Genomic DNA, 144179 nt, shown 5'->3' on the forward strand with positions numbered 1-144179 from the left:
TTGATTGAATATTTTACAAAATCCAGTTTTATTGCCATAAAGGCTAAAACCTAACCTTGTTTTTCATCATTTTTGATACTGGCAAAAAGAGTCCCATATATGCACTATCATCTGTAAGTGTAAGTTCAAGAATAACAACTGGAGCTGGGCTATCTGATTACTTGCATAGTCGGTTCCTTAAACGAATTTCTCGTGGAATATGCAGTTAATCGACTAATAAACTATCTGTTTCAACGTGAGTCACTGTACAGGAGCAAATGAGTGGGATTTTGTGACGTCATCAGCATCATCATCTGCCATGTCATAATAGACGTTGACTCTATGGGGTTTCCCGCCTTCTGGGAAGGACGTTGGTGTGGACAACAGTCGTAGTTGATTGAATTGTTCAGTCAACTCATCGTAGTCAGATCATATTGTGTTTTTGTATTGTTTGTTGTTGTAATGTTCTGATCCCGTGTCCCGACTGGTAATCTGTGGAAAAGAGCTTTATGGCTCATTGGATTCCTCCAGAGTAAATACAAATCATGATTTTGATATATCATGTCAGCTATAATAACATCACTTTTTCACTGCAGATGCGTGCGATGAACAGACAGATGAAACGTTGAGTGTGCACTACGGGGAATGCGTGTTCCTGAATTGTTCACTGCCACCTGAACACAAAGAGCGTCGCTTGAAATCTGTGCACTGGAAGATAAAAACCCCCAACACACAATCAGCAAACGTGAGTTGGTGTGAGATGTTGCTTTTTCACCAATTTTTGTTTCAGATTTATGTTGTATTTATTTCAACAGAGCAATTAATTTCTTTACAACTCCTTTTCGTATTTAGTTAGTTGTCCTTCCCCCTGCACCTCTGATTATCATGGTTGTGCTACGTACGGTCTAATAGAGGTTCAATAGATAACACATACAACCGACACATCCCACTCTACTCCACACTCGCAACCTAACACAAAACTGTCATACAGGAGGTTCTAGAATCGATCCCGACCCTGAATGCCTGCTGTATATTTGCAGTTTGCATGTATTCCCCGTGGTCACGTGGGGTTTTCTCAGGGTCCTCCAGTTTTTCCTTCAACATGTATAATCAGCATCACGCGTTTAGAGTATTTGGCCATTATACATGTCCACCTGTTGATAAGCCACTTCGTTGAGCTATCATGTGTGGCCAGGTCGCTTCTGAAAAATAACTACACAGCTCAGTGTGCCTCAACTGGTTAAATAAAAATATTTTCGTGTTTACAAACAGTTCATGTCACAAACACAGAAATACTTTGTCAGGGGTGCGTAAGACACTTTCCTCCCAACCTCTCCAGGAAGCACCCCCCGAAGCTGTGAGCCAGCCCCACGCTCAGCGCGGCTCGTCTCTCATGGTATGGGGACGAGGTGCGGCAGAACAGCATCGAGATACGAGTCATGGCAGGGAGAGCCATAATCCTTAAGCAATAACTACGTGCATTTACCCTTGTAATATATGTGTAGTGTCCTCCTTTCTCGAGGTGTGTGTGTGTGTGCGTGTGGCATGCGGCACACACACTCAGTCGGAGACAAGCTAGTTGCAGGAGGCACTGTCTCTCTTTATTATCACGTTCCGGCCTCCTCTCTCGCGACTGAGATAGCCAATTACTGTCCGGCCATGCATTGATCGGGTGAAGGCAGTAGCAACGAAGGCGGAGAAGACGACGACAGCGACGATGAGACAAGTCCACTCCCAGAACCGGCAGCACAGAGCTCTTGCTCTCCGCTCTTATATTCTACTCGGCGCGGCTTGGCTCCGCCCTAGCCATTCCTCCCTTCTCGAACCCACCAGAGAAATTCAGGGGCCTCCCTATAAGGTCTACCCTGACCCTTGCCCCAGTTCCTCTGCCCTGCCGGCACACCCGTGTATATGCTAAACGGCATGTGCGCTAAGTGTCCACCGCAGTTGCTGCTGGACAGCAGTTGGCGTTGGTTCACTACATCACTCCCCCCTCCGTTTAAAAAACAGCCGTCCCGGCTGCCAATACAGCAGCCACAATCAGTGGACAGGCAGAACAACTCGAGGAACACCCCTAACATCAACGCAGAAGAAAAAAATAAAAAATTCCCACAATGCCGTTACAACCGCGGCGCCCCCCGCAAATCAACAGCACACTTCACTACCACCCCGGTACCTCTGCTAACCAACTTCACACTCAACCCAAAGTGATGCACCCAATCTCGCATATTGGCAACCCCCTTACTCAGCACGGCGCCCGCTTCCCTGAATTGGCGACATTTTACACAGCACGGCGGCCCCCATACGTGAATCGAAAAAAAACATTCTACACAGCACACCGCGCCTCTCTTCTTGAATCCACCAGAGGGTTCTAGAGGCCTCCCTATAAGGTCAACCGTGACCCTTGCCCCAGTTCCTCCACCCTGCCGGCACACCCATGCATATGCTCAATGGTGTGTGCGGTAAGTGTCCACCACAGTTGCTGCTGCTGTACAGCAGTCAGCGCTGTGTCACTTCATAAGTATGTATATTGAACTTCTTTCACAACGTACTTAGCCAGCCGTGCTAATTGGAGCTGCGTGGGAAAAACAACAAAATAAACACAAAAATCAGTTCTAAAGAAATTAGTTTTCAATAAAGATGATATGAAAGTGCATAGCTCCAGTGGCTTTCTGATATCGCCAGGAAGAGCCTTTCAGACGTTCGCAGAATCGCACCTGAAAGTGTGCGATGCAGTGACAAGGATGACCGGAGTTCGCGAGATGGTTTATGCTCCTTGACCAGCTCAGCAAGGTATTGTGGTTAATTTGTAATGAGTGCCACCTTATAATGCATTTGTTCGGTAACCGGATGCCAATGCATATCGGTGAAAACTGGAGGGACATGGTCGGATCTTGCATTACCCGTCACGAAACGTGCAAAAGAATTTCGTACACGCTGCAGCTTAGTAATGTTTGCGTCAGACGTCCCGGTGAGTAGTGAGTTGCAATAATCGAGCCTTGTCGATACTATGCTACACATCACCGTGTTGGCTATGTCATGACTCAACAGTAGTCGAATGTGTCGTAGAGACCTGATATGAAAATTGCAGAACCGTAAGATATTTTTCCCGTAGTGATCTTACAACATATTCATGTCGAGTGTGGTGCCGAGGGTATTTAGATGAGTAGACAACTGAATCCTGGAGTCTGCGACTGCCACACCTTAATCCTCCCGCACAATTTTGTGTTTGTTATGCATGACTGTGAATTATCCACGACCTGTCTAACCTACATGGACTGTATATATATTCTTAGCTCTTTCGGTAAAGTCACGTTGAAGGGAAACAATAAAACAATAAAATATATATAAAACAATAAAAAAATCTCACGACGTTTCGACCTTAACACAAACGGTCGTCATCAGGTGTTTGTGTTATGGTCGAAACGTCGTGAGAATTTTTATTGTTATATATATTTTATTATTTTATTGTTTCCCTTCAACTTGACTTTACCGAAAGAGCTAAGAATATGAATTACTGCAGTCACGAAAGCTTTAAATCAAAATCTACATGGACTGGTTGCTCTGTTCGTGCTGGAGGAGGACGCTGTCACATAGGCTGATGTCCACTTGTGTTACATGGACATTCATATGCATGTACTTCATTTGTGCTTCCTGTGTATCTGGTTCTCTAACTGAGCGACATAGGCTGATGTCCACTTGTGTTACATTGACATTCATATGCATGTATTTCATTTGTGTTTCCTGTGTATCTGGTGCTCTAACTGTGCGAAAGTCACATGTTAAAGAAAGCATTCGCTAAATAAACCAGAATAAAAATATTCATTTATACTGGAGGAATCCGATGAGCTATGAAGCTCTTTTTCACAGATGTCCAATAGATGCGGGTCAGAACATTGTAACAACAAACAATACAAAAATATGACAGGAGTGAAACGTATAGGAAAGGTAAACAAATCACTTAAAAACATACAAATAAAACTAAACTATTTGTATTATCCCAGGAAAGGCACACTGAGCTATACATATCTTTTTCAGAAGCGACCTGGCCACAAATGATAGCTAAACCAGGTGGCTTAAAGCAGCCAAATACTCTAAGCGCATGTTTCTAAATGTGAAGGGAAAACCTGCAGGTCCCAGGTGGGTGGCCAACACCACTCCATATATTTACAAACTGAAAATGTACAGGCGAAGTCCGGTGTAAAAGCATTTGCTAAATAAATGCAATAGCCATCGCGAACTAAAGAGATGCGTGCATGCATGTGTATGTGCCACCCCTTCTAGCTCTTATACTACGAGGAATCAATGAGAAAACTGGATACCCCTCCCGGAATAACGTTAGTGGGCAACCCAAGTGCTGGGGATGGTTCGCTGGTCTTAAACATGAGTGAGGTGGACAGGGCAGGCATGTACTGGTGCGAACTCAAAGCCAAAGTTGGGATGGAATCGCGATTCTCTAAGAAGATTTGTGTGACCATCAGAGAGGCCAGCTTGCCAGTCAGTACCACGGTTGCTACAGGTGCGTTTATGTATGTGTGTGTCCTGGCGAGAGGCTGGTAACCCCTCCACCTTCAATTAATTACAACTTAACCACGACGACAAAATGTAATAAATAAGCTTGTGCCGGAGGCCCCGGGGGGCCAGGCATCTATGACGTCTCCTGGCCAAACCCCATTTGGCGGGGGCCAGGAGACTGAATCCTTAACCTATGGGCTCCTCCATAAACAATAAAAAACCATTACGTGTGGCCATGTGGAATGTTCGAACGCTCACTGCGGAGGAGAGGCTGCCACTCCTCTGTTGAGAGCTGGACCGGCACCGCCTGGATCTCTGTGGTATTCAGGAGGTCCGGTGGACCGGCTCTGGTTTTCTGCCACCATGAGGGGTGGACAGTCCTCTACTTGGGGCAGGAGATTGCCAAACAACAGGGTGTGGCTCTTCTTCTTCAAGAATAAAAGAATGAAGGGGGTGTGGGAGCGTGGTGGTGAGGTGTGGGAAGCTTTCAGCCCCAGGCTACTTTGGGCTCGCCTTCCCATCAACCAGAGGCGAGGAGTGGTGGTCGTGGTTACTTATTCACCCACTGAAGATGAACATTTGTGGAGGGTTGCAGGCAAGGCCAATGAGTTACATGCCTTATATGACCTCCTGTCACAGGTGCTAGCTAAAGTGGCCCCTTGGGATAGTCATCTTGTTAGGCGAGTTCAATGCCCAAGTTGGTCATGATGCTGGCACCTGCTCTAGAGTAATTGTACGGCATGGGCCAGATCAGCTCAATAGCAACGGCAGGAGGCTGCTAGATTTTTGTGCAGCCCATGGGCTTGTAATTACCAATATGCTGTTCTGGCATCGGCACATCCATACCACATCATGGATGCATGCCGGGTCCAAGCAAGAACATCTGCTGGACTACATAACAGCGGATGCGGCCTCATGTCCTTGACACCAGGACCTACCATCGACTTGTCATCTGTAAGATGCGCCTGCCATTTTTCCACTCTGGTGGTGGGTGTACACCCAGGACCTCATTCAAACCCTTAGTGGCATGGTTTCAGCTAGCTGATGAAATTGCAAGCGAGAATTTCATCATCGCTTGCAGCTGTGGTTGGCATCGTACCCCACTCCTCCTGATGTCGAGGGAAAATGGGCAAGGTTTAGGACTGTGGCTCATGCAGCTGCAATGGCTGCTTTGGGTACACGGTCCAGACCTCCCCAGAGACCCTGGCTGACAGAGGAGGAGTGTCAAGCTGGCTGAGAAAAAGTGACAGGCCCACTCTCATCGGCTACAGCATCCCACGTCGGAGAATGAGGAGGCTTACCGTAGCCTTCGCTCGGAGGTTCGAAGAGCCATGGGGCGCTGCAAGGATGGGTGGTGGTCACGAGTTGCTGATGAGATGGAGTCTGCCTCAATGGCCAGTGATCACAAATCGCTCTTTAATTTCATCAAAAAGTAACCTGCAGCGCCACACCTATTACCATCATTAGGGGAAAGAACGGTGATCCAATCTCTGACCCCCAGGAACAGGTTTGCAGATTTGCTGAGCATTTCTGGAAGGCCTTGGGGGAGGGGAAATCTCTCAGCCAGGAAAACAACGTGGGACAAAGTGGGGTTGACCCTGCTGAGGCTGCGGTACCTCAAATAATGGAAGTCAACCCCTGTGAAAGGCTGGCTGAGGTGCCATCTGTTGAGGAAGTACTGAAGGCAATCCAGGCTCTGAGACCAGGAAAGGCACCGGGCAGAGATGATCTCCCAAGCTAAATGCTGAGGGAGGGTGACGTTTGTGCACAGACTGCCCTACAAGACATCATAACAACAGTCTGGACCACTTGATGGGTTCTGCAGGATTGGAAGGATGCCCCGGTGGTCCCCCTCTTTAAGAAGGGGGACCGCACAGACTGTAACAACTACAGGAGCATCTCACTCCTCAGTGTACCGGGAAAGGTCCTGGCAAAGATTATTCAACGTCGCCTTGCTAGGCACGCTGAGGAGAGGCTTGCGGAGACCCAATGCGGTTTCAGGAATGGGCGGTCCTGCACAGATGCCATATTTTTCGTCCGTTTGCTACAGCAGAGGTATAGGGAATTTCAACAAGACCTACATCTCTGCTTTATTGACCTGGTCAAGGCCTATGATACCATCAGTAGGCCTGGGCTCTGGGTTGCTCTTCGTGCTTTCGGAGTCCCTGACCCTCTGCTCATGATCAATAAGGATGTTAGTGATGGTGAACGGGCCCAGGTAAAACTACGTGGCTGGGAGTCAGAGCCATTCCCTGTACACCTTGGGGTGCGATAGGGATGTCATCTGGCTCCCACATTATTTCACATTTATTTCGACCACGTAGTTAGTGAAGCCTTCAATAGCTGTACTGGAGGAATTTCCATTTTGTACAGACACAATGGGAGGCTGATCGATGCCCGGGTGTGGTTAAGGGATGGCTCCCTATTGTTCAACCATGTTATGTATGCCGATAATCTGGTAATTTCTGCTCACTCAGAGGAGGAGTTGGAGGCGCTGCTGCTGAACCTGGAGCTTGCCACTAAGAGGTAGGGCCTTACCATCAGCCCCACCAAAACTAAGCACCTGCCTGGGTATTTTGTACCATCGGACAATCGACCCCCACAACTCCCAATTGGTGATAGGGCAGTTGTGGAGAGAGTGGAAAGTTTCCAATACCTGGGCAGTGTGCTCATGACCAGCTCCGGTTTAACAGCAGAGGTCTCACTCCGAATCAGTCGAGCGGCATTATATTTTCATCGGTTGCGTAATGCTGTGTGGAAGCTACCTGGTCTGTCGCTCCGCACGAAGCTTCAGGTCTTCTCGGCCACAGTAATTCCCTCCCTTCTTTACGCTTGTGAAACGTCGATCCCCCTAATGGAACATCTTCGCCGGTTAGAAACATGTAGGCTGGCATGCCTACGATCCATCCTGGGTTTAACTAGGCTCGATTGTGTGAGGAGCTCACATATCCTTAAAAGATCTGGACAAAGTCCCATCGGTGAGCTCCTACGGCAGCAAGGCAGCGTTGGCTGGGCCATGTAGCCTGCATGCCCAGCCACCGCATGCCTACACAGCTTTTGTTCGGCCGGATCGAGGGGGCTAAACGGGCGCGGCAAGGGCTAGAGAAGAGATGGAGTGATGTGGGACAGGAGGGTGTGGAGCTGAGTGGACTTGTCGATGACTGGTACCAGCGGTGTCAAGATCGGACTCTGTGGAGGAGGCTCATGAAGGACGCTACTGGGCAGTTGGAGGCAGTCTCCCTCCAACAACAACGGAGGGCAGAGGAGCGATGCTCACAACAATGAGCGGAGCGCTGGGTGGCTAAAGCACAGCAAGTTGGCACAGTAGAGAGAACAGGTGGCGCATCAGCCAGTCGTCTCAGTCAGTCGACCTGTGATATCTGGCTCTGCCCCCTGACCTCCTGCCAGCGGGCGTTCGACACTTCATGTGGCCTCAAGGTGCACATAGCCTGGCACAAGCTTCGTAGAGACGTCACTGCCACTTAGTGGTGAATGGCGGTTGTTGTTGTTGTTGTCCTGGTGACCCGATTTCGATTCCCACTCACGGCCACAAACACTGGTGACGATTATCTGAACCGGTCCTGGGCCTTCCCTAGGTCAGCTCAGCCTCAAATGAGTAGCTGTGGTTGTGTGTAACCATGACCACTGGAGAGACAAAGGCGGCCGAGGATGGTGCTGGCCACCCACACCTTCATGTGCCGTACCAGCCTTTATAGGATCTCGCTAATACCACTTGACCTCCAACAGTCTCTTAAGGCTACATTGGGGATGTTTGTTTCTGTGCGCGCATGTGTAGAGGCTTTTGCAGTGAGATTGCAAAAAGGGATGAAGTTTGGCCGTGATCTAAGCACAGACCAGAAGCTACAACATCCATTGTCACCATCGTTATCGACGTTATCATCGGCATCATTGTTATTGACGTCATCGACATATTGTCATCATCGACGTCATCATCGCTATTGTCATTATCGTTATCAATGGCATTGCCATCATTCACGTCACTATCGTCATCAGCCTCATCATCATTCTGATTGACGTCATTGCCATCGTAATCCCGATCATCATCATCATCATCGTCATCATCTACGTAATCATTGTCATCATCGTCTTTGTTAGATGGTTCGCCAAAAGCCACTGATGCGAGGATGAGCAGAGTTCACGTGATGATGGTTCATGCTCCTTATTGGCAGCAGCATCAAACACGAATGTTTTGATCGATTTGTTGATCTTTGTTCAGTTTAACAGCGGTCTCCACTGTATTTGTGACCACAGTCCTGTCGATAGAATGGGTGGAGATGGCGTCATTTATCGCTGGCAGCGTGGTTCTCTTAATCATCCTCATAGTCCTCTCCGCGTGGGGCTACCACAGGAACCAGCAGAGGATAATGGAGCGCTTCATCAACAGAGCGAGGTGGACCACGCACACATAATGGGCAGCTCAGTTCTATTGATCGAGTGTAATTGTACATTTTGAAAAAAAGGTGAGCTGATAAGATGTAAAAAAAAAACAAATCTACACCTATTGCAAGGCATCATCAGTGTGTGCGTATGCACCGTACGTAGCCAGGTTCGGGAAAGGGCAAAAAGTCACGTAGGTAAAAAATAAAACAACAATAATCACGACGTTTCGGCCACAACACAAGTGGCCTTCTTCAGCTGAAGGAACAGAACTGATATGTAAACTCCTTTGTCAAGGCGCCCTGCTCCTCCCACCGAGCTTAAAAGACGCTGCGAATCTTAGCAGCGGTCATTGAAGTGCTGTCGTCCCGACAGTTCTGTTCCTTCACCTGAAGAAGGCCACTTGTGTTGTGGCCGAAACGTCGTAATTTTTGTTGTTTTATTTTTTACCTACGTGACTTTACCGAATAGAACCAAAGAGTATGGATCCTTGCAGTCACGAAAGCTTCAAATCTAGAAAGGGCAAAAAACTAAACATGAAAAGAAAAATGAGTAGATGTCACTGGGACTTCCTCTTGCCTCAGCCGCTGCAACAAGTTGGAATGGGCGCCACAGTTGCGTGATATTAACTTCCTTGCCTGGTATGCAGGACGTCGTGGATTCGATCCTGATCCTGACGCCAATATTTGGAGTTTACATGTCCTCCCCGTGGTCGCGTAGATTTTTCTCCAGGTCCTCCCGTTACTCCCTCCACATTTAAAAACATGTGTTTCGAGTATTTGGCTGCTGCTATAATTTTGCACGTGATAAGCCACTTTTTTGAGCTTTCATTTGTAGCCAGGTTGCTTCTGAAAAATAACTACATAGCTCAGTGGACCTTACCTGGTAAAATACAAAAAAATAGTTCAATAGTTTAGTTTCATATGATGTAAGGCACCCTTTAGTAGTGTAGTGTATAGTGTAGTATGTAATGTACAGTGTAGTACGTAAACTATACACTACATAGTACAAGTGCCGTGTATCACTATCAGTTGACGTGATCCATACAAAATAAATAGAATTCCTTAATGTAAATACCTTTGTTGTACTCTTTGCAGAAGCTTGTTGCATCGATAGTGATGACTTTGTGTCTAACAATAGGCTATTGCAGGGAACTGAGATGCGTCCAGGTGGTTCAAGAGTTCAGAGAGCTAACTTTAATGGGCTCAACCTGGTGATTAACAGATTGAAAAGTCCCATAGAATTATATTTGGCTCTGCACTTTATTTGGCACATTTTCTGTCTATTTGACTGTAATGCGATGAAAATTACTGGGAGAGAGCATCTCCCTCCTAAGGACCAGATAATCAAATGTGCACACGCCCAGGGACAACTACTTTGAAATACAGTCACTATTCCCAGGCAGTCTCCCATCCAAGCTCTAATCATAGGCTTGGGACTGCCTTAACTTTCGTCACCAGACAAGATGTGGCAGAGTCGAGGTTATTTGGTCGAAAGTATCATCATTGTAATGACCACAAACAGACTTTTGGGTGATGTTTACACGCCGCATCAGGTACTCATTTGAGGCTGATTTTACCTAGGGGAGGCCCAGGACCGGTTCAGATAATCGTCACTGGTGTTGGTGGCCGTGAGTGGGAATCAAACTCGGGTCAACGGGTTTGTAGTGCAACACGCTAACTGCCATTACCACCACCACCGCAACTACCAATACTAATTGTGCGTTTCATTTTGCGCAGTGTTCAAACAACGGGGCCGTACGAGAATTTTCAACCAAGCAAGGTATGTTTCCACAAAAACAGCAATAACCGACATTCGCCACGAAGTGTCGGTGACGTCGGCACGGCGCTTTTGCCAGTAAAGGTGCACTCGGACGCCATGTGAAGTGCCGAAGGCTCTCCTCTGGCAGGAGGTCACGAGACAGTCCCAGCACTGACACACAATATATTCACACACTGATACACATTAAAATTGACACACATTGAAACATACAGTTACATATCCGAAATAGGAAGGTTTTTTTTATTAAATTTATTTTCTTTCCACGTGACTTTACCGAAAAAACCAAAGAGTAATGCCTGCAGTCACGAAAGCTTCGAATCTAGTTTAAAATAACAATAGTTTTAACTTAGATTTTTAGGCCACCTGAAGTGTCAAAGGTTCGCTAACAAAAGGGAGCAATACAGACACAGATGCCATGGGTTGACTTGACTGAGATTACGAGCAAATGCACCACCTCTGCTCCCCACAGTACCAACTGGCTGTATTTTAGCTGCCTGGCCCTCCGCTCCTTTACGTGGGCATCGCTCCTCTACCTTCTGCTGTTTTTGGAGAGCGAGTGCCTCCAATTGCTTAATAGCATCCTTCATGAGCCACCTTCTTCACAGTGGCTGATCTTTACACCGCTGGTACTTGTCATCAGCAAGTCCAATCAACTTCACATCTTTCCATACCGCATCAGTCCATCTCTTCTCTAGCCCATGTGGTGCCTGCTTATTCCACTCTCTGTGGCCAAATAGAAGCCTCTTGCGGTAGCTGGGCATGCGGGCTACATTACCCAGCCAACGCAGCCTCGCCAGTGATTTGACCGTGTCCTTATCTCTGAAGAATATGTGAGCTCCTCACACAATCCCTTCTGAAAAAAACCCGAGATGGATCGTAGGCAAGTGTGTGACGATGAATATCGAAACGACGCAAATCAAAGCGGTGATGGTTCCCACGAGAGCCAGACAAAGACAACTGAGAGGTGCGGTGATGCTGCATTAATTCTAGACGTGTCCACAATGTAACATTAAACTACTAAAAAAAAACATTCTCGACACTAATGTACGGCAGTCAACTTTAACATTAATTATACAGGATACAATAAGATATAACATACTATAAAAAATATCACCAAATTACTGTACGTAGATAATATATTGATACGGTACTTTCTCAATACGCAGTGTAAAGTAGTGTTTGTGTACAGGGTAGGTAGGTGGATAGGTACGTTGGTAGGGAGGTAAGTAGGTGGGTCGGTAGGTGGGTAGGTGCGTGGGTAGCTAGGTAAGCTTGGGTAGGTAAGAAGGTAGTTTGGTAGGGAGGTAAGTAGGTGGGTCGGTAGGTGGGTAGGTAGGTAAATAGGTCCATAGGTATGAAGGTGGGTGGGTCGGTATGTTAGTGGGTAGCTAAGTGGGTAGGTTGGTGGGTAGTTGGGTATTTGGGAAACTTGGGTAGGTGGGTAGGTAAGTAGGTGGGTAGGTGGGTGTGTAGGTTGATGATGTGGTTGGTGGGTAGGTGGGTAGTTGGGTAAGTGGGTATGTTGGTTAAGTAGGTGGGTGAGTAGGTGGTTAAGTAACAAAGTAGGTTGGTGGGTGAGTAGGTAGTTGAGTAGGTGGTTAGGTAGGTGGGTGGTTGAGTACATAGTTAGGTAGATGGGTAGGTAGGTGGGTGGGTAGATACGTGTGTCGGTAGTTGGGTAGCTAGGTAAGTAGGTGGGTAGGTAGGAAGGTGGGTGGGTAGATATATAAGTAGTTGGGTCGGTAGGAAGTTGGTGGGTAGCTCGGTGGGTAGGTTAGTGGGTACGTGGGTAATTGGGTAGATAAGTGTGTATTTTGGGTAGGTGGTTATGTAAGTAGGAGGGTAGGTAGGTGGATAGCTAAGTAGGTAGGAAGGTGGGTGGGTAGATAGGAAAGTAGGTGGGTAGATATGAGGTGGGTGGGTAGGTAGGTATGTTGGTGGGTGGCTAGGTGGGTAGGTTGGTGTGTAATTGGGTAGGTAGGTGGGTAGAGGGGTATATAAGTAGGTGGGTAGGTAGGTGGGTAGGTAAATAAATGTGTAGGTTGGTGGGTAGGTAGGTGTGCATGTTGGTATGTGGGTAGGTAGGTGGGTCGATAGATGGCGGATACGTAGGTAGATGGGTAGCTGGGTGGGTAGGTCGTTGGGTATGTAGGTGGGTAGGTAGGTGGGTAGGTCGGTAGGTGGGTAGGTAAGTAGGTGGGTAGGTAAATAGGTAGATAGGAAGGTTTGTCGGTAGGTTGGTGGCTAGGTGGGTAGGTGGGTAGGTATTTAGGTGAGTCGGTCGGTGGGTGGGTAGGTAGATGAGTAGGTAGTTTGGTAGGTGAGATGGATAAATAGGTCGGTGGTTAAGTAGGTCGGTAGGTGGGTAGGTATGTGGGTATTTGGGGAGGTGGGGAGGTAGATAGTTGGGTAGTACGGAGGCGGGTGGGTTGGTATGTTGTTTGGTAGCTGAGTGGGTAGTTGGTGGGTAATTAGGTAGGCAGGTTGGTCGGTGGGTATTTGGGTTAGTGGATACGTAGGTGGGTAGGTAGGTGGAAGGTAAGTAGATGGGTAGGTAGGTGGGTAGGTGGGTAGGTGGGTATGTTGGTTAGGTAGGTGGGTGAGTAGGTGGTTAAGTAACAAGGTAGGTGGGTGGATGAGTAGGTAGTTGAGTAGGTGGGTAGGTAGGTGGGTGGTTAGTTAGATGCGTGTGTAGTTGGGTAGGTGGGTACGTCGGTAGGTAGTAAAAAGATGGGTAGATAGATGGATAGGTAGGTGGGTGGGTAGATAGGTAGGTAAGTGCATAGGTAGGTGGGTCGGTGAGTAAGTAGATAGGTGGTTAGATAGATTGGTGGGTCGGTAGGTGGGTAGATAGATAAGTAGGTGGGTAGGTAGGAAGTTGGCTGGTAGCTAGGTGGGTAGGTTAGTGAGTATTTGGGTAGGTCGTTAGATAAGTAGGTGGGAAGGTAGGAAAGTGTGTGGGTAGGTTCGTGGGTAATTGGGTAGGTAGGTGGGTAGATGGGTATGTACGTAGGTGGTTAGGTAGGTGGGTAGGTAAATAAGTGGGTAGGTTGGTGGGTAGGTAGTTGGGTAGGTAAGTAGATGAGTAGGTAGGTGGGTAGTTAGGTGTGCATGTTGGTAGGTAGGTGGGTCGATGGGTGGATGGATACGTAGGTAGATGGGTGGCTAGGTGGGTAGGTCGTTGGGTATGTGGTTGGGTAGTAGGTAGTTGAGTAGGTGGGTGAGTCGGCAGGTGGGTAGGTAAATATATATATGTAGGTGGGTAGGTAGGTTGGTGGCTAGGTGGTTATGTAAGTAGATAAGTCGGTGGGTAGGTACGTGTGTAGGTTGGTCCGTGGGTGGGTATTTTGGTCAGTAGGTAAATGTGTAGGTCGGTGGGTGGTTAAGTTAGGTGGGTAGCTAGGTAAGTAGGTGGGTAGGTAGGGAAGAGGGTGGGTGGTTAGGTATATTGGTGGGTAGCTAGATGGATAGTTTGGTGGGTAATTGGGTAGGTAGGTGGGTTGTTGGGTATTTGGGTAGGTGAGTAATTAGGTGGGTAGGTAAATAAGTGGGTAGGTTGGTGGGAAGGTAGGTTGATAGGTAGGTGTAGGCTGGTAGGTGGGTTGATGGGTGGGTAGATACGTAGGTAGATGGGTGGCTAGGTAGGTAGGTCGTTGGATATGTGGGTCGGTTTTTAGGTGGGTAGGTGGGTGGGTAGGTGGGTGAGTAGGTGCGTGTGTAGGTTGTTCAGTATTTGGGTAGGTGAGTAGTTAAGTAAGACGGTGGGTATGAGGGTAGGTACATAGGTGGATAGGTAGGTGAGTAGGTAGGTTGGTGGCTAGGTGTGTAGGTGGGTAGGTAAGTAGATAGGTAGGTGGGTCGGTGGGTTTGTAGGTGGGTGTGTGGGTGGGTACGTGGGTGGATAGTTAGTTGGGTAGGTAGATAGGTAGGTCAGTGGGTGGGTAGGTAGGTGGGTAAGTAGGTGGGTAATTAGTTGGGTAAGTAGGTGTATAGATAGGTAGATAAGTAGGTAGGTAGATGGGTAGGTCGATGGATGGATAAGTTAGGTGTGTGGGTAGGTGGGTAGGTGGGTGGGTAGGTGGGTGAGAAGGTGGGTAGTTGGGTGGATAGGTAAGTAGGTAGGTGAGTAGGTGGGTGCATAGGTAGATGGGTGCATAGGTAGGTGGGTAGGTCGGTGGGTGGGTAGTTAGATGAGTAGGTAGTTGGGTATGTGAATAGATGGGTAAATATGTAGGTGGGTGGATACGTGGGTAGGTGGGTGAGTAGGTCGTTGGGTTGGTAGTGGAGTAGGTGATTAGGTAGCTGGGTGGGTAAGTAGGTAAATAGTTGGGTAGGTTAGTAGGTAGGTGGGATACGTGGGTAGGTGTATAGATAGGTAGGTGGGTTGGTTGGTGGGTGAGAAAGTAAGTGGGTAGGTTGGTGGGTGGGTAAGTTAGGTGGGTAGGTGGTTAGGTAGGTGAGTAGGTGGGTATGTAAGTAGGTGGGTATGTAGGTGTTGAGATAGGTAGATAAGTGGGTAGATAGATGGGTAGATCAGTGGATGTGTAAGTTAGGTGGGTGGGTAGTTTGGTAGGTGGCTTTGTGGGTGGGTAAGTGGGTGAGTAGGTGGGTAAGTAAATAGGTGGGTAGGTGGGTGCATAGGTAGGTTGGTAAGTAGTTGAGTAAGTCGGTGGGTGGGTAGGTAGATGAAGTAGGTAGTTGGGTAGGTGGGTACGTGAGGCGATGGGTAAGTATGTAGGTGGTTAAGTAGGTGGGTAGGTGTTTGGGTGGATATGTCGGTTGGTCGTTGGATGAGTAGCTGGATTAGTTGGGTAGGTGGGTAGGTTGGTGGGTAGGCGGTTAGGTAGGTAGGTGGGTAGTTGAGTAGGTGGGTAGCTACCCGGTAGTTGGGAAAGTACGTAGGTAGGTGGGTGGTTAGGTAGGTAGGTGACCAGGTAGGTAGGTGGGTGGGTAAGAATGTAGATAGCTGGGTAGGTTGGTAGTTAGGTGGATATGTGGGTAGATTTGTAAATAGGTAGGTGGGTAGGTAGGTGGGTGAGAAGATAGTTAGGTGGGCGAGTAGGTAGTTGGGAAGGTAGGTTGGTGGCTAGGTGGGGATGTAAGTAGATAGGTAGGTGGGTAGGTTTGTAAGTGGGTGTGTAGGTTTGGTACGTGGGTGGGTAATTAGTTTGGTAGGTGGATGGGTAGGTCGGTGGGTGAGTCGGTGGGTAAGTAAGTAGGTGGGTAAGTAGGTGGATAAGTAGATGGGTAACTAGGTGGATAAGTAGGGTTTTTTTGCATAAGTAGATAAGTGGGCAGATACATAGGTAGGTCGGTGGGTGTGTAAGTAAGGTGGATGGGTAGTTTGGTAGGTGGGTGAGTTGGTGGGTGGGTAGGTGGGTGGGTAGGTAAATAAGTGGGTGGGTGCATAGGTAGGTGGGTGCATACGTAGATTGGTAAGTAGTTGAGTAGGTGGGTAGGTCAGTGGGTGGGTAGATTAAGTACGTAGTTGGGTAGTTGGGTAGGTGATGAGATGGGTACATATTTAAGTGGTTATGTAGCTGGGTAGGTAGGTGGGTGGATACTTGGGTGGGTAGGTGGATGAGTAGGTCGTTGGGTAGGTATTTGGGTTAGTTGGGTCAGTGAGTAGGTAGGTGGGTAAGAGGTTAGGTAGGTGCGTATGTAGGTGGGTGGGTTGATCTATGGGTAGGTAGTTTGAGATAGGTGGGTAGGTGGGGAGGTTTGTAATTAGGTGGGTAGTTAGGTAGGTGGGTAGGTAGCCAGGTAGTTGGGTAAGTATGTAGGTAGGTGGGATGGTGGGTAGGTAGTTGGGTAGGTGGGTGTTAAGGTAAGTGAATATGTAGGTAGGTGTGTAAGTTGGTAAATAAATGGGTTCGTTGGTAGGTAGGTGGGTATGTGGGTAGGTTGGTAGATAGGTATGTGGGTAGGTGAGAGGCTGAGAATGTAAGTGGGTAGGTAGGTGGATGGGTAGGTGGGTAGATAGGTGGGTATATGCAGGTGAAGGCTGAGAGGCGACGGATACGAGAAAGGATGGACAATGCTGTCAGCGATGTAAGAGCATGGGTTGAGGCGACTCAAATCGGATTGCGCTTTTAATAAAGGGAGAGACGTGAATCGGGGTATTATTGGACACACACCAGACCTGGTTGGCAGTCTGCACGTTGAAGTCCTTGTAAAGAGCCGTCGAGAAGGAATGCAGCAAATGCCGCATGCTACACACGAAGATAGAACAAAAGGCCTGCAAGCTCCCATTGCACATCCCCTTCACCCTTTCCCATTGTAATGATGTACAGTATGTGTACATCATTGGAATGCCGTACACGTACGTCATCAGAGTGGAATTGGAATAAAATATAAAATAAAATAACCGAACGCATGGCATTGTGGCACAGTTTGGCGCCAGCTATCATAGAATGCAGCGGTCATGTCTCTACCGTTTTATGCAGTGCACCTGAAGACGGTTGCTTGTGTTGTGATCGAAACGTCGTGATCAATTATAATTTTTCTACCTACATGACTTTACAGAAAGAACCAAAGAGTATGGATTTTCTGCAGTTACTAAAGCTTCAAATCAAGAGTAACAATGTCTGTAAAATAACGGCGTTACTGCTCCTCTAAAAATAAAATTAATGTGAACCACTTGCACGTTCCAAGATTCAGCGGTGAATGGGACACCACACCATAAGACTTGCAGATGTCTTGAAAATGGAAAGTGTTCACAACCTCAATGGCCCCACACCACCCAATCCAGAATTTTATATTTTATCTTAACAATTTAAAATCCTCCCCACCTGTTATAAATTTGAATCTGCTGGCCAATCGTAAGGTACCATTAGTGTGCACTTCTTATCTCTTGAAGTGATCAAATTAACGTCAAATTTGGACGTTGAATTAAATTTGCTACTCAAATAATGTCCATGCAAAAATAAAAATAAGAACCTGGGCTTGCCTGCACCTTCCCGCCAGCGAGCCCTCACCACTTCATATGCCCTCAAAGTGTACCAAACTTAGCAAAAGGTGCTGCAGAGATGGCGATTTGTGTATGTTGGTGTTATTTTTTGTTGTCTATATGCATATGCGTCTCTATTTTGTGTTTTTTTGTGTGCCTGTGTGTACATGTGTGTCCCCGTGTGTCTGTGTGCATTTTCTTCTCATGAAAATACTTAACTTTATTTTTCATCTCAGCCGCGTGCAACTAATGGACGACCTTCATTAAGCGCAATTGGAATGGTATCTGTGCAGCAGTCCAGCAAATCAGTGGTCATTCGGACAGACGAGCAGGTCAGATGAAAACAAGCATACACACGTACACGTTATAAATCATACATTGTTAAAAAAAGTGTAATGGTAAGAAACTTGATTTGAAGCTTTCGTGACTGCAGGAATTACTATTTGGTTCTTTCGGTAAAGTCACGTAGAAAGAAAATAAGTTAAATAATAGAATACGATGTTTCAATTGCAATGCAAGCAATTGTCTTCAGGTAGAACTACATTTGAGAGAGAGACAAAACACAGACACGGAGACTGTCTGTGTGGCAGAGTAGACTAAAACATCCGCTAAAGGAGTCTCTAGGGCTACCAATGCAGGCGAATATGTGAGCAGTGGCACTAGCAAGTAATTGCAGGGCGTGCACTTTTACATCTTATAAGTGTGTATGTATGTTGAACTTCTTTGGCACCATACATAGCCAACCGTGCTAATCAGAGGTACGAGAGAAGGACAACACACCAAGCACAAAACGCAGTCCTAAATAAATTACTTTTCAATCTAGATTATTTAAAAGTGCATACCTGCAGCAACTTCCTAATATCGAAAGGAAGAGCGTTCCGGACGGCCACAGGAGTGCATGTGAAGATTATAAACTGTATTTTACAATGTCATTCCAAACTGTGTTTCTAAACTAATCACCCTCATCAGCAACTTTAGTAATTTCCATTGCCTCTTGCAGACCAAAATTGACTGAGATTATGTGTCAATGTGTGGGGTGCTCGCCAAAGATATTCGAAAATCCTTTTCAACCCTCAGAAAGGAAAACGGATGTTATAAACATGTGTTTTAGAGTATTTGGCTTCGATAAATGTCCACATGATAAGCCACTTCATTGGGCTCTCATTTGTGGCTTGGTCGCTTCTGAAAAAGAGCTCTGTACCTCAGTGGGCCTTGATCAAATAAAAATAAAATGTTTAGGTTTAGTATAGTTTGTGAAAAAATATTATCTGGACTGCATTAATGTTGTTCTCTGTTACTTCTTTCAGAACTTTCAGGGAGAATGTGTCTATGACAATGAAAGCTAGAAAAGGGAAGACAAGAATACGATACAAGAATCTACTGGCAGGAGGAGGGAATTAATTGTCAATGTCAGAGGCAATGAACTGGCACCACAGAGATTCTGGTATTTAATCCAACTTCTAGAGCCCTATCATTAAGCTGCAGAAGCCCCCTCAGTAATACTTTACTTGGTGGTAGGCACAGATTCTTCTCCGCTGCCCCTGTACGTTGGACATTTGCGAAATTGTGTATTATTATTATTATTGTTGTCAAGCCCCAAATATCACACCTCCTGGCTTTGACATTCCTCGAATAAACTGATGTAACCATCAACCACATGATAGAATAAACAGACCGATGCACGCATTTGCTTCATAAGTAGAAACTTAGAGACAAGCCACAGGAGGGCGACTGTGGCCATGCAACGCAAACTATAGACCATACAGTAAACACCACTTTAGTCTGCGCTCATTCAATTCAAGAAAACCAAAGCTACACAAACTCTCTACTGAAGGCCTCTTGTGGCTCGCAGACCTCGACAATGCCATTTAGCTCCTGCCATGCAAGAACAGAATTATTCAAAATAGAGGCTTTTTTGGGTTAGATCGCGTAAATATATAAATGTGTCTTTAAAACCCGCCACCACCCGACACAGCCACACCGGTGTGTTGGAGAGCCAGGCCACAACATTTACAATCTGACCACACTTCTGCGCAAGAGCGCAAGAGCGCAGAAGTGTGGTCACCACATCTACGCCTCTATATAAGGAACGAAACAGACTTCTCCACAAATCTGACTGTCGCCTGATGAAGCTAGTTGTAATTACTGGCGAAACGTCGTACTCAGATTGTAAATGTTGTGGCTTGGCTCTCCAACACACCGGTGTGCTGTAGAGGTGACGAATTGGCATGTTCTGTTTACGTGACAACCCTTGCTGTGTCGGGTGGTGGCGGGATTTAACGACACATTTATATATTTATGCGATCTAACCCAAAAAAACCTCTAATATGAATGATATTGGTCGCGAAAGCCTACGTATTAAACGAAATTATTATAATCGTCTTGAACTTGCTTCCCGTGTCGACTCTCTGCCCCTGCACGAGGCAGTCTCAAGACCTGGCTCTTCTCCTCTTCCCACGACCGACTGCCTTTCTCTATCAAATAATTATATTTGTGTTTGTATGGCTTAATGATATTGATATGCTACCTTAATACATATTGAGTAATTTGCTAAATACAGTTTATTTGCTGAATCTTAACAGTACAATGCAATGTTTGTTATGAACATTTTAAAAGAAAATATAATCTAGAAATTCAGCTCTTGTATATATGTGCCTGGGATTTATCTCTGAGATGTACACTCTTAGTACGAAGCCTCTTCAATGAAAAGAGGCATTGACATCATTGAGTCATTTCACTGTCGTGCTATATAAAATCAATGCAGTGATGTTATATAAATAACGGGACACGTGTCGCCAGAACATTTATATCCGTGACTTTAAAGTCCTTTTTGTAAATCAATTATGAAGCATCCACTGTCAGACAGCCCAGGAAACACAGCTTAGGTGTCTATCTACAGCGTTAGAGCTGTCAGATACATAACAAATAATATTTCTCGGTGACAAAGAAGTGGAATATTCTGGCCTCGGACTCGTGTGGTGGATCTCGAACAGCTCGGGATGAGGTAATCAGATGGGAACCAATCTGGTGGTGGTGAGTTTTTGATCACGAATGTGGCTCCTGTTTCCAAGCATAAGGGTTGCTCGTAGGTTCCCGTGACCTGTATATTCTATATTATTTTAGAGCAGAGGCGCAAATACCCTCTGTAATGGGAAGCTACTGCATGAAGCGCTTTCGATAGTTTGTTTCCCGCTTTACATACACGGTACATTGGGATATATGGATAAAGCGGGGTTTACAAATATAATTTAGTATAATGTCTTGTTCGAAAGCTATTACGTTCATCTTGACCGAGATACCAGTCAAGTTGTCAATTAAAATGTACTTGTCAGTCCTCTCCCACCCCCCTTTTCTTTCTTCCTTCCATTGTCTCCTTCATAAATGCACTGCTCCCAATTGGTACCCCTACCGCGATAGGGCAGCGAGCCTGGGATGCCCTCGATCGATCCATAATTTTGTGTGTGCATTACGTACAGTTTGTTATCCATTTAAATCCTGGGGTTTTTTCCCTCTTTGAAATCTACTTAGTATTCCGGATACTTTCACGACGATAAAATATCCAACAACAACGGAGGGCGATGCTCACAACAACGAGTGGCAAAATACAGCAAATTTACAAAGTACGGGGCACAACTGTTTCATCTGCCAATCATTTCAGTCAGTCAACCGATGGCAACTCGGTCTGTCCTGTGACCTGTCAGCAAGCCTTCGATACTTTACATAGCCTCAAAGTGCACCTGGCCTGGCACAAGTACCATGGTGATATCACTGCCACTTAGTTTTGAATGACGGCTGTTGTTTGTGATGCTGTTGTTGTTGGTGGTGATAGTAGTGGCAGTGCTGGTGATGGTGGTGTTGGCATTGTCCGGTAAAAACAACCCCATTCCCTGTTCACCTTGGGGTGCAACAGGGATGTAATCTGGCTCCTCATTACACTGGTCTACAATTTTTTAGACTTCGTCTGCTTCAGAGTTGAAATGTGCTGTTTATTATGGATTTTGATGTTCTGAATTCAAATATGACAATTAAAACAACTGATTGGCTACTATTCCCAAGATATTAAAGTTTTAACATTTTACATCTACATATATTGTGTAGATGTGAGAGTTTTACTCATAAATTGTAAACCTAGGTCTTTTCATGTGTTATAGTTGCTTTACATGATAACATGTCACCTGTCCTGTTCATATAACACTTAAAATTCAGCAAAAGGGTTATATACTTAAAATGTATTATGAAACAAAAGGCAAAAAAACTATTATATATAAGTACATAGTTGAGTCATTATTCAGTGTCCACTCGGTGCTTCTTGGCTTGTCTCTTGTATTCATTAAATGGAGCATCTCTTGTCACTGTCCAGCAATAGTCTGCAAGAATTGATGGGCTCTATTTGCCCTGATAGCGTTTCACCATTGTTGCAATGTCCTGGTGAAATCGCTCGCCATGCTCGTCGCTCACTGCTCCACAGTTCGGTGGGAAAAAAAATCTAGATGAGAGAGCAAAAAATGTATCTTTAGTGACATGTTGCAACCAAGGCTTTTGTATGCCTTGAGGTTTTTCACCAAATTCCAGTAGTTGTCTGCCTTGTTGTTTCAGAGAAAATGTGTTGCCACTAACTGGAAGGCTTTCCATCCCGTCTTTTCCTTGCCACACAGTGCACTGTCAAATGCATCATCACGAAGAAGTTCACGAATCTGAGGACCAACAAAGACACCTTCCTTTATCTTAGCTTCACTTAATCTTGAAAGCTTGCTTGTGTTTTGTCCATGGCTTTGACAAAGTTCTTCATCAGACGCAGCTTGATGTATAAGGGTGGTAACAAAATCTCCCTTAATTAAACAAGTGGTGGATGCCGAACACTTTTCCTTCCAGGCTCCAATGACTGTTGGAGTGGCCAATCTATCTTAATGTAGTGGGAATCTCTCGCACGACTATCCTTTCGCAGAGAAAACAGCAGTACTTTGTGTATGCAGTCTGCAGACCAAGCAAGAGAGCAACAACCTTCAAATCGCCACAAAGCTGCCACTGATGTTGGTCATAGTTAATTCCCAACAAAAGTCGTTTCATGGTGTCAGAGGTTTCCTTAATATGGACTGCATCACCAACTGGAATGTATGGCAAAACATTGCCATTATTCAGCAAAACATGTTTAAGACTCATCTTTGATGAATCAATGAACAGTCACCACTCATCTGGATCATGAACGATGATTAGGGCTGCCACCACACCATCAATGTTGTTGCAGGCTCCAAGATCACCTTCAATGAAGAAGAATGGGACAATATCCTTTTGATGGTCACAGAACATGGAAACTCTAACATCACCTGCCAGAAGATTCCACTGCTGCACTCTGGAGCCCAACAGCTCTGCCTTATCTTTGGGTAGTTCCAAATCCCTGACGTAATGTTTTTCAGTTCACCTTGTGTTATGAGGTGTGGTTCAGAGGAGGAGGATTGGAGAAAATCTGGGTCATGTGACCTTGATGGTTCAGGACCAGAAGTTTCATCCTCTTCCTCGTCTGACTCAAGTGAGAATGATTTTGATGTATCAGCAACCGGCAGTCCTTCTCCGTGGGGTACTGGGTAAGCTGATGGAATGTTTGGATAATGCACAGTCCACTTTTTCTTTTTTGAAGCACCGTGGAAGCGCCATGCAAAAGTAACAATTACTGATATGATGTTTGCTCTCTCCAAATCATTGGCATTGCAAACGGCATAGATTTCCTTTTCCTGTTCAACCACTAGCGAAGATTTGTTGCACAAGTGCTGCAGCATATGTGTAGGGCCTCCATCTTGTCCTTATCTCCAATTTTTCAGCCAAAATAAAGGTGATAGGCTTTCTTTACCATTTTGGTTATACTGCAATTTTGTGATGCAAAAGTCACTTCACCACAAACATAGCAGAAGTTATCTGCTTTGTTCACACTAGTACGAGGCATGTACACCTAGTTATGATTGCATCATCCATGACTTCTAGGAATAACATGATGTCATTCATATAATGTATGATGTAATACCAGGTTCAGATTGCATAATTCATTGTTTTGCTCAAAAAGCAAGTACTGTCCAAACCCAGTTATAGATTTATTCATAGAGCCTTTCAAAGAAGTATTTTAGTTATTTTTGGTTTAAATTGAGATCCCTTCCCTTTATAACTCACTTATCCTCCGCCATTCCAAGTTAAACTAGAGCCACTCATCAATTCTAAGCATATTTACCATTCTTAGTGATCCAGAATTAGTAAAGTTTGACCACAGTTATTTCGGAAGCATTTTGGCTGTAGACCAGTGTTATTTAACATCATCTTTGACCACGTTGTTCGGGAAGCTTTCCTTGGCTGTACTGGAGGAGTTTCAATCTGGTATTGATACAATTAGAGGCTGATCGATGCCCGGGTACAGTCGATGGATGTCTCCTTATTGGTCAACCATGTTACATATGCTGATGATTTGGTGATTGTTCCTCACTCAGAGGAGTTGTTGAAGACACTGCTGCTGAACCTGTCGTGTGCCACAAAGAGGTGGGGTCTTACCATAACCCCCACCAAAACTAAGCACCTGTCTGGGTATGTTGTGTATCAGACTCTCCACCCCCTCAATTCCCCATTGGTGATGGAGCAGTTGTGGAGAGTGGAGAATTTTCGATACCTGGGCAGTGTGCTTATGACTAGTTACAGTTTGACAGCAGAGGTGTCACCCCGAATCATTTGGACGGCATTATCTTTTCAACCGGCTACACAATTACGTGTGGAAGCTACCTCGTCTGTCACTCTACAAGGAGCTTTTGTTCTTCTTGGCCACAGTCATGTCCTACTTTCTCTATGCTAGTGAATCGTGGACCACTCCAATGGAACATCTGCGCTGGTTAGAAACATTCAGGGTGGCCTGCCTACAATCCATCCTGGTTTAACCAGGCTGGATTGTGTGAGGAGCTCGCAAATTTTTGAAAGAGCTGGACACATTCCCATCAGTGAGCGCCTCCGGCAGGCAAGGCTGCGTTGGCTGGGTCATGTAGCCCACATGTCGCGCCACCGCATGCCCAAGCAGCTTCTGTTTGGCTGGATAGAGAGCACTAAACGGGTATGACATGGGATGGGGTATAGATGGACTGATGCGGTACAGGAGGATGTGGAGTTGAGTGGACTTGCCGAAGACTGGTACAAGTGGTGTCAATATCGGACACTATCGAGGAGGCTCGTGAAGGATGCTACTGGTCAGTTGGAAGTAGTCACCCTCCAACAACAATGGAGGGGGGCAGAGGAGCGACGCTAACAACGAGGCAAGCGCAGAGTGGCAAAAATGCAGCAAGTTTGCACAGGAGGGGGCACAGCTGGTGCAGCTGCCAGTCATCTCAGTCACTCAATCAATAACATCTGGCTCTGTATGGTGACCTCTTGTTATTGAGTCTGACGCTTAATGTGGCCTCAAATTGCACCTGGCCTGGCACAAGCACCTTGGTGATGTCATCCCCACTTTGTGGTGAATGATGGTTGTTGTTTATGGTGATGGTGGTTGATGGTGGTGTTCTTGTGATTGTTGGTGGTGGCCGTAAGAGGGGATTGAACGTGGGTTTTGCCTGGTTTGTAACCACTACTACTCTCCTGAAATCATCTTTATTTCTCAATCGATTACGTACAACTTGAAAGTTCGTGTTATTTTTCTTCGTCAGATTTATGGAGCATTTAGCCTCAACACTGTGGTCGACGGATACCCAGTGTCTGAGGTTATGTGTCTTGTAAAGGTTTGATAATTCTCACATGAAAAAAAAACAGTCAGACAATCTCAACTACTGTCACGCGACGCGAAGTCTTCGCGAGCAGAGTGGGGGAATTGAGGGGGTCGGCGCCACCTGATGGCTTGACGGAGCGGCGAGTGCCGGCCTGGAGCCGGTCCCTCCCCTCTGCCAGGCTCTCCTGCGAAATCATTTCTCGAAACCGCTCGCAACAGTGCTTTCTCCAAGCGACGCCCTCCTGGAGGGTACTTCCCTCCAAGTGCATCATCGTGCGCCACCAGTTAATCTTCACACACTTCGGCTGGACAACTACTCCGCACCTCACGACCTTACACCGGGGTGAATACTCTATCCTCCGCTTCGTTGAGTTGGAGGTGCCCGTACAATCATAGGTTTTATAGGGTGTCTCTATATAGGTGGATATCTCTACACGTATATGGGTGTGTCTGTGCATGTATGTACCAACTGTATATGTAACCAGCGACTTGCTTAATTTCCTGCCTGCTAGCCTTCAACACTTCACGTGACCTCGAGTCTGCATTAACCACAAATACTCGTGGTAAAACATGCATGTTATCATCTTAAGACTGGCAAAAATGGGTTGCCATCAATAAAACATTTGTTTAACCCGAGCTATTGATGCTTTGGCGTTTCCATCGTCCTTGTTGTGGTTCGCCTTTTGCCATTTTGTTGTTATGGGTCTATAGCAACTGGTGAGACAAAGTCTGTCTCTGGTGTAGACCCAATCCGTTTCAAAGACAATGCTTTACATTAGCTAACAAAAACCCAAGTTCGTTTACATTTTCACCACTAATAAGGAAAGTATTTTATTTGTGTTTTAATGTTTTCACTTCAAAGTTAACTTGAAACCCTGGAAGTAATTCATCCTCTTCATCAACTAACCGAAAGGATATAGTAATAGGTTTTACCCTTTTAACTGGCACAAAAACTGACACCTTTATTCAAGGCATCATGTTTGCAATAACCACAACACAAGCAGTCAAGAGAGGGGTGTGGACCAATCAAATTCAAGGACAGTGCATATTATTATCAGAGTTGTCTCTTTTGTTTGCATTTTGACTGCTTGTGTTGTGGTTATTGCAATCATGATGCCTTGAATAAAGTTGTTAGTTTTTGTGCCAGTTAAAAGGGTAAAACCTATTACTATATCTTGTTCCTGGCAAAGGTCTCATAATGTAAATAACCGAAAGGATTTGAGACATGTAAATATTAAATCGACAACCAAGTGTAAAGTGGATGCCAACAGTGTGTTTATGCCAGAATCAGTACCCCGATAATTTAGTAAAATTGCAATCGTAAGAGATATGTGGTGTCCAGGTGATGCACCGGTATAAAAATGACACCACCGTGGCTTGGAAATGTTAACTAACTCGGCTGGTATACAGAAAGTCGTCGGTTCAACCCCGACCCTGACCTCTATATATTCGGAGTTCGCATGCCTTTCTCCCCGTGGTCGTGTGGAAATTTATCCGGGTCCTCTGGTTTTTACCTCCACATTTAGAATCAACATCAAGTGTCAAGATTATTTGGTTGGTATACATTTCCACGTGATGATAAGCCACTTCTTTGAGCTATAATTTGTGATAGCCAGGTCACTTCTGGAAGAGAGCTACACAGCTCAGTGGGGCCTTATCTGGTAACATATATAGTTTAAGAATTTATAGTTTTAATTCAGGCATGGGGTATCCCAGTCTATCCAATTTCTAAACAACCCCCCTCTTTAATTCAATAAAGACCAAATCTAGACCCGTTTCCTGCTTGTAATGTGTTACAGGTACTCCTTGACAAATGCGATAGATGCGTTCCTGGAAAAAGCACAAATCTCAAAATCGCGTGTCAAAATAAATTTTCCGATAAGAAATAGTGGTCAAGCAAAGGGTTAGGGGATTTCACTTGCAGTCATAATCGCCTATAATAATACTAGCCTAGAAAAATATAATACATAGCGACCGAGACAGCCAACAACTGTCTGACCACGCAATTATCGAGTGAAGGCGGCAGCGATGAAGGCGGTGAAGACGACAGCGATGGCAAGACGAGTCCACTACCAGAACCGGCAGCCCGGAGCTCTCGCTCTATGCTGCTTTTATCCTACTCAGTGCGGCCTTGCTCTGTCCTGGTCGCGCCTCCCTTTTGGAACCCACAAGCGGGTTCCAGGGGCTTCCCGATGAGGTCTTTCGTGACCCTTGCCCCAGTTCCTCCGCCCTGCCGGCACACAGACGTGTACATGCTCAATGGTGTGTGCGCTAACTGTCCACCGCAGTCGTCGCTGCTGGACAACATTCGGTGCTATGTCACTACACATGTACAGTACACACAATATAATACCTGGTCCTTAATTCTTAACCACCTGTGATCTCTTGCTACAGTACCCTCTCAGTAATTACCCCTTCACCACATGTGCCCCTTCTTCTCCGGATGTTAGACATCTAGCCACCTGTGTTCTTAATTATCTTTTCACACCAGTTATCGGACCCCACTGGCTGCTGGCAACACCATTGGGTTGCGGTGCCAGGCTATGGTGGTGTATGTCGCATTGCAGATGACGTTATTCCGAAAGTTACCTCGGGTATGTCAATAAATGGTATCCATTCAAAGCACGTGTTATTTAAAAATGGCATACCACAAAAGCACGTAAACCGAGGATTGCCTGTATTATTATATTGCACTATTATTATTTAGCATTATAAAAATTAAAAATAAGGACAAGGGACGGTTGTGCGATTGTGTGTATGTATGTGAAACTTTTTTCGCACTGTACATAGCCAACCTTGCTAATCGGAAGTGCAGGGGGGAAGGATAACAAACTTAACCCAACAGCAGTTGTAAAGAAATTAGTTTTCAATTCAGTATAGTGGTGTAGTGTATAGTAATGTATAGTGTAGTGTATAGTAGTGCATTGTATAGTAATGTATAGTGCACTGTATAGTAGTGTATTGTATAGTGTGGTGTATCATCGTGTCATGTGTAGAGTATAGTGTAGTATATAGTGTGTAGCGTATAGTATGGTAGTGCACCGTACATACCCAACCATGCTAATTGGAAGTGCGGGGGGAAGCACAACAAACTCACCAAAAAAAGGCGAGTTTAACACGTAGTAGGGCTTTCGCGACCAATATTATCCATAACAAAGACATTTTTTTGGGGGGGGGGTTAGCTCGTGTTAATATAAATCTGCCGTTAAACTCGCCACTACTCGACACAGCTAATGATGTCCATAATAACCTTTATTATAACCTTCATTATTATATTATTATGGACAATTTGGCCATGCAACCCAAACTATCGCCGACAGTGAACCCACTGTGGCATGTGCCCTTTCAACATTGGAGAAGGAGGAACAGCAAAATGACATGAATGCTCACTCTCTGCTGAAGTCCTCTCGTCGTGGCGAGGAGGCTTACTTCAACATTAGCATTGGCTACCCCTCGCGATGTTGCCATGCGGGAGACTAGAATAGAATTTTGAATTTTGTGTTCTAAACAACCTAAGTATGAGTATGAAAGAGAGGATATTAAAAATGAATTAGGCAGTGGTGTTAAATGTTGTAAATTCCTTGGTGGGCCTTGCCTGGTAAGAATGGGGATGGGTTTAGTTGTTTAGGGACAAAATAGGGAAACATTACACATAGCTACTGCGGATTTGTGAAATAGAACAGGTTGTGGTAATTAAGAACGCAGGTGGCCGAATGTCTAACATCTGGAGAATAATAAAGAACAGAGGTGACCGCCTGTCTAACATCCAGAGAGGCAGGCACTGGAAGAAGAGACGACAGGCGGTAGCTAATTAAGGACGGGGGTGGGGGGGGGGCATCGCCAACAGTCGGGGCCCTTGCCTGGCATGAATACGAGTTGGTGGCTACGCTGGAGCAGTCCTCATCGGAGAGATGTGAACATCTACACATTCGGAAATAAAGACTTACGGTCCTCTTCATGAACGTCTCGTCAGAGCTTCTTTACAGTTGTATTTGTATGTTTGGAGGTGATTTGTTTGTCTTTCCTGTACTTTGCATTTCTATCGTGTTTGTGTGCTTGTGTTTGTTGTTGTGAAGTTGTGACCCCATGCTCCTTCTGAACATTTGTGATAAAGAGCTTTATAGCTCTTTGGATTCCTCCACAATAAATATTATGATAAAAAAAATTACATATTCTTTGGGTCTTTCGTTAAAGCCACGTAGAGATAAAAATAATACAAATATAAAAAAATATCACGACGTTTCGATCGCAACATAAGCAATCATCAGGTGAAAAAATATAGCGGGAGAGTTGCTGAGGCATGAAAAAATATAGTGGGAGAGGTGCTGAAGCAGGATATTATATAGGTTTGAGATGGGTGTATCCCAAGGGTATGTGGGCAGGGCTAGAGATGGAATTTGCGTGTAAATGTAAGATCGGAGAGCTGATATACCTCCACGACAACGAAGCTGTGGAGGTGGCCATTTTATTGCGAGAGATTCGCATGTCAATCTGTTAATGTAAAATTAGTATGTCAATGTAAGAAAACCGGGCGCAACGGTGGCTGTATTAATGAGACATTTAGCCTGTTAATGTAAGATTAGCATGTCAAAGTAAGAAACTCTGGGTGCCACTACCACATCGAGGAAAACAAAGCTGTGGAGGTGGCCATTGTATTGTGAGAGATTAGCATGTCAATGTAAGATAACCACCGCAATGGTGGCTGTGTTAGTGAGACATTTAGCCTGTTCAAAAACGAGAGCCACCACCACATCGAGCGAAAGGAGCAGCGGTGGCTGTGTTAGTGAGACATTTAGTCTGTTAATGTAAAGACATTTAACCTTGTAATGTAACTCAGAGATTCGGAAATAACTGCTAACATCGGCAGGTAGGATGGAAACGTCACAGCCAGTTATGACTTTAAACTGGTTAATAACATCCTTCAAATGATTACTCAGTTTGTACCCATCTTCTCGGTTGAAATTGTGTCTGTGTTTATATATCTGGATGGCTTCATGAACGAATCTTTATTGATAGCCAGTGGGTTTGCAGAGTACCTTCGTCTTGGAAAAATCAATTTCGCGTGTGCCCACAGTGTTAAAACAATGATGAGCCATGGCCGAGGAATTGGTCCTATCATGTTTCAGATCTGCCTTATGTTCACGAACATGGTCTGATACATGTCGCTTATTTTCCCCAATGTAACAACTGTCGCAGACACAGCTGAGTTTGTAGACACCGGGGTATTGCATGTCAGGGATCACATCCTTCACAGATGGGATCAGATCACAAATTTTATGTACTGTGTTGAATAGAACATGGATTTTGTGTTTGCTCATGATTTTGGAAATCTTTTTGGTAACCCCTGCAATGTATGGCAAAGTGATGGTTTTGATTAGGTCCTTAGATGGTTCTTTCCCAACGGTTGGGGTGATAGCTTTTCGGATTGTGTGGTCCGAATATACACTCATCTTGAGAGCTTGGTGTACATTCTCCAGTTCACTGGCTAGGTGGTGATGGCCGGAAATACGAGGTCTATGGTGCAGAGTTTTAATGAGGGAGTTCTTCTGGGCTGGATGGTGGTGGCAGTAGTCAGGTTTTAGGTATGGGTGGCTTTCCTGTAAACAGTGTCCCATTGAGCCATCTGGTTTCTTTTCGATTAAAACATCCAAGAATGGTAACTTGCCATCCTTTTCCAGCTCCATGGTGAATTTGATGGCTGGGTGTATGGAATTTATGTGGTTGAATAATTGTCCCAGCACTGGTAGACCATGTGGTCAGATGATGAACGTGTCATCTACATATCTCTTCCACAAGGAAGGACGTAGGGTGGATGCCTGGATGGCATCTGTCTCAAAATTTTCCATGAAAACATTGGCTGCAACTGGAGATAAGGGAGAAGCATTGAGGTACCTTCAACTTGTTTGAAGAATATTCCATTCCAGGTGAAGTCAGTGTTGGTGAGGCAGTGTGTAACCAGGACCGTTACATCAGCATTCAGTACTTGTTGGACCAAATCTTCAATGATTGCAATGGTATCAGGCACCGGAACTTTGGTAAACAAAGATACTATGTAGAACCGGGCAAGCAAATCACCTGAAGATAGTGAGATGTCCTTAATTAGAGATACTAAGTGAGCTCATTACAGCTGAGGTGGTCTTACCAGTAAATAGATGTACAGTGAGGGAAAAAGTATTTGATCCCCTGCTGATTTTGTACATATGCCCACTGACAAAGAAATGATCAGTCTATAATTTTAATGGTAGGTTCATTTGAACAGTGAGAGACAGAGTAACAACAAAAAAAATCCAGAAAAACGCATGTCAAAAATATTATAAATTTATTTGTATTTTAATGAGGGAAATAAGTATTTGACCCCTCTGCAAAACATGACTTAGTACTTGGTGGCAAAACCCTTGTTGGCAATCACAGAGATCAGACGTTTCTTGTAGTTGGCCACCAGGTTTGCACACATCTCAGGAGGGATTTTGTCCCACTCCTCTTTGCAGATCTTCTCCAAGTCATTAAGGATTCGAGGCTGACGTTTGGCAACTCGAACCTTCAGCTCCCTCCACAGATTTTCTATAGGATTAAGATCTGGAGACTGGCTAGGCCACTCCAGGACCTTTATGTGCTTCTTCTTGAGCCACTCCTTTGTTGCCTTGGCCGTGTGTTTTGGGTCATTGTCATGCTGGAATACCCATCCATGACCCATTTTCAATGCCCTGGCTGAGGGAAGGAGGTTCTCACCCAAGATTTGATGGTACATGGCCCCGTCCATCGTCCCTTTATGTGTTGAAGTTGTCCTGTCCCCTTAGCAGAAAAACATCCCCAAAGCATAATGTTTCCACCTCCATGTTTAACGGTAGGGATGGTGTTTTTGGGATCATAGGCAGCATTCCTCCTCCTCCAAACACGGCGAGTTGAGTTGATGCCAAAGAGCTCCATTTTGGTCTCATCTGACCACAACACTTTCACCCAGTTGTCCTCCGAATCATTCAGATATTCATTGGCAAACTTCAGACGGGCATGTATATGTGCTTTCTTGAGCAGGGGGACCTAGCGGGCGCTGCAGGACTTCAGTCCTTCCCGACGTAGTGTGTTACCAATTGTTTTCTTGGTGACTATGGTCCCAGCTGCCTTGAGATCATTGACAAGATCTCCCGTGTAGTTCTGGGCTGATTCCTCACCGTTCTCATGATCATTGCAACTCCACGAGGTGAGATCTTGCATGGAGCCCCAGGCCGAGGGAGATTGACAGTTCTTTTGTGCTTCTTCCATTTGCGAATAATCGCACAAACTGTTGTCACCTTCTCACTAAGCTGATTGGCAATGGTTTTGTAGCCCATTCCAGCCTTGTGTAGGTCTACAATCTTGTCCCTGACATCCTTGGAGAGCTCTTTGGTCTTGGCCATGGTCGAGAGTTTGGAATATGATTGATTGGTTGCTTCTGTGGACAGGTGTCTTTTATACAGGTGTAGTGCCTTGGATTCACTCGGACGACAATCGCCTTTCTTCCACCGTCACTTTTATTTCCATCGTTCCGCACACACACACACACACTAAATAATTTCACACACACACACTATATATAATTTCTCCTCTCTGCGCTCCGCCAACTCGAACACTCGAATTCCCCTCAGCACCGTCCGCTCATACTCCTTGTCTCCACACACAGTCTCTTCTTTTCTCACCGCACACACAGTGGTTCTATCTCTATCTCCTCACACAGTGACTCGTCTATCTCTTCACACGCAGTGACTCTGTCTATCTCTTCATACACAGTGACCTGTCTATCTCCTCACACACAGTGACTTGTCTATCTCTTCACACACAGTGACTTGTCTATCGCTAACTCTCCCTGTACCTACCTATACCGTAATCTCCACTCTGCTAACGCTAACTCTCGCTATCGCTATTTATTGTCCTCTGGGTTCGGCTCTAAATCTATTTCCCACTAACACTTACCGGCTTCCACTCTTCGCATCTCTCTCTCTCTCTACCCGCTGCTGTCTCCACTTCTCGCCAACTCTCCCGCCGTCCAAATCACCTAGCGTTTTTATCCCCTTTCCAATCAGCCTTAATTAATTGCCACGTGCCTCGCTGGCATTTTCCCGCCAGCTCCGCACCTGTCCAACGGCCCAGACTCCGTGACGCCGCCACTTAACGCTAACAGCCTCTCGACCAATCACAGCCCTCGTCCCTTGACTCCCTGAATTACTTTGGCTTGTTTACACCACCCATGACTTCATCACCTGCCCGACCTTACATGACCCACACTGTTTGTATGTACTCTATATGGCCAATTTACCCATGTGTATTTTCTACTCCACTACACAGGTAACAAGCTGAGATTAGGAGCACTCCTTTTAAGAGTGTGCTGGGAGCCAGAAATCTTTCTGATTGAGAGGGCGTCAAATACTTATTTCCCTCATTAAAATGCAAATCAATTTATAACATTTTTAAAATGCGTTTTTCTGGATTTTGTTGTTGCTATTCTGTCTCTCACTGTTCAAATAAACCTACCATTAAAATTATAGACTGATAATTTCTTTCTTAGTGGGCAAACGTACAAAATCAGCAGGGGATCAAATACTTTTTTTCCCTCACTGTATGGTCTCAGACAGAAATAGGGCAAGTTTGTAGTGGGAGAGTCAATGGTGGAGACGATAGGACGGAGTACTGTACCTTCTTTAGGGATTTTTGGTAAGGCATATAATCTGGGTGGTCAAGCAGCTGAGGGTTTTAGAGAGAGCCGCTTGTTTGGTTCGATTAAAGATATCGAATCAGTGATATTGTTGGTTTTCGTAACCAAGCGGTTGGTAGGATCTCTATTGATTTTGTTATAGCTGCCATCATTAAGTAGGTCCTGAATTTTGTTATTGTATGTGGTTTTGTCCATGACAATAGTAGCATTGCCCTTGTCTGCTGAGAGGATGACTATATCATCTCTCTTTTTAAGTTGAGAAAGCTCAAAGCGCTCATCCTTGCTGATGTTGCTAATAGGTGTCTTAGCGTTTCTGAGGATTGCAGTGATTTTCAATCTTCCCACGTCTGCAGGAATGTGTCCCAAACCCTTAAACGCTACGTTGCCCTGGCAATGATATCATCAACTGGGATGTGTTTAGGGGTGACTGCGAAATTCAACCCTTTAGCTACAATCAATTTTAGGCTGTCAGAAATTGGGCTGTTACTCTGATTGATAACAATCTTGTCACCATCTAACTTTTTAACGTGTGGATCTGTCTCTTTCTTGAACAGGAGGTTGAACTTGGACATTAGGTTATCTTTGCATTTAGCTGACATTGAGGTGGCTGAAGAGGCTGTCATGTTATCTACATGGTCCCGATCAGATGTAGACATTGTTTCTGTCAATGTTAAGTGTGATTGCAAGAGAGACTTGTGTAAATTGTCTAGTTCAAATCGGAGCAATCTTATTCTCTCTGAGATCAAGGCTAGGCCGGCCTTGAACAAGATCCGTTTAGCATTAGGAGAAGTGACAGCAGCAGATGTCAGTGTAAAGGTGATCGGTATTACCTTAGTGTCGCGGCATCTCTTCAGAAAAGTGAGCGACTTGATCAGATGAGCCTTCTTGTCTCGAAGTCTGTTAAAAGATCTAATAGTTGTGTGGAAACCATCAGCAGCCGATCTCTCCAGTGCTGCTGTTGTGGTCCACTTTACTCCAGTGACCCGGGTGCTGCTGCGGGGTCCACTTTCTGCTCCGCCTCCTTCCCCCCCACTTCTCTCTCCCCCCTTACTGCCGAGTCCTATATAACATCGTACCATGGCAGATCTCTCGCCTACTTCAGTAGTTTTTTTGCTGTGATTGTCCCACCTAATGGCAATTGCTTGTGTTGCGATCGAAACGTCGTGATTTTTGTATTTAGTTTATTGTCCTTCCCATGCACCTCCCATTTGCGTGGTTGGCTACATATGGTGCTAAAGTTAAACATACATACACTACGCTGTTCACGACACTACTATAAACGACCCTACTATACATTACCATACACTATACTATACACTACACTACTATACATGACACTATACACTACACTCTTATACACTACACAAATATACACCAACACCACATTGGAAACACCGACTAGCATGATTGGCGACGTACGGTGCGAAATAAATTCAACATACAAACATCCCAATATAGGACCACAAAGCTTGGGTAATTGGCACGTTTTTCTGACTGCCTTCCCACTTGTGTGTTGGCTGTGCATCGGATTCATTCTCTCTCTTTGAGTAAAAGGAAACTCTTGTTTGTTATATATTAAAATAATAATTGTAATAATTTGAAAGTGGGAAGGCCTCAAAAGATGATCTGCTTGGACACCTAATAGGTCAGCACCATCACTGCGCAAGGAAGTACATGTGATGCCGCCGCCACGGAGGCAATCGGCGGGTGGCCCATCTGCGATCTCGCCGCCCCCGAGCGGCGAGGCCGACACTGCTCCACCTCACCCCCCCCCCCCACCGAAACACACACGCACGCATTCCCCCCACCATTAGAGCGCGTGGGGAGACACCCTGGCCGACAGGTTTTCACCCAGAAGCCCTCGTAAAGGGATAATCTTCACGGTTTCCTGCGGCCAGGGAATTGGACGGTCTCCTCCGACGCTAACACACACCGTGGCGCCGTGACTTGAGTAGAAATGACATATTCTTAGTTCTTTCGGTAAAGTCACGTTGAAGGGAAACAACAAAATAATAAAATATATATAAAACAATAAAAACATTTCTCACGACGTTTCGACCATAACACAAACGGTCGTCTTCAGGTGTGTTGGTTTGCATAAATTTATTTTTAAACGGTGCATTATGCAAACCAACACACCTGAAGATGACCGTTTGTGTTATCGTCGAAACGTCGTGAGAATTTTTATTGTTTAATATATATTTTATTATTATTTTGTTGTTTCCTTTCAACGTGACTTTACCGAAAGAACTAAGATTATGAATTACTGCAGTCACGAAAGCTTTAAATCAAAATAGAAATGACATGTTCACGGCGGGGCTGCCCCGCCACCATGGTTAGTACGCACCTCACGCACACGGGTCGGCAGGGCAGGTAGGGGTGAGGGCGGAGCCACGAGCGGCGGGAAAGCAGGGTCGCCCTCTGGTTGGTAAATTTAGATGAGGACGTCGCTGAAAGCAACGGCCCGGGGATGCTGGGATACAGATGGGCCTACCGATTGGCGAGGGATCCCAGCGAGCTGATTGGCCCGCGAGTCGGCACCAGGTAGCCCCTTTGATGTAGAAAGAATAAAGCGGGTCAGGGCGAGGGGAAAAGGCGCTCTGGCTACTCAAGTCAACCCCAGGCCCGTCAACTCCCGAGTCCAGCCGCGCGAACGTCCGTGGGACGTATCGATGCGCCGCGAGGACCAGCCGACAGTAGCGACGAACCGTGAGTAAGAGTGGAAGAGAAAGAGGGAGTTAGGACTTAGCTTAAAAAGAAAACCTGAGAGGGTTAAGTGCAGAAGGACAGGTAGAGTATAGTGCCGACTATCGAGAGATAGATTGGTCCTGCCCCGCTGATCCCGACTGACTTGGTTAAATAAGGGCTCGCCGACCCGGTGGAATAAATCGTCGGCGATCCAATAACGGACTGGTGTGGTTTTTGCGAGGGTGTGGAAAGCGTGGTTGCGCTTGCTGTTAGCGGTGATCGCCGCGTGTGTGGAGCGGCGCCGCGTGGGGTGTGTGCGCTACAAACCCTCGGCTGCGGACTCCCACGTTGCGAACGGATACCCATCTCGCACGCATGCCCATCGCATAGCCCTTTAAACCCATTTAATCCAATCCCCCCAATCGCCGGAGTGGGTACGAGTGACGTCGCTTACCCTCCGACCTCTAACCCCCTATTACCCGCGTGTGATTGGTGCGTGGGACTGCGCGGGCGGGGAGCGTCGCGTTCAAGTGCCGGCGAAGTGCTAGCGGGTCTCAGGGCAGTCGAGAGTGATGCCTTACCGGCAGGAAACCCGGACTCGGGGGGGGACAGCCCAGGGGGGGGAACAGGAGCGCGGCGACCCTTCCCCGCCCGGTGAGGAGTGCAGCGGCGTTAGCTCCCACACTAGTGGAGAGTCTGGGGGCGTCGGTACTTCGCGGGCAGGGTCGCAGGCAGGAGAGATCCCGGGGGCCGACGACCCCAACATATTGGTGTCAGAGGTGGTACGATCCCCCGCACCCCCAAGGGAGAGAGGCGCCCCACCCCAGGCTAAGATAAAATGCACGTTCACGGGCAAGGGGATTCCGTCATGGAAATCGTTTGCCCGCAGCATCAGAGGTGCGAAGAATTTTAATGGCTGGATGGACGCGGAGGCATTGCAGCAGCTGGAGATGCACTTGGATGGGCGGGCAGCCGACTTTGTAGAGGCTTTGCCCGCAAGCGCACAAACCCAGTGGGGGGAATTAATGCGCCGGCTTGAACTACGCTTCGGCACGCATGATGAGGAGGAGGCACAGGCGGCCTTAGAGGCGCGCCGCCGCAAACCCGGTGAGGATCTGCGAGATTATGCCGAGGACGTGCGCGCACTAACCCGGATCGCGCACCCGGAGTATGAGGAGAAAATAATTGATGACCTCGCCGCCGGGAAGGTACAGCGATATTTGATGCGTACCCCGTGGTGGCAACCAAATGTAGACGGGGCGCGCCTCCCCTTCGACACCCTTGTCGAGCGCGCGCGTAAATGTGAGAAGCTCTCCGGTGAGTGCACGCAGCCCGAGGGCGGGGACGGGAGTGCGCCGTGGCGAGCTTAATCTCCGGCGAGGAGGAAGAGGAGCTCGCCATCGCGACAAGGGGACAGGCAAGGGAGCCCCCGAGACCCCGGGAGACAGTACCCGGATGGTTAGCCGGGATACAGACCAGCATCGGGGGGATGGAGGACAAAATGGACCGAAGTATGACCAAGCTGCAGTCCTCCGTCGGGACCATCCAGTCCGAGATGGGGGAGCTGCGCTCCACGGTGGGGGGGCTAGCTGGGATGATAGCCCGACTAGAAGCAGAGTCTGGGCAGCGGCGCACTGGGGGGAGAGGGAGAGGGCAGGGTGCCCACTACGGAGCCGCCACCCCCCCCCCCCCCCCCCCCCCCGGGCGTGTTATATGTGCGGCCGTCAGGGGCATCTCGTGAGAGACTGCCCTCAGATCGCCCGTGCTAGATATACCGAAGGGTTAAACGCCAACGCCCCCTAGAGAATGGACCACCTAGGGGTGCAATCGACGCGGTCCCTACACATATCCACGACAATGGGAATAATGGCGAGCGAGTGATCTTCACACAGGTTCCAGCGACAACGCCCGTGGACGCGGTAACTCCTGGCGACTGGCTACGGGAGCTGGTGGCAGGAATCACGGGGGCCACGTCGCTGTTGGAAGGGCAGGTTAACGGAATGCGTACCCGGATCCTGCTGGATACGGGGGCGGTGGCCTCGCTTTTGAGCGCGGCGCACTGCAGCGCGATCGGGGTCGACGTGAGCCACCTGCAGGCCCCAGACCGCGCACTGCACACGGCGAGCGGAGCCGGAATGGGGCTCCTGGGGAGGGCCACCGTGGAGGTCCGCATAGGTCACCAGGTGTGCACCCAGGAGTTCTACGTCTCGAGTGTGCTGTGCCACGAGTGTATCGCAGGTACCGACCTCCTGGAAAAGCTGGGGCTCAACGTGCAGCCCCGACAGCGGTGCGCCACCGTGGAAGGCAGCGGGGAACGGATTCCATTCCTGGGACGGGAGCCGAATCGCCCCCGCTTCACACCCGTGGCCGCTACCCTGACGACGGCCGTCACCATCGGGCCGCTCACCGAGATGCTGGTGCCTGTGGCGACACCCTCCACCGACCCCGCGCACCGACCATCGGGGGAGGTAATGCTAACTCCTCACCCGGAGTTGGCAAAACGATACGGGGTTGTGGGGTCAGCCACGTTGGTAAACGCCGATGGGGGCCGATTGTTTATGCGTGTGTTGAACCCCCACGGCACCCCGGTAATACTACGACGGCGCACCACAGTAGCCACCGTGCACCCCCTAGACGCGCGCCACCCCACGACTCGGTATTCGCACTCTGGGCGGAGGACCCCGGTCGCCCCGAGGACCACCAGGACCTGGCCTGGCGAGTCGGCCTGACTCCCCACGCCGAGGTCGTCCCCCTTCTTGACGCGTTACATGTACCTTGGGCAGATTTACCCAAGGGAGAGGCCGATCAGCTACGCGGGTTACTGCGGGAGTACGCCGACGTGTTCAGCGAACACGATTCGGACGTGGGTCGCACAGATCTCGTTAAGCACCAAATCGACACCGGGGCCGCCCGACCCATAAAACTCCCCGCGTACCGCGTGGGCGCACCCGAACGCGCCCAGATCAAAGAGGCGGTCAGAGACATGCTCCGCGATAACATAATTCAGCCCTCGGCGAGCCCTTGGTCTGCCCCGGTGGTACTAGTAACGAAAAAGGACGCGTCAACCCGGTTTTGCGTCGATTACCGCAAACTAAAAGCAGTCACCCTCGGCGACGCCTTTCCCATACTGCGCATCGAAGACACCTTTGACAGCCTCGCCGGAGCGCGGTATTTTTCCACCCTCGATCTCGCGTCCGGGTACTGGCAGGTGGAGATGACGGAGGAGGATCGGCCGAAAACCGCATTCACCACCCCGATGGGACTATTCGAGTTTCGAGTACTCCCGTTCGGGCTCACCAACGCGCCCGCGATGTTCCAGCAGCTGATGGAGTTGGTGATGCGGGGCTTGCAGTGGGAGCAATGCCTGATTTACCTGGATGATGTGATCGTGTTTAGTAGATCTCTGTCTGAGCACTGGTCCAGGTTACGGGAGGTGTTCCAGCGACTGCGAGCGGCTCATCTCAAGCTCAAGCCGCGTAAGTGTTACATCGCACAGCGCGAGGTGGGGTACCTCGGACATCGCGTCAGCGAGGCAGGGGTGCGCACGGATCCGGACAAGGTACGCGCCGTAGTGGATTGGCCACAGCCAAGGAACCTGACGGAGATAAGATCATTCTTGGGGCTCGCCACCTATTATCGTCGATTTGTAAAGGGATTCAGCGAGATTGCACGCCCCCTCACCCAACTCACTTCCCCCAAGAGCCCCTATCAGTGGACGGAGGCCTGCCAGACGGCCTTCACCACCCTCAAAGACCACCTCACCCACACCCCCACCCTGGCTTTCCGCGATTTTACCACCGACTTTATTTTTGACACCGACGCCTGCAGCAGCGGGCTGGGTGCGGTGTTGTCGCAGGTGCAGGAAGGGATGGAACGGGTTATTGCATACGCCAGCCGGACCCTGAGCGGGGCCGAGCTGAACTACTGTGTGACCCGTCAGGAATTGTACGCTGTGATCTTCGCGTGTAAACAGTTTCGGCCGTATTTGTATGGCAGGAAATGTCGGGTGCGCACGGACCATTATGCTCTGCAGTTCATCCTCACCTTCAAGGAACCGCGGGGGCAGATGGCCCGATGGCTGGCGCAGCTGCAGGAGTACAACCTGCAAATCGAGTACCGGGCGGGATGGACGCATGCAAACGCAGACGCCTTATCAAGGCGACCCGCGGTGTGTGCCGAGACGAGGGCGGAGGAGGCCTGCCCGTGCTTCACGGGGGGATGTTGCCGACAGGCAATGGACCCCCGGGAACCCGCTGAACATAACCCCCCCCCGGCGAGAGAGAGTGCGGTATGCGCCACAGAGACCCCCATAGGTGGAGGCGCGGACCCAGTCGACCGCCCGGCAAGCGCAGGGCCCACGACTCGGGACCCAGCGGACCACCCCGCCCCGATCGGACGGATCCAGGAGGACGTCGGCTGCGCCTTCCCGGGCCTGAACGACAAGCAGCTGAGGCAGACCCAGCAGCGGGATCCGGATCTGGCGGCGGTGGAAGCGGCCCTGCGGGAGGAGAAAAACACCCTACCAGGGCCCTGGAGCGGTTTGTATGCCCGGTTGTGTGTGCAGAACGGGGTGGTACGGAAGTTAACCGAGGCCGGCTAGCCGGGGTGCATCTGTGTTCCCGCCCAGGTGCGACCCCAGCTGCTACGGCTGGTACACGACCACCCGCTCGGGGGCCATGACGGGGAACGGCGCACTCGGGAGACTCTGCGTCGCCAGTATCTCTGGCCCAAATTGACGCAAAATGTGGCCGCCTGGGTACAGGGCTGCCGCGCTTGTCAACAGTGCGGACCGAAACCGGCACGATACCAAGTACCCCTAAGGCCGTTCCGCGTCAGTCGGACTAACCAGCTGGTCGGCATCGATCTCCAGGGGCCGTTCCCACGATCCCACCGGGGCAACCGCTATATCCTCGTAGCGGTGGAATACTTCACCCGCTACCCCGTGGCGGTGGCCATCCCCGATAAAACGGCCCTGGTAATGGCCCGGGCGTTCGTGGAGCACTATGTACTTAAGCACGGGATCCCGGAGCGAGTCCTTACCGACCAGGGTAGCGAGCTCGAGGCTGAGTTGTTTCAGGCGCTGTGCCGGGAGTTCGGAATCCAGAAAGACCGAACCACGGCGTACCACCCCCAGGCGAACGGTATGGTTGAGCGTATGAATCAGACTCTGGACGGAAAGCTTAAGCGTATGGCGGCCGCAAACCAACGGGATTGCGACGAACACCTCCCCTACGCCCTGTTCGCCTACGCCACCACGGTGCACACATCGACGGGACAAACCCCGTTCCTAATGATGTTTGGTCGTGAGTCTCGTCTACCCGCAGACTTGCTGTTCGGCATTCCTCCACCCCAAACGGAGGAAGGGAGTCGCCCCGTGGAGCACCTGATGGAGACCCTACGAGGGGTCCGGGACCGGGCCTACCCGCAAGAGGAGGCCGCGCATCGGCGACAGGAGCAGAGCACCCGACCCCGCGTGGAGCCCCCCCTTTTCTTGACAGGCACCAAGGTGTGGCTACACACCCCTCACGTCGGAGCCGGACAGGTGGGGAAGCTGACCACCTACTGGCGGGGACCCTGGACCGAGGTACGCCAGATCTCTCCCTGGACGGTATTAATCCAGGGTGAAGAGAGGGGCCGAGAAACGGTGGTTAACGTCCGCCGCTTAAAACCATGGAGGGCAGCCCCGGCGGGGGAGAACCTCGCTGCCCGAGTACCGCGAAATCCCGGGGCCCCTGCGCCACCCGTGCTCGGGGGCCTCGCGCACTACATGGGCCCCGCCGGGCCCCCAGCCCCGAGGCGTCCCGGCCCCGCCAGGAGACGGCGAGGACGCCGCCCCTTAAACCCCGCTGCCGCGGAGTTTGTTCCCCAGCCCCCAGGTGCCGAGGGACAAGAGGAGCCACTGGAGTGGAGAAGGAGACCGCCGCAGGAAACCCCGAGGACGGAGCCACCTCCCCCGAGGCCAGCCACGAGATCCGGGCGGATCCCCCGGACCCCGCAGCGCTACCTCGTGGGCGCGGCCCAGGCGAGGTGCTCCAGTCAACCCGGGACGGGGACTGGCACCTCGGGGGGCTATGTGATGCCGCCGCCACGGAGCCGATCGGCGGGTGGCCCACCTGCGATCTCGCCGCCCCCGAGCGGCGAGGCCGACACTGCTCCACCTCACCACCCCCCCCCCCCCCACCGAAACACACACGCACGCATTCCCCCCACCATTAGAGCACGTGGGGAGACACCCTGGCCGACAGGTTTTCACCCAGAAGCCCTCGTAAAGGGATAATCTTCACAGTTTCCTGCGGCGAGGGAATTGGACGGTCTCGTCCGACGCTAACACACACCCTGGCGCCATGACTTGAGTAGAAATGACATGTTCACGGCGGGGCTGCCCCGCCACCGCGGTTAGTACGCACCTCACGCACACGGGTCGGCAGGGCAGGTAGGGGGGAGGGCGGAGCCACGAGCGGCGGGAAAGCAGGGTCGCCCTCTGGTTGGATTGCCGCTGAGCAGGTAAATTTAGATGCGGACGTCGCTGAAAGCAACGGCCCGGGGATGCTGGGATACAGATGGGCCTACCGATTGGCGGGTGATCCCAGCGAGCTGATTGGCCCGCGAGTCGGCACCAGGTAGCCCCTTTGATGTAGAAAGAATAAAGCGGGTCAGGGCGAGGGGAAAAGGCGCTCTGGCTACTCGAGTCAACCCCAGGCCCGTCAACTCCCGAGTCCAGCCGCGCGAACGTCCGTAGGACGTATCGACGCGCCGCGAGGACCAGCCGACAGTAGCGACGAACCGTGAGTAAGAGTGGAAGAGAAAGAGAGAGTTGGGACTTAGCTTAAAAAGAAAACCTGAGAGGGTTAAGTGGAGAAGGACAGGTAGAGTATAGTGCCGACTATCGAGAGATAGATTGGTCCTGCCCCGCTGATCCCGACTGACTCGGTTAAATAAGGGCTCGCCGACCCGGTGGAATAAATCGTCGGCGATCCAATAACGGACTGGTGTGGTTTTTGCAAGGGTGTGGAAAGAGAGTGGAAGCGTGGTTGCGCTTGCTGTTAGCGGTGATTGCCGCGTGTGTGGAGCGGCGCCGCGTGGGGTGTGTGCGCTACAAACCCTCGGCTGCGGACTCCCACGTTGCGAACGGATACCCATCTCGCACGCATGCCCATCGCATAGCCCTTTAAACCCATTTAATCCAATCCCCCCAATCGCCGGATTGGGTACGAGTGACGTCGCTTACCCTCCGACCTCTAATCCCCTGTTACTCGCGTGTGATTGGTGCGTGGGACTGCGCGGGTGGGGAGCGTCGCGTTCGAGTGCCGGCGAAGCGCTAGCGGGTCTCAGGGCGGTCGAGAGTGATGCCTTACCGGCAGGAAACCTGGACTCGGGGGGGGACAGCCCAGGGGGGGGAACAGGAGCGCGGCGACCCTTCCCCGCCCGTTGAGGAGTGCAACGGCGGCAGCTCCCACACTAGTGGAGAGTCTGGGGGCGTCGGTACTTCGCGGGCAGGGTCGCAGGCAGGAGAGATCCCGGGGGCCGACGACCCCAACATACACATTATGTTGTCAAAACAAACCTGACTGCGTTGTTGCTGTATCTGTTTTGCGTGACGGCTGAGACATCGGTGTGAGAAGTCTCATGGAAAAGCTGCCAGGGACACCGATCTGATATGGGCAACCCTTCAATCCCTCAGTCTCACTTGAAGACTACCCGGACGCATTGAGTATGCGTGTGCACTGTAATCCGATAAAATGGTACACTTGACGATTTTTTGCCCATATATGGAAGTAAGTGTGGCGTTGGTTGAAGGGGGGCATGTCTTTGCCCATATATGGTCTCGTGTATCATGACTCGAGGATAATTGTATCGATACAGCTCAGTCGATCCGGCAGTCTTCTTGAAAATGTCCGATTTTATCTTAAATTACTTTTTTATGGTTCTCAGATCATACAAAACAAGGTTCTTGATGTGTGATTTTTATGTTAAATTTTTAAAACATTTGTTCGTATTCTCATTAAGACTGTTGTATTAAATCGCTGTAAAAAATGTCCTTGTTTATACTTATAAATCAATATTATCCTAATGTCCGATTTTATCATAACCACGATTGAGTAGATTCTAATGTCCTACTTTTCTTAAATTTTAATCTGTGAGTGTCCAATATTTAATGAAACTTTACAAAGTGAGTGCATATAAGACCATTATATTCCGATGTGCTACTTCATATTAACTTGATTCTGTGTCAAATTTGTTAAACTTTATTCAATGAGTACATATGCAGTGTCGTGCGTCTCATCTCCATTCTCTTGCTCGAGGCATGTGTGTGCGTGCGAGTGGTGTGCGTCGCACACACACTCAGTCAGAGATGAGGTGGTCGCAGGAGGCACCGTCCTCCCCTTCTATTGTTGTTGAGTTCACGCCACCACTCGAGCCCCCTCTCTCTCACAACCACGCTGCCACACGACCCATATCATACTCGACTCTGTCCGCATTGCACCGACAGCCGACTAATGTCCGGCCGCACAATTATCGGGCGAAAGCGGCAGTGACAAGGACGGTGACGATGACAGTGACGACGAGACGAGTCCAATCCCAGAACTGGCAGCCCGGAGCTCTCGCTCTCCGCTGCTTATATTCACCTCAGCGCGGCTTGGCTCTGCCCTAGCCGCGCCTCCCTTCTCGAACCCAACAGAGGGTTCCAGGGGCTTCCCCACGAGGTCTACCATGACCCTTGCCCCAGTTCCTCCGCCCTGCCGGCACACCCGGGTATATGCTCAATGGCGTGTTCACTAAGTGCCCACTTGCAGTTGCAGCTGCTGTACAAAAGTCAACGCTATGTCACTACACATTCAAGACCATGCATGCTGATGTACAATTGTATCATCCATGATTCAATCTATTCCTGTCCTGTTCCATTTGACTCTGCGAGTGTCTGATCTTATATTAAACTTCATTCAGTGAGTGCATACAAGACCATGCATGCTGATGTCCAATCGTATAGCCATGCTTCAGTCTATTTGGATGTCCGACTTCATCCTTAACTTGATTCTTTGTAAAGTTGTATTAAACTTCATTCATTGAGTGCAAATGACAACACACACATGTATATGTAAGCAGCACCTCAAATACGACCACAAATCCACATGCATAAGGCGTAAAGTCAGAACTTCACTCACACCTATGACCCTACCCAATCCTGACACATGCACAGTCCACCGATTCCATAACTGCACAGCACATCCGCTCCAGTAACTTGGGAGGCCAATACTCAAGCTTCAGCTGGCAATCGTGTATGTATGTGGAACTTATTTTGCACCGTACGTAGCCAACCAGGCATATCTGAAGTGTGGGGGAAGGACAACAAATTAAACACAAAATTCAGTTTTAAGGAAATTAGTGTGACAATGTAGACGATTTAAAAGTGCGAAGTGGTTTCCTAATATTGGAAAATGAGTTCATTTAAAAATCGCGTGATGCAGTGACCGTCTTAGCTCGATGGCTAGCGAGAAGCCGCTGCTGTGAGGATGACAAGAGTTTGCATGATGTTTTGTGCTCCTCAACGAGATCAGCAAGGTATTGTGGTTCATTTGTACCAATGAGTGCGACCTTATAATGCATTTGCTCGGCAACCGGAAGCCAATGCAGCTCGGCGGACACTAGACGGACACAGTCCAATCTTTGACACGCGCCAAATAATTTTATACACGCTGCAGCTTGGTAATGCTTGGTGAGGGTAGAGAGGCCTGGGCTGGATCATCCCTCCTGCTGGCTCCCTCTGGTCCCCACAAGATGCCGCTCTATGTGTTGCCTCAGGCTACTGCGGCTACGCTGTCTGTTTTTGAAATCTGAGTTAGAGGTGCCGGAGAAGATGTGGTGGCAATGGGACCAGAATTTGTTTCAACACCCGACCTTATGGACAATATGAATGTTAACAGTTTTGGAATGTATTTTGTAATATAGTGCTATTGAGCCATGACCGAAAGAACCATGAATATAATAGTGTTGTTTAAAATTACATGCACAAAAAAACATGCCTAAGAGTAATCTTAAAGGTGAGAGGTGCTGACCTGAGGGAACAAACTATGAAATTGTAGCATATTGTAGACTGCAGAAAAAGAATGAACAGTATGGGAAGTACCATTGTTTGAGAAAGTAAATGGGTGTGTCATATGTGATGGATAAGGTGACAGTTCAATGGTTTTAGTGACAATGGGGTAAAAACAGAGCAGAGTTACTGGATAGGAGACCGGCAGCAGTCATCCAGCAGTGGATAATCTGGCTGATGATGCTGATGATGAATCAGAGGGGGGAGGTTAGGGAAGTGAGGCATTCATCCAGCAGTAGCGAGACCCTGGCTGATGATGCCGATGGTGCATTAATTGGGGGAGAAGGCAGAAGATGCAAATCAGGAATTATATTTATACGTTCTGCAGAGAGACGGAACGAGCTCCTTTCCCCGCCAATTGTTTTCGTAAACACTTACAGAATCAAGTTTAAGATGAAAACGGACATCAGAGTCCAATGTTCTTCATTAATGTAAGAACGGATGTAAGAATATAATAAACATCAAAAGTACCGGATTCATCGTAATTTGCGAGTTAATCGTTGTGCCAATTCATTGCCAAGCGATCCATGGACGGAGTAATGATGCGACACGTCCCCCTTCATTTGATTGGCTAATATCAGCAAATCGGTGATTCCATCGCAATACGATTTTATTGTTACCACAGCGCCACCGCTATCATTCTGCCACAAACACCACAGGCGCACAACGCGAACTCCATCACAAAGACAAAGATACCCCTATAGCCTTCAACGGACCGTTGGGGCAAGTGCTGTTAGCGAGTAGCAGCAGCGCCTATGGAGGCTACTGGCACTGAGGCACACGAGAGGGTGGGTGGCCAGCACCACGCTCGACCGCCTTTGTCTCCCCAGTGGCGATGTTTACTACAAACCACACCAGGTATTTATTAGAGGCTGAGTCGACCTAGAGGAGGAGGCCCAAAACTGCTTCAGATAATCACTAATCACTGGTGTTGTTGGCGTCGTCACGGGAATCAAACTCAGTTCGGTGGGTTCATGGCAAAGTACGTTAAGGCAGGAACTGTGGCTACACGAGGCGGTTTGGTGGCCAGTACCACCCCGGCCCGGCAACCTTTGTCTCTCCCCCAGAACCAGGTACTAATTTCTGGGGGCTGTTCCTGTTTGTGTGTACATTTGAGCTGTGATGAGGGTGAGGAGCTACATTTAACTTCAGGTTGCTGAACTAATTCGTCATTAATCATTAGACCTCCTTTGCCAGTACCAAAATATAAGAATATGGGTTTTCCCCTTTTTTCTGGCAACAAAACTGAAACCTTTTTACAAGGATTCATGTCTGCATTAACCACAATGCCTGCAGTCAAAATGCAAACAAAAACATACTTTTACAATTTATGCATTGTCCTTGAAACTGATTGGTCCACACCAAGGGACGGCTTTCTTTTGAGCCTCGACCCAATTGGTGTTCGACCAGATGACACCAAAAGGCGCGGTGTAGTGTAGAGTAGCATAGTATGTATGTTGAACTTTTAATGGCTATGTGCGGTACAAACACACAAAGTGGTTGCCGCAAATGAACCACAAAAAAAAGCTGTCGCTTGCTGGTCTCGTCAAGGAGCATAAACCACCAATCACGCGAACTCCGGGGGATCGAGAGGGAGCTAGAACGCTCGGGAAGGCGGGCTGGGCCAAGGGCAGAGCGGCCCCGACCGGGGTGGGGGTGGTATATAAGGTGGTTCCACGTCTACAAGCTGGAAGTTCTACATCCTACGAGGCATCAACACGTGGTCGGGGACCCACGCGAGTGTCCGACCCTTCGTAGGTGCAACTCTTACGTATAGAGTAGTTAGCTGGGTGGTTACCACCCTAGGCTGCATCTGGTGAAGGGGCTGTTACCCCTTTGTGTTAACGGGTTGATGTTACAATAAAAGTGTTGCCTTTAAAGGACAATGTCTGCGGCTCATTTGGACTCACAACAGTATTCCTTCGCCTCACGCCTCCCCCCTTACCCTATCATTTCCCGCAACCATCCCCCCACCCCTCCCCCACCAGCGTCACTCCAAACCGCCTCCCCTCTCGCACTGGAAGGTTCAGTTGACTCACCGCGACCTTTGTTCCCACAAAGTTGTAGCAACGTTTGTGGCGAATTTGTTAATCAGCGAACAAATATTTTTTCCACGCACATGCATTTATCAGCACTCAAAAGTAGAACATTTATTTTTAACCCGAAAATTAATCAAATTGTACGTGTTGAACAAAAGTGGGTGGTTTGTATAAATAAAAATTTACATATCGAAATGAAACCAGACACTTTTATTCAGCACATAAAATTTGATTAATTATGGGGTCAAAATAATGTATTTTCTACTTTTGAGTGCAAATAAAAGCGTGTGCATTGAAAACAAAATTTTTCCATTTTATTGCATGAAAACTATTTTAACTATTTAACTGCAATTTTATCTTACCAGGTAAGGCTCACTTGAGCTATGTTTAAGTCTTTTTCAGAAGTGACCTGTCCACAAATGATAGCCCAATGAAGTGGCTTATAACGTGGAGATTTGTAGCAGCAAAATACTCAAAGCACTTGTTCATAAATATGCAGGGAAAAACTGGAGGACCGCATCACGAAAACCCTCAACGCCTATGAAAAAATCACCAGGACCTGGAATGCACCCGATGTGGTTGAACCGCGAAAACCAAGCAGATCTGAGCTTAGACAGTGCCTGGATGGGTACCCACCATGCACAAACAGGTTGTCATGGGACTGGAGGGCCACATTGTGTTGATATCGTGTTGGACTATACGTTTATGCTGGCCACCTTTAACAATCTGCACTGACCAGCCGAGTGAAGTATGGTCAAACCGCTCCAGAACCACACTGCCCATATACTCATCACGGCACCGTTTACTTAACACTGTACCATACACTCAGGATTGCCTATATATTTCCACGTTTTAACTCAGTGGTGCTAATCTCGAACTGCCACGTCCACATAATCGTTGGGTTTCCTAGGGGCTGTTGTTAATTTCAACCACGAGTGTTGTTCAAGCAAACATTTAACGAAACAATAGATAGAATCAGAATCTTTGTTATTTAGAACTACACTAAAACTTAACTTTTTTTAAATCAGGAAAGGCCCGATCGAACGACATAGCTCCTTTTTTCAGAAGCGACCTGGCCACAAACGATAGGTCAACGAAGTGGTGTATATATGTTGAACTTCTTTTACACCGTACGTAGCCAACCATGCTAATCGGAGGTTGAAATTCACGGTGGCCAGATACTCTGAAAGTGTGACGTTGATTCTGAATGTGGAGGGAAAACTGGAAAACCCGGAGAAAATTCATGCGACCATCACAGAGAAAAAGACATGCAAACTCTAAATATACAGGCATCGTCAGGTTTGGGATCGAACCCACGACATTCTGTATCCCAGGTGAGGTAGATAACATCTGGCCACCACGGCACACCAGTGTTGGAGGAGGAGGATCTGATGGAGCTACTGTATGAATATTTTTGTCACAGAACGTCCAGTAACGGGTTAGAGGATTAGAGAGTTCCATCTCTATGAGCCTGTGTCTCTATTGGTCTCTGTGTGAGTTTGTCAGTCTCTATGTGAGCCTAACGGTCTCTGTGTGAGTAAGAGGGTTTTTATGTGAGTCTATAGGCGTCTGTGTGAGTCGATGGGTTTATATGGGTTTCTGTATTATACTATGGGTCTCTGTGTGGGTCTGGCATCACATCCTCGGTGGGGCCGGATGGTCACACTTTAGTTGATGTGTAGTGTTCGATTTCACTCGGACAACTTATGTCTTTCTTCGAACACCGCTTTATTTACAACTCTCAGCATGTCTTCCACATTCCACAGTATCCTGGTCGCCATGGCTCGCTCGCCGTGCTTCACTTGACTCGCTCGCCACCTTCGTCTCTCCACTCCCCACAATTACTTCGCTTACTCTGCCGCTAACTTCTTCGTCTCCGCATTCCGCTATCACCGTCGCTATGTTCTCTCCACTGCTAACTACTTCGTCTCTGTTCACCGCTATCACCGTCACTATGCTCACTCCACTGCTAACTGCTTCGTCTCTGTTCACGGCTATCACCGTCACTATGCTCACTCCACTGCTAACTGCTTCATCTCTGTTCTCCGCTATCACCGTCACTATGCTCACTCCACTGCTGGCTGTTCTTCATCTTCAGCTCCGCTATCGCTACACTCTCTCCACTGCTGGATATTCTCGTCTTCAGCTCCGCTATCGCTACACTCTCTCCACTGCTGGCTATTCTCGTCTTCAGCTCCGCTATGACTCTGTCTCCAAGCTCTCCACTCTTCAATTTCCCGCTGTTGACTCCGACTTCAATTTCACCCGCTGTTCACTCCGAGCTCTCCAACTTCAACAACCCCGCTCCAATTGCCGACCCCCCAATTTATCCCCGCTCTCATTACTCCCCAATTAATTAGTCCGCGTCCCAACGGCACTCCGCGTGACCGTACACCTGTTTCTCCTCCAGACCTTTAGGCGCCACTCTAGCCCTGGCAACAGCACCAACCAATCACAAGCATCCACGGCTCTCCCAGCTTAATTGCCCCAACATAACCTGCACTGTATTCGCATTCGCTACAGGCTGACCCAAGATAACCCATACTGCCTGTGTGATCATGTAATCATGCTGTTTGTACTACGCACCTTCCTACTCCACTACATCACCCCCCCCACCCCCGTGTTAAAAAAAATAGTCCAGCCGTCCCGGCTACGACGACACTTCGACCTCTGGGTAGTGGAGTACCTTGGACATAACAATGAACACAACATAACAACTTTGTACAAGAACCGCAACACGCAGAGTCAATGGAAGATCCGTCCTCGGGAGCAAGTTCCAGCTGCCGGCCCATTTCCCCTATACGGGACGCCATGGGGCAAGGGCGGGCCATGCTCCTCCATTAAGTGAGGGCTGCGTCTGGTCCTCGACGCACATCCATCCCTGTCCCAGCGACCATCTGCCAGCGGGACCGTCCCTCGTCCCTGCGCGGGCCGGACAGTATCTCGAGGTTGCGGCTGGTCAACCGGCGTCTGGCCTGCAAACCTGCCAGAACCCCCTTGTCGAGTCAACAGGGAGGCAGATTTTTGAGGCGCGTACACATGTGACCTCATCACAGGCTCGTTGGACACATCCAATACAGGCCACTCTGGGATGGGAGGTGACGCATCATACGGCAATACAAACTTCTTAAGGCGCGACGGGCGAACATACCATATTCGACGACCGAATCGAATCCGTACACTTTTGTCCCGGAGAACCTCAATGACCTCAACAGGCCCCTGAAAGGGCCGATGGAACTTTGGAGACGTTCCCACAGATACCATGGGGCAATGCAACCACGCTTTGTCCCCAACACACCACGGCTCTTGAGGCCACTGCGTACCATGCAACCATTCGTTGGCGGCTTGTCGTCGCGCCATGTTACCCAATGACGGTCCAATGCCACCTGCATAGGAGCAGGTACTGTCGATGACTTCCCCGGTTTTTGTACACCCAATTTGACCAAGGCCGGCGCTTCTGGTTCGCGCCCATACATCAAATAAAACGGCGAGTACCCCATCGAGGCATGCGGGGCCAGTCTATAAGCGGCCAGCGTCGCTGCAACATGCAGGTCCCAATCATCCTGTGAAGCATTAACCTGGTAGCAAAGCATAGACGTCAGCGTCCTATGCAGGTGCTCAACCATCCCGTCGGTGTGCGGGTGGTACGGGGACGTTCAAATCTTTTTGGTCCCTAATGAATCACACACCTCCTTAAGCAATCGTGAAGAAAAATTTCTGCCCTGATCAGTGAGCAAGTGCTCCGAAGTGCCCTTACCGAAAACATATCCCTGCAAGAAAGCCTCTGCGATCGAAGCCGCAGATTGGTCCACTAGTGGCCATGCCATAGGCCAGCGAGTAAGGTACTCCACCCCGACGAGCAGATACTTATGCCCCTGGGGAGTGACGGGAAATGGACCTAATATATCTAGGGCGACTATTTCGTTGACACGCGAAATCCGTATCAATTGCAAAGGTACACGATAGGGTCGCGCCTGCGCCTTCCACCGCGCACATTCATGGCATGCTTTTACAACTCGCTGAACATCGTTATACATCTCTGGCCAGTAGAATTCTTTCGCCAAGGTCAGCGCGGTCTTTTAATCTCCCAAATGCATCAATTTGTCAGGGGTATCACTAATGAGTTTCCCGCGCAACACAATCGGAACAATAATACGGAACTTTTGTGCTTCAACATCCCAGCGAACGAGGAGACCATCGACGAGTTTTAGAAAGGGGCGATCTTCCGATCCTCTTGAGCGAGAGGCAGGATGCCTCATCCTGGTCAGGGAGGAATCATCCACCTGTAAGCGTTTCCACTGACCCAACGTCAACCCCAACAAACTCAATCCCACAGCGGGAATCGCTTCTGGCCGAATTGAATCCACTGCAGCGACCAATGACGGAACGTCCTGCAGCAGCGGACCGCAAAGCAGCGAGCCCTCCGCACACTGACACGAGCCAGTCGGTTGTGGCAATCTTGACAAGGTGTCAGCGTTATCATGACGCATCCCCTTCCTATGCTGGATCGTGAAAGAGTACTCCTGGAGGGTCTCGAGCCGTACAAATACGGTCGGTACAATCGAACAAAGTACACGATGGCCAGCAACTCCCTGCTAGATACACAATACTTCTGTTCAGCCGGGGACAACACCCAGCTGCCATACTCCACACTTTTTTCAACACCATCCACCATTTGTGACAAAACCGTGCCTATGCCCGTATCACTGGCATCTGTGTCAAGAATAAAGGTTTTCGGAAAATCAGGGTATCAAAGCGGCGGTGCGTCCGCCAACGCGGCCCGCAGCACCTCAAAGGATCGTTGTTCTACATCTCCCCAATTAAATTTCATACCCTTACCGGTGAGCGTGTGCAACGGCCTCGCAATCGTCGCAAAATCCTTAACAAATCGTCTGTAATACGACGCAAAGCCCACGAAGCTAGGCACCTCCGCTACCGTTTTTGGTACCGACCACGTTCGCCTGCAACTCGTCTTCTCTGTATCAGTGGCCACCCCAGACGCGCTAACAACGTGCCCCAAATATTTAACCGGAGTCCTTAACAAATGGCACTTTTGGGGTTTAAATTTCAAGCCAGCGCGCCGCACTCGGCCAAAAACGGCACGCAACCGTTGCAAATGTTCGTCAAAATCCATACTGAAAACAATGATGTCGTCCAGATATATTAAACACAACTCCCACTCCAGTCCTGACAACACGAGTTCCATTAATCGTTGGAAGATGGCCGGCGCGGAGTGGAGCCCCATCGGCAGTACAATGAATTGGAACAACCCTTGTAGTGTCCGAAAAGCAGTCTTGGGTTTAGACTCCTCATCCAGGGGCAATTGCCAAAAGCCTGACAACAGATCGAGGGTCGAAAAAATTTTCGCGCCGGACAGGGCGTCTAGTGAATCATCAATACGTGGGAGCGGATACGCTTCCACCACAGAAATCTTATTTAGAATTCGGTAGTCAACACAAAATCGCATGGCCCCATTGCGCTTTTTAACGAGTACAATAGGAGCTCCCCACGGGCTGGATGAAGGAGAAATGCTCTCCTGTTCTAACATCTCATCAACGGCTCGCCGAATACAATCTTTCTCCAGCGGACTTACACGATGGGTATTCAATCTGATTGGGGGTGCATTCCCAGTGTCAATGTGATGCCGCAACAATGACGTACGACCCACGTCATATATACCTGAACTGAACACATCTCTAAATTTCACGAGCAACCCATGAAGACGCGACTGTTTCACAGGCGTTAGTTCAGGGTTTTGCATATAAAGATTTCGCAACCAGTCCGGAACATCTACATTACCAGGCAACATCTCACTCTGTCGCATTACCAAACACGCCTCCCCTTCCGAACCCGGCACTGCTGTTGCATGCGCTAACGTGGTACCCTCCTGAATGACGACCGGTTCATGTCCCGCGTTTACAATTTGTATGAAAGGGTCGCAATTTGCCGGTACAATAGTCAAAGCCCCTACCAAAGTGGGCATCCGTGATACGGCATTTGAGGGCGTCAGCAATATACCCTCCTGTTGCTCATCAAAAGGCAACTGTTTTTTAAAGCGCAGCGGCACAAGCATCTGCGTGGCAGGCGGAACGCGAACGGTGCAGCTCACCACGGCCTGCACCACGGTGTTCGCAACCGCGAACTTAGAAGGCGTTCCCAAAAATTTTAGACATTTCCTCGATGGCAATTCCAAACACCCCTTCTCTATCGAAATTATAAGCGGCATCTTTTGCAAAAAATCCGTGCCCAACAAACACGGTACCGCCAAGGCCGTGGAAACCAAAACATTCCCCGTAACGCTCACTTCCCCAATTTGAATCGTCGCGACCATACAACCCATAATACCGAGGCTGCCACCAATTGCAGCTATGGACGGCCCGTCAACCGGTTCTAGGGCCTGGTGCGAAGTTGGCAACAAGCGAAAAGTTTGTAACGAGATAAGGGTCGCATAAGCCCCTGTATCAACAATAACCCTGACCATCACCCCTTGAATAAGTGCCATCACATCCAACGACCCCGGCGCAGCTCCCAAAACACGATGCACCAACGTGCCCCACACGTCCTGACCGTGCGCAACATACGAATGAGATATGAATGGGTGAGATGACGCAGATTGGTGATGTGGAAAGAGCGGCCGTGTATTGAATATATCGCGACTCACCAGAAATCCTTGGTCCTGTGGGAATCCTCGGTTGTAGCTGGTCGGCGCCATTGGAAGGCTGCCCCTGCGCCGCCAGCAGTTGCGGGCGAGATGTCCTCTCCGTCCGCACTCGTAGCACATCCGCTGCGTGCCACCTCCATACACTGCAGGACGACGCAGCACGCCCGCGGGTGGCACCCCGGTCGCCACTGCAATCGGCGGCGCCTAGCCCACCGCCACCGCGCTCTCGGACGCGGCAGCGCTCATCAGCAGCGGCTGCACACCCACCACCACTGGCTCGTCGCGGAGGTCCAGGTTGACTTGGATGTTCCTGGCGATCTGTAGAGATGACATGTCGTCGTCGTTGTTGCTGTCAGGAAGCGAAAGGACGACTCGTAGCTCCTTCGCCAACTGCAAAAGCTTCTCCTGCAGCAAGGATTCTAGGGCCTCATGGTCCATCGCCGGGTATGCTACTTGAGCGAGGGCCAACAGCGCGCTGCGGAACGCAAGAGGGGATTCCGTGCCCTTCCACTTCCTTTGCTGAAATCTACGTTTGGCGACCGACTGCGGCTCGTATACCTTTCTCATTGCCGCGAATGCCCCGTCCGGCGTTTACCTGACGGCGGCAGGGAAACCATTAAATGTCGCCAAAGAATCATCAACGAGGGCCGTCGGCAGTGCCCGCAGCGCGGCACCCTCAGTCCACTCCAGAGATTGAAAAGCCGCTCGGAACCGTCATGTAAATGCCACCCAATCACCAACTTTAGCCTCGAACCGCTGCATATGAAGTCGCCGTCCTGTTCCCGACGGCTGTGCTTCATCGTCGTCGGATTTCTCCAATCGCTCCGACCCCGCGTCAACATCTGCTGGTCGACTTGACACCGTCGGTTGTACGTGGTCTGATGTCACAAAGTGGTTGAACGCCTCCGTCAATGTCGCCATCCTGGCCTCCCACTGGGCTAGGAGGACTCTCCAATCACCAGATGGTACCAGGGTCTCGGCCCCGCTCGAACCGCTATCTCGTTCTGTAAATTATCGTTTGACCAGGCCCTCCGGAGGAGTATCGGCCACTTGGCCGGACACGGGCAGCACGTCCTCGTCGTTGCTGTCGTCGGAAGAGTCCACCGGCACGTTCTTCTTCTTGGACGCCTTCTTCTACATCTCGGCATGGTTCGTAGTCACTCTGACACAAAATGTAGTGTTCGATTTCACTCGGACAACTTCTGTCTTTCGTCGAACACCGCTTTATTTACAACTATCAGCATGTCCTCCACATTCCACAGTATCCTGGTCACCACGGCTTGCTCGCCGTGCTTCACTCAACTCGCTCGCCACCTTCGTCTCTCCACTCCCCACGATTACTTCGCTTACTCCGCCGCTAACCTCTTAGTCTCCGCTCTCCGCTATCACCATCGCTATGCTCTCTCCACTGCTAACTACTTCGTCTCTGTTCACCGCTATCACCGTCACTATGCTCACTCCACTGTTAACTGCTTCATCTCTGTTCACCGCTATCACCGTCACTATGCTCACTCCATTGCTAACTGCTTCATCTCTGTTCTCCGCTATCACCGTCACTGTGCTCACTCCACTGCTGTTCTCGTCTTCAGCTCCACTATCGCTACGCTCTCTCCACTGCTGGCTATTCTCGTCTCCAGCTCCGCTATCGCTACGTTCTCTCCACCGCTAACTACTTTGTCTTTGTTCAGCTTCGGTATCGCTACGCTCTCTCCAAGTTCCGTCTCCAACTCCGTCTCCCTTTCACTCTGTCTACCAAACTCTGTCTCTCAAACTCTGTCTCTCAAACTCTGTCTTCCAAACTCTGTCTCTCAAACTCTCTACACTTCAATTCCCCCTGTTGACTCCAAGCTCTCCAAACTCCAACTCCTGCTCCAATTGCCGACCCCCCAATTTATCCATACTCTCATCACACCCCAATTAATTAACCCGCGTCCCAACGGCACCCCACGTGGTCTGTACACCTGTTTGTCGCCAGACTTCAAGATGCATCTCCAGCCCCGGCAACAGCACCAACCAATCACAGCAGTCCTTGGCTCTCCCAACCTAATTGCCCTCACATAACCTGTACTGGATTTGTTATCATGTAATTACGCTGTTTCCACAATGCATCTTCGTACTCCACAACATCACCCCCCCCCCCCCCGTGATAAAAAAAAATCTAGCCGTCCTGGCTACGACGACATTTCGACCTCTGGGTAGTGGACTACCTTGGACATGACAATGAACACAACATAACAACTTTGTACAAGAACCGCAACACGCAGAGTCAATGGAAGATCCGTCCTCGGGAGCAAGTTCCAGCTGCCCGCCCATTTTCCCTACATGGGACATCGTGGGGCAAGGGCGGGCCACGCTCCTCCATTAAGTGAGGGCTGCATCTGGTCCTCGACGCACACCCGTCCCTGTCCCAGCGACCATCTGCCGGCGGGACCGTCTCTCGTCCCTGCGTGGGCCGGACACTGTCTCGAGGTTGCGGCCGGTCAACCGGCATCCGGCCAGCAAACCTACCAGAACCCCCTCGTCGAGTCAACAGGGATAGTCCTGCAGGCACACGGGAGGCAGATTTCTGAGGCGCGTACACATGCGACCTCCTCACAGGCTCGTCGGACACATCCAATACAGGCCGCTCTGGGATGGGAGATGACGCGTCATACGGCAATACAAACTTCTTAAGGCGCGACGGGTGAACATACCATATTCGATGACCGAATCGAATCCGTACACTTTGGTCACGGAGAAGCTTAATGACCTCAACAGGCCCCTGCCAGGGCCAATGGAACTTTGGGGACGTTCCCACCGATACCATGGGGCAATGCAACCACGCTTTGTCCCCAACACACCACGGCTCGCGAGGCCATTGCGTACCATGCAACCGTTCATTGGCAGCTTGTCGTCGAGCCGTGTTACCCAACAAGGCCTCCCGAGCCTCTCTCAGACAGTCCAATGCCACCTGCATAGGAGCAGGCACCGTTGATGACTTCCCCTGTTTTTGTACACCCAATTTGACCAAGGCCGGCGCTTCTGGTTCGCACCCATACATCAAATAAAACGGCGAGTACCCCGTCGAGGCATGCGGGGCCAGTCTATAAGCGGCCAGCGTCGCCGCAACATGCAGGTCCCAATCATCCTGTGAAGCATTAACCTGGTGGCAAAGCAAAGACGTCAGCGTCCTATGCAGGCGTTCAACCATCCCGTCGGTTTGCGGGTGGTACGGGGACGTTCGAATCTTTTTGGTCCCTAATGAATCACACACCTCCTTAAGCAATCGTGACGAAAAATTTCTGCCCTGATCAGTGAGCAAGTGCTCCGGAGCGCCTTTATGGAAAACATATCCCTGCAAGAAGCCTCTGCGATCGACGCCGCAGAATGGTCCACCAGTGGCCATGCCATAGGCCAGCGAGTAAGGAACTCCACCCCGACGAGCAGATACTTATGCCCCCGGGGGTGACGGGAAACGGACCCAATATATCTAGGGCGACAATTTCGTTGACACGCGAAATCCGTATCGATTGCAACGGTACACGATAGGGTCGCACCGGTGCCTTCCGTCGCGCATATTCATAGCATGCTTTTACAACTCGCTGAACATCGTTATACATCCCCGACCTGTAGAAATCTTTCCCCAAGGTCAGCGCGGTCTTTTTCTCCCCCAAATGCATCAATTTGTCATGAGTATCACTAATGAGTTTCCCGCGCAACACAATCGGAACAACAATACAGAACTTTTGTGCTTCAATATCCCAGCGAACGAGGAGACCATCGACGAGTTTTATAAAGGGGCTATCTTCAGATCCCCTTGAGCGAGCGGCACGAAGCCTCATCCTGGTCAGGGAGGAGTCATCCACTTGTAAGCGTTTCCACTGATCCAACGTCAACCCCAACAACCCCGATCCCACAGCGGTAATCGCTTCTGGCCGAATTGAGTCCGCTGCAGCGACCATTGCCGGAATGTCCTGCAGCGGCGGACCGCAACGCAGCGAGCCCTCTGCACACCGACACGAGCCAGTCGGTTGCGGCAATCTTGACAAGGCGTCAGCGTTGACATGACGCATCCCCTTCCAATGCTGGATCATGAAAGAGTACTCCTGGAGGGTCTCGAGCCAACGGGCCATCTGTCCCGATGGCTGGTCAACTCGCAACGAGTACTGTAGTGCCGCGTGATCAGTGCGGATCAAAAAATCTCTGACTTACAAATGCAGTCGGTACAGTCGAACAAAGTGCACGATGGCCAGCAACTCCCTGAGCGTTACACAATACTTCTGTTCAGCCGGGGACAACACCCGGCTGCCATACGCCACAACTTTTTCAACACCATCCACCATTTGCGACAAAACCGCGCCTATGCCAATATAACTGGCATCTGTGTCAAGAATAAAGGTTTTCGTAAAATCCGGATATCCAAGCGGCGGTGCGTCCGCCAACGCGGCCCGCAGCACCGCAAATGATCGTTGTTCTACATCTCCCCACTGAAATTTCATACCCTTACTGTTGAGCATGTGCAACGGCCTCGCAATCGTGGCAAAATCTTTAACAAATCGTCGGTAATACGACACGAAGCCCACGAAGCTACGCAACTCCACTACCATTTTCAGAACCGGCCACGTTCGCACACAACTCATCTTCTCTGGATCAGTGGCCACCGCAGACGCGCTAACAACGTGCCCCAAATATTTAACCGATGACCTTAACAAATGGCACTTTTGGGATTTAAATTTCAATCCAGCGCGCCACACTCGGCCAAAAACGGCAAGCAACCGTTGCAAATGTTCGTCAAAATCCTTACTGAAAACAATGATGTCGTCCAGATATACTAAGCACGACTCCCACTGCAGTCCTGACAACACGAGTTCCATTAATCGTTGGAAGGTGGCCGGCGCGGAGTGGAGCCCCATCGGTATTACATTGAATTGGAACAACCCTTGTGGTGTCCGAAAAGCGGTCTTGGGTTGAGACTCCTCATCCAGGGGCAATTGCCAAAAGCCCGACAACAGATCGAGGGTCGAAACATTTTTCGCGGCGGACAGGGCGTCTAGTGAATCATCAATACTTGGGATCGAATACGCCTCCGCCACAGAAACCTTATTTAGTTTTCGGTAGTCAACAAAAAATCGCATGGCCCCATCGCGCTTTTTAACGAGTATAATAGGAGCTCCCCACGCGCTGGATGAAGGAGAAATGCTCTCCTGTTCTAACATCTCATCAACGGCTCGCCGAATACAATCTTTCTCCAGTGGACTTACACGATGGGTATTCAATCTGATTGGGGGTGCATTCCCAGTGTCAATGTGATGATGCAACAATGACGTACGACCCACGTCATATATACCTGAACTGAACACATCTTTAAAATCCACGAGCAACCCATGAAGACGCGACCATTGCACAGGCGTTAGTTCGCGGTTTATCATATAAAGATCTTGCAACTAGTCCGGATCATCTCCATCACCTGACAACATCTCACTCTGTCCCGTTGCCAAACACGCCTCCCATTCCGAACCCGGCGCTGCCGTTGCATGCGCTAACGTGGTACCCTCCTGAATGACGACCGGTTCATGTCCCGCGTTTAAAATTTGTATGAAAGGGTCGCAATTTGCCGGTACAATAGTCAAAGCCCCTACCAAAGTGGGCATCCGTGATACAGCATTTGAGGGCGTCAGCAATATACCCTCCTGTTGCTCATCCAAAGGCAACTGTTTTTTAAAGCGCAGCGGAACAAGCATCTGCGTGGCAGGCGGAACGCGAACGGTGCGGCTCACCACGGCCTGCACCACGGCGTTCGCATCCGCGAACTTAGAAGGCGTTCCCAAAAATTTCAGACATTTCCCCGATGGCAATTCCAAACACCACTTCTCTATTGAAGTTTTAAGCGGCATCCTTTGAAAAAAATCCATGCCCAGCAAACACGGTACCGCCAAGGCCTTGGAAACCAAAACATTCACCGTAACGCTCACTTCCCCAATTTGAATCGTCGCGACCATACAACCCATAATACCGAGGCTGCCACCATTTGCTGTTATGCACGGCCCGTCAACCGGTTCTAGGGCCTGGGGCGAAGTTGGCAACGAGCGAAAAGTTTGTAACGAGATAAGGGTCGCAGAAGCCCCTGTATCAACAATAACCCTGACCATCACCCCTTGAATAGGTGCCATCACATCCGACGACCCCGGCGCAGCTCCCAAAACACGATGCACCAACGCGCCCCACGCGTCCTGACCTTGCGCAACATACGAATGAGATGTGAATGGGTGAGATGACGCAGATGGGTGATGTGGAAAGAGCGGCCGTGTATTGAATGTATCGCGACTCACCCGGAATCCTTGGTCCTGGGGGAATCCTCGCATGTAGCTGGTCGGCGCCCTTGGAAGGCTGCCCCTGCGCCGCCAGCAGTCGCGGGCGAGATATCCTCTCCGTCCGCACACGTAGCACGTCCGCTGCGTGCCACCTCCATACACCGCGGGATGACGCAACATGCCCGCGGGTGACACCCCGGCCACTGCTGCAATCGGCGGCGCCTAGCCCACCGCCACCGCGCTCTCGGACGCGGCAGCGCTCATCAGCAGCGGCTGCACACCCACCACCGCTGGCTCGTCGCGGAGGTCCAGGTTGACTTCGATGTTCCTGGCGATCTGTAGAAACGACATGTCGTCGTCGTTGTTGCTGTCAGGAAGCGAAAGGACGACTCGTAGCTCCTTCGGCAACTGCAAAAGCTTCTCCTGCAGCAAGAAATCTAGGGCCTCCTGGTCCATCGCCGGGTTTGCTACTTGAGCGAGGGCCAACAGCGCGTTGCGGAACGCAAGAGGGGATTCCGTGCCCTCCCGCTTCCTTTGCTGAAATCTACGTTTGGCGACCGACCGCGGCTCGTACACCTTTCTCATTGCCGCGAATGCCCCGTCCAGCGTTGGTCTGACGGCGGCAGGGAAATCATTAAATGTCGCCAAAGAATCATCATCAAGGGCCGTCGGCAGTGCCCGCAGCGCGGCACCCTCAGTCCACTGCAGAGATTGATAAGCCACTCGGAACCGTCATGTAAATTCCGTCCAATCACCAACTTTTGGCCTCGAACCGCTGCACATTAAGTCGCCGTGCTGGTCCCGACGGCTGCGCTTCATCGTCGTCGGATTTCTCCAATCGCTCCGACCCCGCGGCAACATCTGCTGGTCGACTTGACACCGTCGGTTGTACGTTGTCCGATGTCACAAAGCGGTTGAATGCCTCCGTCAATGTCGCCATTCTGGCCTCCCACTGGGCCAGGAGGACTCTCCAATCACCCGACGGTCCCGGGGTCTCGGCCCCACTCGAACCGCTGTCTCGTTTTGTAATTTCCCGTTCAACCAGGTCCTCCGGAGGAGTATCGGCCACTTGGCCGGACACGGGCAGCATGTCCTCGTCATTGCTGTCATTGGACGAGTCCATCGGCACGTTCTTCTTCTTGGCTGCCTTCTTCGACATCTCGGCGTGGTTCGTAGTCACTCTGACACCAAATGTAGTGTTCGAATTCACTCGGACAACTTCTGTCTTTCTCCAAACACCGCTTTATTTACAGCTCTCAGCATGTCCTCCTCATTCCACAGTATCCCGGTCGCCACGACTTGCTCGCCGTGCTTCACTCGACTCGCTCGCCACCTTTGTCTCTCCACTCCCCACGATTACTTCGCTTAGTCCCCACGATTACTTCGCTTACTCCGCCGCTAACTTCTTCGTCTCCGCTCTCCGTTATCACTGTCGCTATGTTCTCTCCACTGCTGACTTCTTCGTCTTTGTTCACCGCTATCACTGTCACTATGCTCACTCCACTGCTAACTGCTTCATCCCTGTTCACCGCTATCACCGTCACTGTGCTCACTCCACTGCTGGCTGTTCTCGTCTTCAGCTCCGCTACCGCTACGCTCTCTCCACTACTGGCTATTCTCGTCTCCAGCTCCGCTATCGCTACGCTCTCTCCACTGCGGGCTATTCTCGTCTTCAGCTATGCTATCGCTATGCTCTCTCCACTGGTAACTACTTCTTCTTTGTTCAGCTTTGCTATCGCTATGCTCTCTCCACCGCTAACTACTTCGTCTTTGTTCAGCTTCGCTATCGCTACAGTCTCTCCACCCCTAACTACTTCATCTTTGTTCAGCTTCGCTATCGCTACGCCCTCTCCAAGCTCCATCTCCAACTCCGTCTCCCTTCCACTCTGTCTTCCAAACTTTGTCTCTCAAACTCTGTCTCTCAAACTCTGTCTTCCAAACTGTCTCTCAAACTCCGTCTCTCAAACTCTCTCTTCCAAACTCTGTCTCTCAAACTCTCCACACTTCAATTCCCCCTGTTGACTCCAAGCTCTCCAAACTCCAACTCCCGCTTCAATTTCCGACCCCCCAATTTATCCATGCTCTCATCACACCCCAATTAATTAACCCGCGTCCCAACGGCACCCCACGTGATCCGTACACCTGTTTCTCGCCAGACTGCAAGACGCCTCTCCAGCCCCGGCAACAGCACCAACCAATCACAGCCATCCTTGGCTCTCCCAACCTCATTGCCCTCACATAACCTGTGCTGTATTTGTTATCATGTAATCACGCTGTTTCCACAACGCACCTTCGTACTCCACTACACTAAGAAGAAATTGGCAAGGTTTAGGACTGTTTCTCATGCAGCTGCAATGGCTGCTTTGGGTACACGGTATAAACCTTCCCAGAAACCCTGGCTGACAAATGAGGTGTTCCAGCTGGCTGATAAAAATATACAGGCCCTCTCTCACTATCTACAGCATCCCACATCAGAATTTGAATAAGTATCGGGTTAAAATAATGTATTTTCTAATTTTGAGTGCAAATAAAAGATGTGTGCATTGAAAAACAACGTACCTAGTTCGGTGTGTAAACATCGCCACAAGAAGAGATAAAGGCGGCCGGGCATGGTGCCGGCCACCGACCCCCTCATGTCCCGTTCCAGCCTTTATAGATGTTCGCTAACAACACTTGCCCAACAGGTTGTGACAGGCTATACAGGGCATATTTTATCTTTATATCTGTATATCTGCGTGCGTGTGCGGGCAAGAGAGAGAGGGAGGGGGAATAGAGGACGTTGTTTGGACGTCGTGAGCTGGCCCGAGGGCGTCTCCTCCACTTGTCTCCAGGCCGGCACGGTAAGCACGGACCAGTTCGACTCTGGCTTCGTAGTGACGATGACGCCTCCGCACACTGCACATGAGTTGCGGTCGTGTTCTCGTATTCGTTTAAAAATCAATAGCTACATGGATATTCTTGGTTCTTTCGGGAAAGTCACGTTGAAGGGAAACAATAGAATAATAAAATATATATAAAACATATATTTCGGTATCATGTAAAACATATATTTTATTATTTTATTGTTTCCCTTCAACGTGACTTTACCGAAAGAACCAAGAATATGAATCACTGCAGTCACGAAAGCTTTAAATCAAAATTTAGCTACATGGATAGTTTATAAATAAGAACATTACGTAGTGTACTTTAATGTGTTATAACGTATGGAGACGTGTATGTTATTGAAACGTGTTTCCAGTGTGTGTTTCTCTCTGTCTCTCCTTGTCTCTCTCTCTGTCTCTCTCAGTATCTATGTATATCTATGTCTCTGTCTCTCTCAGTCTCTCAGTCTGTCTACCTCAGTCTCTTTGTCTCTTTCAGTCCCTCTCTCTATCTCTGTATCTCGAAGTCTTTGTGTCTCTTTCAGTCTCCCTGTCTGCCTCTTTCTCTGTCTCTCTCTCTCTCTCTGTGTTTGTCTCTCTCGGTCTCTCCTCTGTGCCAGTGTGGACGGCACCTTCAGGTTCATCTTCTGAAACACTCGCTCGTCGCCGTGGCGCGCGCAATGACCACCACTGCCTGACTTTTATTTTGTGTTGTGCGCAGTACATTTAGCGCCACAGCGCGCGGATTTATAGTGTTTGTGATTTGTCTGCTGGTGACTATTTCGTATTAGAGTTGCCTCCAGTGCTGTTGCTGCTGGCGGCAATAAAAGTTATTTAAAAGTCTCTCGGTCTCTTATTCTCTGAGTCTCACTTCATCTCTCTTTCTCAGTATTTATTTCTCTCTGTGACTCTGTTTCTCTCTAAGTCTCTCAATCTGTCTACTTCTGTCTCTCTAGCAGTCTCTCTGGCTCTCAATCTCTCTGTCTCTTTCCCAATCTCTCTCAGTCGCTGTCTCAATCTCTCAAACTCTCTCTCAGTCTCAATTCATCTCTCTCAGTATCTCTGTCTCTCTCCGTCTCTCTGTTTCTCCCGGTGTCTATCTCTGTCTCTCTTTATCTGTCTCTCTCAGTATCTTTGTATCTCAATATCTCTCTAACAGTCTGACTTCATCTCTCTCCCAGTCTCTCTGTCTGGCTTTCTTTCTCTGTCTCTCTCTGTCACGGCGGAGGAGGCCACGCGGCCCCTAACCCTAAGCGCATGGCCACCGCCAATCACGAGCCCTACCCAAAAGTCGCAGAGCAGGACGAGCAACGCCCCCCCCCCGCGAGTGCCATCCCAGAGGGCATTGTGGGGGGGGGGGGGGGAATATGAAGACATGCTCGATGGCGACCCGCCTGAGGACAGCAAGGTGGGACAAGTGCCACCAACACCCCCGCCGTCACCACCACACGCCGCTTCAGCATCCTCAGGGCAAGAGGAACCACCAGCCAGTGCGGTCCCTGATGGCACCATGCTGCAGGAAGGCAATGAAGGCCGGCTCATCTCACCGGAAGGGAGAGCAAAAGAACCTCCACTACCAGAGGGAAGTAACCCAGCCCCCCGCAACTACTGTTAACACTACCACCACCACACAACTACATGATGGCTTCAGCTATTAAGGTTGCTAGTCTGAACTGTAACAGCGCTCGCAGTGACAACAGGTGGGACCAGATCTGCTGCTTTGTCAGGGAACTCAAAGCAGATGTGACTCTCCTCCAGGAAACTCACCTCGACGCCACTCTGGAGGCCCAACGCCAGCCTTTTTTAGGCGGCCGGGCCTTCTTCAGCCATGCCGATGACAACCTCGCCGGCATGGCGATTGTGCTCAGTTCGCGGTTTGCACCAGATAATGTCTCCTTCAAAGAAAACGTCAAGATTTCCAAAATCTTAAACAAACACAACGTCCAGATCCGATTCAATACAGTACACAAAATCCATGATGAAATCCCATCTGTGAAGGATGTCATTCCTGATATGCAATATCCTGGAGTTTACAAACTAAGTTGTACCTGCGGTGGCTGTTATATTAGGGAAATGAAACGACATGTCTCGGGACCTGCACCTCGTCGAGAATTGGCGACCCATGTCCCTCTCGTGCGCTGATTACAAAATCTTATCCAAGGTGCTGGCAAACTATCTCAAGTGCTGGGTCAGCTGATCCTGCTGGAACAGTCATATTGCATCCCCAGATGGTGCATATACGACAATATTGGTACGGTCAGAGATATAATCTCCCTTGCAGAAGCGCACAACATCGACTTAGGCCTCCTCTTCTTGGATCAGGAGAAGGCCTTTAACAGGGTGAGCCACGAGTAATTGGATAAACTCCTAACGTCGCTCGGCTTCGGCCAGGTCTTTATTTCGCACGTTATGCTCCTGTACACGGACACATCCAGCCTCTTGAAGATAAACCAGCGGCTCGGCGCCCCTTTCCCCATGACGAGGGGGGTCAGACAGGGATGCCCCCTCTCGGGGCTGCTGTACACCCTGTCCATTGAGTAACTGCTATGCCACCTGAGACGAAATCCGTCTGACCTCAAGGTCCCGGGACCTGAGAACGCAGTCATCAAGCTCTCGGCTTTTGCAGACGACATATGCATCGTCCTCAATGACGCGCATAACGTCTCTGTGCTCAGCCAGGCGGTCCCAGTGTACGAGAGGGCTTTGAACGCCAGGGTCAACTGGGCCAAGTGCGAGGCCATGTGTTTGGGCTCGCGAGGCGGCGTTCGTTCTGTGCTCCTCCCAGGAGGAGGCAGTTGGCGGGAAGATGGAGTAAAGTACCTGGGGGTATACCTGGGGAAACCACACGTCGCTCTGAACAATTGGACCGAGCTGGCCAACACAATGGAGGCCAAATTACTGATATGGGCACGCCTCGCTCCGCAGATGTCATTCAAGGGCCGAGTACTCGTCGCTAACACCCTGGCAGCATCCGTGCTGTGGCACAAGACAAAGGCCCTCCAGCCTCCTGCTTGGCTACTCACCAGAGTCAACCGCTCACTCGCACACTTCGTCTGGCATGGGAAATACTGTCTCAGGCCGGGCGTTCTCTGCCTGCCGGTGGGCAAGGGCGGCCAGGGTCGGGTGGACATCGTCGCCAGGGTCATGAGTTTCAGGCTCATGGCAGTCAGGCGGCTGCTGTACGATGAGGAGGAGCTAGCCTGGGGTCGCCGGCCCTCGCCCTGTTGAGAAATGTAGGGGGGTGCCTGGGGTACGGAAAGGTGCTCTTCCTGATGGACCTGAGCCTGGTCGACTACACGAGGCTGCCAAGTTATCACCAGAGCCTCTTGGACGTGTGGCAGAGCTTCAAGTGGAGAACGCGCGCGCCCTACGACCTCGCACAATTCCTGAACGAGCCCTTGTTCTGCAACGGCCTCTTCCAGGGGATCAGAGGAGAGAGGACCCTGGCTCTATGCCTCACATCAGCAGGGCTGTGGACAGTCTTCCGCCATGTGCAGGCCCACCAGCCCAAGTGGAAGACCGCAGCTGAGATCGTCAGCACCGCGGGACTCCGCTCCATGCTTGCCGGGGAGAAGCTGCTGCGGGACGTGCTCCGCGCCATGAAGGAGCTGCGCCTGAAGCTGGAGGCCCCGTGGGATGGTGGCAGCCCCCCCCCTCCTTCTTCCCGGAGTTGTGCTTCTTCTGCGCGCAGCTCCCTGGCCACAGTGACTCCGTCAGGCTACTGAAGCTCCGAGGCTGCAGGAACGAGCCCCTGAAGAGTGCCCCGAACACAGTGCTCTACACGTGCTGTGTCAAGGTGCTGCATTCCCAGGACCTGGCCGACCTACCGGACACAAAATGGAGAGACCATTTCTCTCCCCTCATTGCGGCCACCCCCCGTAGCCAAACGCTGCAGTGACCTCCAGTGGAGATTGGCACACTGCACGTAGCCATCGGCCGTGTGGCTCAGCCGAATCTCGCCAGTGGTAACAGACTTGTGCATTTCCTGCGGTGCCAGGGAGGATCTGCCCCACCAGTACCAATGCTGCAACCGGCTCAAACCAATGTTCCGCCTTTTGGGGGACATCTTCAGGAAACTTGGGGTGCCCTTTTACAACAACAACTTCGTATATGGGGTGCCTTGCCTGGCTAACAAGCGCCATGACCTAGCCAACTTCGCCTGTGCTCAGGCGAAGATGGCGGTGTACAGAACGAGGTAAAAGATGCTGGAAGGTGACACTAACGGCTGCTCTGTGCTTCTAGTGTTCAGGGGCCTGCTTAAAGCGTGGCTCCGGCTGGAGCAAGCATACCACACACATGTCGGTGATGTGCACGTCTTCTTCAAATGCTGGGGAGCCGGAAAAGCCCTCTGTACCAGCGTGGACGGCACCCTCATGTTCACCTTCAGAAATGCTCGCTCGTCACCGTGGCGTGCGCGATGAACACCACCATCACGTGACTTTTCTTTCGTGTTGTGCGCGGTGCATTTTGCACCACAGTGCATGGATTTATAGCGTTTGTTTTCTTTGTTTGCTGGTGACGGTGTATTTCATATCGGAATCGCCTCCAATGCTGTTGCTGCTGGCGGCAATAAAAGTTGTTTAAAAGTCATTTCTCTCAACCTCTCTCTGTATCTCAGTCTCTCTCTATCTCTGGTACAGATATAACTAATCCTAGTATCTGTCATGTCACGATTATATTCAAAATTATATTCAGAATCATAATCTGTATTTAGACAGCAGCAGGGGGAGGAATCCGATGAGCTACGAAGCTCTTTGTCACAGATGTCCAGCAGGGGCACGGATTCAGCAAGTTACAACGACAAACAATACAAAACTAATGCAATGTTTTGACTTAAAACTTTCGTGACTGCAGGAATTCATATTATTTTGGTAATTTCGGTAAAGCCACGTAGATAGAAACAAACTAAAAGTAAAGTGAATAAAAAATAATAAAAAATAAATAAAAAAAATAAAAAATATAAAAAAACACTAATGTAGACTGTAGCCTGGTTCTTAATCGAAGTGAGTGTACTGGCAGTCTATAATGTAGACTTTAGCTTGGTTATTAAGTTTGTTGAGTGTACTGGCAGTCTATAATGTAGACTTTAGCCTGGTTATTAAGTTTGGTGAGTGTACTGGCAGTCTATAATGTAGACTGTAACAATGTTATTAAGCTGGGTAAGTGTACTGGTAGTCTATAATGTAGACTTTAGCCTGGTTATTAAGTTTGGTGAGTATACTGGCAGTCTATAATGTAGACTGTAGCAATGTTATTAAGCTGGGTGAGTGGACTGGCAGTCTATAATGTCGACTGTAGCCTGCTTATTAACCTCGGTGAGTGTACTGGCAATCTATAATGTAGACTGTAGCCTGGTTCTTAACCTTTGTGAGTGTACCGGCAGTCTATAATGTAGACTGTAGCCTAGTTTTTAAGCTAGGTGAGGGTATTGGCAGTATATAATGTAGACTGTAGCAATGGTTATTAAACTAAGTGAGCGTACTGGCAGTCTATAATGTAGACTGTAGCCTGGCTCAATAAAAGACACACACAGAGACACACAGAGCGATAACCACAGAGAGACACATATCGAGAGATACAACCACATAGGGAGAGACACACACACAGAAAGACAGAGAGAGAGACAAGCTAGGGAGACACACTGATTTTGGAAATATTTTTGGTTAGCCCTGCTATGTATGATTTGTTTTCTTGTCAAGGGAGCATAGGTTATGACTTGATTTGTGTCGTTTTCTTGTTTTCTTACCCAAGGGCACATATGCCCTGCCCATTTCACTGCGCCGGCGGAGCTCTTGTGCCACGTCCATTTTTGAAATCTTATAAGCGGTTGCCTTCGGTGACATTCCTCTTACCTCCTGAAGACGATCGCTTGTGTTATAATCGAAACGTAGTGGTTTTCAGTTTTTAATTTTAGATTTGATTTTATATTTTTTACTGCCAGTACGCTCACGCAGGTTTAGAATCAGGCTACAGTCTACATTATAGACTGCCAGTACACTCACCAAACTTAATAACCAAGCTGCAGTCTCCATCATAGACTTCCCGTACACTCACTCCGATTAAGAACCAGGCTACTGTCTACATTAGTGTTTTTTATATTTTCATTCAAGTTTTTTTAATTATTTTTATTAACTTTATTTTTATTATTTTTTCTTCTATCTACGTGACTTTACCGAAAGAACCAAAATAATAATAATACAATGGTGAATCGTCACAGAGCGCGAACCCTATGCACAACATTACTGCTTGTGGAGTCTGCCTAGGTAAGTCGCAGTGTGGAGTCAATGACTGGGCTGTCCGTCCACGCTTTGTTTGCTACAGCGAGCTCGGCCTATAACAGCAATATCCCTATATGTCCTGACTGTTGGGCCACCCTTTATATCAATAAACCTATGTGTCCTGACCGTTGTGTTGTAACGTAGCTATGAATATACGAAAAATAAAATGTTACAATTTCATTGTTTATATATTTTTTCTACTCCATAACACGGGTTTATGTAGACAATAATATTTCGGTATATGGTAAGATGCACAACGTGAAGTTGATTACCTGTTTATAAGATGCATCATTCATTATCCAGAGATACACAGAGACTCATAGCGATCCATAGAGGTACATAGATACTTTTAGAGATGCATAGATACTTATAGAGATAAAGAGACGCATTGAGACTCATATAGATACATATCGACTTATACAGTCATATATAGAGACTCGTAGAGAAACGTAGAGACACATAGAGATGCATATAAATGCACAGAGATACCAGAGACTAATTGAGCCTTATAGAGATACATATAGAATTATACAGATAGAGACTCATAGAGATACGTTAGAGATATGTAGATATACATAGTGATGCAAAGAGATGCATTTCGACTCATGGATAAACTTAGGGATACATAGATATACATATAATAAGAATAGTTTCTCTTTCAAAATATGTAGTTATCCTGGAGAAATCCGATGAGCTACGAAGCTATTTGTCCAGTTGCATTTAATAAATATACGTAAAGATACGCAGAGACTCATAGAGATGCATAGGCATTCATAGAGTTGTGCAATGTGAGGAGATGTGCAATATTAGTTTAAATTGCAATGCTAGTCTAAAGTGCCATTCTAGTAATTATTTATTTACGTTGAACTTCTTTTGCAACGTACGTAGCCAACCGTGATCACAACAAACTAAAACACAAAAAGCAGTTCTAAAGAAATCAGTTTGTCAATATAGGATTTAAATATGCATAGCTTTCAGTGACTTCCTCAATTCGGAAAGAAGAGCGTTTCAGATGGTACAGAAGCACATCTGAAAGCGCCGCGCGTGGGGTAACCATCTTTGTTCGATGGCCAACCAAAAGTGCAGTGTATAGTGTAGTGTATGGTGTAGTATATATAGTAGTGTAGTGTATAGTAGTGTATAGTGGTGTATAGTGTAGTGTATAGTGCAGTGTATAGTAGTGTATCGTGTTGTTTATATAGCATCTGAAAAGCGCGATGCGGTGACTGCCTTTGCTCGATGGCCAGCCAGAAATTGCTACTACTGCTGTGAGGATGACAACCGGAGTTCGCCTGATGATGGTTTATAGCTCCTTGAGATCAGCAGCGATGTTTCGTGGTTCATTTGTGCCAAGCACTTTGTGTGTGTAAAATTAGTGCGATGAACTTAAACTGTATTTGTTTGGCCAACGGAAAGCCAATGATATATATATATTTTATGAAATAAAAAAAAATTCACAATTTTTATTGGACCAGGCAAGGTCCACTGAGCTATTAGCTTCTTTTTCAGAAGTAACCTGGTCACAAATGATTGCTAAATGAAGTGGCTAATCATTACGTGAAAATATATAGCAGTTCAGGATATAACCATCATGACTCACAACGCCCGTGTTGAACTTTAAACTATCTCGTGTGAGATTAAACCCTGCCAGGGCAAGATCCATTCTCATAACCTATGAAAAAGACAAAGAACCCAACCCCTTTACCTTTAACAGATCGTTGGGGAAAGTGCTGTGAGTGAGCAGCACCTGCCATAGACTCAGTAATGCCCATATCCTCAGCACCTACCCATAGACTCAGCACTGCCCATAGATTCAACACTGCCCATTCTCTTTTGTTCTTTCAGTAAAGTCACTTAGATAGAAAATTAATAGATCACGACGTTTCATCGCAACACAAGCAATCGTCATCAGATGAAACAAACAAAGCAGGAGAACTGCTGGCGTAGGAGAAAGAGCTGCTGCAACAAGAGGTTATATAGGCTTTTGGTGGGCCCAACCCAGTGTAAGTGGGCGGAGCTAGAGAAATAATTTGTACGTAAATGTAAATGTTTCCTCGTTCTGTCCACCGCCATCTTCGCCTGAGCACAGGCGAAGTTGGCGAGGTCATGGCGCTTGTTAGCCAGATAAGGCACCCCATATACGAAGCTGCTATTGTAGAAGGGCACCCCCAGTTTCCTGAAGATGTCCCCCAAAAGGCGGAACATTGGTTTGAGCCGCTGGCAGCGTAAGTACTGGTGGGGCAGATCCTCCCTGGCACCGCAGGAAATGCACAAGTCTGTTACCCCTGGCGAGATTCGGCTGAACCACACGCCCGACCCCCACACAGAGAGAGACACACACATATAGAGAGACACAGATAGAGAGAGAGACACACACACAGAGACACATTCAGAGAGAGATACACACAGAGAGACAAACAAACAGAGACAAACAGAAAGAGACACATACACAGAAACATCACAGCCAGTTATAGTCTGTTAAAAAACGAGAGCTCCTGCCACATCGAGGGAAAGGGGGCAACGGTAGCTGTGTTATTGAGACACTTAGCCCGTTAATGTAAAGACATTTAACCTGGTGATGTTCTCAGAGAGTCGGAAATAACAGCTGACATAGGAAGGTAGGATGGAAACATCACAGTCAGTTAAGACTTTACTTGGTTAATAGCGTCCTTCCAATTATTGCTCAGTTTGTACCCGTCTTCTCGGTTGAAGTTGTGTCTGAGTTTATATATCTGTATGGCTTCACAAACAAATCTCTGATGATAGCTGGTGGGTTTGCAGAGTACCTTCCTCTTGGAAAAATCTATTTCGTGTGAGCCCACAGCGTTAAAACAATGATCAGCAATGGCAGAGGTATTGGTCCTACCGTGTTTCAGATCTGCCTTGTGTTCGCGAACACGGTCCGAGACATGTCGTTTCGTTTCCCCAATGTAACTGCTGTCGCAGCCACAACTTAGTTTGTAGACACCAGGATATTGCATGTAAGGAATCACATCCTTTAAAGATGGGATCAAGTCACGGATTTTGAGTACTGTGTTTAAACGAACCTGTACCTTGTGTTTGTTTAAGATTTTGGAAATATTTTTGGTAACCCCTGCTATGTATGGCAAGGTTATGGTTTTGATTGGGTCCTCAGATGGTTGTCTCACCATGGCTGGGGAGACAGCTTTGCGGATTGTATGGTCAGAATATCCATTCATCCTGATGGATTGGTGTACGTGCTCCAGCTCGCTGGCTAAGTGTTGCTGGTGGGAGATGGTGCAGTGTTTTGATGAGGGAATTCTTCTGGGCTGAATGGTGGTGGGAGTCAGGCTTGAGATAGGCATCCGTGTGGGTGGCTTTCCTTTAGACAGAATGTCCCAACAAGCCATCAGGTCTCTTCTCAATCAAAACATCGAGGAATGGTAACTTGCCATCCTTTTCCATTTCCATGGTGAATTTGATGGCTGGGTGTATGGAATTTATGAGGTTGAAGAGTTAGTTTAGTGCTGGCTGGCCATGTGGAATTCCATCATCAATATACTACACTATAGGGCCCATTGCATCTCCGACCAGCACCACCTAGCCAGCGAGCTGGAGCATTTACACCAAGCATTCAGGATGAATGGATATTCTGACCGTACAATCCGCAAAGCTGTCTCCCCCGCCATTGGGGGACAACCATCTGAGGACCCAATCAAAACCATCACCTTGCCATACAAAGCAAAGGTTACCAAAAATATTTCCAAAATCTTAAACAAACACAAGATACAGGTTCGTTTCAACACAATACACAAAATCCGTGATTTGATCCCATCTGTAAAGGATGTTATTGCTGAAATGCAATACCCTGGTGTCTTCAAACTAAGTTGTGGCTGCGGCAGCAGTTATATTGGGGAAAGTAAACGACATGACTCGGACCGTGTTCGTGAACATAAGGCAGATCTGAAACACGGAAGGACCAATACCTCTGCCGTTGCTGATCATTGTTTTAACGCTGTGGGCTCACACGAAATCTATTTTTCCAAGACGAAGGTACTCTGCAAACCCACTGGCTATCATCAGAGATTTGTTCATGAAGCCATCCAGATATATAAACACACAACTTCAACCAAGAAGATGGGTACAAACTGTGCAATCATTGGAAGGACGTTATTAACCAAGTAATGTCTTAACTGACTGTTATGTTTCCATGCTACTTGCCTATGTCAGCTGTTATTTCCGACTCTCTGAGGACATCATCAGGTTAAATGTCTTTACATTAACGGACTAAGTGTCTCAATTACACAGCTACTGTTGCCCTCCTTCCCTCGATGTGGCAGGAGCTCTCGTTTTTTAACAGGCTATAACAGGCTGTCATGTTTCTGTGTATGTGTCTCTCTCTGTGTTTGTGTCTCTCTGTTTGTTTGTTTGTCTCTCTGTGTGAATCTCTCTCTGTATGTGTCTCTATGTGTGTATCTCTCTCTTTGTGTCTCTGTGTGTGTTTCTCTCTGTGTGGGGGTTGTCTCTCTATGTGTCTCTCTCTCTGTGTCTCTCTGTGTTGTCTCTGTGTGTCTCTGTGTGTGTCTCTCTGTGTGTCTCTGTGTGTGTGTCTTTCTCTCTGTGTCTCTCTGGGTGTATGTCTCTTTCTCTCTCTGTGTCTCTCTGCGTGTGTGTCTCTCTCTATGTGCTTGTATCTCTCGATGTGTGTCTCTCTCTGTGGTTGTCTCTGTGTGTGTGTCTCAATCTGTATCTCTCTGTTTGTGTGTCTCTCTGTGTGTGTCTCTCTCTCTCTGTATGTATATCTATGTGTGTTTCTCTCTCTCTCTTTGTCTGTGTGTGTGTGTCTCTCTGTGTGTGGGTTGTCTATCTGTCTCTCTCTCTGTGTACTCTGTGTTGTGTCTCTGTGTGTGTTTCCGTATGTGTCTCTCTGTGTGGGTATCTCTCTCTCTCTACGTGTGTGTCTCTCTCTGTGTCTCTCTAGGTTGTGTCTTCTCTCTCTGTGTCTCTGTGTGTCTCTCTATGTGCTTGTGTCTCTTTACGTGTGTCTCTCTCTGTGGTTGTCTCTCTGTGTGTCTCTTTGTGTGTCTCTCTGTGTCTCTCTCATCATTTGTATCTCTTGCTCTTGCGGGTTTTTGTTCCTGTTGCCCGGCTCTCTGACATTGACATGCTAATCTTCTCATTGGCACAACCCCCGGTTGCTGGAGCCATCTCACATTGACATGCTGATCTCTTACATTTACATTTATGTACAAATTCCTTCTCTAGCTCCGCCCACTTACCCTTGGGTTGGGCCCACCAAAAGCCGATATAACCTCTTGTTGCAGCAGCTCTTTCTCTTACGCCAGCGGTTCTCCTGCTGTTTGTTTCACCTGATGATGGTTGTTTGTGTTGCAATCGAAACGTCGTGATCTATACAATTTTCTATCTACATGACATTACCGAAAGTAGCAAAGAGTATGGATTCCTGCAGTCACGAAAGCTTAAAATAAAGACTGCCCATAGACTCAACACTGCCTACAGATTCAACTGTCCACAGACTCAACACTGCCCACAGACCCAGCACTGCCCAAAGACTCAGTACTGCCCATAGACTCAACACTGCCCATAGTCTTAACAGACTGCTGGGCCAAATGCTGTTCGCGAGCAAAGCGAGCAGCGCTTATGAAGGCCGGCACGGCACATGAGGGGGTTTGTGGCCAGCACCACGCCTGTCTGTCTTTGTGACCCTAGTGGTGATATTTTTACCTACCGCACCAGCTTCTCATTTGATTTTGATAGACCTATGGGAGACCCAGGAATTGTTTAAATGATCGTTTTTGTTCACGTTGGTGTTCGCCGTGAGTGGTAATCGAACTCGGGTCTCTGCCAGGTTCAAAGAGCAGCACACTAACCGCTGCGCCACCGCTCCATACGCATACAAAGACAAGGGAGGGTCGTATCCTCTATCTTATATCCGGTAATTTATTGACGGTAAAGGTCGGGAGATTGTATAATCAACCAATTAATCATCCGTTGACTGTGGTTCATAACAACTTTAATGCGTGCGCATTCAACTTCTTCCACTCCATACATAGTCAACTGTGTTAGAGGTGTGGGGGAAGGACAAAAAACTATGAGTCACTGTTGTGTGAGTCTATGGGTCTCTGTAATTACATGGGTCTTTGTAAGAGCCTATGTACCTATTTATTTTGAATATTCGAACGCTCACTGCGGAGGAGAGGCTGCCACTCCTCTGTCGGGAGCTGGACCGGTACTGCCTAGATATCTATGCTCCTGTCACAGGTGTTAGCTAAAGTGGCCCCTCGGAATAGAGTCATCTTGTTGGGTGATTTTAATGCCCAAGTTGGTCATGATGCTGGCACATGGTCAGGAGTGATTGGAAGGCATGGGCCAGATCAGCTCAATAATAACGGTAGGAGGCTGCTAGACTGTTGTGCAGCCCATAGGCTTATAATTACCAACATGCTGTTCTGGCATCGGCACATCCACACAACATTATGGATGCACCCTAGGTTCAAGCAAAAACATTTGCTGGACTATATTGTGGCGGAAACAGTGAATACAGGCCCATGTCCTTGACACCAGGACCTACCATAGTGCTAATATGCCATCTGACCATTATCTGTCATTCTTCCACTCCGGTGGTGAGTGTACACCCAGAACCCCATTAAAACCAATAGTGGCCTGGTCTCAGCTAGCTGATGAAAGTTTCAAGTAAGAATGACATCATCACTTGCAGCTGGGGTTGGCATCGTCCCCCATTCCTCCTGATGCCGAGGGGAAATGTGCGAGGTTTAGGACAGTGGGTCATGCAGCTGCAATGGCTGCGTTGGGTACATGGGCCAGACCTCTGCAGAGACCCTAGCTGACAGAGGAGGTGTTCAGGCTGGCTGAAAAAAAGCGACAGGCCCACACTCATCCTCTACAGCATCCTACGTCAGAGAATGAGGAGGCTTACCGCAGCTTTTGCTTGGAGGATCGGGAAGCCATGAGGCCGATGCAAGGATGGGTGGTGGTCGCGGGTTTCTGAGGAGATGGAATCTGCCTCAGTGGCCCGCGATCACACATCACTCTTTAATTCCATAAAAAAGTAACTTGCAGAGCCACACCTATCACCATCATTAGGGGAAAGAATGGTGATTCAACCTCCGACCCCCAGGAACAGGTTGGAAGATTTGCTGAGCATTTCTGTGAGGTCTTGTGGTAGGGGAAATCCATCAGCCTGGAAAACATCATGGGGCAACGTGGGGATGATCCTGCTGAGGCTGTCGTCCCTCAAATATTGAAAGAAGTAGTCACCCCCTGTGAGTGGCTGGCTGAGGTGCCATCTTTTGAGGAAGTACTGAAGGCGATCCGGAGTCTGAGACCAGGAAAGGCACCGGGCAGAGATTATCTCCCAAGTGAAATGCTGTGGGAGGGTGGCGGTTGTGCACAAACTGCTCTACATGACATCAAAATAACAGTCTGGACCACTAGGCGGGTTCCGCAGGATTCCCTGGTGGTCGCCCTCTTTAAAAAGAGGACCGTACAGACTGTAACAATTACAGGGGCATCTAACTCCTAAGTGTGCCAGGAAAGGTCCTGACAAGAATTATTCAACATCGCCTTGCCAGGCCCGCTGAAGAAAGGCTTGCAGAGCCCCAATGTTGTTTCAGAAAAGGTCGGTCCTGCACAGATACCACATTTCTGTCCGTCTGCTACAGCAGAGCTGTAGGGAATTCCAACAAGACCTACATCTCTGCTTTATTGATCTGGTCAAGGCCTATAATACCATCAGTAGGCCTGGGCTCTGGGTTGTTCTTTGTGCTTTCAGAGTCCCTGACTCTCTGCTCACAATCATTAAGGACCTTCATGATGGTGAGTGGGCCTGGGTAAAACTACGTGGCCGGGAGTTGGAACCATTCCCTGTTCACCTTGGGGTGCGACAAGGATGTCCTCTGGCTCCCACATTTTTTTACATCTATTTAGACCACGTAGTTCGTGAAACCTTCGATGGCTGTGCTGGAGGACTTTCCATCTGGTACAGATACAATGGGAGGCTTTGCGATAGCCGGGATAGGTCAAGGGATAGCTCCCTATTGGTCAACCATGTTATGTATGCCGATGATCTGGTAATTGCTGCTCACTCAGAGGAGGAGTTGGAGGCCCTGCTACTGCTGAACCTGGAGCATGCCACTTAGAGGTGGGGCCTTACCATCAGCCCGACCAAAACGAAGCAAATTGATGGGTATTTTGTATCATCAGACACTCCACGCCCGAAACTCCCAATTGGTGATGGGGCAGTTGTGGAGAGATTGGAGAGTTTCCCATACCTGGGGAGTGGTTTTATGACCAGCCGAGGTCTCACTCCCAATCAGTGGAGTGGCATTATATTTTAATCGGTTGCGTCACACTGTGTGGAAGCTACCTGGTCTGTCGCTCCACACGAAGCTTCAGGTCTTCAGGAAACGTGGACCCCCCTAATGGAACATATTCGCTGGTTAAAAACATTTAGGCTGGCCTGCCTACGATCCATCCTGGGTTTAACCAGGCTGGATTGTGTGAGGAGCTCACAAACCGTTGAAAGATCTGGACAAAGTCCCATTGGTGAGCTCCTCCGGCAGGCAAGGCTGCGTTGGTTTGGTCATGTAGCCGGCATGCCCAGCCACCACATGCCTTAACAGCTTTTTATATGGGGCTAAATGGACGCAGTATGGGCTAGAGAAGAGATGGCGTGATCTGGTACAAGAGGATTTGGAGCCGAGTGGACTTTCCGATGACTGGTACCAGCGGTGTCAAGATTGGCCTCTGTGGAGGAGGCTTGAAGGACGCTACTGGGAAGTTGGAGGCAGTTGCCCTCCAGCAACAACGGAGGGCAGCAGAGCGACGTTCACAACAACGAGTAGAGCACCGGGCGGCTAAAACACAGCAAGTTGGCACATTAGGGGGCACAGGTGGTGCATCAACCAGTCATCTCATTCAGTCGAGCCATGGCACCTTGGTCTGCCCCATGTCCCCCTGCCAGTGGGAGTTCGACACTTCACGTGGCGTTAACGTGCGCATAGCCTGGCACAAGCATCGTGGTGACGTCAATGCCACTTAGTAGCGAATGGTGGTTGTTATTTATGTTGAACTTCATTCGCAACGTATTTAGCCAACCGTGCTAATCGAAAGTGCTTGGGAAGGGAAACTATGAGTCTCTGCTGTGAGAGACTGCGTGGCTTACAATTGTTGTTGTAAATATTTTCAACATCTGCTTTCATTTTAGTGACACAGCCTCGCGTCCAAAACCAGCGTTAGACCACAGAACAGTGACCTCAAGGCGAACGGAACAAGGATGATGCCAACTCCTAAGTATTAAATAGCTCAGGTCGAGCAATTTTCTTTATGGGACCGTTTTTTGTTACCAGCATCAACATAATTTTTAATGTATTAATATTGTGCTGCGAGTATGGGGAGAGGTGGCGCAGAGGTTAGTGGTTAGCACAGCGCTACGAACCTGGCCACCAACACCGGTGACGAATATCTGACCTGGGCCCGGGCCTTCCCTTGGCTGACTCAGCCTCAAATTAGTACCTGGTGCGGTGTGTAGTATTCATCGCCACTGGTGAGACAGAGGCAGTCGGGTGTGCGCTGACCACCCCACCCCCTAGTGTGCCACGGTGCTAGCCTGCTACTCACTAGCAACAATACCGAATAGACACCGATGATTGTAATACTGGCAAAAAAGGGTCCCCGTAGATATAGCTGCTAGACCTAAGCTAATAATGCTTGATAGTTGCATTGTACTTGGACTGTTTTCCCTATTGGGCGACTCAAGGACAATACACACGATGTTTTCACCAACGCGTGTGTTTGTTTAGCATGTTTACCTAAAGCAAGGTGTCGTTAATGCAGACTCGATGGTGCCTTGCAATGTCGGAGCCTTTTTTTGCCAGAAAGGGAAATGCCTCTTCTTATTATTATAATAATTTTGATACTGGCAAAAAGATTCCATAGATATAACTGCTCACTCAAACGGAGCTATTCATGCTTTTATTCATGCATTGCCTTTCTATTGTTTCGTTTTTTGCCGTTCTTTGGTCTAACACTGGTTCAGAGACAATTCCATAAAGAAGGCTGCAGCCCTGGTGTAGGTTAATTAGTGTCAAAGACAATGCATACATTATTATCAAAGCATGTGTGTTTGCATATCTGACCACAAACATGATGTGTAGTGCATGCAGACTTGCTCTAGGTGTTTCCTTCTTGTTTTTAACATACAGTGAGGGGGGAAAAAGCATTTGATCCCCTGCTGATTTTGTACGTTTGCCCACTGACAAAGAAATGTTCAGTCTATCATTTTAATGGTTGGTTTATTTGAACAGTGAGAGACAGAATAACAACAAAAAATCCGGAAAAACGCATGTCAAAAATGTTATTAATTTATTTGCATTTTAATGAGGGAAATAAGTATTTGACCCCCTCTCAATCAGAAAGATCTCTGGCTCCCAGGTGTCTTTTATACAGGTAACAAGCTGAGATTAGGAGCTAGTGCTCCTATTCTCAGCTCATTACCTGTATAAAAGACACCCGTCCACAGAAGCAATAAATCAATCAGACTCCAAACTCTCCACCATGGCCAAGACCAAAGAGCTCTCCAAGGATGTCAGGGACAAGATTGTAGACCTACACAAGGCTGGAATGGGCTACAAGACCATTGCCAAGCAGCTTGGTGAGAAGGTGACAACAGTTGGTGCGATTATTCGCAAATGGAAGAAACACAAAAGAACTGTCAATCTCCCTCAGCCTGGGGCTCCATGCAAGATCTCACCTCGCGGAGTTGCAATGATCATGATAACGGTGAGGAATCGTCCCAGAACTACACGGGAGGATATTGTCAATGATCTCAAGGCAGCTGGGACCATAGTCACCAAGAAAACAATTGGTAACACACTACGCCATGAAGGACTGAAATCCTGCAGTGCCCGCAAGGTCCCCCTGCTCAAGAAAGCACATATACATGCCCGTCTGAAGTTTGCCAATGAACATCTGAATGATTCAGAGGACAACTGGGTGAAAGTGTTGTGGTCAGATGAGACCAAAATGGAGCTCTTTGGCATCAACTCAACTTGCCATGTTTGGAGGAGGAGGAATGCTGCCTATGACCCCTAGAACACCATCCCCACCGTCAAACATGGAGGTGGAAACATTATGCTTTGGGGGTGTTTTTCTGCTAAGGGGACAGGACAACTTCACCGCATCAAAGGGACGATGGACGGGGCCATGTACCATCAAATCTTGGGTGAGAACCTCCTTCCCTCAGCCAGGGCATTGAAAATCGGTCGTGGATGGGTATTCCAGCATGACAATGACCCAAAACACACGGCCAAGGCAACAAAGGAGTGGCTCAAGAAGAAGCACATTAAGGTCCTGGAGTGGCCTAGCCAGTCTCCAGACCTTAATCCCATAGAAAATCTGTGGAGGGAGCTGAAGGTTCGAGTTGCCAAACGTCAGCCTCGAAACCTTAATGACTTGGAGAAGATCTGCAAAGAGGAGTGGGACAAAATCCCTCCTGAGATGTGTGCAAACCTGGTGGCCAACTATAAGAAACGTCTGACCTGTGATTGCCAACAAGGGTTTTGCCACCAAGTACTAAGTCATGTTTTGCAGAGGGGTCAAATACTTATTTCCCTCATTAAAATGCAAATCAATTTATAACATTTTTGACATGCGTTTTTCTGGATTTTATTGTTGTTATTCTGTCTCTCACTGTTCAAATAAACCTATCATTAAAATTTATTTGTCAGTGGGCAAACGTACAAAATCAGCAGGGGATCAAATACCTTTTTCCCTCACTGTATTAACACCTCAATAAGCACCACGCTGACCGTCTCTGATGAAAGGGGAGAACATTTGAAATCACACAAACCCCCGAGTTCATAAAGAAGTATTTTCACCTACCCAAATCACGTACTCACCCACTACCCTCACCCACCCAGCTACCTTCTCACCCACACAATCACCCACTCAGCCAACCACGTACCCACTCATTCAATTACCCACTGACCTCACCCACTAACCCACCCAATGACTTACTCACCCACCCACTCACTAATTTTTCCACCTATCCACTCACAGACCCACCCAATCACTCATTGGCCCACTCACCTCACCCAGTCCCTCACTTATTCACTAACCCACTCACTTATCCACTCACCTCACCCACTCACCCACCACTCACTCACTCACCCTCACCCACATCCTTACTTACTCACTTTCCCACTGACTAACTTACTTTCATTTAAATGTGAGAGGAGAGGAGGAGGTACGGGATGGAGGGGTGAGATTGTAATTCATTGAGATCCAGAGACATCAGATTCAAGCAGGAAGTCTTTGACGACGGGTTTGGTGGGTAGGCGAATGGGTGAGTTGGTGGGCAAGTGAGTGGGTAGGGAGGTGGGTAAGTGAGTGGGTTAGTGAGTGGTTGAATGGGTGGGTGGGGAGGTGGGTGGGTGAGTGAGTGAATTAGTGAGTGGATGAGTGAGTGGGTAAGTGATTGAGTGAGTTGGTGAGTGAGTGGGTGAGTGAGTGGGGGTGTGAGTGGGTGATGGATTGGGTGTGTGAGTAAATGAGTGGATGAGTGGGTGAGTGAGTTGGTAATTGAGTTAGTGAGTGAGTGGGTGAGTGAGTTGGTGAGTGAGTTGGTAATTGAGTGGATGAGTGAGTGGGTGAGTGGGGAAAGTGAGTTGGTGAGTGAATGGGTGAGTCAAGTCACGTCGCGCTTTTCTGACAATCTGAAACTCAAACTCTACCATCATCACATTCAGTCTGCACCCATAGACATCGACACATTCGGTACAATGAGAAAATCATATCTGTACAATATCTGTGTTTAAAATCTCTAGAAATATACAAAAACTAAATTGATGCTGTCAGCTGCGAGCGGAAGACATCTCGCTATGTTTTCGTTCTTTTTACATTCTTTAATTTTTCGTTCTTTTATTCATTCTTTTCTTCTTGATTTCCCTTTTCTTCGTCCGTCCATCACTCCATCGCTCGAATGGCTCCATTGTTGGTCCGTCGATCGCGACGTTTAAAACAAACTTCGCAGTATTTTACCTTCCACCCACGGGCACCTCTTCGGTTATTAGTTCTGCTCTGCCGATGCTGTAGAATCGTTTGGCCCTTCCATGGGCCTTCCATGGCCCTTTTCAGTTGGCACTGCATCGCGATTTATCTTTTTTTCATTCGGCAAAAAAAATTAAAATAAACACAGATCGGATTAAACGTGAAGGATATTGAACTTCGCACTCTCCCAACTGTTCTTATCTTATTTCGTATTCATATTTAGAGCTATTTTCATCAAGGTGCTCTACATCGTTTGAAAATACAAGAAAAAATATTATAACAAAAAAACAATACTGTTGGCAGGTGGCATGCGATGGCCGATGAATCGGTGATCGTGATAGAGAGGTGCGTAGGGGATAGGGGAAGGGTAGGTCGCAATAGAGGTGCATTTGGGAATTGGGGAAAGGTAGGGAGGTGGTCACGATAGAGGGGTGCATAGGGGAGTGGGAGGGTAGGGGATGGGGATGAGTTAAGGAGAGGAGATGGTACTTATAGGATAGGGAAGCTCGAATCCGCTTCCGTGGTGCGGTTCTCTCACCTGAGGTTGTTTGCTGCTCTTTGAAAGATTTCGGCTGGATTCTTTATTTCGGCCAGGAACATGTGGAATGCGTAAATCGACAATTGGACGAATAAAAAAAAACTATTTTAAATGATTGCATTTCCTAGGTAAAACCCACTGAGCTCCGTTTTTCAGAAGTGACTCGGCCACAAATGATAGCTCAACGAAGTGGCTGATATCATGTGGGAATTTATAGCAGGAACCAAATAATCTAAAAGCACGTCTCCACAGACTTATAGAGACCCATGCCCCCTCCCCCCCATAGCGACCCATCCTCATAGAGAACTATACAGACCAAGAGATACTCACAGAGACCCATACCCAAAGATACCCACAGAGCTTCAGAGACTAATAGTGAACCATAGAGATCCACAGAAACTCAGAGTGACCCATAGAGACACATACCGTATTTTCCCGCATATAGTCCACATACGCATATAACCCGCAGAAGCATACACCCTGCAAAAATAGCGTTTTGTGTAAAAAAAAAAATCAGATAGCCCGCATCTCCATATACCCCGCATGCATTTGTAAAGGAGAGCCGACACAAGGGTTGCAGGGGGTTCGGTGTTTATTCCTCTTCTGTCATCCACACCTCTCCAGCCGTCTCTCAATCTCTTTTCCGCCCAAGGCCCCTTCTTCCCGCCAGTTCTCTCCTTCTCTTGTCACCAACCCTCCTATTGGTGGGAATCCTTCCCCTGACACCCCTACACGTTCATACATTTAACGTCGTTACCGCAGCTTCATTTCATCATATTAATACGAAGTTTTACATTTGTAATACATTCCACTCTCAATTGTTAACATTAAAATAATAACGTGCACAAAGAAAACTTTAACATCCTGCTAATCCAACACATTAACACAGCTACTGTTGATATGTAAACTCCTTTGTCAAGGCGCTCTGTTCCTCCCACCCAGCTTAAAAGACGCTGCCAAGCTTGTTTCTTCACCTGAGGAAGGCTACCTGTGTTGTGGCCGGAACGTCGTGAGAATTTTATTTTGTTATTATTTTTATTATTTTATTTCCATTCTACGTGACTTTACCGAAAGAACCAAGAAGATAACCGAAAACGAGTGAACTTAAAACAGTACGTAAGTAACAAAAGTAAATATCCAATAAATAAGTAACACAACTGGTTGATAAGTACAGTTTTAGCACTGGTAGATTGCGCACTGCGCAGATAATAGCAGAACTATGGTTACGCCGTCGCCTCGCCCCCAACCCCCACCTCACTCTCCCCCCAGCTGCCCCACCCCCCAACCCCCACCTCTATCTCCCCCCAGCTGCCCCACCCCCCAACCCCCACCTCTATCTCCCCCTAGCTGCCCCCCCCCCCACTTCTCTCTTCCCAGCTCTCCCGTCGCTGGTAAACAGTGCGCGCACTTCGAAAATTGTCGTTTAATTGTAAACAATTGGAATAATTTAAAACGTGATAACATGTGCAATTTTAGTGTGAGTGGTTTATTCAGCAGTGTTGCATAGTGGATAGTCCAACCATAACATTTTTTAACGAGTTATGACATGCCACACGTGTAAAATATTTTTGGTATAGCCCGTTTGTAAAAAAAGTGGTATACCCCGCGGGTTAAAATACGTTACTCATCAAGACCCAAACTAAAACGAAACTATTTTATTTGTATTTACCAGGTAAAGTCCACTGAGCGATGTAGCTCTTTTTCAGAAGTGACCAGACGGAAAATGAACGTTTGGCGGCGTATCAGTACATACTATAAACAATAAAATGACAAAATATATTATTTTCGATTCGCAAACCCAATCAGAAAATCTTGGGAGATGCATCAAAATCCGTTCTCGTGATGTCGAAGCGATCCGAAGACGAACGTTATGAGCGGCTGAACATGACACTTCACGGTCTGTTGCTATATTCCAGCACCCAGCCTGACCATAGGCTGCTCCGTATTCCAAAGGCAGATTTGTTTCGTGCCCTAGACCTGGTCGGACAGTTCCTGAATGATTTCCGGAATCATTCCTTGGCAGACGGTGGCATCAAAAGATTACGGCTGATGGTGTCATGACCGCACGTTCGAATAGGAAAGCAGCTCTGTTGGAGAGTTATGTAACGTCACTCGAGGGGCAATAGCGACATAATCAGTTTGGGCCTCATATTTACCTGGTGGCTCTACAGCAGCAGCTCAGTCAGCGGAAACAGCAACAGTGACGGCTCTGGAATGTTTCTTCTGGTGGAGCCTCAGAAATGGCTACAGTGTATGTTCGAGCTTCATCACCAGCTGGGGGGTCGGCAGCTTGATCAACGGCTTCAGCATCTGCTTCATCATCAACTACAGAGTCGGCTGGTCGACCAACGGCAACTGCGCATGCACAAACGCAGTTTCCGTTTATGAGGACGAGTGTGTTATGCTGCACCGGTGTACTGCCACGTATGTCCAAATTATAGCTTAACGTAGTGGGATTATTGTCATCACGTGGGAATTTATAGTAGCAGCCAAATAATTATCTAAACACGTGACGTTCATTACTAAATGTGGAGGGAAAAACCGAAGAAAAATCCATACAACCAACATGGAGAGAAAAAGAGAAAAAACGTGATTCCAAATATACAATAGGCATCGGCAGGATCCGGGATCGAAACCAAGTATTCCTGCATACCGGGCAAGGGAGATAACATCTCCGCACAACCGCGAGAACTTCTTAAAATGGTGATTATTTCCGAACATTAGTCGTTCTAATGTCACGATGGTGATATGGGTGATATTGGTTATTGATGGTGATATTGAGTATTGATGGTGAGTGATGATTGGTGGTGATTTTAATCATATCTACAATCTGCGTGTCCCTGAATGCAGGAAAAACTGGCAATGAAGATCAACATCGTACTTCTCGCAGTCATATCCATTGTGATTGCGAGCTATCTACTCCATATGTACACGTAGGTCCAATCGAAAAATTCACCACAATGGCTCCGTGCCTATCCAAATATTAAAAAAAAGATATAAAGGGTGTTTGATACAGGAAATGTCAGGACACAAAGGGTTATTCTTATACAGGGTGGCCCAAACCTGAAGACACATTTCGTTATTATTATACAGGGTTGCCCAAAAGTCAAGACACATAGCGTTTTTATTATAAACGGTGGCCCTATATGATATCATAATAACAACTTGGACCACTGGATGGGTTCCACACGATTGGAAGAATAGCCTGGTGGTCCCCTTCTTTAAGAAGGGGGACCGCACAGACTATAACACTACATGGGCATCACCCTCCTCAGGTGTGTCGGGAAAGGTTCTGGTAAGGATTATTCAACATTGCCTTTCCAGGCAGGCTGCAGAGAGGCTTGCGAAGCCTTTTAAGCTTGGGCAGTCCTGCACAAATGCCATATTTTCTATCTATCTACTAAAGCAGAGATGTAGGGAAGTCCAACAGGGCCTACATCTCTGCTTTATTGACCGGGTCAAGGCCTATGATATCAATATAGGCCTGGGCTCTGGGTCGTTTTTCGTGCTTTCGGCATCTCTGACTCTCTGCTCACAATCATTAAGGACCTTCGTGTTGGTGGGCAGACCCAGGTTAAACTGCGTGGCTGGGAGTCGGAGCCATTCCCTGTTCACCTTGGCATGCGACAGGGATGTCCTCTGGCTCCCACATTATTTAACATATTTTTCTATCACGTAGTTTGTGAAGTCTTCTATGGTTGTACCGGTGGAATCTCCATCTGGTACAGATACAATGAGAGGCTGATCGATGCCCGCGTTCGGTTAAGGGATGGCTCCCTATTGGTCAACCGTATTATGTATTTTGATGATCTGGTAATTACTGCTCACTCAGGGGTTGGAGGCGCTGCTGCTGAACCTGGAATGTGCCACTAAGAGGTGGGGCCTTACCAAATCTAAACACCTGCCTGGGCATTTTGTTCCAACAAGCACTCCAGCCCCTCAACTTCCTATTGGTGATGGGGAAATTGTGGAAAGAGTGGAGAGTTTTCCATGCCTGGGCAGTGTGCTCATGAACAGCTCCGGTTTGACAGCAGAGGTCTCACTCCGAATTAGTCGAGCAGCATTACATTTTCATCGGCTGCATAATGCTGTGTGGAAGCTACTTGGTGTGTCGTTCCAGACGAAGCTTCAGGTCTTCTCGGCCATGGTCATGCCCTCTATTATCTACACTTGCGAAACGTGGACCCCCCTAATGGAACATCTTCACCGGTTAGAAACATTTAGGCTGGCCTGCCTACGATCTATCCTGGGTTTAACCAGGCTGGATTGTGTGAGCTCACAAATCCTTAATGATCTGGACAAAGTCCCATTAGTGAGCTCCTCCGGCAGATAAGGCAGCGTTGGGTCATGTAGCCCGCATTCCCAGCCACTGCATGCCTAAACAGCTTTTGTTTGGCCGGATAGAGGGGGCTAAATGGGCACTGCACGGGCTAAAAAAAGAGATGGAGTGATGTGGTACAAGAGGATGTGGAGCTGAGTGGACTTGCTGATGACTGGTAACAGCGGTGTCAAGATTGGCATCTGTGACAGAGGCAAATTAAGGATGCTATGGGGCAGTCACCCTCAAGTGGGGCGGTGGGTGGATAAAACACAGCAAGTTCGCACAGTAGAGGCCAGTTATCTCAATCAGTCTACCCATGGCACTTCGGTCTGTCCTGTGAACTCCTGCTAGCGGGCGTTCTGACACTTCACGTGGCCTTAACGTGCCCATAGCCTGGCAAAAGCGCCGTGGTGACGTCACTGCCACTTAATGGTGAATGGCGGTTGCAGTTGGTGGTGGTGATGGCCCTGACAAAACAACCTGTTGAGGCTATATGGGGGATGGTTGTTTTCACGTTGAGGGGAATGGAGGGGAACGGGGGAGCAGCAATCACTGTTCTACTATGAACCCGACAGAGATCTGAGTTCAATTCCTGCTCACGACCACCATCACCACTAACACCAGTGACAGGGAATTGTATCTGACTTCACCCCACGTCTACCCTAGATTGACTCGGCTTCAAATGTGTAACCTGGTACAGTGGTGTGTAGTAAAGGTCGCCACCCAGCAGTCTATTAAGTGCTACACGGGGGATCTTTGTCTTTGGTAGGGGTAGTTTTAGCGATAAAAGAATAACAAGGAGGCGACTGCTTTCTTCACAGTGACCGTACCAATGTACAGACTGTGACGGTGTGGGGAGCTCCTATCCTGTGGAATGGCACTTTTGACCAATCATACGTGGACCGGCTGTACGCGAAGCGTGAGGTCACAGTGGGCATCACCGTGTTCGCCATTGGACGGTAGGGAAGCTCAAATACAACCGCCAACACCATCGCAACAATCACCATTACCACCACCACAACCACCACAACCTCCATCACAACCACCTCAACATCCACCAACACCTCCAACAGCAACAGCACCAACACCAACACAATCACCACAACCAACTCCACCACCATGCTTACTTCCACCACCAACACCAACAACTTCACCACCACCTCCACCGCAGCACCACCTCCACCACCACCGCTCTCGTAGACAGAGAGGAAGACTCAGAGAGAGATAGACAGTGTTGTCCTCTATCTCTGAGGCATCCTCTCCCTGTCTCTCTCTGAGTGGTCATCTCGTTCTGTCTATCCTTTCTTTGAGAGAGAGAGAGAGGAGAGAGACAGTGAGAGCATACCGAGCGGCGGTGGTGTTTTGCGAGTTGACACCACTCCAGCGATTTTCGTACGATTCTACGGCTCCATGCCTTGAACCCATCGACACCACGTGCACACCCTCACACACTCACACTTGTGCCGCAGCTACCTGGACCTGTTGCTGAAAAACTTCGTGGATTCGGCCGAGCTGCACTTCTTCGTCGGCTACAGCGTGACCTACTACGTCGTGACAGACCAACCCTCGCGTATACCCAACCTCTTATTAGCACCCAAGAGAATGCTCGTTCCTGTCAAGGTCAGTTCACAACCCCTCCTCTCAAATTAGCTGCCTGCATTTTAACAAATACTGCACACAACCGCTGCAGATGTTCCTGGAACATGCGGCCAAAGACAATCACGTCATCTAAATAGATCAGACATGACTCCCATTGGAGCCCGGACAGTACCAACTCCATAAGTCGCTGGAAAGTGAGTGACGCCCCATCATAAGCACATTAAATTGAAACAGCCCTTGCGGTGTGTGGAACGCGGTTTTGGGTTTTGAACTTTCATCCAGTGGCAACTGCCAAAACCCTGACAATAGAGTCAGGGTGGAGAAAAACCGCACCCCCGACAGGGCATCCAACAAATCGTCCATCCGTGGGAGAGGATACGCGTCCGCCACAGAGACTTTATTTAATTTCCAAAAGTCCACACAGAACCGCAAACTCCCATCCTTTATAACCAGGACAATGGGAGCACCCCACGGACTGGTTGACGGGGAGATTATATTGGCGGCCAACATCTCGTCGACCACCTGACGAACGCAATCCTTTTCCTTTGGATTAAAACCGAAATGAGTATTGACGAATGATAGCGGCGCCACCCGTATCAATCTGGTGACGCATCAGGGATGTGCGGCCCACATCGAATTTACCCTTACTAAATACATCGGAGAATTCCCGAAGCAATGCTCGCAACTCGCCCCTCTGCTCTCACGACAAATCCGGATTACCCATGCACAACGGATTCATCCACGAGTCATCCAACATCGCTTCCTGTTCAACCGTGGCCACGACCCGAGTGGTTACATTCTTTTCTATACAACACGCAGCCATTGCGTGGGCCAACACCATACCCGCCTGTATTACCGCGGTATCTAGCCCAGCATTCAATACTTGCATGAAGGGCACCTGATACCCCCTCACTATCGTCTAAGCCCTATAAAAGTGAGCCGGCCAACTGCTTTATTCTAAGGGGTTAAAAGAACCCTACTCCCAGTGATTTTTTGGTCGAGCCACTCCCGGAGCCTCAAGGGTACGAGCATCTGTGCACCAGGGGGACCCTAACAGTTTCACGAACCAGGGCCCGAACCACAGCGTTAGCCATACACCATCTAGTAGAGGACTCCAAAAACCTCAACCGATGCCCCGATGGTAACGCCACACAACCCTGGTCAATTAAAATCCGGAAGGGCATCCTCTTAAACAAATCCGTCCCCAAATAACAAGGCACCACCAATGAACTTGAAACAAACACTGGCCCCGTCCTTTCAATATCACCAACCCGTATCGATGCCTCAATTCAGCCCACAATGCCTAAACTCCTGCGATTAGCGGCAACACACGGATTATCTACAGGACTAAGCAACCCACCGTCGACGGCAGAGTCCTAAAAACAAACTCGGAAACCGTGGTGGTGGATGTCTCTGTATCTATGAGCATCCGCACCTCAACACCCTGCATAAATCCACATACCGTGGATGATCCCGCTCCCGCTGCCATGACATGGTGTGCCAGTGCGATCCATTGCCCGGACCCCCGCGGCTAACCATCACGCACCAAAGCACCACCTTCGTACCCCATATCCCTATGAGGGGCGATGGCGTATGCACCTGACACCAGCTGCAATGGGGTTGCATGAGGTGACTTTGTCAGCCGGGTGTGTGACGTATTGCGACCTGCCTTAGGACCCAGAAGAGTGGAGGCCGGCAGGGGGGAGGATGGCGAAGTCGGAAAAAACTGCCCCAAATCAGCATGGCAGCCCCTGGAGATGTGGCCTGGCAGGCCACACCTGAAGCAGGTAATGGGGCCCCTCCATGGCAGAGGCAAGGTCCCCCCCTGCTGGTCCCGTCGTCGTCCCGTTCTGACTCTCCCCCGTGGGCTCCAAACCACCCAAGGTAAAGACCCAAGGAGACTCTCGATGCTCCTGGTCGCCCACTTCTCCCGGAAATCCAGCCCCAGCCGCCACCCTGACACGTCATCGCAGGTTACAGTGAGCCTGGATGCATCGGGCTACCTGAATTGAGGACAGGTCGTGTTCCTCTGTGGCCGGAAAAAACGTTCATTTCCTGAGCCAGCTTCAACAGTTTATCTAGCACAAGAGAATCCAGTCCTGCCCGATCCATTCTTGGGTACGCCTCCTGGGCCAGTGACAGGAGTTCGCTGTGGAAGGCGAGGGGCATCTCAGTCAAAAATTGCCGACAACTGGGCATACGCTTCACGCAGCGTCGTTCTGTCCGCCTCGGGAAAGGAAAAAAATGCCGCCAAGGCTGCGTCATTCAGCGTGATGGGAAGAATACATAGTGCCTCCGCATCGGATCACCCCGCAAGCTCGCAAGTGGCGGTGAACTGCCGCCAGAAGTCTGCCAAATTACCCCCCACAGCCGAAAATTATTTGAGAAGCAGCAGCCGCTGCACGAGGGAAGGTGCCCCCGGATTAGCTGTCGGCGGCAGGTTAAATTCGACGGGACCTGATTCCTGCCCTTGGTCGGCAGTGATGGTAAAGTCGCCCACTCTCTTAGTGTCCCACATCTGGGGAAAAAACAGAGCGCAGCCAGTGCAAGTGTTAATCGAAATTTCGCCTGAAAACAATGACATCATCCAAATCCCATTTCAACCCCAAAAGGTGGCCGGCACGGAGTGGAGTCCCATCGGAAGGACATTGAAGTGATACAACTCCTGTGGAGTACGAAAAGCCGTCTTTGGTTTCGACTCCTCATCCAAAGGCAATTGCCAAAAGCCGTCTTTGGTTTCGACTCCTCATCCAAAGGCAATTGCCAAAATCCCGACAAAAGAGCGAGGGTCGAGAAGTAATGCACACCGGACAATGCGTCCAAAAAATCATCCAGGCACGGAAGCGGGTATGAACCCGCAACAGACACCTTATTTAGTTTCCTGAAATCCATACAAAATCACAACGAGCCGTCACACTTTTTGACTAATTCAATGGGCGCCCCCCAAGGGCTGGTGGAGGGAGAGACAATGTCTTGTGCCAACATCTCGTCCACCGTCTGCTGAATGCAATCTTTTTCATGTAGGCTCATCCTGTGGGAGTTCAATCGAATCGGAGGCACGTTCCCTGTATCAATATCATGCTATAATACGGTTGTCTGGCCTATATCGTATTTGCCATCATTGAAAACATCTTTAAACTCATGCAAAAGCCGGGGAAGACGCGCCCGCTGCTCAAATGCAATTCCCGATTATCCTCACGCAACCGCCGCAGCCACTCAGGTTCAGCATCGCATACCGGCAAACCCTGTGCCAACTCCCCTGACATGCATGCCCTCTGTTCCGTACCCGCGGCCACCGTCGCGTGTGCCAATACATTGCCTTCCTGAATAACAATCGTCGTATGCCCCGCATTAACGACTTCAATGAAAGGGTCACTATTTGGCGACACCAAAATCAATGCCCCCACCAAGGAGGGTGTCCGCGACACCGCATTCGCGGGGGTCAACAAGACCCCTTCCGCCGGGTTTGCCAAGGGCACATGTTTACGCAGACGTCGTGGCACAAGCATCTGCATGGCTGGTGGTACGCATTCCATGTGGCTAACCATAGCCGGCACAACAGCATTGATCGCAGTATACTTTATAGATGTTTTCAAAAAATTCAGACGCTGTCCCAATGGCATCTCAATACAGCCTTTATCCAGCCGAATGTTAAGGGGCATCCTGCGCAAAATATCCGTGCCTAATAAGCACGACACGGCCAAAGTCGTGGAAACCAACACAGGGCCATCTATGCATACATCCCCTATTTGTATCGTAGCAATCATGCGACCAAGAATCCTGAGACTACCACCATTGCCCGTCCATCTGCGCTAGTGGCTGGGGTGAGGCTTGCAACGATCGAAAAGTCGACAGCGAAATGAGGGTAGCCGAAGTACCCTTGTCGATTACCACTCGGACCTCTACCCCCTGAATAAGCACCATAACGTCCGACGAACCCGGCGCGGCACCAAACGCCCGATACACCAACGCGCACCATTTACCATCATCATACACGCCGTCAGGATGAGCATTTACAGAGCAACGCAACGCGGTTGAGTGATGGGGATGAAGCGGCCATGTGCATGATGTGTCGCGACTCACCTTTGGTCCCCGTTGACGTCATAGGTCGCAGGAGCTCCCAGCGTGCCGCCAACGTGCAGCCGGCAGTTTCTGGCGATGTGGCCCGTCCGCCCACAGTTGTAGCACCCACGTGAAGCGTATTCTCTTGGCGGTTTGCACCATGGTGGCCACCCAACCGCCGACCGACCTCCTCACATCTCTGCACGTCGTGGACTTAAAGACCAGGGCTGCATATCCAGTGCTGCTGTCACTGGCCGTTGAGTCCCCTTTCTCCTTCGTGCACACCATCACAGCTGGCTATTCCCTGAGGTCCATATTTGCCACTTCAGGGCAAGTGAGTCGAGAGCTGCCCGATTCATGGAGGGATAGGCCGCCCGTCCGAGGGCTAATAGTGCTGCGGAACGCCAAGGGTGACTCCGTGGCCCCCCGCATTCTAAGCTGGAACTTCCTTCAGATTGTCGACGGTGTTTCGAAAATAGCTGCCATCGCAGCGCAGGCATTGGCGAGTGATGATCAATCAGTCTCGGTGATGGAGTAGAAAGCGGCCAGCGAGTTAGCGTCGAGGGCCGTCGGCAGGGCCCACATTGCCTCGTGCTCCAACCAGTCGATGGAGCGATACACTGATTCAAAGCGTCGATAAAATGCCATCCAGTCACCCTCGGTCAAGAGCCGCATGGCTCACAGGGTTATACCTAATAAATTAAACGGAAACTGCTCGGACAAGATCAGCGTTGTTGAAGCGACGTGAAGAGCGTTGCGTCCGTCGCCACCCCCGTAGACGTCGTCCGGCCCGCCGCCATCAACATGTTGAACATGTAACTGCTGCCAGCGTGGTCTCCAAGTGTGCAGCAATGTCCCACCAACTCCGTCTCGTTGTCCTGGCCGGAGTTTTCTCGCACTCACCCACTTGTGCCGAGGGCAGCCGGTCCTGTGGTTCTGCCGGCTGAGCAACAGTTTTGGAAGCCATGGCGGGAACAATCTCCTCGGCATTCTCATCATCGGAAGAGTCGACGGGTAAGTTATTTATTTTAGTCGCTTTCTTTGACATGGCTACGTAGTTCTTTACCACTTCGACACCAAATGTAGTGGTGTTATTTTACGCGGACAACTTTTTGTTTTTCTCCTGTGTCACTTTTATTCTAACAGGACCCATCACGTTCAACACCACGCAACTCCGTCGCAACTCTCCTGCTTGCGCTGCTTGCCTGCTTCACACTGATCTTTTTGCTCACTCTGCTCGAACTCTCTCCCAGCCTCTCCACTGCTAGCCTGCTCTCTCTCTCATTCTCCTAGCCTCTCCACTGCTAGCTTGCTCTTTCTCACTCTCCTGGCCTATCCGCTGCTAGCCTGCTCTCTCACTTTGCTAGCCTCTCCACTGCTAGCCTGCTCTCTCTCACTCTGCTAGCCTCTCCACTGCTAGCATATCACTACACACTCTGGTAGCTTCCCATCGTCCACTCTGCTAGCCTTTCCACTGCTAGCCTATTACTATACACTCTGCTAGCTTCTCCACTACTAGCCTCTCACTATATACTCTGCTAGCTTCCCCACTGCTAGCTTTTCACTATATATTCTGCTAGCTTCTCTACTGCTAGCCTCTCGCTGTACACTCTGCTAGCTTTTCTACTGCTAGCCTTCGTGCACTCACACTTAGGATTCCGCCAGCCTCTCTACTGCTAGCTTTCACACACTCACACTTATGATTCCGCTAGCCTCTCTATTGCTAGCCTGTCTACCCTCGCCTCTGCAACTTCGCCCTTGCCTCCAATGGGGGATCAGCCATCACTGCTGGAGAGGACGAGGTGTGGAGAGTGGGGCCCGGGACTTCTCTTGTGTTCACTCTTCTCTTCACTCCAACCAACTCAACTCCCTGCCTCACACGTTGCCGCAAGTAAGCAACCGACGTACAAATATACAGAACAAACAAGTGTGCTCCAACAATAAAAGAACAGCGCAATAAATTACCCAAACCCAACTGTACAATATACACACACCGAGAGAGAAAAAAAATTAACCCAACAATCGCATCATACAAGATCCCCACAATCAACATCTCCCACCTAAACGTGTAACAATGCACGTGAGTTCGATGGCGAGCAGGATCAGCCAAATACTCGCCAAAACTCATGCGAGCGCGACAACCCATGACGGCATGGGAGTGTGCAATGCGCGGGGAATCACGCGAATCGAGTCTTTGAGCGAATCCGTGATGCCGGTCCTCCAGGCGGGATGGGCTCGTCCGCCCTGGAAGGCCCGAGGGGACCAAAAAATCGACCCAATGAAGCCGGCTCCTCACAAAGAGCAGTAGGCCAGGCCGTTGGGGCCTTCACGTCCAGAGCACACGAGGGCGACACGAGTGGCCGCGTGCGAGATGTCAATCGCGCGGCACCTGGGGGCGGAACCGAAACACTCTCCTGAGGACCAGTGTCAGCAGACACACGCCCCAGCTTGGTCGGGCACACCCGACACTCAGCCCCTGCGATATGGAGATAAAACAAACTCGCACGGCACGATAAACGGTTTAAGACAAGAGGGGTGTACAAACCAGCACCGCTTACCAAACCGAATCTGGACACATTGCAGGCACACGACCCGAACCACATCAACCGGCCCTCTCCATGGTTGCAGCAATTTGGGAGATGTGCCCACCAGTACCTGCGGACAATGCAACCAGGCCCTGTCCCCTGGCGACCAATCGCACAGGGAAACACGGGCTCCCTTGAGCCACTCGTTGGCCAACTGTCTGGCCCGGGAGTAAACACTGGCAGCTTCCCGCACCTCGGAAAGTTTGGCAAGCGTGAATCGAACTGAATCAGAAATTTTGGACACCTTCGGGGCGGGCATGGCTTGTAACTGCACATCGATGGGGGGATCATACTCCCTCCCATACATCAAAAAGAGCCGGTGGACGTGTGAGGGATCATCTTAAAAGCGGCGAGAACATCAGGAAAATGCAAGTCTCAATCGACCTGTGACTCGCTGATCAAGTGACTCAACATGGAGGTCAGAGTCCGATGTAGGCGTTCGACCATGCCATGTGGGTGGTACGGCGACGTGCGTACCTTTTTCGTCCCCAGCAAATCGCAAACCTCACGCAGCAGCTTGGACAATTTTTTTTTTACCTTGATCCGTCAAGAGGCGCTCGGGAGCACCATTATCCAGGACATAGCCACTGAGGAACGCCTCGGTAACAGTCACAGCCGATTGATTTGGGAGCAGCCAGGCCATAGGCCAGCGTGAGAAATACTCAACGCCCACGAGCAACTACCTATTTCCACGCGCGGAAATAGGAAACGGCCCGAGAATATCGAGGGCAACAATTTCATTAACACGCGACTCCTGGATGGATTGTAGTGGAAGGCAACAAGATCTCGCTGGCGGCTTCCGCCGGGCACATTGCACACAGCCCTTCAGCAGATTCGCGACGTCGGAGGCCATGGCTGGCCAATAAAAATCCACACTCTGGATCTTTTGGTAAAGTCACAAAAGAAAACACAACGTCTCGGTAACAACACAAGTGGCCGTCTTCAGGTGAGAAAAATTATCTGCTGTTGTGGCTTTATATAGGCACGGGAGGGGGGGGGAGGAGGAGTTTGGCTATAGGGGTTAGGCACTCTAGGGTGGAGAAGAAGTTTGGCTGTAGGGGTTCACAGGGGAGGGGCGGGGGAAGGAGAAGTTTGGCTGTAGGGGTTCACAGGGGAGAAGGGGAGGGTTTTTGGCGTGCATGGACGGTTGGGGCTGGATAAATTAGCAAGTAAATGAACTTGTAGTAAATCGGACAAGACACACGCGTGGGTGAGTGAAAATCATAGCAGTTAAAACTTGACGTGGTTTATCACATCCTTCCAATGATTGCTCAATCGGAATCCATCTTTTCGATTAAAGTTTTGTGTCTTTGTATATCTGGATGGCTTTCTTTTATTATTTTTTCTATCTACGTGACTTCACTAAAATAACCAGAGAGTGTGGATTCCTGCAGTCACGAAAGCTTCAAATCAAGAATAAAAATCCAATTTAAGAGCGGCCAGTGTCTTTTGCACTCTGAGATATAACGATCGTTTATACACAGCCCATACAACCTCGCCACGCAGGGTGGTAGGGACAACAATAGCATAACAGATTATTCCTCCCCGCAGGACAAACGAGGCGACACCTCGCAGAGCCGTGCCATCGGTGGTCTCCCTCACACGCAGCCACAACTTAAGGAGGGACGCATCCTCTGCCTGTCGACGTCGCCCGTACCTCCCATCGTGTCCGCGGCAGATGCAACTAGAGGGGAGGGGGCGATTGAGCCGGGCGGTCGACAATGACCGGAACCCGAAAAACAAGCACACTCCCCACCCGCTGTCAATTGCAATAGAGAACCCTTATGATACGTAACTTTGAATGAAACATCCTGCAGGATTTCGAGCCAGCATGACAATTGACCTGAGTGCTGATCCACACACAGCGCCTACTGGAGCGCTGCGTGATCGGAGCGCACCTCGAATTGTCTCCCGTACAAGTACGGCCGATATTGTTGCAGAAAAACCACAATAGCCAATAGTTCCTGGCACGTTACGCAGTAAATCTGCTCGGCCGGAGACAGCACGCTGCTACCATATGCGACCACGTGCTCCACTCCATTTACAACTTGGGATAACACGAATGGCAACGAAAAGTCGGGATAACGCAGGGGAATGGTGTTAACCAGCCCATCACGAATAGAGCAGAACGCAGCTTCCTCCCTCTCCCCCAATTAAATCTTTGGCCCTTAGCTGTCAATGCGTGGAGAGGTTTTGCAATAGATGTGAACCTCGAAACAAATCGGCGTTAGTAAGAGGCAAAACCGATAAAACTGCACACCTCTCTGGCCGAGGTGGGGGTCGGCCACATCCAAACGCAAGCAGTTTTCTCCGGGTCTTTCGCGATTCCCTATTCACTGACTATATGGCCCAAGTACCAAACCGATTTTTGGAGTAGGTGACATTTTTGGGGCTTGAATTTCAGGTCAGGCGCACGCATCTTAACCTAAACAGCCCGCAGGCGATCCAAATGCTCATCGAACGTGCGACCAAAAACAATGACGTCATCCAAATGTATTAGGCATGAATCCCACTGGAGGCCCACTAAAACCAACTCCGTAAAATGCTGAAAGGTGGCCGGCGCAAAGTGGAGCCCCAGCGGAAGCCGGTTAAACTCAAACAACCCTTCTGGTGTTCGAAAAGCCATCTTGGGCCTTGAAGCCTCATTAAGCAGCAGCTGGTCATCCACCTGGCCAGCCTGCCCTTCACTGCCTTTAATTTTTCCTTCCAGTTCTTTTTTGCAGATTCCTGTCGATAGAAGGTGACCCCCAGGATCTTAATCCCTTCTTCCTTCACTCAGTTGTGTTGGCCGACCTTCAAAAAGCCTAGCGTCTCCAAAAATCATCATCTCGCTCTTATCCAGATGAATCCTGGATCCCTAGGCCAAATGTCTTGGAAGTTCCAGGACCTCCCAAACCGAGGAGACATCCCTCCAGAACACCACAATGTCATCCTTTTACATTGCTATCTTTGCCTGTTCTCAACACCCCGGGATGTGCACCCCTCGAATTATCCGATTGGCTCTGACCGCTTTGGCAAATGGTTCAATGCACATGACGAAGAGGACTGGTGACATGGGGCACAACTGTCTCACGCCCGACATAACTGGGACTGCTTAGAAAGGACCCCGTTAATCGAAAGCCTGCTAGAGAGATTACTATATAGCTTTTTCACCCACCCACCTCAACGCTCTCCTATCCCCATGCGTGCGAAAACCGAAAACAAATAATCATGTGATATGCGGTCGAAAGCCTTCTCCAAGTCTAAACTAATGAGCCCCAGTGATCCTCCCACATCCACCGTGGTCTCTAGGACCTCCCTTAGTAAGATAAGATTGTCTGAAATATGCCTACCTGATACCACACATGTCTGGTCTGCATGTATTAGTTCTTCTACCACTTTCCCTAGTCGTGCTGTGATTGATTTGGCTAAGATCTTATAGCCCGTATATAGCATCGTGATTGGGTGCCAGCTCCCAAGGTTGCTGTGGGCCCCCTTCCCCTTATATATAAGGAATATTACCCCTCCCCTCATGGACTTTGGTACTGGACCCTCTGCCAAAATTTCCTTGTACAATTGTAACAAGTCATGCTTGATGGTGTCCCAGAATTTTGCATAAAAATCGGCTGGTATTCCGTCATTCCCTGGTGTCTTGTGCAAACGTAGACCTCTCACCGCCTCATCCAGTTCCTCCTTTTGAATTTGCTTATTCATCTCATTAGGAGCCCTGAACTTCTATTTAATTTCTCCAAGAAGGAAATCCCGGGCTTCTGCCTCTGATGTCTTATATCCATACAGGTCCATATAGTAGTTTCGCGCGCCTCAATTATGCCTTCTGTCTGCGTCAGTCTGCCCAGACTAGGGCTGATTAGATGCTTTCCGACTTCCTACACTATTTTAAAAAAGAAGCACATGCACTTTTCCCCCCTGCTCTACTGCCCTAACCCGTGCCCTAAAAACGAGCTGTGCCACCCGTCTCTCAAGCGACAACGATATTTTATCGTTTAGATGTCTTACTTCGTCCATCACTGGGAAACCCAGTTCCAGCTGCCAATAAACCTTCTATAACTGATCATTCAGGCCCCTCAACTCATTTCTGACACTCATTCTTTTGCTGTGTGCCTGAAAAAGTCCCTTGGTCTGGCTTTTGACCATTTCCCACCATTCTGCCATGGTGCTAAAGCAGCGCTGTAGGCTTCTCCATTCTTCGTAGTGTTTGATGAAAACCCTCGTCACCTTCTCTTCCACTAAGACACTAATGTTCATCTTCCAGATCCCTTTGCCTATCTGTAATCCACCCGGAATTCATAGCCTCGCCATAATCAGTTTGTGATCCGAAAATGAGAATGGTGCAGTCTCCACATACTCCGCTATAATTTTAGCCAAGACAAAAAAAAAATCTATTCTTGAAAGCAGAGATCCCGAACTACTGGCCCAAGTGAAACCTGGGAGTGCTGGGTGCAGCAACTGAAAGGTGTCAGTTCAATCAAAATCCTTAATCAAGGCACCGAGTTTCCTAGAAGAGGGGTCTATCTTCCGGCCACCAGAAGTAGACAGCACATCTGAAAGGCTGAGCGGGCAGTTGAAATCACACCCAAATACGACATGCCTCTGTGTAACCAGCAGGGCAGCTATATTACCCCATATTTCCTCTCTATCCGCATACCGTGTGGGGGCATATACGTTAATTAGGCGTACTGCAGCTCCGTCATATGTGGCGTCGACATATTGCAGATGGCCAGGGGCCACTTCCTGGGCTTCCTGTACCTCGACCCTTCTACATCCTAGGAGGATGGCTACCCCAGTGCACTTATTAGCGTAGCACCCATGACCAGAAACAGTGCACGTCCCAGGGCTAAAACAGCTTCGCCCAGCCGAGGGAGTACGGCAGGTGGCATTCCTGCAGGAAATACATGTCTTTCCTTAAAGTTAGCAGATAATACACCATTGCCTATGCGTAGCCACATCCCAAATTCCCCTCACATTGACTGATGCTATGGAGAGCTCCATGACCAGGGGTGTTTAGTCCGGCTCAGAGACGTCCTCCAGCAATGAATGACTGTTCTTGTCTACCAAGTCCAGGGTACATTCAGCACTCATGGGTTTCAGGGAAAACCCCCTCTCTTGGCTCGTCTTGGTTGTTATTTCTTCCATAAGGTCTGGCGTAGAGTGGCAGTCTGGATGGCATCAGTTTCAAATTTTTCCATGAATACGTTGGCTACAACGTAGCAAGATCTGAAATCGCTGCAACCCTCAAAAACGCTAAGATGCCACCTAGCAACATCAGCAAAGATGAACGCTTTGAATTATCTCAATTAAAAAATAGAGATGATATTGTCGTCCTCTCAGCCGACAAGGGCAATGCCACTTTCATCATGGACAAAACAGAATATAACAACAAAATTCAAGAACTACTCAACGATGGCAGCTATACAAAAATAAAAAGAGATCCCACCAACAGCCTGGTTACCAAAACGAACAAAATCATCTCTGATTCAACAGCATTAATTGATCAGACCAAACAGTTCTCGTTTAAACCCTCTGCTGCCAGACCACCAAGATTATATGGCCTTCCAAAGATACACAAAGAAGATACACCTCTTCGTCCCATCGTCTTTACTATCAACTCCCCCACCTATAAACTGGCACGTTTTCTGGCTGATATACTGCGACCTTTCACTGGAAAAACCACCTCTGCGGTACTAAATTCTACTCACCTGGTATCGACAATGAAAGGCATTTCCCTGTCCCCAGACGACCTGCTTGTCAGTTTTGACGTGGTGTCCTTATTCACCAAAGTTCCGGTACCTGACACCATCGCAATCATTGAAGACTTGGTTCATCAGGGACTGCATACTGATGTACCCCCCTGGTGAGACATTGCTTAACCAACACATACTTCACCTGGAATGGAACTTTCTACAAACAGACTGAGGGCACCCAAATGCCCCCCCCCCCCCCCGTCTCCGGTTGTAGCCAACGTATTCATGGAAAAATTTGAAAATGACGCCATCCAGACTGCCACTCTACGCCCGACCTTATGGAAGAGGTACGTGGATGAAACTTTCGTCATCTGGCCACATGGCCAGCCTGCTCTAGACCAATTTCTCGACCACATCAATTCCATATACACAGCCATCATATTTACCATGGAGGTCGAAAAAGATGGCAAGCTACCCTTTTTGGATGTCTTAATTAAAAGGAGACCTGATCGTTCAATGAGCCACTCTGTCTACAGAAAAGCTACCCATTAAGATGCTTACTTGAAACCGGATTCCCACCACCATCCATCCCAGAAGAACTCCCTCATCAAGACTCTATACCATAGAGCCCAATGCATTTCCGACCAGGAACACATTGCCAGTGAACTCAAGCACGTACACCAGGCTCTCAGGGCTAATGGTTACTCCGACTACACAATCCGCAAAGCCATCACTCCAGTCATGAAGAAGGATCCTCTTGAGGAGCCACTCAAAACCAACACCTTACCCTACATTGCAAGCGTCACTAAAAAGATCTCCAAAATCCTGAATAAGCACAAGATCCAGGTCCGATTCAACACAGTACATAACATCCGTGATCTGGTTCCATCTGTAAAGGATGCTGTTCCAGACATACAGTACCCGGGCGTTTACAAACTAAAGTGCCTCTGTGGTAGCAACTACATTGGAGAAACCACACGACATATCTCGGACAGCATCCGCGAACATAAAGCAGACTTGAAACACGGTAGGACGAACTCTTCTGCCATGGCAGATCACTTTTAAAATTCAGTGGGTTCACATGACATCGACTTCTCCAAGACGGAGGTTCTTTGCAAGCTAACCGGCTACCATGAGAGATTCGTTCATGAGGCCATCCACATATACAAGCACAGAGACAATTTCAACCGAGAAGATGGATTCTGGCTTAGTAACCATTGGAAAGATGTTTTAAACCACTTCGGTTCTTAATTAATTGTATTTTACGGTGACCGTCAGACCGCAGCTCTTTCGCTGGCATTTCCTCTTAATACCTCTCACACCACGGTTAATGGTATGGTTTATAACATGGAGTATAACAGCGCATTGTGGCTGTTTCTCTTCTCCCTCCTCCGTTCCGAGCATGGATTGACTCGTCCGTCTGAATGGGGCTCATCGCTGTCCGTGTTGCTGACGTTGAGTGGAAGAAAACCGCCATTTTTCACCACATGGCATTGTGATATATAACGACTTATTGTTGATGGCTAAGCTGATTAGAGAGTATATAGAGTTTATTGATAACATTGAGGTAGTTTATATTTTAGTTTTTTATTGGTTTACCATGTGGTATTCATTATATAGTGTAGTGTATACCCAGTTGCTTTGTGATTAATAGCTCAGCTTATTGAAGAATATATTAAGTACATTTATTATATTGATGTAATATAGACTTAGTTTTTTCACATCGGTTTACTGTATGATAGTTGGGTAGTTGGAGGCCTTTAGCATCCATATACTAAATGCCTCTGTTGATATGTAAACTTTAACATAGCTACTTCTGTCACAAGCTAATTCCTCAGCTATTTCAATGCTTAATTCTCCTGCTTTGATATGTAAACTCCTTTGTCAAGGCGCTTCACACCTCTCACCGAGCTTAAAAGACACTACAAATCTTAGCAGCGCTCATTGAAGCACTGTCATCCCGACAGTTCTGTCCTTTCACCTGAAGAAGGCTACTTGTGCTGTGGTCGAAACTTTGTGATAATTGTATTGTCTTATTTGATTTGATTATTTTATTCTCATTCTACGTGACTTTACCGAACGAACCAAAGAAGATATGTGATTTGTGGCTGGGAATGAGGTGACAGGGATGAGGGGAGCAGGCGGGGCATGGGAGAGTGGACCTTGGGGATAAAAGGCGGCATTGGAGAAGGGAAGGGAGGAGATGACTGTGGATGAACGAAGGAGCTGTGAATGAAGGAGGGCACTGTGGAAGGAGGAGGGAGCTGTAGATAAAGGAGGGGGCTGTGGATGAGGGAGAGAGCTGTACGTTATGGAGGGGAAATAAATGGGCTGGAACCCTGACCTGTCTTGGTGCGTTGATTAGAGGAGTGTCTGCTACAATAACAATTATAATTTTAACTGGCAAGACAGATGTCATTCGTAGATCCTCAATTCGCCGTGCATGAAATCCATGTGATAGGACAGCAGCAGCGCTTTGAGTCTACTAATTTTAAATTTACTTTTTAATACCGAGTTTATTATTGTTGTTATCATACTTGGTTCTTTGGTAGGTACAGTTGTATATTATATAGATTTGTTGTAAATATAGTGCCTGGGTCCAAGGCGCTTTACAACAATGATACAATTGTACATAATATGATAGTGGTTGAGATAATAAAGAGTGGGGTTACTCAGAGTCGTCGTGTAGTTATAGTGACAGGAGAACAGGCTGCAGAGCTTAGGGAGGGGTGGTTTAGTGCTAGGGGTTGGGGTAATGATAGGGGTTGGGGAAGTGATAGGGGTTGAGGTGGTGATAGGGGTTGGGATAGTGATAGGTCGTTGCAGTAGTGATAGGGGTCGGGGTAGTGATAGGGGTTGGGGTAGTGATAAGGGTAGTGATAGGGGTAGTGATATGGGTTTGGGGTAATGGTAGGGGTTTGGGTAGTGATAGAAGTTGAGGTAGTGATAGTATTTGGGGTAGGGGTAGTGATAGGAGTTGGGCTATGCCTTGTTCTAGCTAGGGGGTGAGGTTAGGCAGTATCAGAATAATGATGATGATGGGCTAAGGGAGAAGAGATGTGAGTTTTTTTTTTCTGGAGGAACGGATGCTAGCGATAGTGAAGTCACGTTTGATGAACTTTTTTCACTCAAAGAGTAATTGTTGACTGGAAGAAAATGAACAAAATATATTAGTCGCACCGTCACTGACTTTGTTGACCAAACTGAAAGCAGATGACAATGACTCTGGCGGAATGTGTAATTTTCTTTGCAGGTGGAAAAGCGCCCACGCTGGCAGGACATCTGCATGGATCGCTTCAAGATCATCAATGGGCTTGTTGAGACAACCGTGAAGGAGGAGTATGTTTTCTCTTTCGACGTGGATCTGCTGTTCACAAACCGCTGGGGTCCCGAAGTTCTGGGCAGCACCGTGGTCGTCCTCCACTCGTGGTTCTTCAATGTGGACCCAGCGATGTGCACCTATGAGCGCCGGCCAGAGTCTATGGCCTACGTTGCGACCAGAGAAGGAGACTTCTACTACCACGCGGCCGTGTTCGGTGGCCGCAGGTCACATATCAAGAACGTTACGCACAACATTTTCCAGGCAATCACTAAAGATCGCAGTGCTGGGATTGAAGCCATCTGGCACGACGAAAGTCACCTGAACCGCTACTTTATCGACAACAAGCCGAGTAAAATATTATCTCCAGAGTACTGCTGGGACGAGGAGGCCACTAACGCAGCCATTAAGGTGAAACGCTTGATCTGGGTTCATAAAGATAACAATGCTCTCCGAGAGAACCCATAGCCTTACCGCCAGTGAGCCTAGCTATATAGCGGCATGGGTTTTGCCATATATACTGTATGTGGAACTCCTTTCGCACCGTATGTCGCCAACTGTACTAATTGGAGGTGTGGGGAAGGACAACATACTTAAACACAAAAATCAGTTCTAAATAAATGAGTTTTAAATCCAGGATGTTCAATCTATGTGGGTGTGCAGGTTTCTATCTATGTATTCTGAACTCCTTTTGCACCATACGTAGCCATCCGCACTAATTGGAGGTAGGATAGATCTGTATGAGAAGGATCAGAAGTGTATTTCCCGAGTGGAGCCCATTGAGCTAAGAAGACTAGTTAAGTCATCGTTATCATCATCATTAGCCAGCGATGATCAATCAACTGTTAAATGAAGGCACTCTGAAGCCATATCTAGCTATCCTAGACCATGCTAAACGTTTGCACAATTTTACTGTGTGCATTTAGCCGTCCACTCTACTTTTTCAGACGTTTATTTCTCACTCAGTAAAACCCATTGTGTTACGAGGATCTTACTCAAGAACGACTCGGCTGGCATAAAACATCAAAGCATTCCATGCAATTACAGACTGAAATAAAATTAATTAAAATAACAAATAACAATTATCTATGATAAAAGTATACCGTTGCATTTGTCCGTTTGTCAACTAAATTATAAGAGCCTTTCAGAAGGCCTGAATCAAAACGTTTTAGAAAGTGGACAACCCCCCCCCCCCAAATATATATATATATATTTCTATAACTGTTGTAGGCATATATGCCTACACACTTTACATACAATATAGTGAGATGTATCTGCACACATGGGGGGGTGACGAGAAGAGGACATCAATGGGGGCCACGGGCAATGCACGAAGTGCCGAGAAACCCTCCACAGGAGCTAGAATAAGGTGGCCATAGTTTGCCGAAATTCTAGTGTTGTAATATTTACATTCATACCTAAGCTGTTGTGGAGAATCGTAACGAGTGTGGGGGCAGGCAGGGGTGCCTTGGTCCCACCTGGTGGCCAAAGCTACGAGTTGGGGAACCCCCTTGACAACCGGAATGCTTTCATTTACGTTTCACTTTCAATTTAATTAGAGAAGTAACATAATATTGCAAAGAGGTAACAACTTCAGAAATGTTACTGGTTACATTTTTAGAAGACCGTTTGCATAACGATGATGCGATTAGGGCAAGAGGAGCCGTGATATATAATTATGTGTATCCGACCGTATGAAGAAGTAGATAAAAAAAATTGGGACCCTACATGACCGATTGCCGTAGCACCCTCTGAGTTGATAATTTAGTTATTACGCCACTGCTATAGTGAGTTTAAATAAAAAGAGATCCCACCAACAGCCTCGTCACACAAACCAACAAAATAATTTCTGATTCAACCGCATTAATTGATCAATCTAAACAGTTTTCGTTGAAACCTTCTGCTGCCAGGCCACCAAGATTATACGGCTAACCAAATATACATAAAGTAGAAACATCCCTTCGTCCCATCGTCTCTACTATCAACTCCCCCAGCTACAAACTGGCTCGTTTTTTTTATATTCTTAGCTCTTTCGGTAAAGTCACGTTGAAGGGAAACAACAAAACAATAAAATATATATAAAGCAATAAAAATTCTCACGAAGTTTCGACCATAAAAACAAATTTTGGCTCGTTTTTTGTCTGAAATCCGGCGTCCTTTCACTGGAAAAACCACCTCTGCGGTACAAAATTCTACTCACCTGGTATCGACAATTAAGGGTATTTCCATGTCCCCAGACAACCTGCTTGTCAGTTTTGATGTAGTTTCCTTATTCACCAAAGTTCCTGTACCTGACACCATCGCAATCATTGAAGACTTGGTTCATCAAGGACTAAACACTGAGGTACCCCCCCTGGTGAGACACTGTTTAACCAATACATACTTCACTTGGAATGGAACTTTCTACAAACAAACTGAGGGCACCCCAATGGGCTCCCCCCTATCTCCGGTTATAGCTAACATTTTCATGGAGAAATTTGAGACTGACGTCATCCAGACTGCCACTATGCGCCCAACCTTATGGAAGGGGTATGTGGATGACACTTTTGTTATCTGGCCACATGGCCGGCCTGCTCTAGACCAATTCTTCGACCACATCAATTCCATACACCCAGCCATCAGATTTACCATGGAAGTCGAAAAAGATGGCAAGCTACCTTTTTTGGATGCCCTAATAAAAAAAAGAGACCTGATGGTTCAATGAGCCACTCTGTCTATAGGAAAGCTACCCATACGGATGCTTATCTGAAACCGGATTCCCACCACCATCCATCACAGAAGAATTCACTCATCAAGACTCTGTACCATAGAGCCCAATGCATATCAGACCAGGAACACATAGGCAGTGAACTCAAGCACGTACACCAAACTCTTAAGGATAATGGTTACTCCGACTATACAATCCGCAAAGCTATCACTCAAACCATGAAGAAGGACATTCTTGAGGAGCCATTCAAAACCATCACTTTACCCTACATTGCGGGGATCACAAAAAAGGTCTACAAAATCTTGAATAAACACAAGATCCAGGTCCGTTTCAACACATTACATAAAATCCGTGATCTGGTTCCGTCTGTAAAAGATGTGATTCTGGACATACAGTACCCTGGTGTCTACAAACTAAATTGCCTCTGTTGTAGTAGTTACATTGGAGAAACCAAACGCCATGTCTCGGACCGCATTCGTGAACACAAAGCAGACCTTAAACACGGTAGGACCAACACCTCGGCCGTGGCAAATCATTGTTATAATTCAGTAGGCTCACATGACATTGACTTCTCCAAGACAGAGGTTCTTTGCAAGCCATCTGGCTACCATGAGAGATTCGTTCATGAGGCTATCCACATATACAAGCACAGAGACAATTTCAACCGAGAAGATGGATTCTGGCTTAGCAATCATTGGAAGGATTTGATAAACCATTTCAGGTCTTAATTGATTGTTCACGCTTACGGTGGTTTTCAGACAGCATACATTAATTTTTCGTCTCCCCCCTCCTCTTTTCAGAACATAGATGGACTCGTCCTTCTAAATAAACTGCCAAATCGCTGCCCGTGGTGCTAACGGTTTTTATAGATAAATAAATACAAACACCGTTTTAAAATAAATAAATGCAAACCGCCACGTCTTTCAAATGTTTCTTGCCGTTGGTTTTTCACACCTGATGATGACCGTTTGTGTCATGGTCGAAACGTCTTGAGATTTTTTTGTTTTATATATATTTTATTATTTTATTGTTTCCCTTCAACGTGACTTTACCGAAAGAGCTAAGAATATGAATTACTGCAGTCACGAAAGCTTTAAATCAAAATTTGAGTTTATAAGAGTTAGTTTAAACGAGGGAAATACAGAAAACTAGGTAACTAAACACTTTGGGGCAGCTCCATTAAAAGCTTTTTAATTTCAAACACTGTGCGAATTCTGGGGAACTGTTAACAGACATCAAGACTCACACAGAGAGCCATAGACGCATACAGTGACTCATCGACTCACACAGAGAGCCATAGACAAACACAGAGAAGCACAAACTCACACAGAGACCCATAGACTCACACAGTTAATCATAGACACACAGAGACCTACAGACTCACACAGAGACTCATATAATCACAGAGAGACCTATAGACTAACACAGGGACCGACAGACTCACATAGACCCATAGGGTCACAGAGAGAGCCATATACTCACACAGAGCCATAGACTCACGCAGAGAGCTGTGGACTTTCACAGAGACCCAGCGGCTCATACAAAGCCATAGACTCACACAGATAAGCATATACTCACACAGAGACTGTTAATATACAATCAAACGCACGTTGCAGATCAAGAGGCGCTTCGTTGGTGAGATGTTAACTACCTTGCCTGGTATGCAGGAGGTCGTGGGTTGCATTCCGAACCTGACCCTCCACTTTTAGAATCAACATCACGCGTTTGGAGTATTTGGCTGCTCCTATACATTTCAGCCACCTCATAGAGCTATCGTTAGGTGTAGCCAGGTCGCTTCTGAAAAGAGCTGCATAGCTCAGTGGGTCTTATCTGGTAAAATAAACATACATTTTTATTTAAAGCTTTCGTGACTGCAGTGATTCATATTCTTGGTTCTTTCGGTAAAGTCACGTTGAAGGGAAACAATAAAATAATACAATATTTTTTATTGTCTTTTTATTTATTTTATTGTTTCCCTTCAACGTGACTTTACCGAAAGAACCAAGAAAAATAAACATAGTTTAGTAGTTTTTCAAGAAAATAATGTACATAGTTTTGTTGTTGAATAGATCACTGTCATTATTAAATGTGATTATTGATTTAATTGAAGTCAATCAATCAAACTTTATTTCTTAATATATTGCGTCCTTCACAAGAGAAACATCACCGAGGGCTTGTAGGTATGCATGTTGAACTTTTTACGCACCATACGTCGCCAACCGACTTCTTCAGCACCGTATGTAACCAACCGTACTCATCTGTTTCTTCCGATTCCATTGTAACGTCTGTAAACATTGGGGACTGCCTGTGATTTACTTTGATGAGAGTGACTGCAAATTATTCGATCAAACTATGTGAATTTCTGTAATATCGTTGTTTATGATACCATCATAATGATCGATATAATACGATAGATATGAAATGATCAATGTGATCAATATGATATAATCGATACAATCTAATCGATACAATGCGATTGATATGGTATGATCAATATTATAGATTGTTATGATGGGTAATATGATAGATCAACACAATCGATATGCTAAGATCAATATGATACAAACTTTATGATCTATACCATACAATTGATAACGTACAATCAATATGATGAGTCAATACCATATTATCAATATGATAGATCGATACTCTATGATTGAAACAATACGATCAGTACCATCAAATTGATATGGTAAGATCGATGCGATACTATCAATACCATAAATCGATATATTACAATCAATATGATACGACAAATACTATCGATATAATACAATTGAAACGATAACATCGATACAAATGTGATGTTGAGAGATTATTTTCCCCTTAGTATGTTTTTTTTCATGGTAATTTTTTGTCACTATGCTTTCAATATGAATAACGATTTTGCATCGAATGTATTTAACTGTGGCTCACTCATTATTAGCCTGTTGTATGTAAGTAGAACTTCTTTCGCACCATACGTAGGCAACCATGCTCATGTATGTATGGTGAATTTTGTTCGCAATGTACGTAGCCAACCCTGCTAATGTATGTTTAATGAGTCCACCAGACGAAGATTGAGACGACACAGTTCTTTATTTTCTGCACGATCTCACGCCATGTGCACCCACTCCACTCCCAATCCCACCAGTAAGCACCACAATCACCCTGCCTCGTCTGGTGACGTCACCACTTTCTCCGCACTTTCTCCCTGGGCGTTCCCTCTCTCTCAAACCCCGCCTACTCTTTCCTTTCTTTTGTCACGTCATCTTTAATAATAACCTGGGATCCCTTGGGTATTTCTACCCCCGGATTGCATAAGTATTAACACTACATCACCCCCCCCCCCTTCTGAAGAAAAAAGTCGTCCTCAACACAACTCGTGAGAATCCACGGGATTCATGGTAATTGTGACGGCAGAGGAGTATGGAGGAATGAAGAGCAAAAAAAAAACCTTTTGTTCGTCAATAAACAAGCAATTTCGAACTCATCCGGAGTCTTGTCACTTTGTGTGTTTAGGTGTGGAGTGCATGTGTACAGAAAATAATTTAAAATACTAATAAACGAGTAACCGCAAGACAAGACAGTACACACAAGGTTCAACTGGACCTGTCAACTGTAACAAGTAAACAACTTTTGATTTAAAGCTTTCGTGACTGCAGGGATTCATATTATTGGTTCTTTTGGTAAAGTCACGTAGAAGGGAAACAATAAAATAATAAAAATTAAAAACAAAATTCTCACGACGTTTCGACTGCAACACAAGCAATCATCATCAGGTGTGAAAACCACAGCAGGAAAATTTCAAATTTTCTTTCTGTGTGAAAACCACAGTGTAATTGACCACCTGACTCAGCACAAAAGCTTCTGCTATTGACTGAGTGGTTTGATCCTCCAGGAACCACGTCACTGGCCATTGTGTGAAGTACTCGACCCCTACTAGCAGATATTTGTGACCTCTGTCGGTATGAGAAGCCACCCACGAGGCTGTGTCATCTATCCGTTCCAGGACATCTATGACAAAAAGCTTCATAGCTCATTAGATTCCTCCTTCAGTCCAAATACAAGTTCTGCTCGACAGAAACATGCGGTGCACGCAGCACAGCTGGTAAACAAACAGCTGCAGGCCCCCATGCACCCCTCTGCCCCCGTGGGATGCATATCGGTCAATCCGTCTCCGCCCGCTCAGCGAAACTTTTTACCATTATGCAAATAAATCGGTCTGAATTCAAATTGCTCGTTATAGCAAAGTCTCATAGAAATATTGCTCATTAAACGAGACACGCCTAAAAGTATATTGAACTTCTTTGGCGCCATATGCAGCGAAATGTGCTTATCAAAGGTGTGGGGGAAGGACAACAAGCTAAAAACAGAAAAAAGTTCCAACAAAATAAGTTTGTCAATCGAGATGATGATTTAAAAGTGCACAGCTCCAGTGGCTTCCTAAAATCAGAAGAAAGAGAGTTCCAAATGACCGGAGAAGTGCATTTGAAAGTACTGGGTGATGCGGTGACTATCTTTGTTTAATAGCTAGCCAAAAGTGGGGTATATAGTGTGTATAGTAGTATAGTATATAATGTATAGTAGTGTGGTGTATAGTAGTGTCTTTATAATATTTATGTGCTCAATTATTCATGTTTGTATTGCGAAAATAAATATAGGTGTAGTATTTTTTTTAGGTTAGGGGTACAGAAACAGTCCTATTTTAAGTATTAAATTAATGGGAAAATCTTGACTTAAAGCTTTCGTGACTGCAGGAATTCATATTCTTTGGGTTTTTGGTAAAGTCACGTAGATAGAACAATAAAAAAATAAAAATGAAAATAAAGTGCATACAAAATAATAAAAAAATATCACGACGTTTCGATCGCAACAAAAGCAATCGTAATCAGGAGAAAAAAGGAGGGGGGGGGAACTACTGAGGCAGGCTGTTTTTAAAGGTTTGAAATGGGTGGAGCCCAAGGGTAATAAGCGAAGTGGGTGGGGCTAGTGATGTTAAAGCGAGAGAGATTAGCATGTCAATGTAAGAGATTAGCATGTCAATGTAAATGGCGGCTGTGTTAGTGTGAACCTGTTTATGTAAAATCACAGTCGAAAAAAAGCGCTAACATCGGAAGGTAGGATGGAAACATCACAGCCAGTTATGACTTAAACTGGTTAATAACGTCCTTCCAATGATTGCTCAGTTTGTACCATCTCGGTTGAAATTGTGTCTATATATCTGGATGGCTTCATGAACGAATCTTTGTTGATAGCCAGTGGGTTTTCAGAGTACCTTCGTCTTGGAGAAATAGATTTCGTGTGAGCCCACCGCATTAAAACAATGATCAGCCACTTTCGATTTAAAGCTTTCGTGACTGCAAGGATTAATCTTCTTTGGTTCTTTCGGTAGAGTCAGACTTACACGCACCGAACTTGATCAGTTAGACAAGACACTCTACAAATCACACTTAACATTGACAGCAACAATGTCTACATCGGATTGGGAACATGTGGACAATATGACTACCTCTTCGACTGCCACTATGTCGACCAAATGTAGGGACAATTTGATTTAAAAATTCAATCACCTCTCCAACAAAAAATCGGATCCACACACCGAAAAGATAGACGTCAACAAAGTCGTAATTAATCGCAGTAACAGTTCCATTTCTGATGGTCTGAAATCCGTTTTAGCTAAAGGTCTAAACTTTGCTGTCACACCGAGACACATACCGGTTAATATCATTGCCCATGTCGACGTTGCACTCAAGGGCTTGAGTCACATCTTTGCAGATGTAGCAAGATCTGAAATCGCTGCAACCCTCAAAAACGCTAAGTTGCCACCCAGCAACATCAGCAAAGATGAACGCTTTGAATTATCTCAATTAAAAAAAAGAGATGATATTGTCGTCCTCTCAGCCGACAAGGGCAATGCCACTGTCATCATGGACAAAACAGAATATAACAACACAATTCAGAACTACTCAACGATGGCAGCTATACAAAAATAAAAAGAGATCCCACCAACAGCCTGGTTACCAAAACGAACAAAATCATCTCTGATTCCACAGCATGAATTGATCAGACCAAACAGTTCTCGTTGAAACCCTCTGCTGCCAGACCACCAAGATTATATGGCCTTCCAAAGATACACAAAGAAGATACACCTCTTCGTCCCATCGTCTCTACTATCAACTCCCCCACCTATAAACTTGCACGTTTTCTGGCTGATATACTGCGACCTTTCACTGGAAAAACCACCTCTGCGGTACTAAATTCTACTCACCTGGTATCGACAATGAAAGGCATTTCCCTGTCCCCAGACGACCTGCTTGTCAGTTTTTATGTGGTGTCCTTATTCACCAAAGTTCCGGTATCTGACACCATCGCAATCATTGAAGACTTGGTTCATCAAGGACTGCATACTGATGTACCCCCCTGGTGAGACATTGCTTAACGAACACATACTTCACCTGGAATGGAACTTTCTACAAACAGACTGAGGGCACCCAAATGCCACAATTCCCCCCCCCCCCGTCTCCGGTTGTAGCCAACGTATTCAAGGAAAAATTTGAAACTGACGCCATCCAGACTGCCACTCTACGCCTGACATTATGGAAGAGGTACGTGGATGACACTTTTGTCATCTGGCCACATGGCCAGCCTGCTCTAGACCAATTCCGCGACCACATCAATTCCATACACCCAGCCATCAGATTTACCATGGAGGTCGAAAAAGATGGCAAGCTACCCTTTTTGGATGTCTTAATTAAAAGGAGACCTGATTGTTCAATGAGCTACTCTGTCTACAGGAAAGCTACCCATACAGAGGCTTACTTGAAACCGGATTCCAACCACCATCCATCCCAGAAGAACTCCCTCATCAACTCTATACCATAGAGCCCAATGCATTTCCGACCAGGAACACATTACCAGTGAACTCAAGCACGTACACCAGGCTCTCAGGGCTAATGGTTACTCCGACTACACAATGCGCAAAGCCATCACTCCAGCCATGAAGAAGGATCCTCTTGTGGAGCCACTCAAAACCATCACCTTACGATCCATTGCAGGGGTCACTAAAAATATCTCCAAAATCCTGAATAAACACAAGATCCAGGTCCGATTCAACACAGTAAATAAAATCCGTGATCTGGTTCCATCTGTAAAAGATGCTCTTCCAGACATACAGTACCCGGGCGTTTACAAACTAAAGTGCCTCTGTTGTAGTAGCTACATTGGAGAAACCAAACGACATATCTCGGACCGCATCCGTGAACATAAAGCAGACTTGAAACACGGTAGAACGAACTCCTCTGCCGTGGCAGATCACTGTTATAATTCAGTGGGCTCACATGACATTGACTTCTCCAAGACGGAGGTTCTTTGCAAACCAACCGGCTACCATGAGAGATTCGTTCATGAGGCCATTCATATATACAAGCACAGAGACAATTTCAACCAAGAAGATGGATTCTGGCATAGTAACCATTGGAAAGATGTTTTAAACCATTTCCGTTCTTAATTAATTGTATTTTACGATGACCTTCAGACCGCAGCTCTTTCGCTGGCATTGACTCTTAATACCTCTCACACAACGGTTAATGGTATGGTTTACAACATGGAGTATAACAGCGCCTCGCAGCTGTCTCTCTCCCCCTCCTCCATTCCAACCATGGATGAACTCGTCCATCTGAACGGGGCTCGTAGCTATCCGTGGTGCTAAAGTTGAGGGTAAGAATCCACCCATTTTTTCGCCATATAGCATTGTGATATATAACGACTTATTGTTGGTAGCTTAGCTGATTGGATAATAAATAGAGTTTATTGATAAAATTGAGGTAATTTATATTTTAGTTTTTTATGGGTTTACTATATAGTATTCATTATATAGTGTAGTGTATACCCAGTTACTGTGAATAGCTCAGATGTGTAGGCTTTGACTTTAACATAGCCATTTCTGTGATTAGTCACAAGCCAATCACTAAGTTATTTCAATGCTAAATTCTCCTAGTTATTTCAATGCTAAATTCTCCTGTTTGATTTGTACTAGGTGCCTCTGTGAATGTGTATGCTTTGACTTTAACATAGCCATTTCTGTGACCAGTCACAAGCTAATCACTCAGCTATTTCAATGCTAAATTCTATGCTAATTCCTTTGTCAAGGGGTGCCTCTGTGGATGTGTATACTTTAACTTTCACATAGCCATTTCTGTGACCAGTCACAAGCTAATCACTCAGCTATTTCAATGCTAAATTCTATGCTAATTCCTTTGTCAAGGCACTTTGTTTCTTCTCACACAGTTTAAAGGTCGCGATCTAAGCATGGCTTTGTTCGCTCCAGCGCTGTCCTCCAGACAGTCTCGTCCCTTCACCTGATGAAGGCCGCTTGTGTTGTGGCCGAAACGTCGTGAGAATTTTATTGTGTTATTTTATTTTATCAATTTATTATTTTATTATCATTCTACGTGACTTTACCGAAAGAACCAAAGAAAATGATCAGCCACGGCTGAGGTATTGGTCCTACCGTGTTCCAGATCTCCTTTGTGTTCGCGAACACGGTCCGAGACATGTCGCTTAGTTTCCCCAGTGTAACTACTGCCACAGGCATAGCTTAGTTCGTAGACGCCCGGGGTATTGCATGTCAGGGATCACATGCTTCGCATATGGGATCAGATCACGAATTGTATGGACTGTGTTAAATCGAACCTGGATTCTGTGTTTGCGCATGATTTTGAAAATGTTTTTGGTGACCCCTGCTATGTATGGCAAGGTGATGGTTTTTAATGGGTCCTCAAATGGTTATTTCCCAACGGTTGGGATGATAGCTTTATAGATTGTGTAGTTTGAATATCCATTCATCTTGAGGGCTTGGTGTACGTGTTCCAGTTCACTGGCTGGGTGGTGATAGTCGTAAATACGAGCTCTTTGGTGTAGAGTTTGATGAGGAAATTCTTCTAGGATGGATGGTGGTGGGAGTCAGGATTTAGGTAGGCATCCGTATGGGTGACTTTCCTGTAGACAGAGTGTTCCATTGAGCCTTCTGGTCGCTTTTCGATGAAAACATCCAAGAATGGTAACTTGCCACCTCTATGGTGAATTTGATGGCTGGGTGTAGGAATTGTTGTGGTTGAGGAATTGGTTCAGAGCTGGTAGGCCATGTGGCCAGATGACGAACGTGTCATCTACCTACCTCTTCCAGAAAGATGGATGTAGAGTGGATGCCTGGATGGCATCTGTCTCAAAATTTTCCATGAAAACATTGGCTACAACTGGAGATAAGGGAGAACCCATTTGGGTACCTTCAACTTGTTTGAAGAATGTTCCATTCCAGGTGAAGTAAGTGTTTGTGAGGCAGTGTCTAACCAGGGCCGGTGCATCAGCATTCAGTCTTTGTTAGACTAAATCTTCAATGATTTCAATGGTGTCAGGCACAGGAACTTTGGTAAATAAAGATACAACATCGAAATCCATTTTGATTATCTAAATTTAATTTTATGCGTGTTTTTTTAAGGACAAATCCCATTTGTAAATCGAGGAATTGCTGGATTCTTATTCATCGTAAACGTTAAAATGTTTTACTACTTATAACACTGTCAGGGTCGGTGTGAAGACCCGGGGTTTATTAATTAAAGTCATATGGGTCTCAACAAGTGTACCAAGGCATTATTGTAATGCTTTTGTCTAACTAGGTAAACTAACCCATCCAAAATCAGAATCAGAATATTTATTTCGACTGGAGGAATCCGATGGGATATAAAGCACTTTTTCAGAGATGTCCAATCGGGGCCAGTAAATGTTACAATAAACAATACAAACACACGATAGAAGTGCAAAACAAAGGGACGTTAAACAAATTGCTTTGAAGTATACGAATGCTAAATTAGGTTTAATCTTACCAGATAAATTCACGTAGACTTACAGAGAGACTCATAGACTCACGTAGGGACACATAGACTCGCATATACAGTGAGGAAAAAAAGTATTTGATCCCCTGCTGATTTTGTTCGTTTGCCCACTGACAAAGAAATGATCAGTCTACAATTTTAATGGTAGGTTTATTTGAACAGTGAGAGACAGAATAGTGAGAGCCAGAATAACAACAACAAAATCCAGAAAAACGCATGTCAAAAATGTTATAAATTGATTTGCATTTTAGTGAGGGAAATAAATATTTGACCCCCTCTCAATCAGAAAGATTTCTGGCTCCCAAGTGTCTTTTATACAGGTAATTAACTGAGAATAGGAGCACACTCTTAAAGGGAGTACTCCTAATCTCAGCTTGTTTCCTGTATAAAAGAAACCTGTCCACAGAAGCAATCAATCAGATTCCAAACTCTCCACCATGGCTAAGACCAAAGGGCTCTCCAAGAATGTCAGGGACAAGATTGTAGACCTACACAAGGCTGGAATGGGCTACAAGACCATTGCCAAGCAGCTTGGTGAGAAGGTGACAACAGTTGGTGCGATTGTTCGCAAATGGAAGAAACACAAAGAACTGTCAATCTCCCTCGGCCTGGGGTTCCATGCAAGATCTCACCTCATGGAGTTGCAATGATCATGAGAACGGTGAGGAATCAGCCCAGAACTACATGGGAGGATCTTGTCAATTATTTCAAGGCAGCTGGGACCATAGTCACCAAGAAAACAGTTAGTAACACACTACGCCGTGAAGGACTGAAATGCTGCAGCGCCCGCAAGGTCCCCCTGCTCAAGAAAGCACATATACATGCCCGTCTGAAGTTTGCCAATTAACATCTGAATGATCCAGAGGACAATTGGGTGAAAGTGTTGTGGTCAGATGAGACCAAAATGGAGCTCTTTGGCATCAACTCAACTCGCCGTGTTTGGAAGAGGAGGAATGCTGCCTATGACCCCAAGAACACCATCCCCACCGTCAAACATGGAGGTGGAAACATTATGCTTTGGGGATGTTTTTCTGCTAAGGGGACAGGACAACTTCACCGCATCAAAGGGACGATGGACAGGGCCATGTACCGTCAAATCTTGGGTGAGAACCTCCTTCCCTCAGCCAGGGCATTGAAAATGGGTCGTGCATGGGTATTCGAGCATGACAATGACCCAAAACACACGGCAAAGGCAACAAAGGAGTGGCTCAAGAAGAAGCACATTAAGGTCCTGGAGTGGCCTAGCCAGTCTCCAGACCTTAATCCCATAGAAAATCTGTGAAGGGAACTGAAGGTTCGAGTTGCCAAACGTCTGCCTCGAAACCTTAATGACTTGGAGAAGATCTGCAAAGAGGAGTGGGACAAAATCCCTTTTGAGATGAGTGCAAACCTGGTGGCCAACTACAAGAAAAGTCTGACCTCTGTGATTGCCAACAAGGGTTTTGACACCAAGTACTAAGTCATGTTTTGCAGAGGGGTCAAATACTTATTTCCCTCATTAAAATGCAAATCAATTTATAACATTTTTGACATGCGTTTTTTCCGGATATTTTTTGTTGTTATTCTCTCTCACTGTTCAAATAAACCTACTATTAAAATTATAGACTGATCATTTCTTTGTCAGTGGGCAAACGTACAAAATCAGCAGGGGATCAAATACTTTTTTCCCTCACTGTAAACAGCGGTTCAAATACACATATTCAGCATTGCCAGAGGAGAGGAGATGCCGGTGCGGCTGAGATCTCTCATTTGAACAAATGATACTATTTTGTCGTAACTTAACACTGCAATCAGATAAAAAAAATGCTTAGAAACATGGATGTAAAGTCACTGTTCTGTTGGAAATGGACATGATCATGTTCAAGATAGCGCTGCGCGAGCTGGCTGTTGTCCGACTGCTCCAGCTTAATTATCCAGTCCCCCCTTCTCTTTCTCTCATCCATACGCCCCTCCCCAGTATTTATTTACCTGTTTCGTTTTCATCTTCTGTTTCATTAATTTATTTTATTATTTTCTCGGCCGCACGCAGCTGCTGGCCTCGGCATCCAGGCTTGGAGTCCATCCTGGCTGCTGGCGGTTTTTGTCAGCGTGCAGCCCGTGCGCTGCCAGCATCCACCGCTGGCCCAGCGTGGTCAGCATACCTGGGCGAATCGACGAGGCCCGACCGTCCTTGGATCCGGGTTTCCACTGTCTCCGTGCTGGCAAGTGGCGACACCTACTGCTGCATCGCCGCCACTACGCGCGTCCCCAGTGCTGATTCCAATGCACTGTTGATATGGAAGCTCTGCCCATGTTGCGGCCTTCTTCCTCCTCAACAGGGGTTGTGCCTGTCTTCGCCGTCGCCTCATGACTGTCTCCAGGGCCAACTTCGTGGGTTGGATTGCGCAGGCATGCAATGCAGGCATTCAACCCACCGCGCACGAGCCAGATGGACTTCACACACCGATGCTGCAGTTGGAGCTGTAACCGTCGGTGCTGTCACCTGCCACTGATGCCAAGACTCACATAGAGTTCTGTCTGGCATGGTTCTTGACTGGCGCAAGCACCACTCACTCTGGGCACCTTGCACAGGTGCTGCTTCTGCCTTGCTGCATCTGTCCATGGTCTCCATCTGCAACGATCTATACCCGCCACTCTCTCTGACCTGTGTCTACTCCATGGCCTCCACTGTCGTCGTCGGCGCCATGGTTGTCGTATTGGCAGGGGACACACCAACATCTGACCGATCATTTAGAGTCAACCGACATTTTTTCGTCCACTCAGACTGACAACTGAGATACCAGCCATCCTCCTGGGTCTCCTCAACTCTCGCTCCATCACTAACAAGTCTGCCATCATTCATGACACCATCTTGGATCATAGCCTAGACCTCCTTTTCATTACTGAGACCTAGTCCAGGCCTGACAATCCTTCTGCGATTACAGCTGATGCTGCCCCCTATGGCTAAAATGTTCTCCACGTTCCCCGTGTAGTGACTTAGTCGGAATCGATTAATCTTGTAGTCACTTGTTTTATTTAACGAGCACGCTTGGAACAATACACACCCTACGCGTGTACACACTTTCATGTTGCTGGCTTATACACAACTCTGTTATATACTTTGCAAACCTACTGGCTATCAACAAAGATTCGTTCATTAAGCCATCCATATATACATACACAGACACAATTTCAACTGAGAGGATAGTTATAAACTCAGCAATCATTAGAAATATGTCATCAACCACTTTGGGTCATGACTTGATTTGTGTTTTCTTGTCAACCTCCACCGTCAGCAGTGTGGGTGTGTGGAGCTAGGTGCAATTGTAGTGACATCGCGGATGTCAATGTGTAATGCCGGCCCTAGAGAAGCACAGCGTGCAATGTATTGGCGTCGCGGGCACCACGTATATGTGGGTGCAGTACCTGTCCTAGAGGGGTTCGGTCAGTGCTGACTGGCATTGCAAGGATGGCACCATGCTCTGCGTGCAGTGCCGACCCCTACAGGATAGGGTGTGAGAATGCCGGCCATGGGAATGAGGTTACTAAGGGCCAATGGCACTCTGGTTGACCCCAAAGGACACGTGACTGGTAAAGTCTACACAGGGCCCCAAGGTGGGGGCTTGGGGTGGTCACGAGTCAGGATTGAGATCCAGCTTGAGGATTTTAGAAGGTGGTCGTGGCTAAGGGGGGAGCCAGCCATGGCACATAGGATATAAGCTAGGTCCCCAAGAGGGACCGGCAGCTGTTGTTCATCCTGAAGAATCTACGTTCTACGTCCTACAGAGTCACCAACACGTGGACCGGGACTCAAGCTGTGGTCCGGTCCATCGTAGCTAGTTACGGCGTAATTAGTGTAGTCAGCCTGGTGGTCCACCACCATAGGTTGTTATCTGGTTAAGGGGCAGTTACCCCTTTGTGTTGGTATCCATAAATGTGTTGCCTCCAAAGAGTCGGTCTGCAACTCAGTTGAACTCACTCCACAATAATTGCCTGGCGGCCCTTTGATTGGTTTAGACCCACTGCATTGTTGTTGCTTCCTTAGCTGCCCCGCCCATGCTGCAGACACACTTGGGCTACGCCCATCTCTAAAGCTTCATAAGCAATTTGCCTTTAGAGGCTAACCCCCTTTTCCTGATGACGACCGCTTGTGTTGCGATCAAAACTTTTGTTTTTTTATTCAGGTTAAGAACAAGGTTACAGTCTACATTATAGACTGCAAGTACGCTCACTCAGTTTAATAACCATTGCTCCAGTCTACATTATAAACTGCCAATACACTCACTAGCTTCAAATCCAGGCTACAGTCTACATTATAGACTGCCAGTACACCCACCAAACTTAATAACTAGGCTACAGTCTACATTATAGACTGCCAGTGCACTCACTCCGATTTAGAACCAGACTGCATTCTACATTAGTGTTTTTTGTTTTTTTTGTATTTTTATTTTTATCCACTTTTTTTAAACGTGAATTTACCGAAAGAACCAAAGAATATGTAAACACAACTCAACGTGGGTTGCTAGCCTATACACAACACTAACCGTGTAACACTGACGGCGGTGAACTGAGACAGCCAACAACCATCTAGCAGATCAATATCGAGTGCAGATGACAGAGACGATGGTGATGAGACAGCGACGATGGGGATCCCGCTCCACACAACAACCCCGAGCTCTCGCTCAGGGCCCCCTTTTATGCTCCCGGCATGGCCTCGATCCGCCCTGGCCACGCCCTCTCTCTAGAACCTACCATCGGGTTCCTGGGGCTTCTGCCATGTGCCTCTTCTGTGACCTTTCCTCCAGATATACCCCTCTGGTGTATAGCCTTTCCTGCTGATGTCAGGGCTGCTGTAATCCACAGATCCTCTTCCCTGCCAGTAGCCAGCCCTATGCTGCTACATTACTTAGTCTATGCCACTACACCCATACAACACACAATCGTGGTGGTGGCCTGGCACTCATCTACGCTACAAACCTCAGTATTAAACCACTTTATTACCAGATGTTCCTTCCACCTTTGAGATGAGTCCGTGTTACTTGTCACCCAGTCTTCCACTTTCATCCTCATCATTATCTACCACCCTCCTGATGGCAGGATTGCTAACTTTCTTATCGACCTATCGGAACTTGCGTTTGCCATTCCCATTTCATCCCACGGGTTCGTGCTTACCGGTGATTTCAACTGTCCTGGCACGACCCAATCAACCATTGACGGTTGCCTTGCCAAGACTCTCCACTCCCATAACTTGGAAGTTTGACAACCTGGCAGCGAGAACATGCTTGACCTCATTATGAAGCTAGATTATGATCGTCGCATTTGTTGTCCGGTCAATTTCTAGTTAGCTATTCCGACCATAGCCTCATCATCACCTCCATTAAGTATCCCCAAAATCACCCATTAGTCACGAAATTTGTATTTAATCAATTTCACCATTCTTTGAAACCTACTGGCAAACTCAATCTCCACCATCTCACCTTTACCTGATCCCAATATCTGCATTGAGCAGTTAGATATTGACCTTAGGGCTGCACACGACAAGCTCGTGCCCCTAAAATCTTGAACCACTGCACTACCTTCACTTGATTTTTGCTAGCTTTCGCCTGCTGCCATCCTCACCAAGCAAACCAGAAGGCGGCTCGAAAGGACTCTCACACATAGTCTGCCACCTGTTAACCGAACTCTTTACCATGTGAGTGCAAAACAGCTTAAGCCTACATTCTCAACTGACACTCTGCGTACATCTCTGAACGAATCCAAACTGCCTGTTGTAATCCTCAGACACTATGGAAAGTCCTCAAGGCTCTGCTCCACCCAGGATAATCTTTTTCTACAATAACCAGCTGATATCACTCAATCTTGCCACTTCCTTCAGCATTCACTTCACTAACAAGCTTGCCACTATTGCGGACTCCATCAAGTCATCCCTCACCGATCACTGTTCATACGTCAGCACCCCACCCTCCACCCCTCCCCAACTCTTTTCTTGTCTTCATTCACATCAGTTTCTTCATGTGATATATTGGCCCTAATACGTTCACTCCACATCAATAAATCCCCTCTGGATATTCTCCCTGACCATCTGTTTGATCGCTGCAACATGAAACTTGCAAATATCATTACCGACATTTCTAATGCCTCATTTTCCACGCGTTGTTTTCTCCCTGCCTCAAAGGTTGGCCAAGTTTCCCTGCTGCTCAAAAAACCTGCCTTGGACCCTGCAATCCCGTCTACCTATCATCTGATCACCAACCTCACTACTACCTCCAAACTTTTTTAACGTATCGCCCTCACCCAATTCATGCCTCAGATCACATCCTCACCGAATTTTTGCCCCTTTCAATCAGCTTATCACAAGTATTATTCAACAGAGACAGCTCTGACTAGGATTCTGTATAACATACTTGTCATTATCGATTCCAGTTCCATTGCTTTACTCGTCAGCCTTGATATTTCCTCAGCCTTCGACACCTTGAACCACAAACGCATAATAAATCGCCTTGAGTCCGACTTTGGGATCAGTGGGACTGTACTAAACTGGATTTTCTCATTTCTCTCTGGCAAGTATTTCACCATCAGAGTGGGAAGCCACTTCTTATAACGCAATTCTCTTAACATGCAGAGTACTTCAGGGCTCAGTCTTGGGCACCCCGCTGTCTGTTTGCCTATTCATCTCCATTTGGCCAACTGATCAACAGCTTTTTCACTGACGACACTTCTCCTCGTCTCCATGAAATCTTCCAGAAACTGAGGAATCGACCGTTTTTTCTGCTTGTTGGACTGCATTACAGCGCTGGTTTCAAGACCACGACCTCTCCCTAACCCCCTTAGAAAATCCGAGGCTATTTTAATTGGCACTCAGAAAAGACTGGTTTCACTCCCACTCCCCTCAGGAATTTCAAACGCTGGTTCCTTCGTTCCATTCTCTGACAATCTAACATTTCTCGGCGTCACTCTGGATCCCAATCTCTCCTTTGACACCCATGTCAACCTCGTTCTCAAGTCGTGCAACTATCACATCAGGGCTCTCCGCCATCTACGCCTGCTCATGACCTCCAACATCACAAATACTCTCGCCTGCAGCATCGTTGGGTCACGGCTCAACTATTGTAACTCAATTCTCATCCAGTCCTCTCTAAGCAAACCAAAATAATTACTGCAACGCCTCCAAAACCACATTGCCTGAGTTGTCCATGGCCCCCGTAACCCTCGCCCTGACTCCCTGTCCATCCTTCATGTTGGTTATTGGCTGCCCATTTCGACCAGAATTACCTTCAAGATCGCTTGCCTCTGCCACCGTACCCTAAAATCTTTACACTTCAATTAAGCGTCGAAACTTTCGCAGTGCATCGTATAACTCCTTGAAACTCGAAGGACAAGGACTGTAATCGCTTCTCGCCATTTCTCCATCGCAGCACTCGTCATCTGGAATGCTATCTCTATTCACATTCGTAAAGATCAATAATTTTCTTTGTTAAAAAACAATCTAAAGCACATTTTCTTGAGCTCAACATGGAACTGAGTCTCCCTGGAACCACACAACGTGATCTGACACTGACCTTAGCCACGCGCCTCAGAATTACGTCTTTGGTTCGCAGCATTGCTCGCGTTATAAATTGTATTATTATGTACCTCAGTGTTAATAGCCTAAATCAATGTAAACATTTACACCGAGAGAAGGGACGTGTTTAGGGAAAGTGTTGGTATTAATTCTAATCAGCATGTCCTGTAGTGTAGACTGCGATCATCTAGTCTATAACTAGGTGAACTGCCTTATTGATACTCTTTTATTCTTTCGGTAAAGTCACGTAGGTAGAAAAATTCAATACAAATATATCGTGACGTTTCGATCGCAACATAAGCGGTCTTCCTCAGGCATAAAAAAGAATCCAGCAATGGAACGGCTGAACCAGGAAAAACACAGCGAGAGAGGTGTTACAACAACAGGTTATATATGTGGCGAAGGGCAAGCAGGTGGGGTCTGAGCTGGAAAGGAATTCCATCCCTGCACGCAAGCACGTCAGTTGGGGGGAGAACATGCAAACTCCAAATATACAGGTGTCATGGTCTGGATCGAACCCCCGGCCTCCTGCATTCCAGGCAAGGGAGATAACATCACACACTCTTAAGTAAATCAACCATATAAGTTCAAATGGCAAAATCAATTCTAAAGCTTCGGACAGGCAGAAAAAAACCCAGCAAAAACAGTCCAAGACAACACACACTTCCTTAAAAGGAGTACATTAAAATTGAACTCTAAATACTTTATTAAAGATTACATTTACAAATCACATTCGCAAATGTGGCTGTATCCAGTACTAATCTTCTGCTTCAGAATATTTATTTAAGGAAGACGTATGATGTTATATGAGGAAAACAGGTTGTTCCATAACATTGGTGCTGCAATAACTTATTCCAATTTTTGTTCTTGGGATAGTTAAAAGGCAATTAGAGGGACGCCTTAGGTTTTTTAGATTTGACAATGAGGTTAATGAATTCGATAAACATAGCACAGATTTACCAATAAGGATTTTATGGATGACCAGGGCTCAATGTAGATTTCTTCTTGCATCAAGTGATGAGAGATTGGATTTTTAGATGAGGTCAGAATGGTGGATCTTGTATGGTACATTCAGTGCAAATCGAAGAGCAGAATTATGAAGTGGGTTTCGTTTGTTTAGTGATTAATTAGATGCTGATCTGTAAGCACATTAAGGATCATCACCTTGATTTGGTGGAAATGTTTGAGTGTTCCAATGATCCTGTTAGTGAAGCCATCAGGGTCCTACACTACGTATAACCCTCACCCCCCCCCCCCCTTCCGGGGTTGGGGCCCTATAGCTTTGTGCGGCAACTCACCTAGGAGAAGAGCACTCCAGATCAAAACTTACAGCTCTGTGGCACGTTGGCTGTCAAGAGGGAAGGTGCTCAGCCGTTTTGCGGCTTGCCTGAGCGAAATCCGGACTTTTCTTGAAATGAAAGATGTCGAGCATCCTGAGCTAGCTAACACAGAGTGGCTCCTGAAGTTTAACTATCTTGTGGACATGACTGGACATCTGAACCAGCTCAATGTGAAAATGCAAGGCATTGGAAATACAGTCTTATCCCTTCAACAAGCAGTGTTTGCATTTGAAAACAAGCTGGAACTCTTCATCGTGGATATTGAAACAGGTCGTTTACTGCACTTTGAAAAACTGAGAGAATTTAAAGATGCGTGCACAGCAAGTGACCCCGTTCAACATTTTGATCTCCAGCAGCTAGCTGGCTTCACATCTGATCTCCAGCAGTCATTCAAAGCACGCTTTGGAGAATTTCGTGAGCACACTCGTCTTTTCAAGTTCATCACTCATCCACACGAGTGTGCAGTGGACAAAGCCGACCTGAGTTACATCCCTGGTGTCTCCATCAGAGATTTTGAGCTGGAAGTTGCTGATCTGAAGGCTTCAGACATGTGGGTGAATAAGTTCAAGTCATTGAATGAAGATTTGGAAAGACTTGAACGACAGCAAGCAGAGCTGGCGAGAAAACACAAGTGGACAGAAATGAAAAAACTTCAACCCGAAGACCAGCTGATTGTCAAAACATAGAACGTGCTTCCTGTCACATACCACACAATGCAGCGTGAGTATTGCTGTATTGACCATGTTTGGTTCTACGTATTCATGTGAGCAGTCGTTCTCACATCTAAAAAACATCAAGACCAACCTACGATCCCGTTTAACGGATGAAAGCCTCAACGCCTGCATGAAGCTTAACCTCACCACATATCAACCAGACTACAAAGCCACCAGCAAAACCATGCAGCACCAGAAGTCGCATTAATGGTAAGAAGTATTTTATTTATTATTGGTTGTTAGTATAACAACGTTATTAAAAAAGGATACATTCAGATACTTATTATATTCTAAAATTGGTGGTCTTAGTTAAAAATACACACCATTTAGTTGTATTCAGTGTTAAAAAAATATTATATGGCTCTCACGGAAATTTATTTTAAAATATGTCTTTCATGGCTCTCTCAGCCAAAAAGGCTCCCGACCCCTGTGCGAGGGTGAAATCCTACAGGAAGGGTCGAGCAACCACAGGAGGTTTCTCGAAGGTGGTCGTGGCCAAGGGCGGGGCCAATCACGACCCAGGAGCATATAAACCGGGTCCCCACCAGGGACCAGGGTTCAGCGTTGCTACTGTCATCTGAAGATCTACGATCTACGTCCTACGTCCAAGAAGAAGTCACCAACACGTGGATGAGGACCCAAGCCTGGGTTCTGTCTGTTGTAGCTACTTCCAGTAACTCGCGTAGTTAGCCTGGTGGTCCACCACCATAGGTTTTCTGGTAAAGGGTGTTAATAAATACGTGTTGCCTCCAACGAGTAAGTCTGTGACTCAATTGAATCCACTACACAGGTATGCAGAGCAGTTGTAGCAACCACCCTTTTGTATGGCTCAGAATCCTGAGTCTTGTACAGGAAGCAGCTTAGGCTGTTGGAGCGGTTCCACCAGCGCTGCTTGCGTCCCATCGTAAACATCAAATGGCAGGACTCTATCACAACAACTTAGTCCTGGAGAGAGCTCTGATACCCAGCATTGAATCCATCCTGCTGCTTCATGATCTACGATGGGCTGGCCACGTCTCGCGCATGGAGGACAACATGATGCACAAAGCAGTCATCTACAGTGAGCTGTGTCATGGGAAGCAAGACAGGCATGAAATTTGCAGACGCTTCAAGGATCAGCTTAAACAGCAACTGACTGCTGCGGGTATCGACACCTGAACCTGGGAGCTCAGGGCTGTGGACAAGACAACTGGCACTCCACAGCCAATGAAGCAACTAAAATGGCAGACCGAACGAGGCACATAGCTTCAACAGAAAAACGGAGGCGCAGAACGAATTCCAACTAAGAAACATCCCCCACTCAGGCCCCGACTGGTCAGAAGTTGAAATGCGCCACCTGCGACTAAATCTGCACGTCAAGGATCAGCCTGTACATCCACCAGCGTGCCTGCTGCCAAAAACATGAACCTCATATTCCTCCCTGATCTTCGCAAGTGAAGAACCAGCTGACGAAAAGGTGATCTGTAAGCAGCATTACCCTTGTCAAGCAGTGGTAGAATCAAGGCTACAACAATTTTGAGGTGTAATCTAATGGATAAATAATGTTCATTTCTACGTAAAAAATCTTATTTTTTATTAGATTTTCTTCGAGATGTCATCATATGCGGTTGGAATGTAATTTTTTAATCAATTAGTAAACCCAAGTATTTTATGCACTGTGTTTGTTCAATTTCGTTGTTTCTGATATCAGTAATAGGTGAAGATAATTAAACCATATTGTATTTTGAGGAAAATACGATGATCATCGTTTTTTAGGATTTAGTACCAATTTTGTTATGAGAATTGATGTTGAATTAAATAATAGTCGTGTAGGAGATTATGTTTGACTCGTTTGGAGATTTACCTGAAACTAGCATGATAGTGTCATCAGCGATGCTATTTAATTCTCAGCCATTTAAGTTTAGTCCAAGATTTTTTTTTAATATAATGAGAACAAAATTGGTCCCAGCATGGAACCTTGTGAAACATCATTTTTATTTGAATATTCATGGACGACATGTTAAACATTTTGTACTTTTTGAGAACGGCCTGAGAGGTACCTCTTAAACCATTTCATTGCACTCTGGAATTTTAGTTGACCAAGTCTTATGAGTAGAATATCATGGTGAACAGTAGTAAAGTCTTTTAATATTCTAGATTTGAAGCTTTCGTGACTGCAAGGATTCATACTCTTTGTTTTTTTCGGTAAAGTCACGTAGGTAAAAGAAAAGAAAAGAAAAAAACTAAATTAAATCACGACGTTTCGGAGGCAACACAAGCTTCTGTCTTCAGGTGGAATAGTCACAGCAGAATAGCTGTACCAAGTGGGGAGCTCTTGAGACGACCGGGATTATATACAGGTTAAGAGGGGGGGAGGAGCCAGAAAGGGACGTGGGTGGGGGGGAGGGCTAAGTTAAGCCGCCTTTTGTTATACTGCAGGGGGGTTCGGGGGGAGCGATGGCGTGCTGCACGGGAGCAGGTACAACCCCATTTTTGTTAGAAAGCAATGGAAATGGCTGTACAATTATAAGGCAGCTAAAGTTTGACATACGACCTACTGAGAGTAATGGAAATGGCTGTACAATTATAAGGCTGCTAACGTTTGACTTGGTTTATAACATCTTTCCAATGGTTGCTCAATTTGAAACCATCCTCTCGGTTGAAGTTGTGTCTATGTTTGTATATCTGGATGGCTTCATGGACAATTTTTTGGTAATAACCGGGAGGTTTGCATAGTACTTTGGTATCGGAGAAAATAATGTCATGAGAACCCGCTGTGTTGAAACAATGATCAGCCACGGCCGAAGAATTTGTTCTGCCGTGTTTCGACTCTGATTTGTGCTCGTGGATTTGGTCAGAAATATGTCGTTTCGTCTCCCCGATATAGCAGTTACCACAGGTACAACTCAATTTGTAAACACCGGGGTACTGTAAATCAGGAATGACATCATTTACGGATGGGATCAGATCACGGATTTTGTGTACTGTATTGAGCCGGACCTGGATCTTGTGTTTGTTTAGAATTTTGGAAATATTTTTGGTAACACCTGCTATGTATGGTAACGTGATGTCGAGGTATAGTGCACAGCAGAATGTTGTAATAAGGGTATGAATGCTGCTGTAATGCTGTGAAAGTATTTATAATACTGTGAATTCTTTATCATAAATCTGGGGCCTAGTTAACAGTAAAGCCTGCCACCCACATTATTGTTAATGTCAGTTGTGGCTAGATAAGCCAAGGCACACTTGTGCCTATGTTAACTTTAATGTGCTCTTCAGAGCAAGGATGATGAAATATCTCATCCACAGTGTTGTATGTTGTATTGCACATTTAGGCCATCCTATGGTGATTACATGAAGTGACGTTAGTAACACAATAGATCATTTTGTTGTATAGCTATTTCGTGTTAATATAGGTCCTTGATTAATTCAGGACCTTTTGATCTTGATTTGAAGCTTTAGTGACTGCAGGAATCCATACTCTTTGGTTCTTTCGGTAAAGTCACGTAGTTAGAAATAAATTAAAATAAAACAAATCCGAACGTTTCGAGTGCAACACAAGCAATCATCATAAGGTGGGAAAACCATAGCAAGGCAAATCTGAAACACGGCAGAACCAATACCTCTGCCGTGGCTGACCATTGTTATAACGCTGTGGGCTCGCATGATATTGTTTTTTCCGAGACAAGGTACTCTGCAAACCTTCTGGCTACTATAATCTTAGCTCTTTCGGTAAAGTCACGTTGAAGGGAAACAATAAAATAATAAAATATATATAAAACAAAAAAATTATCACGACGTTTCGACCATAACACAAACGGTCGTCATCAGGTGTGTCGGTTTTCATTTATTTATTTATTTAAAAAAGACGTATTTATTTATTTAAAAAAACGTCAGCGCCACGCGCAGAGATTTAGCAGTTTATTTAGAAGGACTAATCCATCTATGTTCTGAAAAGTGGAGGGGGGAGACGAAAAATTAATGTATGCTGTCTGAAAGCCACTGTAAGCGTGAACAATCAATTAAGACCTGAAATGGTTAATCAAATCTTTCCAATGATTGCTAAGTCAGAATTCATCTTCTCGGTTGAAATTGTCTCTGTGCTTGTATATGTGGATAGCCTCATCAACGAATCTCTCATGGTAGCCAGATGGCTTACAAAGAACCTCTTTCTTGGAAAAGTCAATGTCATGTGAGCCTACTGAATTATAACAATGATCTGCCACGGCCGAGGTGTTGGTCCTACCGTGTTTAAGGTCTGCTTTGTGTTCACAAATGCGGTCCGAGACATGGCGTTTGGTTTCTCCAATGTAACTACTACCACAGAGGCAACTTAGTTTGTAGACACCAGGGTATTGTATGTCCGGAATCACATCTTTTTCAGACGGAACCAGATCACGGATTTTATGTAATGTGTTGAAACGGACCTGGATCTTGTGTTTATTCAAGATTTTGGAGATCCTTTTTGTGATCCCCACAATGTAGGGTAAAGTGATGGTTTTGAAAGGCTCCTCAAGAGGGTCCTTCTTCATGGATTGAGTGATAGCTTTGCGGATTGTATAGTCGGAGTAACCATTAGCCTTAAGAGTTTGGTGTACGTGCTTGAGTTCACTGCCTATGTGTTCCTGGTCGGATGTGCATTGGGCTCTTAGGTACAGAGTCTTGATGAGAGAATTCTTCTGTGATGGATGGTGGTGGGAATCCGGTTTCAGATAAGCATCCGTATGGGTAGCTTTCAAAGGTTTGTTCATGAAGTCATCCAGATATATAAACATAGACATAACTTCAACCGAGAAGATGGATACAAATTGAGCAATCATTGAAAGGATGTTATTAACCAGGTAAAACCGTAAATGCTTTATGGTTGTGTCTATCATATCTGCCGGATACTAGTCTATTTTTCTGAGTTAATTTCCCCCCCGCATCCCCAGCTTTCTCGGCCTCCCACTTCCAGCCCCGCCAACTTCCCCCCCAGCCTCACGTCAACTCTCCTAGCGCTCACGCAGTGCTTGCCTCCCCCTACCCCACCCCTCCCCCTCTCTCTCTCTCTCCCCCCTTACAGGGTGGATGGTAAAGACGCGCGAGTTATGGACAGTGGGGTTACGTCGGGCCGGACAGGTGCGGCGGCGGGAAACTGTGAAATAATGACGGGCCAATTAAGTTGGTAAGCGACGTATGGCTGTGATTGGCCGGGGTTGTTGTCAAGGGCGGAGTGGCGCCGAAATGTCTGGGAATAGAGGGGGCAAGTAACAGGTGCGGGGGGGACGCGGGGCGTCGGTGGCACGCGGCCTAATTAATTGGTTGGTAATGAGAACGGGGAAATATTCGGGAGATGGGAAGAACGAGTTGAGTTGTCGCTGGGACTGCAATGAAGCAGGTCGGGGAGAAACTGAGCGAACACATAGGAGACAGAACAGGCTAGCAGTGGAATAGAGAGACAAGCAGAGATAAGCAGAGACAAGCAGAGATACAGAGTGGGACAAAGACAGAGAGACAGAGATACAGCGTGAGACAGAGACAGAGAGAGACAGAACCAGAGCGAGAGAGAGACAGCGGAAGAGAGAGACAGAGATACAGAGTGGGACAGAGGCAGAGAGAGACAGGGATACAGCGTGAGACAGAGAGAGGAAGAGACATCGAGCGATGGAGAGAGACAGAGACAGCGGAAGAGAGACAGAGATACAGTGTGAGATAGTGAGCGACGGAGAGAGACAGAGACAGCGAGCGACGGAGAGAGGCAACGGGAGAGAGACAGAGACAAAGTGTGAGACAGCGAGCGACGGAGAGAGACAGAGACAGCGAGCGACGGAGAGAGACAGAGACAGCGAGCGACGGAGAGAGACAGAGACATCGAGCGATGGAGAGAGACAGAGACAGCGAGTGATGAAGAGAGACAGGGACAACGCAGAGGGACAGTGAGGGATAGGGGAGGAAGTGAAGTGAACGAGAAGGGCGGAGCGCGGCGAGCAAGCTGCGGCTAAGCGGAATGATGGAGTTACAGACGTAATGTGAAGAGTTGTCATAAAAGCGGTGTCGGAGAAAACAAGGAAGTTGTCCGCGTCAAGTCGACCACTACATAAGCAATCCTGGCCAATATTTCAAAACGGGACTTAAACAGCGCCAACAGCTGTGATTATTGTCTTGTTAACAAATGCACAAAGTGATGTTCCATAGACTGAGAGCTGCACAGTTGCAACAGCCCCATCAGTCACTCACCCACCCACTTACCCATCGACTCACTGACCCACTCACTCACCCACAAGACAGGACGTAAACAGCTCTAATGACTCTGATTGTCTCATTGCCAACGGCACAAAGCGATGTTCCATCGTCTAGAGCAGTGGTTCTTAACCTTGTTGGAGGTACCGAACCCCACCAGTTTCATATGCGCATTCACCGAACCCCTCTTTAGTGAAAAATAAAATGTGATTTTTTTCAAATTCAAGACGTAGATATGCTTTTTACTGGTACACAAAATGAGCCGTGCATGAACATTACCTTGTTCAAAGAATAAAACCAACACAATGCATAAACTCACAACAAATTACATACCTGGAAATCAATGTGACTTCTGCTGTTGCCTTTGAGAGATCAGTTCAGATATGCGTGGCTTCACCTTGGCAAGTGCCACTCTCATGTCATTTTCACAGCAAAGTCTGTTCCTTTTCTTCGTTTTTATGTCCAGCATCCTCGAAAAGGATTGCTCACAAAGATATGGTGTAACAAATGGTATAAAAAAATCCAGGGCTTTCTTAGCAATAACTGGATACTTGTTCATTTGTCGACACCAAAACGTTGAGAGCGTTGTTGTTCTGAAGAGTTGCTGTTGAACCTGGCTCTGCTGAATTTCAATGATTTCGTCGAGGAATTCATCATTGACATCTGCTGTTTCAACAGCAAACGTGAACGGCTGTCTCACCCATGCTGGATATGACTGTCTTGTAGGAAAATATCCGTCGAGAGACTTTGCAAGCTCATCTAAGTGCGTGGCAATTGTTTGCTTCAGTTCCGTGGATACAGAAATATCTCCGATTCCAGACACATCTTCGATCTTTCTTGCACAGTCGTCCAGAAGCGGGAAGTTTGCGAAGTTATTGTTCTCTGTTCGTCGTTTCCATAACGGTAGCTTTTTTTGAAAAGCCTTCAGGTGTTCTTCCGCTTCCATGATATTGACTCCACCACCCTGCATCTGCTGATTGAGATGATTGAGAGCTGCGAATATATCAGCCATGTACGCTAAAATGAGAATGAACTCAGGATTTTTGAAGCAATCTGCATGGCAGTGTTGGTGCTCTTGCAAAAACAGGGCTAATTCCACACGCATGGCAAAAACACGATTCAGCACCTGTCCCCGGGATAACCACCGAATATTATAATGGAGCAGAAGTACCTCAAATTCAGAGCCCATTTCTTTACACAGCTCACTGAAGATGCGGTGCCTCAGAGCACTTTTTCGCACATAGTTCACACATTCCACCACAGTTTTTAATACTTCTGCCATTTTTGGAGGTAAGGTTTTTGTTGCCAACGCATGCCTGTGCAGAATACAATGCGTCACAATGATGTGTGGTGCATCGGCCTTTACTAGCGCACCAAAACCAGACTTTCTTCCCAGCATGACTGGAGCTCCGTCCGTACAAACTGCAGAAACCATATCCCATGAAAGATTGTTGTCTCTGAAGAAGTCATCCACAAGCTTCTTCACATCGGCTGCCTTCGTTGTTGTTGTAAGAGGCTTACAAAATAAAAACTCTTCTTTTATCATGTCGTCTTTCACATAGCGTACAAAAACAGCAAGCTGGCTTAGATCAGAAACGTCTGTGGTTTCGTCGAGTTGAAGGCTGAATTTTGCCGGGCTTGAAATCAGATCCGCGACTACTTGAGCCAAGATGTCTTTACTCATGTCTTCTATTCTGTCACTGACGGTGTCATTTGAAAGGGGAATTTGGGATAATTTACCTTCGGCAGATGTTCCGAGTATCAGATTCGCCATCTTTAATGCAGCTGGTTTCACAAGTGTTTCACCAATGGTGTGTGGCTTGCCCTGCTTTGCGATCAGGTAAGCAACTTCGTACGATGCTGTCAGGATCGGTTTGTTAACAGGTACAAATCCAAGAGCTGGCAGAGTGGCCCTTTCATCGAATCTGGCTCTCTTCACCCTGAATTCAGCAAGTGTTGTGTTCTTGTATTCCCCGTCTCCATGCAGCTTCAAGAAGTGTTCCTTTAGTTTTGCCGGTGCAAGACTAGAGTTGCTCAACTTGGCGTTGCAAATCATGCAGATAGGACGCTCACTCCCATCACGTTCCGTGATACATGATAATCCATGTTGTACATATTCGTCCGACCACTTTCTTCTTTTGCCCGACATAGTTAGTATGGATAAAATATTAAAGAAATCACACGACGTACGACAACAACAGTCACACATTGACTACTGAGTACGCACTAAATTCCCCGCAGCGCTGATTGGCCAAGCAGTGTAGCATGATCATCTGCAGCCAGTGATGGCCAAGTGGGCCGTGTGTGTCATCACAAATTTACACAATAATTCAAGTGTGTCCGGACCTCCGTGGCGGGGGCTCTGCCGAACCCCTGAGATCGACTCACCGAACCCCTGGGGTTCGATCGAACCCAGGTTAAGAACCACTGGTCTAGAGCTTGCAGCCCCATCACCACCCCATCACACGATGTAGGAAACTGATGCACATATCCTTGAATTGTTAGCATCAAGTTTATATACAATAGTCTTATGTTATTGTATTGATAAACCGCCATAGCTCAAGGTCCTTAAAAGTCGTGACAATAAAGTGGTTTAAATGGTAAGGGCATTGTAAGGGCCTAGTAATGAGTGGCCATTAGAGAAGGCATATGGGGATCACAAAAAGTCTAGAGGGGAGGGACGTGAATGAGTGGAGGGGCGAGGTGATGGGCAATGGAAAAGTGGTGAGGGTTGAAGATAGAAAAGGAGAATGTGTGTGCATATTTCTCCAACTAATATTGATGCACGTTTCGTTATCGAGTCACAGTAAGATATAGAGATTCTGAGGAGGCCCTGCCATCAGCAGTGATGTTAGGAAGACATTGCACGTTTACAACTTCAATTAAAACTGTGCCTGCAGACTTAAGTACAGGATATTATTGCACAATAGCCCCATCGTTTTGTAACTCCGTACACCTTTATAGTGCAACATAACTTACAAGTTACAAGGGAGACCACTAATTCTGTGGTCTCTCCTGCATTTATATAAAACTAGCTGTACTACCCGGCTTCACCCGGGACTTGGATTCACCACACCCGGCCGCCTTTGTCTCCCCAGTGGCGATGTTCACACACCACACCAGTTAATTGTTTGAGCCTGCGTCGACCTAGGGGAGACCCAGGACCGGTTCAAATAATCGTCACCGGTGGTGGCCATGAGCGGGAATCGAACTCGCGTCACCAGGTCCATAGCGCAGCACGCTAACCACATCACTACAATGCGTTATGCTTCCACATGCGCGGGTCACATGACAGATTTGACGTCACAGCTCACTTGCCGTGCAAAAAATATATACATTATTGAGCTCCCGCCCCCCCCTCCCCCCAAAAAGATGTGTATTTTTATAATTTTTGCATGGTGTACAGTTTGGAAAGTACCCACATGGCAAATTTCAAGTTTGTTGCATGTCGGGAAGTATGCTAAAGATTTTTAAAAGACATTCACAACTTTGCCTTATATATATGGAGATGACGACACATTTAAATAGAAAAGAAAAAAAAAACTGACAACCCCCACAATCTCATTGGCCATACAAAGAAACAGACCAATTGAATGGAGCTGAGATTCCAGTTCACTGTGCGACCATATTCATGGAGACAGTGATCTCGTGAGTAACGCTCGCACTGGGTTTGTTTTTTTCAACATTTATTTTGAGGTTTGGGCCACGAGTCGTTTACCCTCCACCATCTTACAAGATCATTACCTTTATACTAGTAGGAACCTCCTGGTTACACCAGCCTACAGGGGCTTATTGTGTCCGTCCGTCGTGCATCCAAAAATGGGAGGGGTAGGGCTGGTTGGAGAGGGGAGGGTGGGGAGGGGCTGGGTGGAGAGGGAGGGGCTGGGTGGGGAGGGGCTGGGTGGGGAGGGTGGGGCTGGGTGGGAGGGGGCTGGGTGAGGAGGGGCTGGTCACCCCGTAGTGCCCTTATAAAACTCAATGTTTAACCTACACAAGCCGGCTTGTGCCCGCCCTCACAGTCGGGCATATTTGCGGAATACACCACGCCGCCGTTGACCCTGGCCATTGACCGAGCAACCCAACGTTCCTACCAGCTCCCTCCGCAGGAATGTGTAACAGTTTTGCTGTTGTTTTGGCATAGTGCAGGAAGCCTACCCCGTGAGCTGGAGAGAGCGTGGTCAGACCGGTGTGGGAACGGGTTTGTGGGAGAAGACGCCAATCAGGTCTAGGGAAACGTAGGCTATTTATACACGGACCTCTCACGGGATTGGTCCAGGGACTGAACAATGGCCTACGCAGCCCTATAAAATGAGAGCCCTAATCGGTAGTGTGGGGGTGCGCAACTCAGAAGCATCGGCGGCGGCGGCAGGAGTGGCTGGGTGAACGCCGGCCCTCAAGGAGCGACACGAGTGAGGACCAGGGGATCGTCACTCGGTCGACCTGGGGAGTGAACCAGGGCCGGTGGGACGTCTGGGACCACAAGATAATTCCAGGAGCGTCAGGAGCAGGAAAGCAAGCGAGCTGCAGCCTGGTACTGGCTGAGAGCGAAGTCGGTTTCCATCGGGTTACCGGGGTGGCTGCTTGGGTGGCCCACGGACATCTCCCACTCTCCGAGGATGGGAACTCTGTGAAGCAGAGTTGCATAGTGGAGGTGGAAACCCCTGGAGAAGGAACGTGGGAACTCTGAAACAGAGTTGCGTAGGGGAGGTGGACGGACCCCCCCTTCCCCCCCCAAAAGCTTATGTGTGTGTCTCGGGGAAGCGATAGAGACCGTAGGAGTGAGTCGATGTGTGTGGGTGATCTTCGATTGATTCTTATTCGGTTGTTCTTTGTGGTAGCCTGCTCCATGGCTGTAACTCCTCTGCCTGGGGTGGTCGGTGTCAGCTCGGATGTAATAAAAAGCTGATATCCCTAACAGTCAGGACTCTGAATGGTCGAAAACCAGTGCAACTCTATACACCCTCAACCATCAGCCCTCTTGATTAGGCAACGTGACAGTCGTTACGGTAAGTCCTCTCTTAATGCTCAGTGTTCTTATTACAAAGTGTTTTTGCAGAACGTGGTTTTACATTTGGGAACAACATGTTGAATGACGCCATCAAAACTCGGAATGCGCACCGTTATAATGGAGAACGTGTGCCCTTATAACATAGACTGTGCATCATTATAACGTGGAACACGTGCACCATTATAACAAGGTTTCCGAGTGGTCGACGTCAAACTAATTTTTTTAACTGCGCGGCTGAGCAGTACAGTGATACAGTATGTGTAATGATAAGTAACTGTTATTTGTCCTTCCATCTCACTGCATGGTGTGCTTTGTACATCGTATCTTGTCAAACTTCATGGTTATTACATTACTTATGGGTATTTTATTAACGCGTCTTTCGCTTAACGTGGCACTTTTCAGGAACGAATCTTCTACTAGTGTGTTATGACCACTGTTTTTGGGTTTGGGCCAAGTGGTGGTTGAATTATGTCATCATGCTTGTTGTGTACCCTCCACCATCTGACAAGATCGTCACCTTTACACATGTGTTATTATTGTCCTTTATGAGCACCAATGTATGAATCTGGTTATGACTAATAGTAAAAGTAAACTTTTTTTTTATTTTACCAGGTAAGGTCCACTGAGCCATGTGGCTTTTTCATTAGCGACGTGAACAAAAAAGATTGCTCAACAAAGTGACCTATCACGTGGAAATGTATAGCAGCCAAATACAGTAAACGTATGTGTTTTAATGTGTAGGAGAAAAATCCATGCGACCATGGGGTGAACACACAAACTCTAAATATATAACAGGTGTCAGGGTTGGGATCAAACTCACAACCTCCTGAATAGTAGTGGGAGCTTCATTAGGTAATTAATTCGGCTAGATTATAGATAATCTATACAGTACTCAGGTAAATGTTTATTTATTTATTCTATAATAAACTACTTTTAACTGAAATAACTTGATCGAATTCACTTAAGTTGAAAAAAAAGTCAAAATCACGATCTGCAAGAGAGCTGTTTCCACTGTCAAAACAGAAAATGTAATGTAATCAAAGCCAGTTGATGTCTAAACGCACATAGATGGGCGTCGCTGATTGGCTGAGGCATGCTCAGGCCACTTATGAGCACTCGGATTTGCTGAAATTGGCACCTGCATGCATAACCTAAAAAGTATAATTAATCAACGTTTTAACGTTAGTCGATCCCATGGGGTACTATGGGAGGAGAAACGTTAACAGCAAAAAAGATTAACCAATGACACTGTTAACCGAGAGACTACTGTATAAAGGCATACCTCGTTTGGTGCTCAGGATGCATTCTTGATAAATGGTATGCCTGTGTAGTGTAATAGCGCTGGCTGGTGGAAAGCAGTGGCTGCTGTGGTGGACAGACAGTACACACGCTGGTGAGCACTGGTGTGTTGGTAGAGCAGAGGAACCAGGGCAAGGGTCATGGAGGACCCCATCTGGAAGCTCCTGGAACCTGCTAGCGGGTTTGAGAAGGGAGGCGTGGTCAAGACAAAGCCAGGCCGCACTGGGAGCATAAAAGGAGCCGAGAGCAGGGGCTCAAGGCTGCCGGTTCTGGGAATGGACTCGTCTCGTTATTGCTGTCGTCTTGTCGCCATCGGTGCTGAATGTATCCGCTAGATGTTGCACGATGAAGGATAGTATTTGGCTATCTCAGTGCCGTCAGTGTTAGACGGCTAACACTGACGGCTAGGCTGAGCTACTGTGGAGAGTGTGCGGACGAGACCGTGAAATCTTGACTTAAAGCTTTCATGACTGCAGGAATTCATATTCTTTGGGTCTTTTCGTGAAGTCACATAGATATGTTGAAAGAAAATAACCCGGCGTGCTGGCAGTGACTCACTATGAAAGAGTCACTACACTTTCTACTGGCAAGGCAAACAGCAGAAAGAATCAAGGTAACATGGTGTTGGGTTCGTCATCAAAAACACACTCCCTGGCATGATAGAAGCACCAACCACCCGTCCCTGCGGGTAGAGACGGGTCTGCTTGAGTGTGAGGGAGTCCGCAATCCTCCATCCATGGTCCTTAGGTCCTCTGGCCCTGCAGGTGGTGCAGAACATTCCTCCTCACGGCCTGTTACTTTAGGCGTGGTGGTCGGCATACCGGATGCATCAGCCACCGGCCAACAGGGATGTTGGGATGAATTGACTGGATCAGACAGATTGTATGTTTTTAAACGTGAAGGATGCACAAACCAGCACCGCTGTCCCTAACGGATATGCACGCACTGTGGCCGCCGAACCTCAACGACCTCGACGGGCCCGTGCCAGGGACAGTACGGTTTCGGGGATGTGCCCACAGGCACCTGGGGGCAATGTAGCGAAGCCTTGTCGCCCACTTTCCACGGTATTCCGGGCTCTTCATGACCCTTCAGCTGCTCGTTACAGGCTTGTCTGTGGGCTGCGTTGATCCTAGCAGCTTACCGGGCCATCCACAGCTGCTCCAGTATTTTCAACATGGGGGCTCCAGTATTTTCAACATGGTGTCAGGCACTGAATAACTTTTCCGCGGGGGGCTCAGTCCCTCCCCTACATCAAATAAAATAGTGAGAACCCTGGCGAGGCATGGGAAGCAAGTCTATAAAGCGCAAGTACCTCCGGGATGTGCAGATCCCAATTCCACTATCCCTCAGTCACTTGCTGGCATAGCAAAGCAATGAGGGTTCTATGCAACTGCTCAACCATCCCGTCAGTCTGCGGATGATGCGGTGAGGTGCGTATTTTCCGCGTACCCAAGGACTTGCACACCTCCTTGAGCAATTTGGAGGAGAAATTCCTACCTTGATCCGTGAGCAGTTGCTCCGGGGCCCCCTTGTCCAGAACATAGTCATTCACAAAGGGATCGGCTATAGACGCAGCTGACTGGTCAACCAAGGGCCAGGCCATAGGCCAACGAGTCAGATATTCAACCCCCACGAGGAGGTACTTGTGCCCGGAAAGGGACCCAAAATGTCCAGGGCAACCAATTCATTCACCCGTGACACAACAATAGACTGTAACGGAATTTGCTGTCGTGTGGCAGGAGATTTCCGACGCGTACAATCAACGTAACTTTTAATCAGGAGGAGGAGGACATTACGCTCCATTTCTGGGCCAGTAAAAGTCCTTTTTCAACATCGCCAACATTTTATGCACACCCAAATGCATTAACTTTTCATGTACGGCCTTTGTAAGCTTGCCCCTAAGGACCCTGGGTACGAGCAGAGCATATCGCTGAGACTCCCCCTCCCACCGCATGAGGAGTCCCTTCCGCAGCACAATGGATGGGCGGCTCACAGGACCCGGACCCTGAGAAACATCCTGGCGCAACGTCAACAGCGAAGCATCATCATACTGCAGCTTAGCCCACGTCTTGTGGTGAAGATTTAGAATAGAGTCACATGGCGACTGAGCACCCGCATCTCGCATTGTCCCTGCTGCCGTTAGCACCATGGGCGCCTCCCCTTGTGGGGGCTCACATGTCGAAGCGCCTGAAGCACATGTACACGTGGCATGGGGTGGCAGCCGGGACAAGGCACCAGCGTTCACGTGCCGGGTGCCCTGCCTGTGCACCACCGTGAACGAGAATCCCTGGAGGATCTCGAGCCATCGGGACAACTGGTCAGTCGTCTGGTCAATGTGCAGGGAATACTGGAGGGCCGCATGGCCCATGTGGACTTCAAAGTCCCGTCCATACAAATAACGATGATGGAGCTGAATAAAGTGGACCATGGCCAGTAGCTCCATGCGTGTGACACAATAGTGCTGCTCGGCAGGAGACAGGACTCGACTGCCATAAGCAACCACTCTCCCTGTTCCCTCGATAAGCTGGGAAAGAACCGCCCCGATGCCCGTATCGCTGGCATCGGTGTCCAAAATGAAGGGTTTGGTGAAATGGCGGTACGCGAGCGGGGGGGGGGGGGGCGCATCGCGCATCGGCAAAGGCATTGTGGAGGGCGAGGAAGGAATCCTCTTCAGCCTTATCCCACCGAAATCTTTGGCCCTTGGCCATAAGGGCGTGGAGCAGTTCAGCAATTATGGCAAAAAATGTTATGAACCGCTGGTAGTAAGAAGCGAATCCAACAAAACTGCGGATATCTGACTCCGATTTGGGTGCCTGCAACATGCCCGCATAAAGTAAAGTCTCTTCTGGATCTGTGGTGACACCAGTCGCACTAACTACATGCCCCAAGTACTTGACTGACATCTGAAGCAAATGGCATCTTGTGGCTTAAATTTAAATTTGGCCGCATGTACTCTCTCTCGAAGACCGAGCGCAATCGCTGCAAATTTTCATCAACCGTTTTGCTAAAGACGATGACGATATCAAAATGAGGCAAAAATCCCATTGCAACCCTGCTAGAACCAAATCCATCAACCGCTGAAGGGTGGCCGGCAATGAATTCAATCCCATCGGAAGGCAATTAAAGTGATAAAGGCCTTGGGGCGTACCAAAAGCGGTCTTTGGTTTGACTCATCATCGAGTGGCAATCGCCAAAATCTGGACAACAAATCGAGCGTCAAAGAATGCGTGCCCGGCAATGCATCGAGCGAGTCGTCCATACGATGCAGAGGGTACACATCCGCCACCGATATTTTATTTTATTTGTGAAAGTCAGCGCAAAATCTCAATTTCCATCATGCCTCTTCATTAAGACAATGGGCTCTCCCCACAGACTGTTCTACGCAGCAATAATGTCTGCTGC

The 144179-nt window shown here is 47.6% G+C and overlaps 1 protein-coding gene and 1 long non-coding RNA gene across 2 annotated transcripts; both read left to right on the plus strand.

Moving 5' to 3' along the window:
• The first annotated feature begins 3638 nt into the window (after positions 1–3638).
• LOC142913304 (uncharacterized) lies at positions 3639–22075 on the plus strand. Its single transcript, XR_012934610.1, has 5 exons — positions 3639–4498; positions 8767–8905; positions 10632–10674; positions 17860–17955; positions 18931–22075. It is a non-coding gene; the product is annotated as an uncharacterized LOC142913304 (long non-coding RNA).
• Positions 22076–64575: 42500 nt separating this feature from the next.
• On the plus strand, positions 64576–107339 carry LOC116938936 (N-acetyllactosaminide alpha-1,3-galactosyltransferase-like). Its single transcript, XM_032946680.2, has 5 exons — positions 64576–64646; positions 87384–87466; positions 89676–89813; positions 90324–90474; positions 106035–107339. The coding sequence occupies exons 2-5, from the start codon at positions 87396–87398 to the stop codon at positions 106566–106568; spliced, it is 894 nt and encodes a 297-aa protein (XP_032802571.2). The 5' UTR covers positions 64576–64646; positions 87384–87395; the 3' UTR covers positions 106569–107339.
• Positions 107340–144179: the final 36840 nt, after the last annotated feature.

This window comes from Petromyzon marinus, chromosome 5 (assembly GCF_048934315.1).
Source record: "Petromyzon marinus isolate PM22_M1 ecotype Great Lakes invasive population chromosome 5, UKy_Petmar_22M1.pri1.0, whole genome shotgun sequence".
NCBI lineage: Eukaryota > Metazoa > Chordata > Hyperoartia > Petromyzontiformes > Petromyzontidae > Petromyzon > Petromyzon marinus.

Bases quoted from the DNA above. Each gene is read 5' to 3' on its own strand.
- LOC116938936 (XM_032946680.2), top strand. From the start codon at position 87,396: ATGAAGATCAACATCGTACTTCTCGCAGTCATATCCATTGTGATTGCG. The intron at 87,467-89,675 runs GTAGGTCCAATC...CTTTCTTCACAG, and splicing joins TATCTACTCCATATGTACAC to TGACCGTACCAATGTACAGA. The intron at 90,475-106,034 runs GTCAGTTCACAA...TTTTCTTTGCAG, and splicing joins GAATGCTCGTTCCTGTCAAG to GTGGAAAAGCGCCCACGCTG.